Source organism: Oncorhynchus kisutch, linkage group LG22 (assembly GCF_002021735.2).
Source record: "Oncorhynchus kisutch isolate 150728-3 linkage group LG22, Okis_V2, whole genome shotgun sequence".
NCBI lineage: Eukaryota > Metazoa > Chordata > Actinopteri > Salmoniformes > Salmonidae > Oncorhynchus > Oncorhynchus kisutch.
The window spans coordinates 21,308,935-21,437,496 of record NC_034195.2 but is presented as its reverse complement, the minus strand read 5'-3'; the positions used below and the strand labels follow the sequence as shown (position 1 = coordinate 21,437,496).

Sequence of the window (128,562 nt, the reverse complement as noted above, 5' to 3'; positions counted from 1 at the left end):
GAACGGCGATGGCTAGAAAGCCGGTGACGTCGATCGCCGATTGCCGCCAGAACAATGATGGGAGCCGACTTCGGTGGAAGTCGTGACAGCACTTCACTAATCTGGGCTTTATGGGAGTGTGGTCAGACTGAAGCCACTCCCGAGAAAAAGGCACATGATAGCACGCCTAGAGATTCAGTGCAAACGAATCTCGTTTGGGGCAAAGATTTAAATCCCAACAGGACAATAACCCAAAGCAACGCTAGAATGGCTTCAGAACAAGAATGTTAAATTCCTTGAGTGGCCCAACCAAATCCCATAAAAAAATCTGTGGAAAGACTTGAAGATTGCTGTTCACTGCACTCCCATCTAATTTAACAGAGCTTGATAAAGGGAGAAAATCCCTAAATCCAGATGTGCAAAGCTGATACAGACATACCCAAGACGACTAAAAGCTGTAATTTCCGCCAAAGGTGCTTCTACAAAGTATTGACTCAGGTGTGAATACTTATGTAAATTAGATATTTCTGTATTTCATTTTCAATAAATGATCAAACATTTCAAAAAACATATTTTCACTTTGTCATTATGGAGTATTGTGTGTAGATGGGTGATTTTTTTTAAAATCCATTTTAAATTCAGGCTGTAACACAAAATGTGGAAAAAGTCACTCTACATATTGTGTTGTACATAATTCCCTGTACTTTGTGGCGTAGTAAAATGGGGCTATTCTACTCAGGATCACTTCTTGTTTCCAAATCCACAGAGTTTACACCCCGAGGAGTGTCACTACTCATTTTCAATATGAAAAACGTACTGCATGTAGGCTGATTGGCCACTCTTTTTAAGGGCCTCAAAATGAGCAGTGACAGTCCTTGGGGTGTAAACTGTGGATTTGGAAACTAAAAGTACTCGAGTAGAATGGATCCGCCCTTTTACTGTGACACAGCATACAGGCAATTATGTATGGTGCAATATGTATGTCCAACATGAAAAACGTACTGCATTTAATCTGATTGGTCACTCTTTAATGGCAGAAAATGTATCAACGACGCTGCTGGGTGTGTAAATTCTGTGGATGCATCGCATCTTTTGGATTTGCTCCTGAGTAGAATGGACCACCATTTTACTGTGACACAATGTACAGCAAATTGTTTACGGTGCAATATATTATAATAATACTGTATATGCCATTGAGCAGAAGCTTTCATCCGAAGCGATTTACAGTCAGCTTCTGGTGGAGCTGGGGAACAATAATATGTTAAGTGCGAGAAAGAAGGGGAAGAAAGGGGGTAGAAGAAAAAGGAGGAAGAAATTATGAAAAACATTTTAAAAATGCTATTGAGGCTTCTTCATAATATGTGTTTATTATTCATTATGATAAGCTGAAAAACAATGACAATTATGTTTTTGCTATGTTCGAGGAAGGGGAAGAATGGACCTAAAGGTCCTCAGTTCCTATCCTGACTTGGTCAGAAATAACATTTCTAAACAACCACTATAGGCTCCAAAAGTGTCCTTTTTCACATTGGTGAATTTCAGATCACCTGAGTTAATGGAGCGATTATGGTAGCATAATCATAACATATAGAAGTGTTGTTTTAATGAGATGAGTTTATTACTGTACTATACTCCCGTTACCTTGTTTATGCAATTAGTTTCTTAAATTATCTGTTGCGGTTTCTTGTGGACTGCATATTTTCCTGATATACAGTGCATTCAGAAAGTATTCACACACCTTGACTTTTTCCACATTTTGTTACGTTACAGCCTAATTTTAGAATGGATAAAATAGTTTTTTTCACTCATCAATCTACACATAATACCCCATAACGACAAAGCAAAAACAGGTTAGAAATGTTTACAAATGATTTAAAAAAGAATAATATCACATTTAACGTAAGTATTCAGACCCTTTACTCAGTACTTTGTTGAAGCACCTTTGGCAGCGATTACAGCCTTGAGTCTTCTTGGGTATGACGCTACAAGCTTGGCAGACCTGTATTTGGGGAGTTTCTCCCATTCTTTTCTGCAGATCCTCTCAAGCTCTGGAACATCGCTGCACAGCTATTTTCAGGTCTCTCCAAAGATGTTAGATCGGGTTCAAGTCTAGGCTCTGGCTAGGCCACTCAAGGACATTCAGAGACTTGTCCTGAAGCCACTCCTGAATTGTCTTGGCTGAGTGCTTAGTGTCGTTGTCCTGTTGGAAGGTGAACCTTCACCCCAGTCTGAGGCCCTGAGTGGTCTGGAGCAGGTTTTCATCAAGGATCTCTGTACTTTTCTCCATTCATATTTCCCTCGACCCTGACTAGTCTCCCAGTCCCTGCAGCTGAAAACATCCCACAGCATGATGCTGCCACCACCATTCTTCGCCATAGGGATGGTGCCAGGTTTCCTCCAGATGTGATGCTTGGCATTCAGGCCAAAGAGTTCAGTCTTGGTTTCATCAGAACAGAGAATCTTGTTTTTCATGGTCTGAGAGTCCTTTAGGTGCCTTTTGTCAAACTCCAAGCGGAATGTCATGTGCCTTTTACTGAGGAGTGGATTCCGTCTGGCCACTCTACCATAAATGCCTGATTGGTGGAGTGATGCAAGTCTTCTGGAAGGTTCTCCCATCTCCACAGAGGAACCTTGGAGCTCTGTCAGAGTGACCATCGGGTTCTTGGTCACCTCCCTGACCAAGGCCCTTCTTCTCTAGGAAGAATTCTTGGTGGTTCCAAACTTCTTCCATTTAAGGCCACTGTGTTCATGGGGACCTTCAATGCAGCAGACATTTTTTGGTTTCCTTCCCCAGATCTGTGCCTCGACACTATCGTGTCTCGGAGCTCTACGGACAATTCCTTCGACCTCATGGCTTGGTTTTTACTCTGAAATGCACTGTCAACTGTGAGACCTTATATAGACAGGTGTGTGTCTTTCCAAATCATGTCCAGTTCACTTTTGAGAACTGTGTTTTCTCGCTAATTGATTGCATTTTGGAACATTAGTGCTGCACTTATAATGTGAAGAAATAGCCTAATAGTTTATCAACATGTTAAGCTAAATGTTCTGATCTGTTGCATCAGACTCATTGCGTTTAAAAGGTGGTTGTATTAATTTGAGATCTATTGCATCCCACAACATTCCCAGAGTATGTTTGGAATATTTATTTCTCACACAGAAGGACATGTTGACCAATAGAATAGTTAAACGTTTGTACTATAGGGGATAGTATACTGAACAAAAATATACATGCAACGAGTTACAGTTCATATAAGGAAATCAGTCAATTGAAATAAAATGATTAGGCCCTAGTCTATGGATTTCACAAGACTGGGCAGGGGTGCATCCATGGGTGGGCCTGGGAGGGCATATGCCCACCCACTGGGAAGCCAGGCCCAGGAATTCAGAATGAGTTTTTCCTGATAAAAGGGCTTTAATACAGACATAAATATTCCACAGTGTCATCAGCTGTCCGGGTGGCTGGTCTCAGATGATCCCGCAGGTGAAGAAGCCGGATGTGGAGGTCCTGGCCTGGCGTGGTTACAAGTGGTTTGCGGTTGTGAGGCCCGTTGGACATACTGACAAATTTTCCAAAACGACGTTGGAGGCTGCATATGATAGAGAAATTAAAATTAAATGATCTGGAAACAGCTCTGGTGGACATTCCTACAGTCAAGCATGCCAATTGGCTCCCTCAAAACTTAAGACATCTGTGGCATTGTGTTGTGTGACAGAATTGCACATTTTAGAGTGGCCTTTTATTGTCCCAAGCACAAGATTCACCTATGTAATGATCATGCTGTTTAATCTGGCCGGCCAGAGCTACCTATATGGACCACTGGCCGAACAGACATATAGTTGAAGTCGGACATTTGCATAAACCTTAGCCAAATACATTTAAACTCAGTTTTTCACAATTCCTGATATTTAATCACCACTCCATTTTAAGAATGTGAAATGTCAGAATAATAGTAGAGAGAATGATTTATTTCAGCTTTTATTTCTTTCATCACATTCCCAGTGGGTCAGAAGTTTACAAACACTCAATTAGCATTTACTTGGGTCAAACGTTTTGGGTAGCCTTCTACAAGCTTCTGTCAATAAGTTGGGTGAATTTGGCCCATTCCTCCTGACAGAGTGTCACGTTCTGACCATCGTTCGTATGTGTTTTCCTTGTTTTAGTGTTGGTCAGGACGTGAGCTGGGTGGGCATTCTGTTGTGTGTCTGGTTTGTCTATTTCTATGTTTGGCCTGATATGGTTCTCAATCAGAGGCAGGTGTTCGTCATTGTCTCTGATTGGGAACCATATTTAGGTAGCCTGTTTTGTGTTGGGTTTTGTGCGTGATTGTCCTTAGTCCTGTCTATGTGTTAGTTTACACAAGTATGGGCTGTTTCAGTTTTCGTTACGTTTATTGTTTTGTAGTGTTTGTATTTAGATTCGTGTTACGTTTGTTTATTAAATATGGATCGCAATCTACACGCTGCATTTTGGTCCGACTCTCCTTCACACCTAGAAAACCGTTACACAGAGCTGGTGTAACTGAGTCAGGTTTGTAGGCCTCCTTGCTCGCACACACTTTTTAAGTTCTGCCCACACATTTTCTATGGGATTGAGGTCAGGGCTTTGTGATGGCCACTCCAATACCTTGATTTGCTGTCCTTAAGACATTTTGCCACAACTCGAAGTATGCTTGGGGTCATTGTCCATTTGGAAGACCCATTTGCGACCAAGCTTTAACATCCTGACTGACATCTTGAGATGTTGCTTCAATATATCCACATAATATTCCTTCCTCATGAAGCCATCTATTTTGTGAAGTTCACCAGTCCCTCCTGCAGCAAAGCACCCCCACAACATGATGCCGCCGCCACCCCTGTGCTTCACGGTTGGGATGGTGTTCTTCGGCTTGCAAGCCTCCCTTTTTCCTCCAAACATAACAATGGTCATTATGGCCAAACATTTCTATTTTTGTTTCATCAGACCAGAGGACATTTATCCAAAAAGTACGATTTTGTCCCCATTTGCAGTTGCAAACCGTAGTCTGGCTTTTACTATGGCGGTTTTGGAGCAGTGGCTTTTTCCTTGCTGAGCGGCCTTTCATATTATGTGGACCGACTTTACTGTGAATATAGATACCTTTGTACCTGTTTCCTCCAGCATCTTCACAAGGTCCTTTGCTGTTGTTCTGGGATTGATTTGCACTTTTTGCACCAATGTAAGTTCATCTCTAGGAGACAGAATGCGTCTCCTTCCTGAGCGGTATGACGGCTGGGTGGTCCCACGGTGTTTATACTTATGTACTGTTGTTTGCACAGATGAACGTGGTACCTTCAGGCGTTTGTAAATTGATCCCAAGGATGAACACAACTTGTGGAGGTCTACAATTTTTTTTCTGAGGACTTGGCTGATTTATTTGGATTTTCCTATGATGCCAAGCAAAGAGGCACTGAGTTTGAAGGTAGACCTTGAAATACATCCACATGTAAACCTTCAACTGACTCAAATGAAGACAAACAGCCTATCAGAAGCTTCTAAAGCCATTACATAATTTTCTGGAATTTTCCAAGCTGTTTAAAGGCAAAGTCAACTTACACTTCTGACCCACTGGAATTGTGATACAGTGAATAATAAGTTAAATAATCTGTCTGTAAATAATTGTTGGAAAAATGACTTGTGTCATGAACAAAGTAGATGTCCTAACCGACTTGCCAAAACTATAGTTTGTTAACAAGAAATTTGTGGAGTGGTTGAAAAATGAGTTTTAATGACTCCAACATAAGTGTATGTAAACTTCCGACTTCAACTGTAGCTATCTGGCCGGTCGGACCTTGTTATCTAGCTGGGCAGATGGACCTACAGTAGATATCTGGCAGGTGTAGTGATCATAATATAATAGCCATATCTAGAAATACCGATGTTCCAAAGACTGGACCTAAAATTGTGTATAAACAATAATACAGGAGGTTTTGCAATGATTCCTATGAAAAATATTTGGTGGTCTGATGTATTTGGTGGTCTATGAGGAATATCCGGATGCTGCAATTATGAAACTGCTTCTTCCAGTTTCTGATAAGCATGCGCCCATCAAGAAACTGACTGTTAGAACTGCCAAATCCCCATGGATAGAGGATTAATTGAAAAACTGTATGGTTGAGAGAGGAGGCAAAGAGAATAGCAAATACTGGAAGTCTGACAACACAGCAGACTGGCAAACATGCAATAAATTGAGAAATGTAACTAAACAAAAATAATTCAAAAATATACTATGGAACAAAGATAAATTATATAAAGAATGATAGTAAAAAGCTCTGGAGTACTTGGGATAAAATTCTAGGCAAAAAGGCAAACTATTCTTCTTGAGGCAGATGGCTTGTTCATAAGAAAACCCTTTGATATTGTCAACCACTAATCATTTTTTTGTTGACAAGATTAGCAAACGTAGTTATGACATGCAAACAACAAAGGCCGTGCCTTCATATTCATGCATAATGGACCAACTAATGAAAGACAAGCACTGTAGGTGGGTGTGGAAGAGGTGAAAACATTGTTGCCATCTATCTATAAATAAGGATAAACCACCTGGTACCAACAACCTGGATGGCAAATTGCAGAAGTTGGTAGCGGAATACATTGTGAGTCCAGCTTGCCACATCTTCAATTTAAGCCTAGAAGACAGTGTGTGCCCTTAGACACGGAGGGAGGCAAAGGTCATTCAGGTACCCAAAAATAGCAGAGCACCCTTTAATGTTTCAAACAACTGAGCAATCAGCCTGTTACAAGTGCTTAAAACCTTTTGTGACTAGGGGGCAGTATTTTCATTTTTGGAAAAATAACGTTCCCGTAGTAAACAGGATATTTTGTCAGGACAAGATGCTAGAATATGCATATAATTGACAGCTTAGGATAGAAAACACTCAAGTTTCCAAAACTGTAAAAATATTGTCTGTGAGTATAACAGAACTGATATTGCAGGCGAAAGCATGAGACAAATCCAATCCGGAAGTGACTCATCTTTTGAAAGCTCTACATTCCAATGCGTCCCTATTGAGCAGTGAATGGGCTATCAACCAGAGTACTTTTTCTCCATATTCCCCAAGGTGTCTACAGCATTGTGACGTAGTTTTACGCATTTATGTTGAAGAATACCCGTAAGCAGCTACATTGCGCAACTGCTCACCTGATGGCTCCCAGAGTGATTCTCGCGTAAAATACAGGAGGTAGCCATTATTCCAATCGGTCCTACTGAAAAACCAATTGTCCCGGTGGATATATTATCAAATAGATATTTGAAAAACACCTTGGATTGATTATAAACAACATTTGCCATGTTTCTGTCGATATTATGGAGCTAATTTTGAATATTTTTCGGCGTTTTCGTGACTGCAATTTTCGGGCGATTTCTCAGCCAAACGTGAAGAACAAATGGAGCTATTTCGCCTACAAAAATTATATTTTTGGGAAAAAGGAACATTGGCTTTCTAACTGGGAGTCTCGTGAGTGAAAACATCCGAAGCTCATCAAAGGTAAACGATTTAATTTGATTGCTTTTCTGATTTCCGTGACCAAGTTACCTGCTGCTAGTTGGACAAAATGCTATGCTAGGCTATCGATAAACTTACACAAATGCTTGTCTAGCTTTGGCTGTAAAGCATATTTTGAAAATCTGAGATGACAGGGTGATTAACAAATGGCTAAGCTGTGTCTCAATATATTTCATTTGTGATTTTCATGAATAGGAATATTTTCTAGGGATATTTATGTCCGTTGCGTTATGCTAATTAGTGTCAGTCGACGATTACGCTCCCTCATGCGGGATGGGGAGTGGGGAGTCACTAGAGTCACAAACTTTTGGAAATCATTGTGTTTGATCATATTTTACAGAAAACAAATGAACAACAGACTTTCAGCGTGCTTATAGGGAACGGCACTTAACATGCTCGGCACTGTCACAAATGACTGATGATTGGCTGAAAGAAATTGACAGCAGATTGTGGGAGCTGTTTTGTTAGACTTCAGTGCAGCTTTTGATGTCATTGATCATAACCTATTGCTAAAAAAACTCAGGTGTTATGGATTTGCATCCTTTGCCTTACTATGGATTGAGAGTTACCTATTGAATAGAACACAGAGGGTTTTCTTTAATGAACGCCTCTCTCATGCAAATTCAGTTGAGTGTGGTTTACCGCAGGGCTACCTGGCTAGGACCATGATTGTTTTCTGTTTTTACAAATGACCTTCCACTGACCTTGAATAAAGCCTATGTGTCTATGTACGCTGACGACTCAGCAATATACAGCTGTGGCCAAAAGTTGAGTGACACAAATATGAATTTTTACAAAGTCTGCTGCCTCAGTTTGTATGATGGCAATATACATATACTCCAGAATGTGAAGAGTGATCAGAGTGATCAGATGAATTGCAAAGTCCGTGTTTGCCAAGCAAATGTATTGGATCCCCCAGGAAACATTTCCATGGCATTTCAGCCCTGCCACAAAAGGACCAGCTGACATCATGTCAGTGATTCTCTTAACACAGGTGTGAGTGTTGACGAGGACAAGGCTGGGGATTACTCTGTCATGCTGATTGAGTTCGAATAACAGACTGGAAGCTTCAAAAGGAGTGTGGTGCTTGGAATCATTGTTCTTCCTCTGTCAATCATGTTAACTGCAAGGAAACACGTGCCGTCATCATTGCTTTGCACAAAAAGGAATTCACAGGCAAGGATACTGCTGACAGTAAGATTGCACCTAAATCAACCATTAATCGGATCATCAAGAACTTCAAGGAGAGCGGTTGTGAAGAAGGCTTCAGGGGGTCCAAGAAAGTCCAGCAAGCTCCAGGACCGTCTCCGAAAGTTGATTCAGCTGCGGGATCGGGGCACCACCAGTACAAAGCTTGCTCAGGAATCGCAGCAGGCAGGTGTGAGTGCATCTGCACGCACAGTGAGGCGAAGACTTTTGGAGGATGCTCTGGTGTCGAGAAGGGCAGCAAATAAGCCACTTCTCTCCGGGAAAAACATCAGGGACAGACTGACATTCTGAAAAAGGTACAGGGATTGGACTGTTGAGGACTGGGGTAAAGTCCTTTTCTCTGATGAATCCCCTTTCCAATTGTTTGGGGCATCCGGAAAAAATCTTGTCCGGAGAAGACAAGGTGAGCGCTACCATCAGTCCTGTGTCATGCCAACAGTAAAGCATCCTGAGACCATTCATGTGTGGGGTTGCTTCTCAGCCAAGGGAGTGGGCTCACTCACAATTTTGCCTAAGAACACAGCCATGAATAAAGAAATGGTACCAACATATCCTCCAAGAGCAACTTTGCCCAAACATTCAGGAACAGTTTGGTGACAAACAATGCCTTTTCCACACGTTCTCATTTACAGCAATGACCTGGGGAATGGTTACAGGGGAGAGGAGGGGGATGAATGAGCCAATTGTAAACTGGGGATTATTAGGTGACCGTGATGGTTTGAGGGCCAGATTGGGAATTTAGCCAGGACACTGGGGTTAACACCCCTACTCTTACAATAAGTGCCAGGGGATCTTTGATGACCTCAGAGAGTCAGGACACCCGTTTAACGTCCCATCCGAAAGACAGCACCCTACACAGGGTAGTGTCCCCAAACACTGCCCTGGGGCATTGGGATATTATTATAGATTTCTTTTATATTTAGAGCAGAGGAAATAGTGCCTTCTACTGGCCCTCCAACACCACTTCCAGCAGCATCTGGTCTCCCATCCAGGGACTGACCAGGACCAACCCTGCTTAGCTTCAGAAGCAAGCCAGCAGCGGTATGCAGGGTGGTATGCTGCCGGCTAAGAAGAGATTTATTGGATTTAGATCCATCATTGAATAATGAGGCTATTGAGCAAGTCGAGGAGACTAAACTGCTGTGTGTAACACTAGATAGCAAGCTGTCATGGTCAAAACATATAGACGGGTTGCTAAAATGGTTAGAGATCTGTCCGTGATAAATCGTTGCTCTGCCTTCTCGACATCTCAATCGACCAGACAGGTCCTACAGGACCTAGTTTTGTTGCACCTGGACTACTGCGCAGCTGTGTGGTCATGTGCAACAAAGAAGGCCATGAGTTGAGAGATTGACTGCAATCACTATTGGTCTTGGTGCAAGGTATTGATGTGTTGAAGGTACCAAACTGTCTGTTCAAGCAGTTGGCACACAGTTCGGACATTCATCGGTAAAACAAGACATGCAACCAGAGGTCACTTCACAGTCCCCAGGTCCAGAACAAAGGCTAGGAAACTCACAGTATTAAATAAAGCCATGACTACATGTAACTCTCTGCCACCCCAGGTAACTCAAGCTAGCAATAAAACCACTGCACAAATGGGACTGTGAAGATATATTGTACTTATATTGTATTGTAATTTGCACTGTACTATATATTAGACCTAGATAGTGTATGTACTGACATATAGGCTATATGTGGCATTTGGAATGTATGTATTTAAGTCATTGGCTGGCAAACCTACTTATCTGACCTAGCTATGCTCTCTGCTGTCTTCTGAAGCCCACAAAATGAAGCTCCTTCATTTTGTTGACGTTTAGGTTATATTCCTGGCATCACGTCAGGGCCCTCATCTCCTCCCTGTAGGCTGTCTCATTGTTGTTGGTAATCAGGCCTACCACTGTTGTTGTCTGCAAACTTGATGATCGAGTTAGAGGCATGCGTGGCCACGCAGTCATGGGTGAACAGGGAATACAGCAGGGGGCTGACCACACACCCTTGTGGGACCCCCGTGGATCAGCATAGTGGAGGTGTTGTTGCCTACCTTCACCACCTGAGGTCGGCCCGTCAGGAAGTCCGGGACCCAGTTGCACAATGTGCGATTCTGACACAGGGCCAATAGTGGTGCATGGTTAAAATCAGTAGGGAAGCCAAGCCAGAAAAAACACCATGATATATAGGCCTAAGGCCAAGACAATAAGAGACAGTTGCAGAATAAATTCAACCACACCTTTGTTTCATTACAAAACCGGAGAGCAACAGCTGTCCGGGGAAGTCCACAAACCATATTGCATGTAACAAACAGTTACATGACCTACAGCATGGTCAAGCAAGTTAAAATTTCCAACATTTTCAGACTACTAAACAAATATTGATTTCGAACCATGGATTGTTACTGTAAGTCGTAAAGAAAACAGGCGCTGCCTCCAGTTTTGTCGCACAATTTCAACATAATCTAATCACCTATGCTTAGTCTTATACAATGACAATTAAAAAATATCCAAAGCTAATCTAAATATGTTATGGCTGTCCATGGTACTGATTTATGTGTGTGTGTGTGCATGCAATTAGAAAAAAACATGTTGACTCACTACTTGTAGAAAGGCCAATGCCATCCTACTATTTCATGTTGCCTAAATGGTCTATGACCCTGTCATACACACTTAATTTTTGTTGTCCTAGGCTACCTTGCTAAAATGCTTCCTTTCATGGGCAACGATGCGCCAGCTAGTTAACATTAGCCGTTACTCCATCTAGCCATGTTGAACTTCCATCCTCTCAGGCCAGGGACAATGTATGGTTGGATCCGAATCACCGTTATAATCATTGGCCAGCATGGAGAATGGAGTATAACCACAAGTCCAAATCCCTATCGCCATCCATGGCAAATTTAGGAAAGGGACGATTTTAGCTAGCTAGGTAGCCATCGGAGGACAACGACACAACAATTCAAGTTCTGTCAATGACGTTTGACTTAACGTGATGTGATTGGTGTGAAGCCAAATGCAAACTGGCTTCCCTTTAAGCTTTTTTTGGGGTGTGCCAGAACCTTTCACAACTGAGCTCACTCGCTTTAGCTCAACGCTGATTGGCTATTATTTTATTTTTAAAATGATCAAGGGAGGCCAAATGCTCACTGGCTTTCCTTGCATTCAATGCTACAGGTGGCAACAATGGCATACTCTTTTTGACCAGACAGCATAGATGGGCTACAAACAGACACTGGGGGGGGAAGTCTGGCTTCCCTTGGCATCCATGAATACACACCACTGCCCAGGGCCCCAAGCTTAGTGATGAGGTTCGGAGGGCACTATGGTGTTGACGGCTGAGCTTTAGTCGATGGAAAGCATTCTTACATAGGTATTCCTCCTGTTAAGATGGGATAGGGCAGTGTGCAGTGCAATGGCGATTGCGTCATCATGTATATCACTTGCTTCCATTGTCATTGTCTCCTGTCAGTTTCTGCAGTTGAAGTTTCTGTTTGAAATGGGAAGGCATGGGCACAGCTGTTTCACAGTAATACTGTTAGCAGACTAACATGGCTGGCTGGATAACCCAATTAGTGTTCTAGCAGTAGAATGACATTCTAACCAAAATCAGATTCAGGTCAAAAACAATTAACCAAGGCTCTGAAAAAATGTGATTTCTTACCATCACAATCAACCCACTAAGATTTGAGTCATTTATTTGAGCTATGTACAGGTAATGCTGAATTTCACAATGAACAAAAAATAAATAAAATCACATTTCACCAATCAATCCTCTTAAGAGGTCACTAATTATAACCTCTTTCTCTCTTCCATTCACAGACTTATTTTAAAAATGTTCATTTATCTTCAAAAGATATAGTTGCTGTAGCTGTGCTGTCGTTGCGATTTGCAGTTGATATAATTATTTGAAGACATTATCCTTTATGTTTTTGGTGTGTCTCTAGATCTAGTGGGTGGGGTCTTAGGGCAGGAGAGGGGGTTTATGGTCATATAATATAACACTAACCTGGCTGGACCATCCCATCAGCACACACACCTTTTCCCTACTGGTTCCCTTGTACCCCCCAGCACCCTCCACAGCCTAGGAGGACTGGACTGGGGTGCCCACCTGTATCTATGGTTCTCTATGGTCTCCCAACCACACATGATCTGGAAGTGGGGTCTAGATGATTGGAGAGTTCATATCCCTATGATTGACAACAAAAAAACTATTTGAATGAATGACTCTTCTTTCTCTATCCACCTTCCCTCACTCATAATGTGATTATTATTATTTTTTCTCCCTTATTCCTGCCCGAATCCTTCTGTCTCCTCGATGGCAAACATAAGTTTCTCTTTCAGTTGCTCCAGGCTCCTGTAGGGTGGCAGGTCCAGACGATTGAAGCTGTGTGAGTGTTCGAGATGAAAAGAAAATTGACAGTGAGGGATACATTTGTGGTTAGCAGGGGTACATTCATAGATACAAAAGTAATGGACATGGTCATGGGAAAGAGAAATCAACTTTGGCAGAGGAATTTAGGAAAATGTCAGTCTCACCAGGTGTGACTTCTTGGAAGCCAAGTCTCCTTCCCCACCTTGTCTATACAGAATTTTTGTGGTCCATTACTCCCTAAGGGAAAGAGAGACCATGTAAGATTCTTGGGCAGGGAATTACATTTCTGTCAAAAGACATTTGACAGTAAAGGTGGTTATTGTATTAAGATAAAGTTATTTGCCAATTGTACACAACGTCCAAACCAAAATTAGACTTCAGCTTTATTTCAACCCCTCTGAGAGAGACACATATTTATACAGGTTAGAGAGGTTGGAGCTGCCACACAGTCCCCGTGGAGCAGTTGTTGTGGGTGGTTGTGTGCCTTTCTCAAGGGCACAACAGCAGGCAATGAAGAATTCAATAAATACATTTTTTATTTGAATAAAAATTTGCTAAAGTGCTACATTTCTGCATTTTGACATGTCCCTTTGTGCAACCCATGGTTCCAGGAAGATTTTAACCTACTTAACCCCAACATGTCTCCAGGTTTTCACCATCATTGTAAAGGTTTAGTTATTTTGTTGCTTTGACAAAGTCATTTCTGAAGATTAAATTAATAACAATGTGATTAGTGATTCATTCAATTACAAAAATAACATGTCTCTCATTTTAAGGTCAACCATGTTACTTGATCTGAACTGTCGTTTTAATATGATTTTTTATTTTTTTTCTCCAAAAGAAACATTGAACTGATTCTCTTTTTGACCGTTTTGTGGTGGAAGACTGAGTGGGTCGAGCATAACACATCAACCCTGTTACCCATAGATAGACAGGCTCGAAATGTTTTAACTACATACTTGTTTTTGCATCCATTGCCACTTCCTGTTGCACACAACCTACTATTCCCCCTGTCACAAGGATGATTTAAGACAAAATTGCCAACACGGTTACTTTATTTGGCACTTAATATACACTTAGAGTAATTATTTTTCTTTAACCTCTTGAGAACGTTTTTTTATTAAGTTGGACAATGTTTAAATTAGGTGAAAACAAACAGTTTTTCCCCCACCAAGTTATACATCTGAAAAGGCACCGAATTGGTGGAGCAACCGACCTATGAGTTCAGCAAACCCTCCGACTGGCAGACGGCATGTTCCTGTGACAAACTGGAGCAGGCGGATCCGCTTCTCATTGTCCATATCCTTTACCACCTGTATAACACACAGGTAAGACATGTCAAGGATGCACATAGTGAGATATAGACAGTCTCATATACACACAAGATGCTGTGAAGAGAGGCCACCATACCTGCCAGAACCAGTGTATCTGCTTGCTGTTCTTGGTATAGTGCCGATAGATGGTGTTCTTCTGCCAGTCACTGAGGTCTATCTCCTGCATGCCACATAGCATCAGCTGGAGGAAGGAATGAGACCGTACCATTAATCCAGTCAAAGAGAGGGAATCTGAAACAAATAGTCCCCTCTACCAACTTATAAGACTTTGCAAAAGCTTCATAACCTATAACACCGCCCTAGCTAACCCAGCATGTTCTTGCAGACTCTTTATATACCTCCAGCTCTTTCTCATCAAAGTAGCGTAGCCACTCCAGAGGCACAACCTCATTGAAGCCATCCAAGAAGGCCTTGGTCTGCTCCTCCACACCACGCATGAACCGCCAGTCTGTCAGCAGACTGAGGGAACAGGGATGAGATATAGCATTTTCTAAGCAACAAGGGAGGATATTTATTGAAACAAGTTGAGTGTCAACACGAAACAACATTAATGCTAGTCTGTGGAGTACCAATGTCTGGTATCACAGGGATTAACAGGCATACAGACAGGAGTCAAAGTAGTGACGGAGATGGCTGACCTGATGTACTCCTCCTTGTTCTCCGAGGTGACCAGCTCATTCTCTCCATCATCCTTCAGCTGGTGGGTGGACACCTTCCCTAGAATCTCCATATCCTGAGCAAAGTACAGCTCCACTCCACACTCCTCCAGACAGTTATCTCTGTAGACATAACACACACATAAAGCTTTAAGCTACGGAATGATGTCAAACACTTCCATCTTCACATACACTGTTTGCCATATTCAAACAGTCCCACACACACATAATGAAGGGGCGGGGTACTTACTTGACCCACATGATAGAGTTGTAGAACTCAGGGTCAATAGACTCCAAGTCTTTCAGAGTGGGTTTCTTGTTGAGCATACGCTTGTAGAATGGCAGAGTGAAGCCAGTATCGATGAACTTGCCATGGTACAGGGCCTAAAAGGAAGAGGGGAGGAGAGGTTGCAATAAGTACCATACCAAAACTAAAATATACCATAAGCGTCATCTCTCCTATGGGCCAATACACACCTAGATACAGACACATACGGCTCACGTCAACACCATCATCCCATAGACCCACTCCAATAACGCATACCGCCCCAACTGATCCACAGATGACGCAACCTCTATTGCACTCCACACTGCCCTTACCCACCTGGACAAAAGGAACACCTACGTGAGAATGCTGTTAATTGACTACAGCTCAGAGTTTAACACCATAGTGCCCTCAAAGCTCATCACCAAGCTAAGGAAGCGGAGACTGAACACCTCCCTCTGCGATTGGATCCTGGACTTACTGACGGGCAGCCCCCAGGTGGTAAGGGTAGGCAGCAACAGATCTGCCACGCTGACCCTCAACACAGGGGCCCCTCAAGGGTGCGTGCTTAGTCCCCTCCTGTACTCCCTGTTCACGCACGTTTGCACGGCCAAGCAGGACACCATCATTAAGTTTGCCGACAACACACCGGTGGTAGGCCTGTTCACGATGAGACAGCCTATAGGGAGGAGGTCAAAGACCTGGCAGTGTGGTGCCAGGACAACAACGTCTCCCTCAACGTGATCAAAGAAGATGATCGTGGACTACAGTAAAAGGAGGGGCGAGCACTCCACCATTCAAATCGACAGGGCTGTAGTGGAGCAGCTCAAGAGCTTCAAGTTCCTTGGTGTCCACATCACCAACAAACTATCATGGTCCAAAAACACCAGGACAGTCTTGAAGACTGCACGACAACGCTTATTCCCCCTCAGGAGACAAAAAATATTTGTCATGGGTCCTCAGATCCTCAAAAGGTTCTACAGCTGCATCATTGAGAGCATCATGGTTGCATCATCACCTGGTATGGTATCTGCTCGGCATCAGACCGCAAAGTGCTACAGAGAGTAGTGTATATGGCCCAGTACATCACTGGGGCCAAGCTTCCTGCCATCCAGGACCTCTGTACCAGGCGGTATCAAAGGAAGGCCCTAAAATGGCCAAAGACTCCAGCCACCCTAGTCATAGAACGTTTCTCTGCTACCGCACGGCAAGCGGTACCGAAGTGCCATGTCTAGGTCCAAAAGGCTCCTGAACAGCTTCTACCCCCAAGCCATAAGACTGCAGAACAGTTAATGAAATGGCTACTTGGAATATTTGTTGTTGCTGCTACTCTGTTTATTATTTATGCATTGTCACTTTACCCCTACCTACATATTACCTTGACTAACCTGTACCCCAGCACATTTGACTCGGTACCGGTACCCCCTGTATATAACCTTGTTATTGGAATTCTAGTGCGTTACTTATTTTTACTTTAGTTTATTTTAGTTTACTTTAGGAGGGGTCAGTGTCTCCTGACCCCTCCTGTCCCAGCCTCCAGTATTTATGCTGCAGTAGTTTGTGTCGGGGGGCTAGAGTCAGTCTGTTATATATCTGGAGTACTTCTCCTGTCTTGTCCTGTGTGAATTTAAGTATGCTCTCTAATTCTCTCTTTCTTTCTTTCTTTCTCTTTCGGAGGACCTGAGCCCTAGGACCATGCATCAGGACTACCTGGCATGATGACTCCTTGCTGTCCCCAGTCCACCTGGCCGTGCTGCTGCTCCAGTTTCAACTGTTCTGCCTGCGGCTATGGAACCCTGACCTGTTCACCGGACGTGCTACCTGTCCCAGACCTGCTGTTTGTTTTCAACTCTCTAGAGACAGCAGAAGCGGTAGATATAATCTTAATGATTGGCTATGAAAAGCCAACTGACATTTACTCCTGAGGTGCTGACTTGTTGCACCCTCGACAACTACTGTGATTATTATTATTTGACCATGTTGGTCATTTATGAACATGTTTGCCATGCTCTGTTATAATCTCCACCCGGCACAACCAGAAGAGGACTGGCCACCCCTCATAGCCTGGTTCCTCTCTAGGTTTCTTCCTAGGTTCTGGCCTTTCTAGGGAGTTTTTCCTCGCCACCGTGCTTCTACACCTGCATTGCTTGCTGTTTGGGATTTTAGGCTGGATTTCTGTACAGCACTTTGAGATATAAGCTGTTGTAAGAAAGGCTATATAAAATAATTTGATATTTAACTGCAACTGCATTGCTGATTAAGGGCTTGTAAGTAAGCATCTCATGACAGTCTACACCGGTTGTATTTGGCACGTGACAAATTAAATTGGATCTATTAGCCTAACCACAGTTAAGTGTTAACACACACACAAACACTTAGAGTCAGTCACAAGTCTGTCTCTGTGTGGAAAAGACTGATTGATTCAGTTAGTACTGAAGCAGTTGCTAAGACCCAGACTGTATAATGTAATAGCACAGAGCTCCAGTGTATATCTGTCCAAAAACAACAGACACCCTCCACTATGTGACTCAGTCTGTTCAGTCTGCAACGTCAGTACTAGCGTCATCCTCTGCTCTGAGAAACAGGACATGAAGCAGGGAGGGAGAGACGGGAAGTGGGGAGCAGGAGGAGATGGAGGGCAGTGAAAAGGAGGAGAAAGGGAGCCCAGAAAAGAGGGAGAGAAGACATGGGCTAGATGAGACAAGCATCTTTATAAGGGGTGTTGTGTGAAGTGTGCTAGCAGACTAAATATAGGCCATTATTGGCGGGTGTGGGCTGTGTGTGGCAGTGAGGTCATGCTCTGGAGGAGAGGAGGGGATTGAGAGGGGGGAGCTGTTGGTTTTGGGGCCTGTAGCTTCTGGATAGTGTCCCAGAGAGAGTTGGGTTTGGCAAGATGGGCAGTGGGGGAGGGGAGGGGAGGGTTCTTAGCATAACAGACTTGGCTTAAGGACACACAGCTTTAGAAACGACTGACAGATGAAGAACACTCCCCCACAGACAATCATACACTGTCCTCACCGCTCCTGTTGCTAAAAAAAAAACAGTGTGCTACACATCCTCACCATCTGTTCCTCAATTCTAACCATAACTATTGTTGTCGTTGACTTCGGTTGTTGCAGATCTGGGCAAAATTTGCCAATGGGGCATTGCTCACCATGGCAATGAATCGCCCTATGAAGCGGAAGTATGTGAGGTGGTCAGGGTTGATAGAGGAGGCGGGGTTGATCTGCAGACAGTAGTTGTTCTTCCCAGCGTACTCAAACAGACAGTACATGGGGTTCAACACCTCATGGGACAGCAGGAAGAACCACTCTCTGTATTGGGGAGAGAAAGGGCATTACACATCTATATCTAGAGACAGAACATTGTTTTCCCTCATGGAAAAGCAGGGTGTGTACGGGCTAACTACAACCCTTTAACCCTTCTGCCTATGCTTGAGGGCTACAAAGTGTTACTTTTTGCCATACCTGTTCCTTGTATTGAGTCGTGCAGAATTTTACAAAACGTCTCCTACATTACAAAACCACACAACATTTGACACCAGCAGCAAACATGACACAATCAGTGACTTTGACAGCACAATAAAGTTGCATGGTTGTTAAAATAGATGGTACAATTTCAAACTACTTTGTCAAAATGGGGTCTGGTTTATGCACACACCTGCAACTAAAACAAGCAAAACAAACATGTCAAATTCATAAATTATTCTACATATGGAGGTTATTCACGGTTCAGCAGTTTCAACAAAAACGTGTACTCCTGAAGAACACGTCTTGATTTTTCAATTTAGCATCATACTAAGTGGTGTAAATGTAGTGCAGTGTATGCTAATGAACCCCAAACAATGTTCATATAGCAACTCCATAACCAAACTCAGAAATGGCTTTCAAATGTCAATTTTCTGTCAGCAAAAAATAAAAGAGAAGCTGCCTCACTGGGGAATGGTCCAATCACTGAATTGTTGTTTCAAATCATTACATGTACACACTAAGCACATGGGCATACAGATATACATATACACAAAACACCATGAAGACAAGCAGTATAATGTCGAACATGAAATGCATGTAGAGAATGAAGCCCCGGCCACCACCAAGCCCCTGACCTTTGCCCCCACGGCCGGCCAGCTAGTCCCGGGGGTCGTACCGGGGCAGTGCAGACACCTCCAAACATCCCGTCCGTGGTTCTACCCTGTGGTAGAACAGCATGACGTAACCTACCATAGGGTAAAACCACTGGCGCGACACCAGAGACAGAGACACACGCAAACACAGACCACGTGGAGGAGGAGGGGGAGGAACAAAGCCCGGGATCCCACCGCTGACATCAACCAGAAGTGGACACACACTGTCAACAGTCCCCAAACACCAAAACAAACACAGACAACAGTGCAAGAGACAGGGGCAGTGAGGGAGATGATGAACGATGGATGACGGACATTTAAGTAAGGAATACAGGGTAGACCAGGAAGACTAAGAGCTGAGGTAGTAGAAAGAAAGACAACTGTTATAAGAGGCAGCAGGCCAGACATGCAGGCAGGAAACGGTCATCTTACCTAGCAATGCCTCCATAATCAAGACCTTCCTCTCCCCTCATGATGATGTAGAGTCTTCTACGCAAATCATAGGGTTTCACATTCATGATCTGAGGAAATAGAACAACAAAACACAGGCACATACAGCACATCAGAAATAAACTTCCACCCTACGACTATATAGTAGGTGGTACTAATGAATACATAACCAACTATAGCAACCCTCATGCAAGTTTAATCACGTAACATTTAGAATAGAATATCCTGACTCCATGTCATTCTTACCTGCTGAAATGAGTCTTCAAACAGAGTCTGTCTGGACACTGAGATTTTCACATGACTGGGTAAGGCATTGGACTGGAGAGGCAGAGAAAAGTGTAAAAATCTATTTCATCAATACTAGGCAGACAAAGAGATCTCAGGTCTGAACAGTAGAAAAGAACTGGGCTCGGGGTAAGAGCCTGTTTTCATAACAGAGGTCTAAGAGACGAGAGTCAGCACTTACATGGCACAGGAAGCGGAACTGGTGGTATTTCCACCTGAAGCTGCGATCATAGGCCCCAGGGGAACCACCTGTCCTCGACCTACAGAGAAACAAAATGAGCTTATTTTTTGCTGTTCCAGCAAGAAACAAAGGAAATCTCAAAGCCAGGTTTTACATTTGTACATGTCAGCGAAGGATACTGTAGCTGTACTGGGAAACGACAGGCCAATATGGCTGTCCCAAGCACATATGCTTAAGAGACTGGAAAAATGGGCCCCGCTATAGAGCTGAGCCCTGTTGCCGAGCTGCGCAATGAGGACTTATTCTATTGAAGTGAGGCAGTATTCTATTGAAGTGGTCAGATGTGACGTGCAGCAGGATTGAAATAACTGGGTTAAGCCCAGAGATGGAGGTATGCCTTGGTGGGCAGCTGTGTTAGTAGAAGCTACACCACTTCACTACAGACATACTGGATATGTGCCTCGTCAGCAGAGGATAAACCGAGAGGGCGAGAGAGAGCAAGGAAGGGGAAATATGGAGCCGAGGGAAAGAGAGAGAGAGAGGGGCCTCTAATATTCGCTTATTCGCTTTGTCAAAAGCTGCCAGGCACATCTTGGTTAGGAAGATTCAGACCAGAGAGGCAACCCTTTGGCTACAGATATGGACTGCAGCAGATCAAATGTAAAACATTTAAGACAGTTTAAAAACCCTAGATGAACACTCATCTAAAAATATAACACCAAGACCTCCTTATGTTTCAACATCAGTATGAACACTTGCGCTCTCTCATACACACACATTCATACGTACACACAGACAGAGTCAGACAGCAGAGCAGTCTGCTTTGGAGTTGATTTGTTGGCCCTGTTAATTTTCATGACATTCTTTTTTTTTGAAGATTTCAAAATAGGGCCATGCTTTAAGGCAAGACACATATGTTCATAAGAGTGTGTGCTTACGTGTGTGTGTGTGTGTGTGTGTGTGTGTGTACGTACTTATAATACCCTTTCTCATATCTAGGCTAGCTATCTATGCCCAAAAGATTGTCAACGTAAATACCCTCTGGTTCAATGAAACGGGGGGGGGGGGAAGGAAAATCCAAACTAAAGCAGGCTATGATGAGAGAATCCCTACACACACCATCGCTGAAGGAAAAAGCAATACGGTGCTTTTATCAGTAGAATTGATCAGAAACTCTAACTGCCCTTCTCAAAAATGGGTCTGCAGAATAATATTTACCCTGACTCAAACCCGGGACGAGGGTCTTTAAAGCTGGTGGTGCGAGAGTTGTGATCCACAAAATATCGGACTCCCTCCGTGGTGTACTTCATTTCCCAGCCAGGGGGCAGGGGGGGCTCCTGGATCATCCTGTAAGAGGGAAAGGGCAGTGAGCAGAGCCTAAACGTGAGGCTCCCCAAACGATGCACACCTGTCCCCCTCTGGCACCAGCCCTGGCCCGGTCCCACTATCAGCTCTCCCTGACCAGGACTCAAAACCTCTGACCTCAGTGGTGATGCATCTGAGACCACATGGATGTAGTTAAACAACATGAAAATATAAATATGAGGGAAAATATGACTCAACTTTGCTGAGGGGGTGAATGAGGGAGTGAAATAACTAATTGATGAATGAATAAAATGCTATGACACTGTAAAATGTCCTAAAAACCCACAATGATACAATTTGGATAATCCGGCCATCTGCATTTGGTGTAGTTTTGTTGTTCGATTTGATGTTAGGGGACAGCAGTACCACCCACACTAGTTCCATGGAAGATGCCCTTGGTCCCTCATTGACCAATACCTTACAATAAGTATCTAAACCCCACCCACACGGCTCAGAGATATGTTGACGCAGCCTTCAATTGAGGCGACATAGGACACTTCCCTATTGGCCTGTGCAGAATGATTTCAAAATATGGATCTCAATTACTGGTACATTATGTCTATGACTCTACATGATTAATTCCTATCGTTATAAGGATGTCTGATTAGTGTGCTGCATAGCGTTGGGCTCTCGAGCTACCAGTCCCTATCCTACACTAGTTAATGTAATATCAGTCAAAATAGCAATGTATGGTGGCATTTCTCTGAGACACCTGTGTGTACAAACATGAACAGACACACACACACACGCACACACACACACACACACACACTTTCACAGTGGAGGAAAGACAGATTGGCTTACCCTTGGGTTCTTGGGTCCTCCCACTGTGTGGTCCGTGTGTTGTGGTTGACAAAATACACCCTCCCATTGTCCTGCCGTTTCTCTACAGGGACCAAGAGAAGTGACTACAGTTAACAACAGGATAGATCAACAGTTGACTATTTGGTTTCAGTACAGAGTGACTGTGTGGGGAGATGTGAACGTCAACCGCAGTAGACGTTGAATTGTTGGGAGGAAAGAGAAAAAAGGATGGCTGAATCTGGCAAAGCTGACTGAAAACTGACGTGTCGGTGTGGCATTTCACTCGAGCTTGTTCCAAAATCCCTTCCTTACAATCCACCTCAGACAAAATGTTACAGATGTGTAAAAGGCAAAAACCTAAACTGAGGGAGAGCAGGAAAAATACTATTTGCTGACTATTTTCTATTTCTAGCAGTCGGAGTCCTACAATGACTACATGGTTACAATGACTACATGGAAGAAAATAACATGGCTACATGGAAGATAATAACATGGCTACATGGTTACAATGACTACATGGAAGATAATAACATGGCTATGTGGAAGATAATAACATGACTACGTGGAAGATAATAACATGACTACGTGGAAGATAATAACATGGCTACATGGAAGATAATAACATGGCTACGTGGAAGAGAATAACATGGCTACATGGAAACAATGACTACATGGAAGATAATAACATGGCTACATGGAAGAGAATAACATGGCAACATGGAAAATAATAACATGGCTACATGGAAGAGAATAACAAGGCTACGTGGAAGATAATGACATGGCTACGTGGAAGATAATAACATGGCTACATGGAAGAGAATAACATGGCTACATGGAAGATAATAACATGACTACATGGAAACAATGACTACATGGAAGATAATAACATGGTTACATGGAAGATAATAACATAGCTACATGGAAAATAATAACAACTACATGGAAGATAATATAACATGACTACGTGGAAGATAATAACATGGCTAAATGGAAACAATGACTACATGGAAGATAATAACATGGCTACATGGAAGATAATAACATGACTACATGGAAACAATGACTACATGGAAGATAATAACATTGCTAAGTGGAAGATATTAACATGACTACGTGGAAGATATTAACATGGCTACCTAGAAGATGATAAAATGGCTACGTGGATTATGATAACATGGCTACATGGAATATAATAACATGGCTACATGGAATATAATAACATGGCTACATGGAATATAATAACATGGCTACATGGAATATAATAACATGGCTACATGGAATATAATAACATGGCTACGCGGAAGAGAATAACATGGCTACATGGAAACAATGACTACGTGGAAGAAAATAACATGGCTACATGGAAGATAATAACATGGCTACATGGAATATAATAACATGGCTACATGGAATATAATAACATGGCTACGCGGAAGAGAATAACATGGCTACATGGAAACAATGACTACGTGGAAGAAAATAACATGGCTACATGGAAGATAATAACATGGCTACATGGAAACAATGACTACAAGGAAGATAATAACATGGCTACGTGGAAGATAATAACATGGCTACGTGGAAGATAATAACATGACTACGTGGAAGATAATGACATGGCTACGTGGAAGATAATAACATGGCTACGTGGAAAATAATAACATGACTACGTGGAAGATAATAACATGACTACGTGGAAGATAATAACATGGCTACGTGGAAGATAATAACATGACTACGTGGAAGATAACAACATGGCTACGTAGAAGATAATAACATGGCTACGTAGAAGATAATAACATGGCTACGTAGAAGATAATAACATGGCTACGTGGAAGATAATAACATGGCTACGTGGAAGATAATAACATGGCTACGTGGAAGATAATAACATGGCTACGTGGAAGATAATAACATGGCTACGTGGAAGATAATAACATGGCTACGTGGAAGATAATAACATGGCTACGTGGAAGATAATAACATGGCTACGTGGAAGATAATAACATGGCTACGTGGAAGATAATAACATGGCTACGTGGAAGATAATAACATGGCTACGTGGAAGATAATAACATGGCTACGTGGAAGATATTAACAAGGCTACGTGGAAGATATTAACATGGCTACATGGAAGATAATAACATGGCTACATGGAAGATAATAACATGGCAACCATGTCAACTTCCTCCACCAAGAATGTGTGTTGGGTGCGTTGATATCTTCAACTTTGTGCATCCCTGTGCTGCTTCTGTCCCGACCCGCTGATTTTGTGACCATAGTTGGTGCCCCCTCCACCCCCACCACTCTCTCTCTCTGACATCTTGTTCTCATTAGCAGATGTGTGTGGAGGGCGCAGGAACAGTAGTGCTCACGCTGCAACTCTTACTAGGCTGCTAATTTCACCCCTCTCCTTCACTTAACCCCCTCTATTCCACTAGCCCTCCTTTATTTGACTGTTCCCGCGCTTGGTCAAGTCTTTCTCTCCTTTCTTTTTCCTGTTTCTTTCAATACATCCCCTCTTCAACACCCCAAAGAAAGAAGGCATTTACAGATGACACAGAAATGCATGAAAGGAAATTCATCCAAATTAAAGTCCAATGTATAATTGAGGCTTTTGCTTGGGATGCCCGCAACATGTTGAAAACACATCATGGTTAGAAAATATGAGTGTGCACGTGGGTGAGCGCGACTGTAAGTATGTGAAAATATGAGTGTGCACGTGGGTGAGCGCGACTGTAAGTATGTGAAAATGTGAGGTGGAGAGAAAAAATGCCAATGACCATTAATTCTGAGTGATGGAGTTTGTGTGTACACCCTGTATAAATGTGTTGGTGGGAATGTTGGTCGAATATGCGCTTTTGAGAATATGAATGAATATACGAACGCATGAGAACAGCGCGCCATAGGAATATACGAGTAGAGCACAAAACGGCCATACAAGTATAACAACCAATTCCTTGAGATTACACTTGAACCAACAACTAATCAATAATATAAGGGAAAAGACTGAAATCCACAACAACAATTCAATCAAATCATATTTTGTTGACCAATAACTAATTGGAAGATGAGTTTGGCTGAATGTAAGAATAAAAGGATCTTCTGTATGAGCTTATTTGATTAAGGACAAGGCTGTATATCACAATGTTTACAGGATACCAAACAATAGATGTGGGCCAACAGTGCTGTGTGTCTGTGTGAGAGTGTACGCGTGAGAAAAACACAAACCAGCTCTCCCCCCTCAACACAAAAACAAATTCCTGTGCCCTTGAAAGCCTCAGAACCCACTCTCATAACAACCAGTGCAGGTGTCGATGCCCCTCTTCAGCATCACTGGACTCAATAGCATCTCCATTTACTCATCAGTCCGGTCTCATGTCCTGGGACCACTGATTACTAATAGTCTTAGTGTGGTGAGAAGATATAGGTGTACGTGGAGGGAACACTTACCCCATCCTGGAGGGAGCGCGCCGAGAGGGTCATTTTCCACAGCAGGAACACCAGACGACTGAGGGAGAGAGAGAGAGAGAGAATACGTTTCCAATTAGGACACTTTCCACCTTCTTCCACCTTTGTCTTCTTCTCACACTCGCTTCATGGCAGCGGCTCTGTGTGAAATTCTTCTGTCCGTCCACACAGCTCCCAACTCAGTTCTCACACTGGTGTGAGGTAGAAAAAAACTAAACATACAGGGGGAAAGAAAGAATGCAGCAAATGCCTCAAAAAGCACACAGTTTAACAGCCTGAGTCTGGTGGAGCAGGAGCAGGCAGAGGGGTACCCCAGAGAGGGGTACCCCAGAAGGCTGAGGTGGCCTCTCTCATGCAGCTGGAACAGGAGACTGACAGAGAGGCTCAGACGCAGCTCGTATGCCTTCCAAAAACGACACGCTCAGGATAGAAAAAACATGCTGTTCCAATGAGCTCACTGGCTGGCTTCAAGCCCCACCCTGTCTCCTGCCCCCCTGGCACCCCTCCCTACCCCACCCATCTGCAGAGGTCCTCCTCTTCTAGATGTGCTGTGAAAGTAAGCAGGGAGGCGCGATGTCTGAGCCAACTTAGAGAACATTCATCCATTTTCCAGACTGCCCACCCCCTCATGACAAAAGCACCTTTATTCACCCAGCCCTGGAACCAGTGTGGTTTATTCAGCCTGTGCATACAGAGAAAGAGAGAGTGTGTGTGTGCATGTGGCACTGTATGGAAAATGTGTATAGCAAATACTAATTGAATGAGAATGACCTTGTGTTTGAATACGTGTGTCTGTGTGTGTGTACATTTGCCGCCAAGTAGAAATGTAATTTTTAAGATGTTAGTTAGTGCCCATACTGTTGGATTCATGACTATGAGAGTTGTAGTTGTGGATGAAAAATTCCAGAGCAAATCTAATTCATTCATTCTCCTCACCTCAGAAGGTCTTCAATTTCTTCCTATAATGAAACAAAACGTACCTCACAGCAGCCCATGTGTCACTGAACACACAACTTCACCCAGCATTTCCCCAGAATATTCATACTGTGCCCATTCATGAGAATTAACTAGGGCCGGGACGGCAAGGAAACAAAACATGAAGCGGATTTAACTTCTTTGGGAAAACAGCACTAATGTTGGAAACAAACATCATTATGTTGCAGAGTATATGTGAGCGGAGATGGCGCGGAAAGAGGAGCGGCACAAGGAGTGGATCGTGCCAAATTTGATTGGAGCGCGGAGCGAGTTTCCCCAATGGCTGGAGAGTCGGCCTTCTCGCCCGCTCCAGCATGCATTTGCAGTCTACTTGTGTATTGCTTAGTGCTGGGCGATTAGTTATTTTTGAGGTTGATTCGGTTTCGGTTTGATTATTTATTTATTTATTTCATTATTATTTTATTTCTCTGATTTCAGTTAAAATTATTGGGTGGAATACACAGAATAAAACAATTAATCAAAGTCCCATGATGGTAGTGACTGCCCATTAATGCTTATCAATTATTAACCATGTATTCACATTAGTTTAACAAAATATTTTGGTTGTTTTGTATATTACATTTGTTTTATCTGATAACTTTATAATTTAATTCCAAGTCATAATCTCATCTCTATAGAGCTGCTGCTGACAAAATCACTATATTGTAGTTCTTCAAAGTAAATAAGGCATACTTTTATGCCTGCTGAATACCAACTATCAATCACTTAGATCATGTATTTTCAAGTAGATATCTAGCGAAGCAACTGGTGCTCTCTATATCCCCCCACGATCAGGCATTCTTCTGCCTCTTCTGTAGCAGGTGTAAAAGAAACACAGGACTAGTAGATGTGCAATGGATTATGGTCATTGCAGTTAATTACCACGTTCAATACACTAAACTATGGAGATTATTGGCCTCTTGTAAACTACAACTACAGTGCATTTGGAAAGTATTCAGACCTAGACTTTTTCCACATTTTATTACATTTACAGCCTTATTCTAAAATGGATTAAATAAAATAATGTCAACCTACACTCAATACCATAACATTTTTTGCTAATTAACAACAACAAAAAATGTAACACCTGTCTATATAAGGGCCTACAGTTGACAGTGCCTGTCAGAGCCAAACCGAGCTACGAGACAGGATTGTGTAAAGAAAAAATGTCTGCAGCATTGAAAGTCCCCAAGAACACAATGGTCTCCATCATTCTCAAATGGAAGAAGTTTGGAACCACCAAGACTCTTCCTAGAGCTGGCTGCCCGGCCAAACTGAGCAATCGGGGGAGAAGGGCCTTGGTCAGGGTGGTGACCAAGAACCCGATGGTCACTCTGACAGAGCTCCAGAGTACCTCTGTGGAGATGGGAGAACCTTCCAGAAGGAGAACATCCTCTGCAGCACACCACCAAATCAGGCCTTTATGGTAGAATGGCCAGATGGAAGCCACTCCTCAGTAAAAGGCGCATTACCCCACGCTTGGAGTTTGCCAAAATGCACTTAAAAGGACTGTCAGAACATGAGAAACAAGATTCTCTGGTCTGTTGAAACCAAGATTGAACTCTTTGACCTGAATACCAAGTGTCACATCTGGAGGAAACCTGGCACCATCCCTACGGTGAAGCATGGTGGCAGCATCATGCTGTGGGGATATTTTTTAGTGGCAGGGACTGGGAGACTAGTCAGGATGGAGGGAAAAAACTCCTCAAATACAGGTCTGCCGAGCTTGTAGCATCATACCCAATAAGACTTGAGGCTGTAATCGCTGCCAAAGGTGCTTCAACAAAGTACTGAGTAAAAGGGTCTGAATACTTATGTAAACGTGATATTTCTGGTTTTTATTTGTAATACATTTGGTAAAATTCTAAAAAAACAGTTTTTGCTTTGCCATTATGGGGTAATGTGTTGATTGATGGGGAGGGGCAATTTAATCCATTTTAGAATAAGGCTGTAACGTAACAAAATGTGGAAAACGTCAAGGGGTCTGAATACTTTCCGAATGCACTGTACCTACTACATTGCACAGTTCAGGATCGATCTGATTTATCTATCGCTAGAGAAACTGTGCAACATGCACTCTGAGTTCACAATGCAAAATTGATTTCAACGTTGATCAATTAGTTGTTTAAAAAAAAAAACATTTCGGATAATCGCTCAGCACTAGTGCTGCTTTAGCCTCTTGCTTTAGCTACTGTCATGGAGTTTGCTAAATCTTTTCAGAAAGAAACTGATAAAACACAGGTGCAAAAATCAAGGTGACTTACAAAGATGAGGAGGACCAAGAGTAAGAGGGAGTGCTGGGATGTAGTGTCTATGACTAAAATAATCATTGTGGAACCTGAAAAGACATGTATCCCAAAAGCATGGTGGTGTACTACGTGCACATGCTAACAGAAAGGAACGAGGTAGGTGGCTAGCTAAGTGTGTCACTGTAGCAAAGTATTTATTAACAAAAAAAATCTGATCTCTTAAAAGTTGAGTTCATTTTCATTTTATTATCTATACAATAGGCTATCATTGATTTTGGCCCAATAGGCCTGACATTTGACCTCATTTCAAGGAGCTTTCTGTTTTTATTGGGTTATTAGCCTAAAAACCTTGAAGCCTACCTATATAAAAAATATTTTAAAAACAACTCCGCATCCCTGCCCATCCTGGCCCGACGGGTGTTTAGCATCCCCAGTGGCTCTGCAAGCGCATAGAGGGTATTCTCCGCTACTGGACTGCTCTTCAGGCACCGTCACATGAGCCTGAAGCCACAGACTCTGGCCAAACTTGTGTTTCTAAAAGTGAATTCAAAAAAGCACTGTAGCCTAATAAAGGCACTTTTCATTTCATTTAGGGGTGATTTTTATTTAACTTGAAATAAAAGGCTAATAACATGTTACAAAAAGGTATTATTTAGACTGTCTTAATATAGCCTTCTCCTGGTCAACTTAGTTTTTATATGCTGTTTAATATGACATGTAGCCTTTTTGAAATGATGACCGCTTTTTACAGTCACCTTGTCATGTTGTTTATTCAAATACCAAAATGGTTTCGATACCAAATGGTCGGTCCAGGTAGTCACAAAAATAGATGGGTGTTGGTTAAATGCTGATTTTAAATGAATGGAGTGAATTTGGAGCGGCAGTTTATCCCTCTGCACAACTCCGTGAGCGATGAGCTGGATTTCTGACCGCTCAACTCACATACTCTGTTATGTTGTCATCCCATCTACAGTCACATTTATTTATTTTTCAAGCTATAGCACACACTATTCTACATACAGTAGGTTTTTAAAAGGACCAAAGACCAAAAACATGGTCTGCTTCATTTTTTCATTTTTTTTACTGGTAACATCACAGCCCTAGAATTCATCATGGAAACTTTGAGAAGAACGTAAGGAATAAGATGGTAAAGAGTGCGAAGGAAGAAGAGGACGCATATGGGGTTAAAGGGGAATGTGTGTATTCACTCAATCAACAGCCAATATATGTATGAGACCCACCCTTCTGTGTTTGTGACAACAACAAAAAAGACGACAAGAATGAAATGAAGACATTATCTCCTATGCCCTGAGAATTCAGTTCCAAGAGGGATAGAAAGAGCTAGAGAGTGAGAGAGGGAAAGAAGGAGGAAGAGACAGGGAAAACAAGAGCGGGGTCGTAAGAAATTGGTATAATAAAGTGAAAGCGCTAAAACACAAAATATGGCGATGGAGTGGTAAGTAGGTCATTTGAGTTGAGATATTATTTGTGATAAATGCACGCAAATAGCAAGACTCCTGCTATCCTACTTCAGGATCAGACAATTGCATAAAAAGGGGCAGTTATGAATGACTGAGTGGGAAAAGTCACATAGACCTACACTGCACTCTGGCATACATTGTAGTGTCTCTCTGATTTAGTAACTAATGTTAGCGCTATTAAAGATAGTTCACCCAAATGGTGCGAAACAAAGCGGAGTGATAGGAGGAGGACCCATAATAACATACAGTGACTAAAATACTAAAACTTGCTTTAACCAGGTTGTATAACAATGAGGTATCTTAGAAAGATGTACAATAATGTCTTAAGTAGGTAGTCAAGTACTGAGACAATGGTCCAGTTCCAGTGGTGTTACTGCATGTGTCCTTCTGTTAGTGAGAATGGACAGAGCAAATAAGAAGCAGGAGGGAGAAAAGGGGGGATTTTGGGAGGAGCCGGAAACAGCAGTTAATGACTCCGAGACTGCTCTCTCGGGAGTTCCTAATCAGCTGCAATTACTGGCCAAATGCGTACTCACACAAAACCCCAGTGTGTATGTGTTACTTATTCTACAGTGCCTTCAGAAAGTATTCATACCCCTTTTCCACATTTTGTTGTGTTACAGCCTGAATCGAAAATTGATTAAATAGATTATTTCCCTCACCCATACACACAATACCCCATAATGACAAAGTGAAAACATGTTTTTAGAAAATATAGCTAATTTATTGAAAATTAAATACAAAAATATCTTATATAAATAAGTATTCACACTCCTGAGTCAATACATGTTAGAATCACCTTTGGCAGAGATTTCAGCTGTCTTTCTGTATCTCGAAGAGCTTTACACACCAGGATTGTACAATATTTGCACATTATTCCATTTATTCATTTATTTTATTCACATTATTCCATTCCACTTCAAGCTCTATCAAGTTGGTTGTTGATCATTGCTAGATAGCCATTTTCAAGTCTTGCCATAGATTATTTTCATGTCGATTGAAGTCAAAACTGTAATTAGGCCACTTAGGAACCTTCACTGTTGTCTTGGTAAGCAACTCCAGTGTATTTGGCCTTGTGTGTTTAGGTTGGACAATAAAGGTGAATGTATCTCCTAGTGTATGTTTATAAAGCAGACCGAACCAGTGCTTTTCCCTCTAGGATTTTGCCAGTGCTTAACTCTATTCAGTTTCTTTTTTATCCCAAAAAAATCGACCTAGTCCTTGCCGATGACAAGAATACCCATAACTTGATGCAGCCACCACCATGCTTGAAAAGTTGTACTCAGTGATGTGTTGTGTAGGATTTGCCCCAAACATAACACTTTGTATTCAGGGAATAAAGTACATTTCTTTGCCACATTTTTTACAGTTTTACTTTAGTGCCTTACTACAAACAGGATGCATGTTTTGGAAAAGTTGTATTCTGTCATTTAGGTTAGTATTGTGGTGTAAATCAAATGTTGATCCATCCTCAGTTTTCTTATCCCAGCCATTAAACTCTGTTTTAAAGTCACCATTGGCCTCATGGTGAAGTTTCCTTTCTCTCGAGCAATTGAGTTAGGAAGGACATCTGTATTTTGTAGTGACTGGGTGTATTGATACACCATCCAAAGTCTAAATAATAATTTCACCATGATCAAAGGAGTATTCAATGTCATTTTTTTTTACCCATCTACCAATAGGTGCCTTTCTTTGCGAGGCATTAGAAAACCTCGCTGGTCTTTGTGGCTGAATCTGTGCTCAAAATTCACTGCTTGACTGAGGTACCTAATTGTATGTACGGTGTACAGAGACATACAAAAATATGTTAAACCCTGTTATTGAACACAGAGTCCATGCAACTTATGATGTGACTTGTTACGTACATGTATATTGACTAAAGACATTGCAGCTTTTCATTTTTAATTCATTTGAAAACATTTCTAAAAAAACATTATTCCACTTTGAAATGATGGGGCATTGTGTGTAGGCCAGTAACACAATATCTATTTAATCCATTTTAAAATTCAGGCTGTGACAGAACATTTTCAAAAAGTCACAGGGTGTGAATACTTTCTATATGCCCTGGGGTGTATTGTGTGCTGTGTCACAATTGTGTGTGTTTTTGTTTAACAAAACTGTGTGTGTGTGTGCGCACAACTGTGTGTGCTCACATAGCTGTAAGGTTGGAGTCAACCCCCAGGACGGAGGGGTGGTGTATGTTACCTCCCCAAGCTCCACTCACTTTCACACAGACCTGCCTAAAAATAACCAAACCATCAACAGAGGAGGCATTCCAAAACAGAACACGACTATCAGCACCAGTGTTTTCTCTGGTAATTGTAGTAGGGGGGGGGTTTGTAGATAAACTGAAAAGGCTGGCTCTGGTGACTTGCGTCGGTGAAACGTTTACTTAAGGGCCCTTCCCAACAATGCAGAGAAAAATAGAAAGATAATACCAGGAGGAATAAACACACAATGAGTAATAATAACTTGGCTATATACACGGGGTACCAGTACCGAGTTGATGTGCAGGGTTATGAAGTAATTGAGGTAGATACAGTATGTACATATAGGTAGAGGGTACAGTGACAGGATAGATAATAAGCAGTAGAAGCAGTGCATGTGATGAGCCAAAGGAGTTGGTGCAAAGGGGTGTCAGTACTGATAGTCCGGGTAGCTATTTGGCTAACTACTTATGGCTTGGGGGTACAAACTGTTCCGGGTCCTGTTAGTTCCACATTTTCTGCATCGGTACCACTTGCCTTGAGGTAGCAGAGAGAACAGTCTATGACTGGGGTGGCTGGAGTCTTTGAAAATTTTTAGGGCCTTCCTCTGACACCACCTGGTATAGAGGTCCAGTACGGCAGGGAGCTACAGGCCCAGTCATGTACTGGGCCGTACGCACTGCCCTCTGTAGCGCCATGCCATACCAAGCGGTGATGCAGCTAGCCAAGATGCTCTCAATGGTGCAGCTGTATTTTTTTGAGTGACCAAATCTTTTCTGCCTCCTGAGGGGGAAGAGTCGTTGTCGTGCCTTCACAACTGCAGTGTTTTTTTCTGCACAGAAAAGTCTTGAGGGCTGCATATGTCCAAAGAGTATGTAAATAAATATAAAATACACACATACGCACGCACAAAAGTTTGGGGTCACATAGAAATGTCCTTGTTTTTGAAAGAAAAGCTCAATTTTTTGTCCATTAAAATAGCATAAAATTGATCAGAAATAGACATTGTTAATGTTGTAAATGACTATTGTAGCTGGAAAGGATGATTCCATATATATATATGCACAACCGTTCAAAAGTTTGTGTGTGTATGTATGTATGTATGTATGTATGTATGTATGTATGTATGTATGTATATATATACACACACACACACACACACACACACACACATACATACATACATACATACATACATACATACATACATACATACATACATACATACATACGTTCAAAGGTTTTAAAACACCTACTCATTCAAGGGCTTTTCATGACAGTTCATCATTACTCTAAGGTCAGTCAATCCGGAACATTTCAAGAACTTTGAAAGTTTCTGTAAGTTCAGTCGCAAAAATCATCAAGCGCTACGATGAAACTGGCTCTCACCAGGACCGCCACAGGAAAGGAAGACCCGGAGTTACCTCTGCTGCAGAGGATAAGTTCATTAGAGTTACCAGCCTCAGACATTGCAGCCCAAATAAATGCTTTACAGAGTTCACGTAACAGACAAATCTCAACATCAACAGTTCAGAGGAGACTGTGTGAATCAGGCCTTCATGGTCGAAATGCTGCAAAGGAACCACTACTAAAGGACACCAATAAGAAGAAGAGACTTGCTTGGGCCAAGAAACACAAGCAATGGACATTAGACAGGTGGAAATGTGTCCTTTAGTCTGGAGTCCAAATTGGACATTTTTGGTTCCAAACGCTGTTTCTTTGTGAGACGCAGTGTAGGTGAACGGATGATGTCCACATGTGTGGATTTCCCACCGTAAAGCACGGAGGAGGTGTTGTGATGGTGTTTTGCCGGTGACACTGTCAGTGATTTATTTAGAATTCAAGGCACACTTAACCAGCATGGCTACCACAGCATTCTGCAGCGATACGCCATCCCATCTGGTTTGCGCTTAGTGGGACTATAATTTGTTTTTCAACAGGACAATGACCCAACTCACCTCCAGGCTGTGTAAGAGCTATTTTACCAAGAAGGAGAGTGATGGAGTGCTGCATAAGAGGACCTGGCCTCCACAATCCCCCGATCTCAACTCAAATTGAGATGGTTTGGGATGAGTCGGACCGCAGAGTGAAGGAAAAGCAGCCAGCAAGTGCTCAGCATTAGTGGGAACTCCTTCGAGACTGTTGGAAAAGCAATCCAGGTGAAGCTGGTTAAGAGAATGCCAAGAGTGTGAAAAGCAGTCATCAAGGCAAAGGGTGACTATTTGAAGAATCTGAAATCTAAAATATATTTTGATATGTTTAACACTTTTTTGGTTACTAAATGATTCCATGTGTAATTTCATAGCTTTGATATCTTCACTATTATTCTACAATGTAGAAATTAAGAAGAAAATTAAGAAAAACCCTTGAATGAGTAGGATTTTTAAGCTTTGAGAAAACTGTGATTTGTGTATGCGTGCCATTCAGAGGGTGAATGAGCAAGACAAAAGATTGAATTGACTTTGAACGGTTTATTGTAGCAGGTGCAAGGCATCGGTTTGTGTCAAGAACTGCAACACTGCTGTGTTTTACATGCTGAACAGTTTCCCGTGTGTATAAATAATAGTCCACCACACATAGGACATCCAGCCAACTTGACAATTGTGGGAAGCATTGGAGTCAGAATTGGCTAGCATCCCTGTGGAACACTTGACACCTTGGAGAGTTCATGTCCCAACGAAATGAGACTGCTCTGAGGGTAAAAGGTGGTAACGCAACTCGATATTAGGAAGGTGTTCTTAATATTTTGTAGACTGTATTTATACTCACAGTTCATTAGGTACACCACCATGTTCATGAAAATGGTTCGCTCCTACAGAAAGTGAGTCACGTGGCTGTGGCTTGCTATATAAAAGGCATCCCAGTTACTGCTCGATTGAACATTAGAATCGGAAAAACTAGCGACCTACGTGACTTTGAGCGTGGTATGTTTGTCAGTGCCACGCGCGCCGGTTCTAGTATCTCAGAAACTGTTGGCCTCCTGGGCTTTTCACATGCGACAGTGTCTATGGTTTACCAAGAATGATGCGACAAACAAAAAACATCCAGTCAGAGGCAGTCCTGTGGGCGAAAACAGCTCATTGATGAGAGGTCAAAAGAGAATTGTGCAAGCTAACAGGCGAGCCACAAACAGGCAAATAACGGCATCTCGGAAGGCACAACTCGTCAGTCCTTGTCACGAATGGGCTATTGTAGCAGAGGACCACACCGGGTCCTCTTTTCCAGGAGCTAAAAACAACAAGAAGCGGCTCCAGTGGACATGCGGTCACCAACACTTGACAATTGAGGAATGGAAAAACATTGCCTGGTCCGACGAATCCCAGTTCCTGTTGCGTCATGCTGATGGCAGAGTCCGGATTTGGCATAAGCAGCATGAGTCCATGGCCCCGTCCCTGCCTGGTGTCTATGGTTCAGGCTGCTGGTGGTGTAATGGTGTGGAGAATGTTTTCCTGGCATACGTTAGGTCCCTTGATATCAATTGAGCAAGGTTCCCATGCCCTGAAGAATTCAGGCTGTTCTGAAAGCAAAGCGGGTTCTGACCTGGTACTAGATGGGTGTACCTAATAATATCTCTTTTTTTTTCTTTCTTTAAAAAAAAAATTGGGGATGGAAAACCTTTCAGTGTAATCTTAAACGTCTAAAACCAGATTAAGTAAGTAGAAAAGATAACAGACCTATACATTTTTTTGTAAGATCATCTTTGAGAACTAACAATTATCAAAATCAAAAAAGGTAGACAGTCAGGGAGAATCTAACATTCTAAAAATTACACATTCATGAGTAATGTTTTGTTGGCAAAATGTGTAGAATTGCAGCATATTAGCTTTAAAACATTTTGTCACTGCGGCCAACAGGAGGGCCTCTAAATTGTGGGCTATTGGCCACGCCACACACACCACCTAAGCTCCATTTAGATTTTTTTTTAAACCTGTGACTGTATTGGTGTGTGTTGGACAATGTTAATTCCTAAGTGATGTTGATGCCAAGGAACTCGAAGCTCTCGACCCACTCCACTACAGCCATGTGGATGTGGGCGTGCTTGGCCCTCCTTTTCCTGTAGTCCACGATCAGCTCCTTTGTCTTATTGACGTTGAGGGAAAGGTTGTTGCCAGGTCACTGACCTCCTCCCTATAGGCTGTCTCATTGTCGTCGATGATCAAGCCTACCACCATCGTGTCATCAGTAAACTTAATGATGGTGTTAGCATCGTGGGTGAACAGGGAGTACAGGGGACTAAGCACACACCCGAGGGGCTCAGCCTTGCAGACACACTGTGTAGAATTGCAAGAAGTATATAATATTTGTGGGAAAATCACCCTTAACTTTTTAGGTATATCTGAGTTGACCTATTTGCTTATGGCTTTGCCTACACCTAGCAACTTGTTTTTAAAATTATATGAGCAAAATACATTCCACTTTATTTGGAACGGCCAGCCAGACAAAATGGAATGGGCCTATTTATATAATGAATATGAATTGGGAGGGCAGAAATGATTAAATATTAAAGCATTAGACCTCTCACTAAAGGCTTCAGTCAAACAAAAGTTCCACTTAAATCCAAAATGGTTCTCCAGCAGATTAGTAAGAATGTCTCACCCCATGTTCAAGAATGGCCTTTTTCTTGTTATCCAGATTACAACCTCTCACTTTCAGTTATTTGAAAATGAAATAATCTCCAAAATATGGCTATTTTTAAAACAAGTTAGTTGCAATTTCAGTTTAATCCACCAGAAAAGACAGAACAAACAAATATTATGGTTTAACTGAAATATAGTAATTTATAAAAAATAAAAATAAAATATTTATGGAAAAATATGTTTAATAAACAGTATAATTTTAGTGAATGATATCATAAATAGGGCTGGTGGAGTTATGTTACACATGCAGCTAACAAAAGTATATGGAAATGTCTGCTCTACCCAAAATTACAACAAACTAATTGCAGCATTACCGCAAAAGAGGCAAGTGGAAGGGGGAGAAAGTAAGAAACCTGTCTGTCAGCCCAGCTTTAAAGACATAAATTGGTTCAAGAAAATTGTGATAAATAATAAAAGTATACCAGTTTCATTTATGGACCAAACAATGTACAGCTGTGCCATATAGATTGCGAAATAGTTGGGAAGAGATTTTCGATGTATCGATTCTATGGCACATGGTTTATGAACTGACACACAAAATGATGCTGGATACAAACCTTAGAGTTTTTCAATTTAAATTATTTTACAAAATTCTTGCACCCAATAGAATGTTATATATATGGGGGATACAACCATACCAGCTCTGCAGATTTCGCTGCGAAGAGACAGAATCATTAGATCACTTGTTTTGGTACTGTCCATATGTAGCTTTTTTTTGTTCAGGAATGGTTAAAGAATTTAAACATTTACCTGGAGCTAATTCAGCAAATAGCACTGCTGGGTGATTTGAAAAGTAATTGTCAAACGATCAATAATATAATATTACTTTTAAAAATATATATATATTTTTTACAATCCCTAGAAACTATGAGAATAGAAAGGTTCAGAAGTTTTGTGAAATATCACAGCACAGTTGAAAAATATATGGCAAATAGAAATCAAAACTGGATGGTCTTTAGAGATAGATGGGAGGAGTTGAGGGTAGCTGAAGGATGGGACTAAAACAAACATAAATACAACTATTGTAAAATATACTTTGCCTGTAAAATGTATACAGTATATATATAAGATGGAAGTAGAAGCTGAAATGTTGTTGTCCATTAGTTTACTTCAATTAAGAGAGGGGTGGTAGGGTTAGGCAAATATAATAAAGGAACATTAAACATTTAAAAAATGTATATACTGTATATATATTTACCCAAAACATGGGGGGTTAGAAATGATGCTGACAATTACATTGAAACCACAATCAATCTGCAATGTTAAAGCTGATCTACCCACTAAATATTTTTTAAGTATATTATACTTTGCTCGGAACCTTGAGAGGAGCCTTGTGAAACTGCTCTAAGCCACTGGTTGATACTTGACTAGGGGAGGAGTGATGGCTGAGGAAGAAGAGTGAGACTTGACTAGGGGAGGAGTGAGGGCTGAGGAGGAAGGGTGAGACTTGACTAGGTGAGGGGTGAGGTCTGAGGAACAGGAATTATGAAGTTCCTAATATTTATTCTGAACCAGTGATTGTCATGCTGGCTCTCTGGGTCTCTCTCGAGGACGGTGCACTGTGTTTTGCACGCAGGTAGGTTTGGCTGCTACAGTGGCACAAAGAGATAAATCATCTTTAGATGGTCTATTTACTGAGAAAGAGTGAATGTGCATTGTCTGGTAGAACTATGATGTAAAAAAAAAAACTTTACTGAAAAACTTAAAACAAATAATAAATACATTTTTTTTAAAAAAATTTTATCATTGTGCAGCGGAAACACTGATCAGAAGCAGACATGCTATCCAGTTCTCAGAGACCCATTGTTACTCAGAATACATGAGGAGGTGGATGTTATTTTGAAAGAGACTGTGCTTGTCGAGCAGCCTGGGTGGGAGCAGGCAGGTTTTAATAGAACCCAATGACAGTGAGGCTCATTTCAGTAATTGTTTGTACCATGGAACGCCCATTTCAGATTCATTATTTTTATCTCAACGAACGCCCTTTTGTACCCTTGCGTTTTACCAAGAACGCTCTGCTGAGGGGAAGCTTTCAGAGGGCCACACCTAAAGGGACTAAAGAGGAAGTTCAGACAGTACAGTATTTCATGTTGAGTTTGAGTTACCTGGTAGAGGAACCTCTGGCTGAACTGGTGCATGGCCCCCTGGAGCTGGCTGCGTTGGGACTGCCACTGCTCATAGTTCCGGACTGATTCTTCCGTGGGCCGCTGCCACGTGGTGGTTCTGGTGTTGTGGTCCACATAGTAGAACCTGCCTCGCTGGTCCACACGCTTCTCCCAACTGGAGAGGGACAGACACGGAGAGAGAGGAGTGAGACTCATACGAATGTACAGACAGGACAGACAAGACAGACAGACATGGACACAGACAAGGCTGGATATGCAAACACAAGATTAAGATATGCATTATCCCACAGACACACACATAAAAACAACACATGAGCGCATTTCCAGCAAAGTGCAGCAGTGTTTTTTCAAGTGTGGAGGCTGCTGTTGCTATTCTCATATCTCTGACTCAACCAGAACAGAATTTGGAAGAGAAAACAGCAAAGAGTTCCATTTGCTAACACACACATCGCTCAGAACTCAAAAAGGAGAAATTCCTCAAAAAATTGCTTTGAGAGCTACAACATAAAATCCCTCCCTGTTCCCTGTGCTGCTGTTCCCTGTGCTGCTGTTCCCCTGAGAGAACAGGTCCTCTACAGAGCAGTACTATGGCTCCCCTATCCTTTTTTACGGTTATGACCGTCATTTTATTTTCATAACCATCGGTTACCGGGTTAAATGATAATTGTGCCAGCCTCTATCCTACAGAGGAGTACTATGGCTCGTACTATATCAAACAGAGCAGTACTACAGCTCCGATACAGTCTGTCCTTAGAGGGGGAACCTGAGAGCAGTTAAACCCAACACTGCTAGAGAAGAGCTCAGCCCAAGGCCCATTAATGCAGCCCCGCACCACACGCCTTTCATCTGAGCTGCACTACGATGGGCTGCAGCGGCATGCTAACTCAGACTAGATACGCAGCCAAAGAACTAAGCACCAAACCCTGCAGCTGTAAACAGAGCCAGCCCTGCCTCCAAGAGGCAAGACGCTAATGGAGCCTCAGGATGGGCTCAGTGTAGCGCTGCATACATCTGCTCCTTCTAAGAAAGGACTTTTGTTTTCCGGCCCGTTCCCTCCAGTGGAAAAAGTGAGATGGGGTGGGAGTGACCTTTCCCTCAAACACAGTGGAAGCGAAAATCAATAAATAATCACAGAAATAAAAAGGCAATAAAAGGCTTGGCTCTGGTAACCCCAAAAGAGAGAGCTGGGTTTCCGCAGCACACAGTGAGAAACACCACTGGACTCAAATAATCAGTGCCGGTGATTCAAAGCCTGTTAAAGAGATGAGAGATCACTAATGTATGGATGCCCAAACACATAAAACACACACTTACAAGACCTGACACGCATATACTGTAAGTAAAGGACACCTCTACTTGGATAGTATAGTCTAAGTTGGGGATTCTGCCACTCCACAGGGAATGTTCACAAGTCGGCAACATCTCCCCTCCACAGAGAGACATTCCCATCATGCACTGGGCTGGCTAACTGTGGTCACTTTTCTGATGGTAGGAGGAGGAGAGGTCAATGTGTGTAGGCCAGGGGTGGACAGTAATCTTGACTCAAGGGCCACACTGGGATTTCAACATTTTCCACCGACTGACCCAGGTGGAAGAGGTCTCTCCCAGGTGGTGGTCTTTGTGTTGTGGTCCACGTAGTACACCCTGCCATGGGGCAGGATTCGCTGCTCCCAGCTGACAGAGAGAGACAGCGAGACAGAGAAGGCATATTAGGTCATGTCTAGTTACAGGTGAGGAAAGAGAGATTGAACGTAACCCCAATCATCTGTCACACAAACACACACGCAAAATCTTACCCATTCGGTAGTGATTCTGGAACAGGCTCTGTAGCAGTAGATGGGTTGCTGCCGGCAGGGGGTGCCTCTGTAGGAGGGGGGAGGACTGTGCTGTCTGGCCCAGGAGAGGGGCTGCTGCTGGGAGCTGGGGACAGGACCGACGGGGAGGAGGGTGGGGGTGTGTGAGGAGCCAGACCACTCCGGCCATTCTCCAGCCCGTTGGCAGTCAGCTCAACTTTACCTGTGGGGTGGGTCGTTAAAGGAGTTGATTGATCCACACCGGAACAAAAAGCTACATATCATAATGATTAAAACACTTTGTATTTAGTATGGAAGTTCACAACTGATTTATGAAACTGTTCCAATTCCAGTGTCAAGTGAATGGAGAGTGACAGAAAAATGGTTTCTTGTCTCCAAGGTTATCGTACCTGCACTCCCAGGGCTGCTGTGGGAGTTCTTGGCCGAGCGGAGGTGACCAGAAGCCCCAGGACTCTGGTCCTCACTCAGCTCTCCGTTAGTCAGAGAGCCCCCCGGGGAAACCCCTCGCGAACCCCCTGCAGAGTGTCTGTGAGTCCTGACCAGAACGCAGACAGAAACAGGGGAGGGGTCAGGATCACTCACAACACACAAAATGACCCTTGAACTCTCAACTCACACTGTGTGACAATGAACAGAATATGAATGTGATGTAAACCAAAGCTACTTATGTAAATGCGCATTTCTACTGTAAAATATATAGAATTGGTTTGCAGTTGATTCTTTGGAGTGCTGCTTAGGAATGATGCAAACGACCAAGAAAATGTTAAAAAGCAGCCCAGCACAGCTCACACACAAGGCGCCGGGACACACATGCACAAAGAGGAGTCAGTGTGAGCTCCTTTTCCTCTCAAAATATACTAATCTTCCTGAAGCTAAATACAGCTTTTCTTCCATACAATGAAAATGTTGCAGAAAATGTCGGTTTTTACCCCCCAGACATTGGAATTCTGAGTACAAAATTTGATTACAAAAAAAATTGCAATGGAAACTTTATTAGAAAGCTTCTGAAACTGTCTTTGCAGAAAATTTTTAAAAAATCACCAACTACCTATACTAAAAGAGGGACAGAGAAACAGCCGTTTGGAAAAGGACAGGAGAAAATATTAACTTTGAGCACCCGACACTGGGGCATGGTTCTCGTCATGGATAATGCAGAAGCAACAAAAGAACACGACATAGAAAACTCTGCACTCCTGTCTCTTCCTTCCTCCATCTACACCACCCTTTCTACTGCTCCCCTCTTTAGGGGGCAGATGGATGGAGCCGTTGAATGCGGGTTCGAGAAAAAAAGAAAGAAAAAAAGGTCCAGAGCAGTGCCCTCTAATGTTTTCAGGGAAATACCATAAAATACAATCTGTGCTTTGTAGTAGAGCAGACTATTGTCTAACACGTGGGCACGCTCCCTATCTGAACCTTATCATTGACTTGATTAGGGCATCTCTGTGTTGGATCACTACACTGACCATTACCCTCAAAGAAGTATATTTGTGTTTTAAGTTAGACTTCTGAGAGTTTGTGTGTGTGAGTGAGTGCATGTGTGTATGTGTGAGAGGGTAGAGAAACAGTGAGTCTCTGTACATCTAAGTTGTGAAACGAATCTATATGACCATGTGTGTGAAAGTGTTTGTTCATACAGTATGTACTCTGTAGGGGTATGAATACAACAAAGTATAAATAGTATAGAGGTCAATTAAAATGTGTATGTTTCCTGATCACCTGCCGTGGGGGCCGCTGGCTGTACTGGGGGTTTCTTCACTCTGGGTCCTGCGTAGGTTTTGTCTGTCCGACTGCAGCATCTCTGTACAAACAGGACAGACAAAGGACACACCATCGATATAATTCAAACTTCATAACATACCATCCAATATCTAAAGAGGAAATCACACCAGATCAAAATTCCAGAACCCCCCGGGTCATGAAACGACTGTTACTGTTTCACAGAGACACATTTCCACTGCAATAGAATGTGGTCATGAAACGACTGTTACTGTTTCACAGAGACACATTTCCACTGCTATAGAATGTGGTCATGAAACGACTGTTAATGTTTCACAGAGACACATTTCCACTGCTATCAAATGTGGTCTGTGACTGTATGAGTCTATATGTCCATTCCTCCCCTGACTGAAACCCTAGCCATATAACATGCTTTTCATTATAAAAACAGGGCCACTCATAAGGAGTGGGGCACGGGCGGCAGTAACTAATCGCCAAGAAAAAAAATACAGTCTAACACCGGCTCCTGAAGCTCGACAGCTTCAATACTTTGTGTTTACAGATAACTCAGATCCTACCTTAACATGTAATCATTGAGAAAAACAAGCCTGTGTGTCTGTCCAGGGATTGCCACTGTTTCACCCATCTGAAAAGGCCTTGTGAAAGGCCATATCGGTCTAGTTGGGGAGAAACCATTGTGTCATATTGCTCTGAATGCATCATCCAATAATAACAGAGCTCGTCTAGTCTAGCTGTTGTCCGCATATACCGCCTGAGAGACATGAGACATACTTTTGTCCATGTAGTGTATGTGGACACCTGCTGGCCGAACATCTCATTCCAAAATCACGGGCATGAGTTGGACCCCCCTTTTGCTGCTATAATAGCCTCCACCCTTCTGGGAAAACTTTCCACTAGATGTTGGAACATTGCTGCAGGGACTTGCTTCCATTCAGCCACAACAGCATTAGTGAGGTTGGACACTAATGTTTGGCGATTAGGCCTGGCTCGTAGTCAGCATTCCAATTCATCCCAAAGGTCTTCGATCGGGTTGAGGTCAGGGTGCTGTGAAGGCCAGTCAAGTTCTTCAACACTGAAATCGACAAACCATTTCTGTATGGACCTCTCTTTATGCATGGGGGCATTGTCATGCTGAAACAGGAAAGGGCCTTCTCCAAACTGTGGAAACAAAGTTGGAAGCACAGAATAGTCTAGAATGTCATGTATGCTGTAGCGTTAAGATTTCCCTTCACTGGAACTAAGGGCCCTAGCCTGAACCATGAAAAACAGCCCCAGACCATTATACAGCCTCCACCAAACTTTACCGTTGGCACTACGCATTCGGGCAGGTAGCGTTCTCCTGGCATCCGCCAAACCCAGATTCGTCCGTCTGACTGCCAGATGGTGAAGCTTGATTCATCACTCCAGAGAACTCGTTTCCACTGCTCCAGATTCCAATGGCGGCGAGCTTTACACCACTCCAGCCGACACTTGACATTGCGCATGGTGATCTTAGGCTTGTGTGCGGCTGCTCGTCCATGGAAACCCATTTCATGAAGCTCCCGATGAACAATGATTGTGCTGACGTTGCTTCCAGAGGCAGTTTGGAACTTGGTAGTGAGGGTTGCAACGGAGGACAGATGATTTTTATGCGCTTCAGCAGGCGTCGGTCCCATTCTGTGAGCTTGTGTGGCCTACCACGTCACGGCTGAACCATTGAAGTTCCTAGACGTTTCCACTTCACAATAACAGCACTTATAGTTGACCGGGGCAGCTCTAGCAGGGCATTAATTTGGCAAATCGACTTGTTGGAAAGGGTGGCATCCTATGACAGTGCCACATTGAAAGTCACAGAGCTCTTCAGTAAGGCCATTCTACTGCCAATGTTTGTCTATGGAGATTGCATGGCTGTATGCGCAATATTATATACCTGTCAGCAAAGGGTGTGGCTGAAATAGCCAAATCCGCTCATTTGAAGGGGTGTCCACATACATATACAAAAGTATGTATGTTTGTTTGTGTTGCCTTAGATAACTTTACGGAGACGGAGGAAAAGTTGGAATGTGGTTAAAGGGTCGACCATCTGCTGGTGAATACTGCTTATTGAAATTCTCCCAAAAGTCAATGTTTCAACTAATTGAGCCAAAGCCTCTTGGATTTCATGTGCTCCCCTAAAAAACTATCCTCAGCAGCCAGCCTCCCCACCAACTCCAATAAAGTTTATTTTGTTTGCTGTTTGGCATTGGCAATATTTCCATTTCACAGCTCACAATTATTCTGAACATATATACTCTGATGATGTTGTGTGCGCACTGGACATAAGAGTGCATGTATATATATATATATATATATATATATATATATATATATATATACACACGCACTCTTATGTCCAGTGTGCACACAACATCATCAGAGTATATAAAACTTATTTGGGATAGGGGGACAGCATTTTCACTTTTGAATGAAAAGCGTGCCCAGAGTGAACTGCCTCCTACTCAGACCCAGATGCTAATATATGCATATTATTATTAGTATTGGATATAAAACACCCTGCCGTTTCTAAAACTGTTTGAATGATGTCTGTGAGTATAACAGAACTCATTTTTGAACTCATCTCTATCGAATACACAGTGGGATACGGGTTATTTTGCACTTCCTAAGGCTTCCACTAGATGTCAACCGTCTTTAGAACTTTGTTTCAGGCTTCTCATGTGAAGGGGGGCCGGATGCGAGCTGTTTGACTAAGGGGTCTGCCTGCAGCCTTGTTCTCAGTCACACGCTTTCACATGAGAGCGACCTGCGTTCCATGGCTTTTCTAAAGACAATGGAATTCTCCGGTTGGAACATTATTGAACTTTTATGAAAAGAACATCCTAAAGATTGATTCTATACTTAGTTTGAGAAGTTTCTTCGACCTGTAATATAACTTTTTGAAAGTTTAGTCTGACTGGACCAGATCGCGCTTTTGGATTTGTTTACCAAACGCCCTAACAAAAGAAGCTATTGGACATAAATGATGGACATTATCAAACAAAACAAGCATTTATTGTGGAACTGCGATTCCTGTGAGTGCATTCTGATGAAGATCATCAAAAGGTAAGTGAATATTTATAATGCTATTTATGAATCATGTTGACTACCCAACATGGCGGATTTGGGCTCTGAAACGCAGTTCTCAGATTATGCTTTTTCCGTCAAGTTTTTAAAAAATCTGACGCAGCGGTTGCATTAAGGAGAAGTGTATCTAAAGTTCCATGCATAACACTTTATCAAGTATTTCTGTGAATGCATGTGGCTCTCTGCAATATCACTGCATGTTTTGGAACTACTGAATGTAACACGCCAATGTAAAATGCGATTTTTGGATATAAATATGAACTTTACCGAACAAAACATACATGTATTGTGTAACATGAAGTCCTATGAGTGTCATCTGATGAAGATCATCAAAGGTTAGTGATTAATTTTATCTCTATTTGTGCATTTGGGTTTTTCTGTGAGTTGGTGGTGACCTAACATAACCGTTTGTGGAGCTTTCGCTGTAAAGCATTTTTGAAATCAGACACTGTGGCTGGATTAACCTGTTGCGACACAAGGGTGCAGTATTTTCATTTTTGGAGAAAAAAAACGTTCCCGTTTTGAACGGGATATTTTGTCAGGAAAAGATGCTAGAATATGCATATAATTGACAGCTTTGGATAGAAAACACTAACGTTTCCAAAACTGTAAAGATATTGTCTATGAGTATAACAGAACTGATGTTGCAGGTGAAAGCCTGAGAAAAATCCAATCCGGAAGTGTTCCAATGAGTCCCTATTGAGCTGTGCATGTGCCATCACCATCAACCAGCTTACGCTTTCTACGTATTCCCCAAGGTGTCTACAGCATTGTGACGTAGTTTTACGCATTTATGTTGAAGAATAGCCGTAGGCGGCTACATTGCGTAAGTGGTCACCTGATGACTCCCAGGGTGACTCTCGCGTAAAATACAGAGGTAGCCATTACTCCAATCGGTCCTACTGAAAAACTAATTGTCTCGACAGATATATTATCGAATAGATATTAGAAAAACACGTTGAGGATTGATTATAAACAACGTTTGCCATGTTTCTGTCGATATTATGGAGCTAATTTGGAATATTTTGGGCCGTTTTCGTAACTGCAATTTCCGGGCGATTTCTCAGCCAAACGTGAAGAACAAACGGAGCTATTTCGCCTACAAAAATAATATTTTGGGAAAAAATGAACTTTGGCTATCTACCTGGGAGTCTCGTGAGTGAAAACATCTGAAGCTCATCAAAGGTAAACAATTTAATTTGATTGCTTTTCTGATTTCCGTGACCAAGTTACCTGCTGCTAGCTGGACAAAATGCTATGCTAGGCTATCGATAAACTTACACAAATGCTTGTCTAGCTTTGGCTGTAAAGCATATTTTGAAAATCTGAGATGACAGGGTGATTAACAAAAGGCTAAGCTGTGTCTCAATATATTTCATTTGTGATTTTCATGAATAGGAATATTTTCTAGGGATATTTATGTCCGTTGCGTTATGCTAATTAGTTTCAGGCGATGATTACGCTCCCGCATGCGGGATGGGGAGTCAGTAAAGGTTTTAATGAGAATGTTATCTTTAAAAAGGTGCCTAATACTTGTAGGTTTGAGAAATTTGATTTGAGATCTCTGTTGATTTGTATTTGGCGCCCTGCAATTTCATTGGCTGTTGGCGAGGGGTTCCCCAGTCCTAGACAGGTTAAGAACAAATTCTTATTTACAATGGACGGCCTACCCCGGCCAAACCTGGACAACACTGGGCCAATTGTGAGCCGCCCCGTGGGACTCCCAATCACAGCCGGATGTGATTCAGCCTGGTGTTTCCATTATATATAGTGGGATCCAAAATGATTGACACCCTTGATAAAGATGAGAAAAAATGAAAATAAATAATTAAAATACTGAGCTATATTGTATAAAAAAACATTTTCTGGGGGATATTACTAATACAATTGCTCAGAGAAAGATTTTAACAATTAATTTTCCTAAATAAGGTAAGGGTCAAAATTGACACCCTTGTTTTCAATACCTCACCTTGTGAGGATTAATGACACTGACCATTTAAAGACAATATGTATATATTAAGAGTTGGAGAACACATTTGGAGGGATCTTAGACTATTACCCCATACATGAAAATCGAGCTCTTTGGCCATGCACACCAGCAGAACACATGAGCAGAAAATAACCCCATATCTACTTTAAAATGTGGTGGTGGATCTTTGATGTTATGGGGCTATTTTGCTTCCACTGATCCTGTGTCCCTTGTTTTGGTCAACGGCATCATGAACTTTACCCAGTACCGGGACATTTTAGCCATAAAACCTTGTTACCTCTACCAGGAGGCTGAAACTTGGCCGCAAGTGAATCTTCATGCAAGGCAATAGCCCCAAGGACACTTCAAAATCCAGAAAGAAATAGTTAATTGGCCACAAAAATCAACATTTTGCAATGGCCATCTCAGTCGCCGAACTTGAACCCCATTGAAAACATGTGGTTTGAATTGAAGAGGGCAGTCCAAAAGTGCAGATGATGGATATCAAGGATCTGGAAGGGTTCTGTATGGAGGAATGGTCCAAGATCCCTCCCAACGTGTTCTCCAACTCATTAAACAGTTTAGAAAAAGGTTCAGTGCCATTATCCTCATAAGGTGAGGAATTGAAAGGTATTGGTGTCATTGATTTTGACCCCAAACTTTGAGAGAAAAAAGTATTACCTGTTAAACAAATTCTCTTTCTCTGAGCAATTGTATTAGTATAAAATATAGTATAATAGTATAATGTCTCAATATTCAGGCAACTGCCAAAATAATGGAAACACTTAAGTAAATGAGGGTTACAAAGTGTTTTGAAAGAGTGGTTACTGAGTCTTAAAATGTATGAGTGGTTCTGGACCAGTTCCAACTGACATTTTGGTGTTCAGTGTATTCGGAAAGTATTCAGACAACTTGACTTTATCCACATTTTGTTACATTACAGCCTTATTCTAAAACGTATTACATTCCCACTCATCAATCTACACACAATATCCCATAAGGATGAAACAAAAACAGGTTTTTACACATTTCTGCTGAAAAACTGAAATCACATTTACATAAGATTTCAGACCCTTTACTCAGTACTTTGTTGAAGCACCTTTGGCAGCGATTACAGTCCAGGTCTTCTTGGGTGTGATACTACAAAGCTTGGCACAAATGTATTTGGGGAGTTTCTCCCATTCTTTTCTGCAGATCCTCTCAAGCTCTGTCAGGTTGGATGGGGAGTGTAACTGCACATCTATTTTCAGGTCTCTCCAGAGATGTTTGATCGGGTTCAAGTCCGGGCTCTGGCTGGGCCACTCAAGGACATTCAGACACTCGTCCTGATGCCACTCCTGCATTGTCTTGGGTGTGTGCTTAAGTTTGTTGTCCTGTTGAAAGGTGAACCTTCGCCACAGTTTGGAGGTACGGCGCACTCTGGAGCAGGTTTTCATCAAGGATCTCTCTGTACATTGCTCCGTTCACTTTTCCCTCGATCCTGACTAGTCTCCCAGTCCCTGCCGCTGAAAAACATCCCCACAGCATGATGCTGCCACCACCATGCTTTACCATAGGGACGGTGCCAGGTTTCCTCCAGACGTGACGCTTGGTATTCAGGCCAAAGAGTTCAATCTTGGTTTTATCAGACCAGAGAATCTTGTTTCTCATGGTCTGAGAGTCCTTTAGGTGCCTTTTGACAAACTCCAAGTGGGCTGTCATGTGCCTTTACTGAGGAGTGATGTGTGTCTGGCCACACTACCATGAAGGCCTGATTGGTGAAGCACTTGCAGAGATGGTTGTCCCTCTGGAAGATTCTCCCATCTCCACAGAGGAACTCTGGGGCTCTGTCAGAGTGACCATCGAGTTCTAAGACCCTTCTCCCCCGATTGCTCAGGTTGGCCAGGCAGCCAGCTCTAGGAAGAGTATTGGGGGTTCCAAACTTCTTTCATTTAAGAATGAGAGTCCAATGTGTTCTTGGGGACCTTCAATGCTGCACAAATGTTTAGGTACCCTTCCCCAGATCTGTACCTCGACACAATCCTGTCTCCGCGCTATATGGACAATTCCTTCAACCTCAGGGCTTGATTTTTACTCTGACAGGCACCATCAACTGTTGGACCTTATATAGACAGATGTGTGCCTTTCCAAATCATGTCCAATCAATTGAATTTACCACAGGTAGACACCAATCAAGATGTAGAAACAGCTCAAGGATCAGCAATGGAAACAGGATGCACCTGAGCCCAATTTTGAGTCTCATAGCAAAGGGTCTGAATACTTATGTAAATAGGGATTTCTGTTTTTAATAGATTTGCAAAGATGTCTAAAAACCTGTTTTTGCTTTATCATTATGGGGTAATACATTTTAGAATATGTTTGTAACGTAACAAAATGTGGAAAAGGGGAAGGGGTCTGAATACTTTCCAAATGCATTGTATAAAGCACTCTGTGGTTCCCGTGCCTTATAGTGGCAGTAAGCCCCATCTGAGCTCTCCAACCCTGTTCATGGGGGAACTACTGTCCTGTAGGGTTTCGCTCCAACCCTAATCTAGCACACCTGATTCTAATAATTAGTTGGTTGATAAGCTGAACCAGGTTAGTTACAACTGGGGTTGGGGTGAAAACGTACAGGAAGGTTTAGAGCTCTCAACATGAAGAAATACTAAATCATTTCATAGCATTGAAACAAGACCACTTTCTCATAGACTGACAGAATCACTTTGTGCTTAAAGCTGAAGTTGTAACGAGTCTGCACACATGTGAATGGTGTCTCTGCACCACTCAGTGGATGTTAAGGAGAAAATTCTATTTTGTCAGTTGTATGAAATAGTGCCAATATTGTACTGTCACTAAGTATGATCATATTTATTTTACAGTTATAAGAAATGTGAAACCTTATCATAAGTTTTTAATTATTTGATTGCTACTATATTTAGAAAGCATCTTAGTCATTCCAAGCCCTACTACTTGAAAAAGGTGAGTTCCCGATCTTTCTAAAACGATGCAACATTACCAATAATTGTTTATAGCCATCTCATGAAAATAATGTATGCTTGGGTATGTCTATTTAGGCAGAAATCTAAATGTTTCCCTATCATAAGACTCCATTATGCTTAGGGTCATGTATAAAAATGCTTGCCAGGCCATTATTCTGGCTACCATGACTATGCCCCAATCCATAGGGCACGAGTGGTCACTGATTGGTTTGATGAGTACAAAAACAATGTAAAACATATGCCATCTCAGTCACCAGATCACAGCCGGATTTAACACTTATGGGAGATTTTGGAGCCGCTCCTGAGACAAGTGTTTTCCACCCCCATCAACAAAACACCTCATGGAAGAATGGTGTTGCATCCCTCCAATAGAGTTCCAGACCCTTGTAGAATCTATGCCAAGATGCATTGAAGCTGTTCTGGCTCATAGTGTCTTAATAGGGTGTTAGGCCACCATGTTGGTATATCCTTTATTTTGGCAGTTACATGTAGCTCAGTATTTTAAATATGCATTTTATTCAGTAAGTTTTTGCTCATCTTTATCACGGGTGTCTATTTCAGACCCCACTGTACATAAAGGTGAGTACTGTCTGGTCCAAGTGTTTTTTTACTGGCTGCAGCACAAAGGCCTGTTTATGGTGGCAGTGTGTGTCAGCGTGTCAAAAGAAAATCTGCCAGGGGAAATGATTTAAAACACTAAAGTAACAGAGCTGCCTTCAGAGAGAACACAGAGGGTCTTAATATACCTTCCCCCAGCAACAGGGCACACACTTGAACCTTTATACACCAACCTACCAGAGAGCACACACTCCAGACCTTCATACATCCCCGAAAAAACACCCCCCCCAAAAAAAAATCTGACCTCAGAGGGCACACTCAAGACCTCTATTCACTAACAACCGTCCCCAACAAACAAGACCATTATGACATCAGAAAGCACATTTCATTGCCTTAATACACCTATCATCCCCCCCCCCCCCAGTCCTGGATCACAGGAGTTGATTGTCCTGCACAGCTCACAGAAATAAGACTCAATTACGCAAGTCTGAGAAACAAATTACACGTAAGTACTCCCAAGCATGTGCGTAAGTGTGCATGGCTGTGCGTGATGATGTCGTGCGTGTGTGAAACAGTGCTTGGAGAACACCACTGTAACAGATCCAAAAGGAACAGAGGATGTGAAGCTTATTCATCGCTTTAAGAACAATATTAATGTTCATGCACATATATTTAGATATGTATAAAAACACACACAGAGACACATTTATGAACCATATGCTCAGAGACCCAACCCTGACTTGTGCGGTGCTCATTCACTAGGAAACACTCTGGCTCTGTGATTCAGTATGAAAAGGCTTGTGTGTTGTTTTATACAAAGATGGGAGATGCATGAACTGGGAAACTCAAGCAACCCCTATAAATAAGTTTAATGCGTTGTTATTCATTAAAAACTATTCTAGAGGAAAGCCCAATCTTTGTCAAAAGCCCAATCTTTGTCTGACAAAAGTTTGTCTGCTGTTTGCGCTATTTTTCCACCCCTTGTTTGGATACGTGTAGTCAACTATTGACAGGTCCGTTACTGTTGTTGAAATCTAATTCTGTTAGTGTGTCCACAAGTTATAGGCCTAGTGAATGTTAAGCAAGAGTATCAACTAGGCCTACAAGAAAGTGTGGAAAGTGGTCAAACAGAGATAGTCCTCCCCAGTATTTCTGTCCACATGTTTCAAAACATGTGAAAGACTGCCAAAACCCATGAAAGACTGTGTACAAACTTGCACACGAGCAAAGATGGCTCAAAAAACTCATATTCCATCACATTTGAGACCACCACACTTTCAAAGTAAAAACTCTTTGGCCTTTTCCAAATGAGCCCCACTTTCGTTTGGGTGGAGTCTGAAAAAGAACAAATATAAGTAACCACAAACATGTCACTAAATGTAATGAGTGTGAATATATACCAGAGACCAAGAGAGAGAGAAAATGCAAGAAAGAGTGAAAGTGTGTGTGGGAGCATTATGTTTGCATTAAGAATAGTGTGTACTTTTTTGTAAGTGTTAACGTGTGTGTGTGTGTGTGTGTGTGTGTGTGTGTGTGAGTGTGTGAGTGAGTGTGAGTGTGTATGTGGGTTGTAAGGCGGGACTCACTGTCTGTTGCTGTGCTGCCATTGGGCAAAGATCCCAGATCAACAACCAGGCCGTCCAGACAGACGTTCAGCTCGCCTCCTGCTACAACTGAGCCTTTGTTCTCTGTCTGCAAGACCAGACTGAGCTGCAGATTCTCCACTGGAGGGAAAGTGGGGAGTGTGGAATGGAGGGAGGGATAGATGGAGGAGAGTGTGAAGAGAGAGAAAATGTAGGAGAAAGAAAATGAAGGATTAGGGCGAGTAAGAGATGATAAGATGTGCTCTATCAATTGCGTAAAGGCAACCAAAGTTCTTTCTCTCTTCTTCTTACATTGTTTGTATAAAAACACATCCTGAGGGAGTCTGTTTCACAAGTGTAAATTTGATCTTTCATTTCTGAAGAGGATAACCCCAAATATTTTCAACTGGAAAGACTACTTTAGTTGCATGACTAGGAATCCTATTAACAATCCATGAACATATGCCTACATAAAAATTAAAACAACTTTAAAAATACACTTTTATTGTCTTACTCTTGCCATCATGTGTACGCAGGGTGTCAAGCAGGTCAATGGTGGCACTTCCCAGCAACTCCTTCCTCAAGGTGTGGCAGCTCCACAACTTCAGATCTAAGTGGCTCTGAGGCGTCACATTCCTACACAACACACAAGTCAAAATCAGTTACACAGACAGAAAAACCTACATTACACATTCATGTGGTATTACTGGACAGCGGCATAGCATTGGCATGTTGTGTCAGAATTGAGAGAAGGTGGGGGGGGGAGTTGCTCACAGGGTGAGGTCCTCGTTCCACTGTAACTCAAGGTGTCCAGTGCGTTTTCCTGTTTTCTTGGTTTCACTAGTCAGGCCATCGGCAGTCACCTCCACAAAAGAGCTGAGTCTGGAACGGGTGGGCAGCTTAGGTGACTGAGGCTTTGCTGAGACCACTGCGGCAAGAAAAAACAAACAATTGATGAACATATATGCATATGACAAAAAGAGACCATTTGAATGACTGTGGTACACCGAACTCTGATCAACCATTAAAACATTCTTATTACAGCTACTCTGCATTTGTAACTGTATGTATGGCAAGAAAACACAAAAATGCAAATATCGCCCTCTAGCTGATACATGCAAAACTAGGTGGATATTGCCCCTTGGATTGCATGTTCTGTTAATAAATTAGTTGTTGATTGTTCCATATTACTGTGATGCTCACTTGGCCTTCGAAATGTCACAACTGTCTGCCTATCCATGTCAGAATGGACTAAATTAAATGTCAGCTAAGGAAAATATGCACCGAATAACTGTTAGGCTACTGCTGTATCTTTTCAATAGACCAGAAATCTTCCAATAGTTTTAAACTGTCAAGGTGAATTAAACCTGTTTTATCTGATATTATACGATAGGGGGAGCGAGTGATGAGTGACATGGTAGTTCATGAACAATTCACTGAGGGAAAAGAAAGCAAAATGGAGGGAATAAATGGCAGGGAGAGCAAATGGGAAACTGGAATAACAATGGATGATGAAAAGAGCTGGGGGTGGTTGGCATGAGAGAAATTGTCAGACATACATAGGGAAGGAGGAGGATGAGTATTAGAGTAGGTTACAATAGAAGGTGATCGATGAGAGGAATTAAAAGTTTCATATTGATTATTACCTTTCAAGGTCAACTGTGATTTTTCTGTGGTCTGGACATTGCCAGGTCTTGTCACGCTGGCAGCTGCCATGACATCACAGCCCTGAGACACACACACACACACAGGCACAATCAGAAAACACATAACCGACATGAAGGCAAACTGTAAAGTAGGCCTAAATCACAGACTGCAATTCAAAACAATGAGTTATGCATTTCCCCTGTGTACCATCCATAACGTAAATAACAACATACATAGTAAAATAGCATGTCTCAGTGAATCCTTACAACAACAATATCATGCCAATGCCATCTACACTACTACAGCCAAATGATCATATACTAGCTATCTAGGCACCTTAGCTTCACCACCTTGGAAAGAACTGTCTGGCACAACTACAACTGGCAGTGGATTGTAATTTCCTCTACATATCTAGCTAGCATAGTAGACAGTAGTAGCTCGAATAGTTGCGACTCATATCTGGGTGTTAATCACGTCTTAAAATACACGTCCTCCGTCCAGCATAGCAAACTCCTTGCTAGCTATCACATACATCAGCAAAGAGACGGTTAGCTAGTCTGATAAGGTTTTCTATCTCTTAGCCAATAACTTGGGTCGTGGCCGAGTCCTTGTGAATCACCTTGTAATTTTGTCACTGATGTCGACTATGAAAGCATATAGCTAGCGGATCGGTTAGCCGTAGCTATCTAACGTTACTAGTAAACAGCGTAACCCAACGAAATCGACAAGACGAGAACATCAACATTTACTGCCTGTAAGAGATGTAGCGAACTAATTCCAAGGGGAGACATCGCATTTGCTGCAAACTACTAGCTCGCTAAACGTATCGATTAACTGTAGCTACATATCAGTAACTCAAATTGGCTCATTGGCTCCGTATTTAAATATCCTGCACTCAAAAACAAAACACGGAAGATTGATGATAGCTCCTTGCAAGCTAGCGAACAGCTTTGTTGTCGGCATAAGGACAAGATAATTGTCACATTTTCTCGTAAACGTAGATGGATATGTGTACTATTTAATAAATGTATTCAACAATACTATATTACTTGACATTGTTGGTAACGTATTTTGTCAATTTGAGCGTAATTACCTTTTTTAGCTGTGGTCCGCTGGTTCAACTAGCTAGTTAACTTTCATTTCCGCCTGCCTCAATGACGGGGTCACGTGATTCTCATTAATGGCCAGCGCATTGAATTGTGGTTCACAACATGAAACACATGTACAGTATCTGACGACTTTACAGCAGTTAACGCTGTATCCCCACTCGTTTTGGTACATAACTGAGTGATGGAGAAATGTAACCACGTTCAAATAAATTCATAGACAGAGCTATGGAGGCAAGGACTGACCATCCATGATATCAACATTATACATTTAACCATGTTTTGATGATAAATAGTGTTGTTTTGTTTTTTTTACATTGACTTTGTTTACAAATATTGGAGTAAAACAAGCTTATATTTTCGGTTCTGATGGGGTACAGTTGAACTAAGCTCATGAGGCATTTATAAGTAATATTTTATAAGTTATATTCTTCAAGAATCAATGGGTACATTTCATTAATTTACAAGTTCAAAAATGTATGTAGCAACTGCTGACTGCCCCTTTAATAAACCAAAGATAACAAAGCTTCAAATGCGGTTTATTTAAAAGCACATTTCCCCATACTGAGTAACAACAATTAGAAGCTACATATTTCAAACAGTGCTTAAATTCAACATGTTGTGGTTCACCAATAGTTCACCCAGCAGTTAATGTTGTCTGAAATAAGTTGGCTATAATCCATAAGCTTACAGTAACATTGGGTGAACCAAAACCATATGTTGATATACAGTGAATAAGCAGCCATATCTTTCATGTGAGGTTGAGTCATATCATTACATGACGTATCCACAGATTGTTCAAATTCAAAAGCATTATGAATAGCTGTGAAGGTGTTAATTTCTTGAGTTTTTCAACAAAAATGGGAACAATTTGTCTGATATGCCGACTGTCCCTACAAATGGTCCATTGCTGGACATAAGTCTTATCAAAGGTATCCGAAAGTGCTATATCCAATTGTGTATACGACAGTGATCATGACAAACACTCAGCAACGGACAGTCCAGGAGGATGTTGGCCATGGTGACTCATGTAGTGGTCATGGAAATAGGTCATCATAGCCAGGGGAGGACCCAGTAGAAAGCACAGCCACACCAGCCCATTGCCATAGTTACCCTTGAAATAGTCTCCAAGGTAAACATCTACCAGGAGCTGGGACAGGGAAAAAGAGGGAGGAGTTAACATGCATGTTCACACACACTGCATAAACACATACAGTATATCCTTGATGGTATTTCAGTTTCCCTTACCTCAAAGATCATCATGAAGAAGATCCATAGACGACAGCTGTGTAAGGGCAGAGCAATGACATACTGCAAGGAACAAAAAACTAAATGTAAATACATTACCCATTACCATGGATTGTCTCATAGTAGCACAGGGGACAGCTTTGAGCAGTTAGCAACTAATCATTATTTCGCACAGGATAACTGAACTGATTGTACTCACCCATCTACACCATAATAACAATAACAACCAGTCCTACTATGACCAGTCCTACCTCGCAAAGGGCAGCTGACATCAGGAAGACCAGCAGATCTGCTTGCTTTTGTGACACCCTCTTTTTCAGTAGTGGTGTATACAAGTGTCTTTATGTAAGAGAAAGCGAGGGATAAAAAGTGATAGAAGTTAGTTTTACACACACAGTCCATACCTCTTCTGAGAGAGAATGGGAAAAGTCTACTTAGGTGTCAAGGGTCACTACTACCTGTAGCGCCACTTATGAAGAGGAATATTCCAATTCCCCCAAAAACATTTTAGTGTTTTAGCATTCCTGCAGATGAAAATATGAATCTATTAAACATATGTTACTCTATTACACATAAACACATACAAGTGGATCATCCAAAATGAAAGATTAGGATATAACAGACCACCAATCCCCATAGAAATGGCGGTCTCCAAAGCACAACAGTTCAGCACAGAAGTTCAGGTAGGAGTGAGAAAACAGGAAAGAGAACATCAGCCACAAGAAGTGGTTGGGAGCCTGTAAAGGAAATTGCACCTCTTTATTGACACGGCTATTGTTTGATACCACCAAAACATACTAATAATGATCCACTACCCTAAAACACAAACATGCTTACCACAAGCTCCATCAAGTGCTCCACCCTGGTAGTGATGTCCATATTCTAGAGGAAAGGAAAAGTCAGAGGAAATAATGTGAGATTATTATATCATTACATTTTTGATGAAAAGGGGATATTGCTTTCACTCACAGAGAAGGAGTTTTCTGATCTCTGGAAGATGGGTTCAATCCACTGATAGGAAAACAAAAAGGTACGCATGGAATAGAATTACAATGGGTAACAAAGATAAAGCTATTTCAAATTAATTCTAGATAGATGGATAGACTTGCAAACAGAAGGATAATTGAATACCAAACCTAGAAGTTAAAACATATCACCTGCTGCACAACTCCCACAATAATTTGAGTAAGGACCACCTGAAAGTAGAGGCCCAAAATAAGATGGTGGATAATCAATGCATATTAACATTATAATTACACAGGATAGGTATTGTGTGGGTGAGGTTTTATCTCACCATTTCTATCAGTGTCTTACAAAGAACGTTGATACGGACCCTCGGTGTGAAGGGGAAGTTTCGCTGGTAGCATAAAGTGGGCGCCAGGAGAAAGTAGTAAAGGTCTGACAGAGAGAACAGTCAATGTCATTAACTGTCTATGTGTTCTCAGTCTACAACTAGACAGGCAGGAATTGTGCACAAGCCATTACGCGTGAGATAGAATGACGTTCTCACCTTTAATAGTTAGGTGTTCTATATGTTTTTTTGTCTCATGTAATACACACTTGTCCGTTCCTGGAAAACAGATACAGATATTCACCACACCAGAAATCCAAACAACAGAAGAATTATCTTCAGCCTAAGCAGTAATTACAATTAGTGATAACTGCAGGAAATCAACCAGCGGTAACTGCAGCCACGAAGGAAAAACAAAACGGTTCCCACTGACATACCTGATGATGGAACAGACCCCTGACGATACCAACTGTTGGTTTCTTGGTAAGAATAAAGCTTGAGCCCAAGAACAGTGTAGGTCCAGAGTGAGAAATATGCTCCCCCTGATAGGCAGATAGTGAAACAGTTTCACCAGACAGGGTGAGTCATCATCTTAAATTGAGGTTGCACATCCACACAAAGCTAAATATACTCTATTGCAATGGAGCCATAACAACCTGGAATTTCAGGTACAGGTCAATATCTGTGCAGATCATACTTGCGGTATTTACCTGTTGATATTGAAGTATCATATAGAATGATGACAGCAGGGAAAAGTGTTAGTAATCCCAGGTTCCCCAGGTGTAAACAGTGCCCTGCACTTGGGGATAGTGTTCCCTAGAATCAACACCCACATATCAACCTTTGTGAGACAGTTCACATAGCCTAGCCTCTCTTATTTGAAAAGCCAAGGGTAGAACTGTCTCACCTTATCCAGACACCTCTCAAGTAGCAGAGCAGCAATAGCAAACATATTGGCAGCTGCAAAGGTGAGAGAAGCATGAAGGATGAGTGAGTTTATTACTCATATTCATTAACAGTATATTCCTTGTGCAGTTGGTTAAGCTGACAATAGTGCAGTGGTGACAAAGACTCACCCAGTATGAGGTTGACAGACGGCCAGTTGTAATGGTCCTCCATAAGGTGCTCCAAGACTTTCCTCAAGTCAATCAAGAAGCCGTGTCTGTTCAGAAGAGGGTATGTCAGAGAAAAAAGAAAACACATTCATTGCTAATTGAGTGTGTGTCCGTGTGTGTACTCACTGTATAAAGTTATCCAGGAACAGGTGAGCATGGGTCAAGATCTGAAAATACAACAATATTGGTCTCTTCTCTTTCCCTGCATAGCCTATAGAACTTGATCACATTTTGTATCCAGAGAGAATGACTCACCAGAAGGATAATGATCCAGTTGAGAATCCCTCTATAGTTTGTGAAGCGGCTGTCAGAGCTCAGTAAGGAATCCTGGACACTGTGACAGCTGCAGTGACAAAATGACATCAACATATTCAGTCAATAACAATTAAATCATGGGAATATCTGGAGATTTTGAGATATAGGTTTAATATGAATGTGTACCAGAACATGTCCATGTCTGGATGTGGTTCAGTGGGAGGATCAGAGCTAGAATTGCCATAGTACTGACATTTCTCTTCCACATCAAGTGAAGAAGAGGAGAGGGCACAGGCCTCTGGTTCTGCTGCAGACATCTCAGCCTCTGTGTTGATGGTGTCATCAGTACATCAGACAAAGTTGAAAAGGCACATCAAGATATCCACATCAACTTCTCTATCTGAAACAAAAAGCAGAGATTGTCTTGTTGCAACTTGCAAGCATTGCTATAATCTTCATAAATGTAAAAAATGACAAAGGTAGTAAAAAAAAACAAATGTTCATTCATTTTACTGTCAAGGCAGGGAAGCAATTTGCATAGTGAATTATTAGGCTTTAAAATAAATTGCACATGAGCCACCCCCACCTTGTAGATTACGAGGCAGCGTTCAACAAACGCAATATTGTTGCTCCTCGTCTCTGTCGCAACATTGTTGCTGTTTTTATGACTGATATCATGCAATAATAGTCGGTTCTGACCTGACATCAATTGCCTCGAATTGATGATCTTTCTGCAAAGAAATGTGGAAAACATATTGGCAATCATTTGAACATGAATATCTACTCATCTCACGTCTCCATTTTTCTGCATGTTCACGATCCACGCACCATTCCGTTAGCGTGCAAGTCATCATGATGCAGATGGTACAGTTTGTCCGGGCCAATGATTTATATTTACACTAGATGACATATAGGGGGCGCTGTGTTAAAGCCAGCGTGCCTCCATCTGAAGTCCTCCCTCCACCGTTGAGAAAAATATTTTGGAAGCTATAGAAATGCATTTATTATATTACAGACACCTTAATGCATTTTTTTTTTTATTATATTATGTGAGCTAAACATAAAAAATGTAAAATAACACAAACCTTAAAGTATATATATAATTTCTTTACCTTTATTTAGTCAGGTTTAGTAGTCAATTAAGAACAAATTCTTATTTTCAATGACGGCCTAGGGTTAACTGCTTGTTCAGGGGTAGAACGACAGATTTGTACCTTGTCAGCTCGGGGTTTAGAACTTGCAACCTTCCGCTTACTAGTCCAACGCTCTAACCACTAGGCTACCCTGCCGCCCCATATATATTTAGATCACTAATGTTTCGGTCTCCCATACAACAATAAAAAAAAATACTTAAATACATGTAATTTTGTCCTTGAAACATTTAAAGGTAGACTCAGCGAAATGACATTGCCACCAGCAGCACCGCAGATATTGAAATAAGCCAGATGCAAGACACAGTCACTGCGCACGGATTTGCTTCAGGCTGTTAGAGCGTGGTAGCCACGGGACCAAAATAGCGTAGAAGTGGAGCCTTGCGATTCAACACTCTTAGTTGTTGCAGAAATTGACCCCTATGATGTTTACTCTTTGCGTCTACGTCATATCTATCTTTACAATCCAAGCTTGATGTCTTCAATCTCACACAAATTATCAATGCATTTACCAGGTACGGCTCCAAATCCGTAAACACGGGCACCCTCATAGATGTAATCCTAACTAACTCACCCTCCAAATACACCTGTTTTCAATCAAGATCTCAGCGATCACTGCCTCATTGCCTGCATCCGTAATGGGTCAGCGGTCAAACGGCCTCCACTCATCACTGTCAAACGCAGGCCTTTCTAATTGACCTGGCAGGGGTATCCTGGAATGACATTGACCTCATCCCGTCAGTAGATGATGCCTGGCTATTCTTTAAAAGTGCCTTCCTCACCATCTTAAATAAGCATGCCACATTCAAAAAAATGTAGACCTAGGAATAGATATAGTCCTTGGTTCACTCCAGACCTGTCTGCCCTTGACCAGCACAAAAACATCCTGTGGCGTTCTGTATTAGCATCGATTAGCCCCCGTGATATGCAACTTTTCAGGGAAGTTAGGAACAAATATACACAGGCAGTTAGGAAAGCTAAGGCTAGCTTTTTCAAACAGAAATTTGCATCATGTAGTACTAACTAAAAAAGGTTCTGGGACACTGTAAAGTCCATGGAGAATAAGAGCACCTCCTCCCAGCTGCCCACTGCTCTGAGGCTAGGAAACACTGTCACCACCGATAAATCCACTATAATTGAGAATTTCAATAAGCATTTCTCTACGGCTGGCCATGCTTTCCACCTGGCTACTCCTACCTCGGTCAACTGCCTGGCACCCTCCACAGCAACCCGCCAAAGCCCCCACCATTAGTCCTTTACCCAAATCCATGATGTTCTGAAAGAGCTGCAAACTCTGGATCCCTACAAATCAGCCGGGCTTGACAATCTGGACCCTCTCTTTCTAAAATTACCTGCAGAAATTGTTGCAACTCCTATTACTAGCCTGTTCAACCTCTCTTTCGTATCGTCTGAGATTCCCAAAGATTGGAAAGCTGCCGCGGTCATCCCCCTCTTCAAAAGACCCAAACTGCTACAGACCTATATCTATCCTACCCTAGACCTTTCTAAGGTCTTCGAAAGCCAAGTTAACAAACATATTATAGACCATTTCGAATCCCACCGTACCTTCTCCGCTATGCGATCTGGTTTCAGAGCTTGTCATGGGTGCACCTCAGCCACGCTCAAGGTCCTAAACGACATCATAACCGCCATCGATAAGAGACATTACTGTGCAGCCGTATTCATCGACCTGGCCAAGGCTTTCAACTCTGTCAATCACCACATTCTTATTGGCAGACTCGACAGCCTTGGTTTCTCAAATGATTGCCTCGCCTGGTTTACCACCTACTTCTCTGATAGAGTTCAGTGTGTCAAATCGGAGGGCCTGTTGTCCGGACCTCTGGCTGTCTCTATGGGGGTGCCACAGGGTTCAATCCTCGGGCTGACTCTCTTCTCTGTATACATCAATGATGTCGCACTTGCTGCTGGTGATTCTCTGGTACACCTCTACGCAGACGACACCAATCTGTATACTTCTGGCCCCTCTTTGGACAATGTGTTAAATAACATCCAGATGAGCTTCAATGCCATACAACTCTCCTTCCGTGGCCTCCAACTGCTCTTAAACGCAAGGAAAACTATGTGCATGCTATTCAACCGATCACTGCCTACACCTGCTTGCCTGTCCAGCATCACTACTCTGGATGGCTCTGACTTAGAATACGTGGACAACTACAAATACCTAGGTGTCTGGTTAGACTGTAAACTCTCCTTCCAGTCTCACATTAAGCATCTCCAATCCAAAATTAAATCTAGAATCGGCTTCCTATATCGCAACAAAGCATCCTTCACTTATGCTGCCAAACATACTCTCGTAAAACTGACCATCCTACCGATCCTTGACTTCGGTGATGTCATCTATAAAATAGCCTCCAACACTCTACTCAACAAACTGGATGCAGTCTATCACAGTGCCATCCGTTTTGTCACCAAAGCTCCATACACTACCCACCATTGCAACCTGTAAGCTCTCGTTGGTTGGCCCTCGCTTCATACGCGTCGCCTAACCCACTGGCTACAGGTTGTCTACAAGTCTCTGCTAGGTAAAGCCCCGCCTTATCTCAGCTCACTGGTCACCATAGCAGCACCCACTCGTAGCACGCGCTCTAGCTGGTATATCTCACTGGTCACCCCCAAAGCCAATTCCTCCTTTGGTTGTCTTTTCTTCCAGTTCTCTGCTGCCAATGACTGGAATGAACTGCAAAAATCTCCCTCACTAACTTTAAGCACCAGCTGTCAGAGCAGCTCACAGATCACTGCACCTGTACATAGCCCATCTATCTACCAACCTCATCCCCATACACTATTTATTTATTTATCTTGCTCCTTTGCACCCCAGTATCTCTACTTGCATCATCTTCTGCACATCTACCATTCCAGTGTTTAATTGCTATATTGTAATTATTTTGCCACCATGGCCTATTTATTGCCTTAACTCCCTTATCTTACCTCATTTGCACTCACTGTATATAGACTTTTTTTTTCTACTGTATTATTGATTATGTTTAGTTTATTCCATGTGTAACTCTGTGTTGTTGTATGTGTCGCTCTGTGTTGTTGCTATGCTTTATCTTGGCCAGGTCGCAGTTGCAAATGAGAACTTGTTCTCAAGTAGCCTACCTGGTTAAATAAAGGTGAAATTAAAAATAAAATAAATATCGCTGAGTCTGCCTTTAATCAAATCAGTGAAGGCTACTGAGGGGAGGATGGCACATAATAATGTCCAGAATGGAGTAAATGGAATGGTATCAAACAAATGTTTTGGTTTTTTTCTCATGTGTTTGATACCATTCCATTTACTCCATTCCAGCCATTATTACGAGCTGTCTTCCTCTCAGCAGCCTCCACTAATTGAAATACTGTATAATTCTCCACTGATTCCTATGAAGGACTGCTCCTACTGGGGAGTGCCAATATGGCTGAAAGGTGGCTTCAAAGCCTCTCAATGGTCAATACATAGGGGTGAGGCAACACGGTCGGGACTGATGGTCTGTTTACGTTTATACCTTTGTGGCTAGATGTAGTAGCCCTACAGCGCAATCTAGTGGTCATGCCAGGGGCAATAGTTGTTGTCAACTAGTATTGTGGTAGTATTGTAGCTAAGCCAGGACACCTTCAAAAGGATGGCCAAGATCATCAGAGAACTCAGCCACCAGAGCCACAGCCATTTCTCCCCGCTTAAAATCAAATCAAATTGTATTTGTCAAAATGAAAATAGTCCGGGTAGCCATTTGATTAACTGTTCAGCAGTCTTATGGCTTGGGGGTAGAATCTGTTAAGGAGCCTTTTGGACCTAGACTTGGTACTCCGGTACTGCTGGCATGCGGTAACAGAGAGAACAGTCTATGACTTGGGTGACTGGAGTCTATGACAAGTTTTTGGGCCTTCCTCTGACACGCCTAGTATAGAGGTCATCAATGGCAGGAAGCTTGGTCCCAGTGATGAACTGGGTCTTACGCACTACCCTCTGTAGAACCTTACAGTCGGATCCAGAGCAGTTGCCATACAAGGCGGGGATGCAACTGGTCAGGATGCCCTCGATAGTACAGCTGTAAAACATTTTGAGGATCTGGGGACCCATGCCAAATCTTTTCAGTCTCCTGAGGGGGAATGGGCATTGTCATGCTCTCTTCACGACTGTCTTGATGTGGACACCAAGGAACTTGAAGCTCTCGACCCGTTCCACTACAGCCTTGTCGATGTGAATGGGGTCGTGTTTGGCTCTCATTTTCCTGTAGTCCACAATCAGCTCCTTTGTCTTGCTGACATTGAGGGAGATGTTGTTGTCCTGGCACCACACTGCCAGGTCTCTGACCTTCTCCCTATAGTCTCATCATTTCCAGTGATCAGGCCTACCACCGTTTTGTCGTAAGCAAACTTAATGATGGTGTTTATGTCGTGCTTGGCCACGCAGTTATTGGTGAACAGGGAGTACAGGATGTGAATAAGCACGCACCCCTGAGGGGAGCTGATATTGAGTACCAGCATGGCAGATGTGTTGTTGCCTACCCTTACCACCTGGGAGCAGCCCGTCACAAAGTCCAGGATCCAGTTGCAGAGGGAGGAAGTCCAGGATCCAGTTACAGAGGGAGGTATTTAGGCCCAGGGTCCTTAGCTTACTGATGACCTTTGTGGGCACTATGGTGTTGAACACTGAGCTGTAGTCAATGAACAGCATTCTCACATAGGTGTTCCTTCTGTCCAGGTGGGAAAGGGCAGTGCAGAGTGCAATTCAGATTGTGTTATCTGTGGGTCAGTATACGAATTGGAGTGGTTATAGGGTTTCCGGGATGATGGTGTTCCATCACTCAGACATTTGCAGTACAGGAGCATCGTGGCTAAAACTCAGTGGTGGAAAAAGTACACCATTTTCATAGTAAAAGTTAAGATACCTTAAAAGAAAATGACTCAAGTAAAAGTGAAAGTCACACAGTAAAATAGTTGAGTAAAAGTCTAAAAGTATTTGGTTTTACATGTACTTAAGTATGAAAAGTAAAAGTATAAATAATTTAAAATTCCTTATATTAAGCAAACCAGACGACACGATTTTCTTATTTGATTCATTTAAATAGCCAGGGGCAGTTCAACACTGAGACATAATTTACAAATGAAGCATTTGTGTTTAGTGAGTCTGCCAGATAACAGGCAGTAGGGATGACCAGGGATTTTCCTGTCCTGCTAAGCATTCAAAATGTAACCAGTACTTTTGGGTGCCAGGGAAAATGTAAGAAGTAAAAAGCACATTATTTTCTTTAGGAATGTAGTGGAGTGAAAATTGTCAAAAGTATTAATAGTAAAGTATATATTTACATAAATTGATAATAGGTAGAGGCTTCCGCGTTCTCCTATCAGTGGCTGGTGGGAGTAGCAATTGAAGGGTGGGCTCATTGTAATGGCTGTAATGGAGTAAATGGAAAGGAGTCAAACATGTGGTTTCCACGTTTGGTGTTTAACCCATTCCAGCCATAACAATGAGCCAATCCTCCAATAGCTCCAGCCGCCACTTCCTCATATGTATATAATTTCTGTAAGACAAAAAATGAAGAAATGGCACATTGCGCAAGCCCTGCTCCAATGGGAATTTGCGCATGTTTATTCTTTTTGGAACAGTTACTGACACGTTATATCATATTTACACTTTAAAATCACTTATTCCCCAACAGGGGGACCGAGGTTGTTGGGATCCGCAGTAGTCACTGACACCGTTATCTGAAACCTTTCTAACAGTACTATCATGTTTGTAGGACTTATAGTTGAAACAGAAATGTACTTTATTTAGGTAGTATACAATGCTTCGTTTAGAAAACGCCACCAGAGTTTAAGGCAAAAATGAAAGCAGGGTGGTTGGTAGGAGTGTAACGCAAAGGTTGCGTGTTAATCTCACAATACCCCACAATGACAAAACAAAAACATGTTTTTAGAAATGTTCACTAATTTATATAAATAAAAACTGATATACATGTACACAAGTATTCAGACCCTTTATTCAGTACATTGTTGAAGCACCGATTGGCAGTGACATGGATAACTTTAGCTTTTTAGCTAATTAGCAAGTACTTACTGTTGGCTAACCCTTTCCTTAACATAACCATCTACTAACCATAAACCCTAGCCTAGCTAACGTAAGCCACAATAAATTGTAATTCGTAACATACGAAATGGATGGACATTAATAATACATATCATATGAACTGTAACATACTAAATGGAGTCTCTCTGATTTACATACAGAATAATACGAAATGTTCTAAAACCACTTTGCAAGAGAAGGTATATAGGGCTTGTTTGCATTTAGAATATTCTTTGTAGAATTTAGTCGCACATTAGTGACTGCTCACCTATGCTCGCATTCATCACCTTATTTATATTCAAAGGCAAGCACATTCAATCTGGATGAAAATATGAGTTTATTCTTTCGGTATACAATATAAACAATTCAAAACATATTCCCGCAAACAACTTCAACAAAAAATGACAAATATTAACATAGCAGAGAACGAAGAGAAAGGACTAAATGTGGTGGACGATATAAAAACTGCTGATTTCAATTGGCGAGCTCTTAAATAAACTTTTTTCCTGCTTACATCAGGTTTGTTGTCATCCAAAAAGTTTGATTTGCAACTGGATCTGCTCTCTAAATTGTTACGGAGTCTAGTTGATAGGTAATCGACTAGCCGGACGGTTTCCCGGACTCCAGTTGTAGGGATTTGTACAATGCACAAACAAGGCTATTGAATCTGACATTGGTGTCTGTCTTTATTCCTTTATCTAACATATCATCCTGAAACATGGTATCAGAAGTGGCTCGGAAAACACACGTTTGTTATTTTTGTAGCTAAGTACAGTATAGGCGCAGTTACGTTCCATATGCGAACACACGCCGTTTCCTACTCACAACACTGATCAACTCGTTGTTAGCTGGCTAGCTAGCATCACTACCTACGTCGATGACTGAAGGCAAAGAAATCTCATATTCCATTGCTATGGCAGCGTACATTCCGCCACCAAATCCCATGGTTCTTACGGGGGACTGGAATACTAATTGGGACAACTTCAGGGATGAATTCGAGGACTATGCGCTGGCGACCGGTCTACATGAGAAACCCAACGAGGTACAAGCTACAACTCTGAGGAGTTTAATGGGCAGCGAATGCAGGCATATCTACCGGAACAATCTCACCCTCACAGCACAACAGTGTGATGCAAAGGCTATATTGGATGCATTGGAGAATTACTTCAAACCCGCCAGAAACGTAATTTATGAGCGGTTCGTTTTCGGAAGCTGTAAACAGGAAGAGGGTGAGTCAGTACACAACTTTGTAACCCGTTTGAGAGAGAAATCCGCTTGTGAATACGGGGGATTGAAAGATGAATTGATTCGTGACAAAATAGTGCTGGGAATTGCAAATGAGGATACACGCCGGCGTCTACTGAGAGAGAGAGAGACTTAACATTAGTAACTGCCATTGAAATGTGCCGCACTGCTGAAGTCACTGACATGAGAATGAGAGCAATGGAAATCGAAACCCCACGCTCCGACGTTGATACCGTTCACGCTGTTGCTAGGCAGACATTCAGACTAAACCAATCGAGGCAGAGCAATTCACCACGAACGGTGAACACAGAGAGCCCCGTAGCATGTAAATACTGTGGGAATACACACACACGTGGCAAAGAGCACTGCCCTGCCTACGGAAAACCCATGCAGAGCTTGTGGAACTAATAATCATTTTGCAAAAGTGTGTCTCAAAAGCAAAAGGGTGAGTGAGGGCAAAATTCACTGTGTTGATGATGTCACTCAATGTTCAGAGCTGAAAAGTGAAAGTGACATTTGGTGTCATCTGGTGCTACATGCAACCTAATGAGCTACAAAGACAAAATCAATCTGGCACCTGACACACATCTATTGCCCAGCGATACTAGACTAAAGCTCTACTCAGGAGAGCTAATGAGCTCTATGGGCACCTTTGAGACCGAATGTGTTATTCAGGGACGCAAACACAAGCTGGAGTTTGAGATTGTAAAAACCAGTCAACATCCTCTCCTCTCAGGCTCTACAAGCGAACGCCTGGGACTGATGCAGTTCACTGTACCAAATGACCTGCACATTGTGGATCATGTCCAGCATGGACCCCTGTCCAAACAACAACTACTCAGCAGATATGACGATGTATTCAACATGCCCGTTGAATCAGTGCCTGGGGAGGTACACTTTGAAGTGGATGAGAGCATCACTCCAGTCCAGTGTGCTCCTCGCAATGTGCCCATTGCAATGAAAGTGGCTGTGAAGGCCCAGCTGGACAAGTATGAGGCCGATGGCCACATGACATCTGTGACTGAACCAACTGACCGGATCATCAATATGGTCATAGTGAAAAAACCAGAGAAGCTGAGGGTCTGCATCGACCCAAAGCATCTGAACCAAGCACTGAAACGATCCCACTACATCATGCCGACACTAGAGGATGTCCTCTATAAGCTTCCCAAGGCCAGGATTTTCACCTTGGTGGATGCCCGAGATGCATTCCTTCAATGCAAGCTGGATGAAGAAAGCAGCCTCATGACTACCTTCTGGACCCCCTGGGGTCGGAAACGCTGCCTCAAGCTCCCGTTTGGTGTCTCAGTGGCGCCTGAGATATACCAACGTAAGCAGCACGAGTTACTGGCTGGGCTCAAGGGCATTGAACCCATCGCCGATGATGTCCTGATCGTAGGCTGTGGTGACACAGACGAAGAAGCAGTACGCGACCACGATGTGAAGCTCCTGGCACTGATGGAGCGCTGCCGATCAGTTAAGCTTCGCCTTGGCCTGAAGAAGCTGCAGTTCAAGGTGAAAGACGTCCACTTCCATGGCCACATTCTCTCGGCAAAAGGCCTGAAGCCGGACCCAGACAAGGTCAGAGCGATCCTCGACATGCCAAACCCGTCTGATGCAAAAGGAGTACAGCGTCTCATCGGCTTTGCAAACTATCTTGCATAGTTCATGCCACACCTATCAGCAGTCTGTGAGCCTCTGCGCCGGTTGCTGGACAAAGACACACCATGGCACTGGCTACCCAAGCACGAGGCCGCAGTGCAGGAGATGAAATCTCTGGCTTCATGCATGCCAGTGTTGCGCTACTACGGCGTCATGAAGCCTGTCACAATCCAGAGCGACTCCAGCCAAAGGGGACTTGGATGCTGCCTTATGCAGGAAGGCCAGCCCGTTGCGTTTGCCTCGAGAGCGCTCACCCCCACCGAACAAAACTATGCACAAATTGAGAAAGAGTGCCTCAGCATAGTCTTCTCCTGCCAGCGATTCCATCACTACTTATATGGGCGAGACCTGGTCATCGCTGAAACTGACCACAAACCACTCATTGCCATATTCAGTAAACCTCTCCTCAACGCGCCCAAGAGGCTTCAAAGCATGCTCCTGACTCTGCAAAACTACAGCCTGAAGGTCATTTACAAGCCAGGACCAGAGATGTACATCAGCGACAAACTGAGCAGGGCAACAACACAATGTACAGGCAGAGGCACTGTCTATCAGCGGCAGGCCATCTGTTCGCTACAGCAGGAACAACAAGATGTTCAACAGATCAATCAGGCAGACTACTTAAACGTCACAGATCACCGCCTAGCCCAGATAAGGCAACACACTGACAAGGACGAACGCCTACAGTCACTGAAGTCCATGGCTCTCGCAGGTTGGCCATACTTGAAAGAGGAGACACCTTTCACAGTGAGAGAATACTGGACCTTTCGAGATGAGATCAGCGTGCAAAATGGCGTCTTGTTCAGAGGTCAGAAGGTCATTATTCCCAAATCACTACGTCCAGAGATGCTTACCCGCATACACTCCAGTCACGTTGGAGGTGATGCATGCTACCGCCAGGCTCGTGAAACATTATACTGGCCAAACATGCAAGCAGAAATTAGACTTTGTCAGCAACTGTACCACATGCAACGAGTACGCTCATGAACAGCGAAAGGAAACCATGATGTCACACGAACTGCCCACAAGGGCCTGGCAAATCGTCAGCATGGACTATCTTCTCATCGTTGATCACTACTCTGACTTTTGGGAAATTGAACTGCTCCCTGACTTGTCTGCAGAGACGGTCATAAAGCGCTGCAAGGCGCAGTTTGCAAGGCAAGGTCAGCCTGACAAGGTAATCACGGACAATGGCCCACAATTCACTGCACAGTTCAAGCGTTTCGCCTCAGAATGGGAGTTTGACCACGTGACCTCCTCTCCAAGACACCCAAAAGCAAATGGCAAGGCAGAATCAGCTGTCAAGATTGCAAAAAACCTGTTAAGCAGGGCCTTGTGCGACAGCAACGACCCATGGAAAGCGATCTTACAGTGGAGGAACACACCCACCGAAAACATGGACAGCAGCCCAGTACAACGCCTTCTGTCCAGACGTCTGAAGACTACCATCCCCGTAGCTAACAAGCTACTTGAGCCCTGCGTCATGGTTGGCGTCACGGACAAACTGTCACAGAAAGCAGCTCGCCAAGTGCTTCTACGACCGGACTGCTCGAGACCTACCAGAGCTGGATGAAATAAGGATGAAACCGCTGCCGGGAGACCACACAGGACTTTGGAGGCTGGGCACATGCCTGCAGAGAGTTGCACCACGTTCTTACCTGGTGGATGTTGGTGGCTCCCTCTATCGTCGCAATCGGGTGGATCTGCGCGTAGCAGAGCAGACAAACCAGAACACGCCATACACTCACCTAGATGAGCTGGATCACAGTCCAGGCCTAAGGGTAAGGGGTGCAGAATTGAGACATGGGCCAACTGAAGGTGAGGCTTCTACCCCACCAAGCTCTCCAGCTCGTGCCCCTAATCCTACCCCTGTCAGAGCCAATACTTACTCACGGGTGGGTCGGCTGTGCAAGCCACCGGACAGGCTTACTCTGTAAGCAAGGGACTGTTAACTTGCCCTCGGTTAATTAAAATCTATATTTTTTCTTAAATAATTAAATTGAAATTAAAAAAGGAAGACGACAACTGAAGTAAAAAAGAAAATGTAATGCTTTTTCTATTGTTATGACCTGACTGTTAAAAATGTTATGTTATGCCTTTATGTTTGCACTTTCTATTGAAAAGGATGTTACGGAGTATAGTTGATAGGTAATCGACTAGCCGGACTGTTCCCTGGACTCCAGTTGTAGGGATTTGTACAATGCACAAACAAGGCTATTGAACCTGACATTGGTGTCTGTCTTTATTCCTTTATCTAACATATCATCCTGAAACATAAGTCTCAATGTTGTAGGACTGGCTAAAACTGCAGGTCTCAGTTGATAGTGAAGACGTCACTCTGGATTTCGTGGCTCAGCTGGGTCTGTAAATCACTCCGTTTCTTTTTCAGCACTGCCAGAGCAGACATGACGAAGGTCTCAGGTCGCAGTGAGCCACACGTCTCCACGTTGTAATAGAATCTGCAAAAGTTTGAGACAACAGAAATTAACCGTGACGTTGCTGCCATCTTTATCATCACATACTGCTCTAACAATCAAAACCTCTATCACATACTGGTATTGTCATCATAGGAATGGACACTGATGATTAGGGATGGGTATTTTAATTGATTTCACCACCATTCAAATCATATGTTTTGTCAGATATCGACTCTCTGTTTCAGCAGAATGGTGGGGCGAGAGAGGAGCATGGGCCAGTGTGTGTGACAGTCTGTGCACGGAGGGAGAGAAAGTAGCCAAACCGACTCCCGCTAGTTAGGCAAACTTATAGCTGCCATAGGTTATCATACCATCTGGTAGTGCATGTTTTGACTGCATCAAATCTTTGTACCTAAAGAAGGTAGCCAGCTACAGTAGCCATCTAAGTTAGCTAGCTAAAGTAGCATGGCTAATTGAGAAAAGTTTGCTGTGCTCCCCGTACTGGTCTACAAGACCTCCATTCATATGAAACGGCCTACCTGTTGGTTGAGCATTGTAGCCGCCTACTTCTCATTTAGCCAATTCTATTTTGCATTGATTATTAATCTCCCACTTCGCTTGTTACACATGGAGACCGACTGTAGCGCTGCTTTGATTGACCGGAATGTGTGTAAACTAGGTGACTTATTCTATGGGTCGCAACATGTGTTGAATGTCAGTCTATCCTTGTAGGCTATGTAGCATCGTCACATACAGTGCCTTCGGAAAGTATTCAGACCCCTTGACTTTTTCCACGTTTTGTTACGTTACAGCCTTATTCTAAAATTGATTAAACATGTTTCCCCCTCAATCTACACATAATACCCCACAATGACAAAACAAAAACAGGTTTTTAGAAATGTTTGCTAATTTATATAAATAAATAAAAACTCATATATACATTTACATAAGTATTCAGACCCTTTATTCAGTACATTGCTGAAGCACCAATTGGCAGTGACTACCGCAATGATTCTTCTTGGGTATAACACTACAAGCTTGGCACACCTGTATTTCGGGAGTATCTCCCATTCTTCTCTGCAAACCCTCAAACTCTGTCAGGTTGGATGGGGAGTGTTGCTGCATAGATATTTTCAGGTCTCTCCAGAGATGTTCGATCAGGTTCAAGTCCGGGCTCTGGCCGGGCCACTCAAGGACATTCAGACACTTGTACTGAAGCCACTCCTGCGTTGTCTTGGCTGTGTGCTTAGGGTTGTTGTCTAATTGGAAGGTGAACCGTCGCCCCAGTCTGAGGACCTGAGCACTCTGGAGCAGTTCATCATGGATCTCTCTGTACTTTGCTCTGTTCATCTCTGCCTTGATCCTGACTAGTCTCCCGGTCCCTGCCGCTGAAAAACATCCCCCTAGCATGATGCTGCCACCACGCTTCACCGTAGGGATGGTGCCAGGTTTCCTCCAGACGTGATCCTTGGCATTCAGGCCAAAAAGTTCAATCTTGGTCTCATCAGAACAGAGAATCTGGTTTCTCATGGTCAGAGTCTTTAGGTGACTTTTGGCAAACTCCAAATGGGCTGTCATGTGCCTTTTTACTGAGGAGTGGCTTCAGTCTGGCCACTACCATAAAGGCCTGAATGGTGAAGTGCTGCAGAGATTGTTGTGCTTCTGGAAGGTTATCCCCATTGCCACAGAGTAACTCTGTGGCAGAGTCGAGAGAGAGAAACAGAGGTAGTGTGTGTAAGACACCAAATATTTATAATAAAATGCTGTAATAGAAGACCATGGGGAAGAGCAGCTCACCATCCTGTTCAACAGTCATTGGGATCATTGTCTCGACTCTTGGAGGTCACCTGAAGATCAGATAATATAGAAGTCAACTCAGTTCTGAAGAAAATAATAAGGGGAGGAAAGTCGACGTTGAATTATGGTTGAATGGAAGCTCACTCACAGGGATGACTCGAGTTGGTGGTTGGACAGCAGGTCTCGTGAGGTCACATGCCTTGTCTGGTCCGCTGTGCAGCGAAAGTCCAGCGTCAGTTCAACAGAGCATTCTGGGCAGAAATCGTCACATGTACAGTCCTGCGGTAGAGGGGAAGAGAGGGACAAAGCATTAGGAGTTTCATCTTCAAGTAAGCATGGCTGGCAATGATACTTTCAGCCATCTTCATCAGGTGTTCAAATGCTTACTCTGGAGTACTGCATCTTGTCCACAACATCATCCCTTGTGAGGGGGAAAGACCTGAAAATTTTATCATAGTTTTCAGTGCAATATTGGAACACAGGAGGCACTAGAAGGGACAAAAACAAAGTTGTACAATTCACTACATTCCTACTCTGTGAGCAATGGACTCATCGTGGATCACAGAAGAATTTGCATCAATTTGAATCCAATCAATAGCTGAAATGAGACATGAGATTAACATTTACACTAACCATTGTGGCGAGGACATGGATCTTACAAACTGCTACACATTCAGAATATTATTAATAAGAACAAGCACAGGCGATAGAGTAACTTACCTATTGTTGCAATCTCTGACAAAGACACGTCGGATGGAATTTGCAACCCTTTATAATCAGACAACACATGTGAAAGAACACATTAACATTGTAACTTCAGCCAATAGCGGTCTCATGTAATATTTAAGCTTATGATCTAGCTAGCCCTCCGGGGTGATGAGCAGGCACTACTACCCTGCACTTGTTTCGAAAATCCCAGACCTGCCCTGTATATAAAAAAATGTGGAAACCCCTTAAAATGTGTAGATTCTGCTATTTCAGCCACACCCGTTGCTGACAAGTGTATAATATTGAGCACACAGCCATGCAATCTCCAAAGACAAACATTGCCAGTAGAACAGCCTTACTGAAGAGCTCAGTGACTTTCAACGTGGCACCATCAAAGGATCCAACAAGTCAGTTTGTAAAATTTCTGCCGTGCTAGAGCTGCCCCAGTCAACTGGAAGTGCTGTTATTGTGAAGTGGAAGGAGCAACAAGGAGCGTCTAGGAGCAACAACGGCTCAGCCGCAAAGTGGTAGACCACAGAAGCTCACAAAATATTTGATTTGACAACGGGACAGCCGAGAGCTGAAGTGGGAAAAGATTGTCTGTCCTCGGTTGCAACACTCACTACGAGTTCCAAACTGCCTCTGGAAGCAACGTCAGCACAAGAACTGTTCGTCGGGAGCTTCATGAAATGTGTTTCCATAGCCGAGCAGCCACACACAAGCCTAAGATCACCATGCGCAATGCCAAGCGTCGGCTGGAGTGGTGTAAAGCTCGCAGCCATTGGACTCTGGACCAGTGGAAACGCGTTCTCTGGAGTGATGAATCACACTTCACCATCTGGCAGTCAGACGGATGAATCTGGGTTTGGCGGATGCCAGGAGAATGCTACCTGCCTAAATGCAAAGTGACAACTGTAAAGTTTGGTGGAGGCGGTATACTGGTCTGGGCTAAGCCCCTTAGTTCCAGTGAATGGAAATGTTAATGCTACAATATACAATGACATTCTAGACAATTATGTGCTTCAATTTTGTGACAACAGCTTGGGGGAAAGCCTTTTGCTGTTTCAGCATTACAATGCCCCTGTGTACAAAGTGATGTCCATACAGAAATAGCTTGTCGAGATTGGTGTGATAGAACTTGATTGGCCTGCGCAGAGCCCTGACCTCAAGCCCATTGAACACCTTTAGGATGAATTGGAACACCAGCTGTGAGCCAGGCCTAATCGCCAAACATCAGTGCCTGACCTCACTAATGCTCGTGGCTGAATGGAAGCAAGTCCCCGCAGCAATGTTCCAACGTGTAGTGCAAAGCCTTTCCAGAAGAGCGGTGGCTGTTTTAGCAGCAAAAGGAGGACCAACTCCATATTAATATCCATGATTTTGGAATGAGTTGTTCGACAAGCAGGTGTCCACATACACTGAATTACCAAAAGTATGTTGGAACATACATTGGTTACATCGTGGGAGGCAACCCGACTCTCGGCTGCTCCCTCCCAGCAAGCCAACTAGTGACCTAACGCTACGCGATACAGAAGTATTAAAACATGGACATATGTCATGCTGTAGTTATTTCAATTAATTAAGTATCAGCGGGCGCCAGCTATTCATTGCACTGGCTACGCTCTCACAAGCTACGTAACGAGCTCGTTCACTAGCAAGCTAACGTTTGGATAATTAATTTAAATGGTTACTCACGACAGATCGGTGTTCTCTATGACAAATTTAACATTCTCATCCGTCAATTCTGTGATTGGCTGGTTAGCATACGGCATTGTTAACGCATGAGAAAAGCACAGGTATAGATTCTTTATCGATCCGTCTAAAAAAAAAAAAACACCGCACGGCGCGAAGGCCTCAATCGAGGACGACTCGTCCTCATTGGCCAAAATAAAATAGTCTGTGATTGGTTACCAATTTGTGGTGGGCGTGTTTAACATCCGGGCCACACCTTTCCCCCGTGACGTCGAGAAAGATGTTTCAAAATAAAAGTTTAGTGCGCCTAGGTAAAACACTTATGACGCGTTCCAGACAACTGGGAACTCTGACTTGGAAAAATCAACTTGAACGTTCATCGAAACTGGCACCTTTCCAGAACTCCCGACTTTCTGACCTTAAGATCGCTGATGTCATGACCCCATTGTTTTCCTGAGTTCCCAGTTGTCTTGAAAGCACCAACAGCATCGTATTGGTAAAATCCATGCAGTGTTGTTCATCCCAAGGACCCCTCATCCTAAATCAATAACTGAAAAAAAGAAACAAGATTGTTGTTGTAACTGATCTGTAATTTATTTAGGAATTCTCAATGGAGCCGACCAAAAGCATTTAAAATACAATCATATTTTTGCATCCTTTATACAAAAGAAAAATGGATAAGAAGTGGATGTGAGGGAAAACCGTTTCAAACTGGATGAAAGTGAAACCTCATACCAGACCTAAGGCACAATTATATTTGTATTGTGGATAAAAGGCGACTAAGCAATGAAACAAACCAACACTATAGGGTATTACAGATAAGAGAAGAAATGTCTGAGCTGTGAGCACAGAAGCTGATCTTCAATGCCTCACACACAAACCACTGACTGGCAGAGATCAGAGGGGAAGGGGATGGTGGAACAGAAATAGCCATCTTTTTTCATCGTCTTTGGTTAATCCCGGTTAGATTCTTCAGCTGGAGAAAAAAAAATGGAGAAAAAATCTCCAGTCACTACTAAACACACAGAATACAATTGGTATTAAACAAATACAGTGCATGACATTAAAACAATCTAGGATTCTGAAAAAAAGTAATCCAAGGTTCCAAGCAATGCTGCTATATATGTTCAAGACACATTCTGCACAGATACAGATCTTCACAATGCCTGGAGAAGTGTTTAAAAAGTCCATTCGTAATAATAATCCTTTGTTTTGTGCATTTTATCTCTCTAGCACCCTCACCGTAACAGCAGCCCCCAAAAGCCCCTGTGCCACTGCTTCTCCTGTAGATGCCGCCTACAGGACACAAGAGCAAAATAGGTGTTAATTACACATATATTGAGTTCCCTTAATATAGGTTGTATACTAGTGAGTTCTTTCTAATGATTTATATTTTATCACTAGTGACCTGTTACCTAATTAAGGGGACTATGCACAGACTAAGGAAATGGTACCTGTTTGGCGGCGCCAGCCATGTTGACAATATCCTGGATTCGGTTTTCAAGGAAGTTCCAGGTGTCCTGGAAGTCTTCTGAGGAGTCCTGTATCATCACCAGTTCAGTGGTGTTATAGATCCCTGTCAGTGCAGCCCGTTTCGTATACCAGTTCAACTGATATAGGAAAAAAGTGAAAACTGAATAACAAAGATTTTGATACATAGACATACTATTAAAGTGGTTGTTGAAAGACAAAAACTTAAAAGGAAACATTTGGATTGGGCTGATTTATAAACAATTGACAAATCATGTACAATTAATGAGAGGAGAGGACATATAATATGGAGATTAATAGGGTAGACAGAGTTAAAGGTGAGAGGGACAATGAGAGTGCAGTGTGAGGATAGGTGGCGAGTAGTAACCTTCGCAGAGGCTGGTCGGATAGTATGAGGTGCCTGATGAACGGGGGTGAGGAAGACATTGGGAGAGGGGTACTTAGGCTGAGAAGGTCGACTCACATCTGTGGAACGGTCTCCAGCGTAGTACCAGATATCATCCACCAGGGTGGAGAGGTGCTTCAGACTGTCTGGGATGTTGTGTGGGAGGAGCAGAATACTCATAGCCTGGAGAGAGGAGAAAGGAAGATATACTTTAAATCAGCAGAAAAAAACAGATGTCTGTTACTGAGTGTAATAATTTGAGGGAGACTAATGTAGATGGCAAAGTGATACATTCGATCAAGTAAGCTATATGGCACATCTACGCACAGATGTAATAAATGGTTGCCTCTACTAGTGTATCAAGACGATGTTACAAGATTAGGCTACCTTATACCAATCAGTAGCTTGAACTGGTTTAAGGTGAAGAGATTAACTGTCACATGTCTAGTTGATGTCTAAAGTCTAATTGTTATACTGTGTTGTGTGCAAGATACCTGTGGCCAATTATCCATGTATGGCGTCAACATCCTCAATCTAGTCTCCACAGCATCTCTAAGAAACTCAGCAGTTTTCTTTGGTCTGAAAGAAATCACGTGGTTAACACATGCTCACACACACCAATAACAATCACATCCATGTTTAAATCCTAACTGCGCATGAAAAGTGCACTATTCTTGCACCTGCTAATTTGAGTGTGAGGGAGCTTACTCAGCCTGACCAAGTTGGACCTGGTTGTGCTGCTCTGCCATTTGCTCTGTTAGCTGGGCATTGCACTGAGCAATGAAGTGCAAAACCAGGTCCCCTGCTCCATTCTGGAACATTCCACTGGAGGCTGCTGAGAGGCCCAGTGTCTGCTCCGAGGAAAACAGTAACAGGAAAGAAACAATTACATTTAGTCACGTAGGTAAATCTCTCCATCCACACAACTACAGTAAATCCCACTTCCCTCCACTCACTTACCTCAGCGCCTGCTGAAATGGCCTCAAGAGTCCAACCATGTAGTTGGACAAAGTCCAGTGCAGCGTTAAGGATGTGTGCTTGCAGTTGCTCCTCTGTTTCATACTCTTCTCCTTGTTCTCCACTCTGGTCTGCATAACTGCAGTGACAATAGAGAGCACACAGGATAGACCATTGGCATGCACACGTCATAAGTAACTTAAGAGCAAAATGTCACAAATGTTTCAGAGGGAAAAACCACAACATGGTATTGTAATGTTATTATGCATTGGTAAAATGGGTGTCAGTTCAGTTTGGTGGAACCTAACCTAGTGTTGGGCTGGGGAGCCTCCTTAGCATCAGCTTCGGGTGCAGGCGCTTCCTGCGTATATGTGTCAGTGTTGTTTTTAAATGGGTGGGATCGGTAATGCTCGTGGTAGGTTGTAGTTGAGGATGCAGCAGAGGATGGGGGGACAGGGATAGACTTGTCCTTGTCCTCCTGAAGACGAAGTGCAGCACAGTGGAAGCCTCGTCTCAGGCCATTGCATTGGGGACTGGATGTTTTTGGAACTACCACTACGAGAAATAATCAGAAAAGTATGCTCTAATGATGTTCATACTGACACGATGCATCCTGTATTCTGACTGAGCACACGTATGAACTAAATTGCCTAATATTGGCAAATAATTAAAGCTCCGTAAATTGTGACCGGGGGGTAGTTTCTCGGTAGGAGTCTCTATGTGAGCAGTTTGTGAAAATACTTGGATAATGTAACCCCCGTCACAATTTACGGGGTTAGCCTAATTAGCTAACTATGTTTATTGGATCGAAGAGCTCAATACTTGCAGTTGTGATAACTACATGTGTTTTCTTGCGTTGAGATTTAGATTACAATGAGTAGCCAACATTATATTACCAGATTCTGTCCTTCATGATCACCTTCTGCTTAACGTGACATTGGTTGGCTAGCTAGTTCCCAAGTTCTCTCGCGATTTAGACCTAAATCAATGTACACGATTACCAAAGTCAAGTCCCTGAGCTACTGGCTAATGCCTACAGACAAAGACCAACTAGCAAGTCTTGGCTCACCGCTGCCAAAACCCCGCAGGGCCCTTCCAACTCGTAGTCCTCGTAGCAGCGCCGCCATATCCAGCTGCTAACAGATATTTAGACATCAGACGCATCATTTTTACGCGACTCACTTACGCAGCACGTAATACACGTCATTGCTTTGACCGGAGAGGTAAGTTAGCAGGTCAGCTAACATTGACCGAAAACATTTTTGCCTTATTTCACGTTCAGAAAGTCTCAAAATCAAAGCGGAACTACCACACACAGGTTTAGTTAATCTGCAGTGAATTTGTACAGCGAAAACATACATTTTGATGTGGACGTTTTGTTAGCTGTTCGTTAAACAACGTTAGCTTGCTAACTAACTTAGCTGGTTGGTAACTTGTCACAAAGAAAAGCACATTTGAACATCTTTAATTAAGAGTCAAGACCAAGATAATGTATTAAACGTGATGTGCTAAAATGGGCTTGATGATGTCTGTATGACTGGCAGTACATTTGCCATAAACGTTTGGTTTCTAGTCAGCTCTAGAGTATTCCATATTACGTTCTAGTTACACCTGATAGCCTGGATATCAGTCTCTTTAGCTAATCTACTCTCTGTCATGTGCCAAAGAGACTGGCCTTTCTGCCAGTTGCAGACTGTGCCGTTTAAGATTAGAGTTTTTTTTTTTTTAAAGAGCATGGCTTTATTTCTATTACAGCATATTGGATGACTGTCATTCATATTCCATTCACCCAGCTCAATGTAACATCGATAGGTTAAGACTACTATATGATACTCGACCTATAATGAGGTTGCTATAACCTAGTTTACGAATTCAAGTTTATAACGTAGGTGCACATGTCGGTACAAATGGGTGTAATCAAGGTAACTGAGTGACACATTCAGTACCTCATTGCACGCTCTTGCCTGCATCTAGTTGATCTAGGGTGTAATCATAAATCCAAACAGTTACGCTTTGCAACCAAAACGAGAGTCTCTCTGTTCGGTTTGCTTCCGTTTAAGAAAAGTTTTTTTTTTCTCCAACAGAATTAATACACCCCTGATCAGCAGCACCCACAGATCACATTCATATCAGCCACATACAAAGAGCATCATCGCTTTACTTGTTGTATAATTCCTTCTCGCATCTATGCACTCTCATCCTCTCACTTTTTTCCTTCGCTTGTGGACTTCAGTGAACACTACAACAGCTGTCTGTGACCAGGTGAAAACAATACTTAGTAAACCCACAGTACAGCAAACAGTTTAACAATTACACTGGTGTGCCCCGGTGGCAATAAATTAATACAACCAAAAGCTTACCTTGACTTGGGAGAGTTCCAGTGTTGGACAGCCTTACATGCTTACCAGACAGGACACGTCGCGTGGGCGAGCGTCGCAAAATACATTTATTGGAATATCAACCGCAATTTAAACTTTTTCTTACTGAGGGCTGGTCACCTTACACTAACCCTAATCCTTATGTCTGTAACTGGTGCTGGCAGTAACCAATTCAGAACCATTTTGATATCCCAACAGAAGTCAGTAAAGCATTCTGTATGGTATAAGGTCACTTTCACTTCTGTTTCTCAATCTTGAATCTACGACTCATGAGACAGCTACTATCAGGTACCGATAAACTATTGGGTGGTTGAGTTTACTCCTGTCCCCAACACTTGGTGTCTTATCAGCATGACAGATACAGTGCATTCAGAATGTATTCTGACCCCTTGACTTTTTCCACATTTTGTTACGTTACAGCCTTATTCTGAAATTGATTAAATTTAACATTTTCCTCATCAGTCTACACACAATACCCCATAATGACAAAGCGAAAACAGGTTTTTAGAATACCTTATCAGACCCTTTGCTTTGAGACTCGAAATTGAGCTCCGGTGCATCTGGTTTCCATTGATCATCCTAGAGGTTTCTACACTTGTGATAAATTCAACTGATTGGACATGATTTGGAAAGGCACACCCCTGTGCCTTGGTCACCTCCCTAAGGTCCCACAGTTGACAGTGCATGTCAGAGCAAACACCAAGCCATGAGGTCAAAGTAATTGTCCATAGAGCCCCGAAACAGGATTGTCTAGAGGCACAGATCTGGAGAAGGGTAGCAAAAAAATTCTGCAGCCTTGAAGGTCCCCAAGAACACAGTGGCCTCCATCGTTCTTTAATAATCGAAAAATTGATGTAATAAATGTATCACTAGCCACTTTAAACAATGGCACTTTATATAATGTTTACATACCCTACATTACTCATCTCATATGTATATACTGTACTCCATACCATCTACTGCATCTTGCCTATGACATTCGGCCATCACTCATTCATATATCTTTATGTACATATTCTTATTAATTCCTTTACACTTGTGTGTATAAGGTAGTTGTTGTCGGAACTAGAAGCACAAGCATTTCGCTACACTCGCATTAACATCTGCTAACCATGTGTATGTGACAAATAAAATTTGAGTTGATAAATGGAAGACGTTTGGAACCACCAAGACTCTTCCTAGAGCTGGCCACCTGGCCAAACTGAGTAATTGGGGGGAGAAGGGCTTTGGTCAGGGAGGTGACCAAGAACTCAATGCTCACTCTGAGAGAGCTCCAGAGTTCCTCTGTGGAGATGGGAGAACCTTCCAGAAGGAGAACCATCCTTGCAGCACTCCACCAATCAGGCCTTTATTTTTTTATTTTTTTTATTTGACCTTTTATTTAACTAGGCAAGTCAGTTAAGAACAAATTCTTATTTTCAATGACGGCCTAGGAACAGTGGGTTAACTGCCTGTTCAGGGGCAGAATGACAGATTTTGTACCTTGTCAGCTTGGGGGTTTGAACTTGCAACCTTCCAGTTACTAGTCCAACGCTCTAACCACTAGGCTACCTTGCTGCCCCGGGTAGAGTGGTAGAGTGGCCAGACGGAAGCCACTCCTCAGTAAAATGACAGCACGCTTGCAGTTTGCCAAAATGCACCTAAAGGACTCTGACATGAGAAACCAGATTCTCTAGTCTGTAGAAACAAATAATTAACTCTTTGGCCTGAATGACAAGCGTCACATCTGGAGGAAACCTGACACCATGGTGGTGGCAGCATCATGCTATGGGGATGTTTTTCAGCGGCAGGGACCGGGAGACTAGTCAGGGTTGAGGGAAAGATGAACCGTGCAAAGTACAGAGAGATCCATGATGAACTGCTCCAGAGTGCTCAGGTCCTCAGACTGGGGCGACAGTTCACCTTCCAACAGGACAACGACCCTAAGCACACAGCCAAGACGACGCAGGAGTGGCTTCGGGACAAGGGTCTGAATGTCCTTGAGTGGCCCAGCCAGAGCCTAGACTTGAACCCGATCGAAAATCTCTGAAGAGACCTGAAAATGGCTGTGCAGCAACGCTGCCTATCCAACCTGACAGAGTTTGAGAGGATCTGCAGAGAAGAATGAGAGAAACTCCCAAAATACATGGGTGCCAAGCTTGTAGCGTCATACCCAAGAAGACTCAAGGCAGCCAAAGGTGCTTCAACAAAGTACTGAGCAAAGGGTCTGAGTACTTTCTGAATGCACTGTATGTTCTGTCTGCTTGGGTATCTCAATTTTGGGAGGAGTCAGTTAGGGGGCAGTGTCCACATTCTGGTGGTTTATTTTGATTGATTTAACTTTAAATGCTAGTAAGTGTGTTAATGTAGTGACTGTTGTTCTGTTTGCAGGAGACCATGGCAGACCTTGGTGTAAAAGCGGGGGATAAGGTGCTGTTGGTGTGGAGCCAACCCTCATCCCCAACAACCCTGAAGGAGCTGGCAGAGAGTCTAGGGTCCATGGTTGGCTCTGAGGGCCGAGTGTCACTGGAGAATATGGAGAGACTTCTAATGTGTGAGTGACCCTTTCCTAAGGTTCTGTTTCAACAGTTGGCCAATGCTATATCAAAACTCTTGCATTCTGATATTCTATGCACTTGTTAAAAGGCATTGTATTGTAAAATTGTACTTGCTACTCTAACGATAAGGTGAGCCACAAAAATACCTGCCTCTCCTTTCCTCAGCTTCACATGCAGCATCAACTTATGACTGGGTCCTCTCAAGTCTACTCTCTGACAGCTCTTCCATTCACACCTCAGAGACGCTAGCAGAGATGGCCAGAGTGATAAAACCTGGTGGGAAACTAGTGCTAGAGGAACCTGTTACAGGTAAGAGGGGTGAAGAGAGCAAAGTCTCCATGGTCATTATTGAGGACACATAGTAAATGACTGACTCTTGAAACTTGATACCTATCCTTTTTCTCAGGAACTAATGACCAACAAGTGAGGACTGCTGAAAAACTTATGTCAGCCTTGAAGTTGTCTGGCCTGGTGTCTGTCACTGAGGTGAGTAAACCAGCACTGGATTGGTAAATATCCACTCCTCCAGGCTCTTTATACACGGACACATTTTTTGTTTACCAACATTGGCAGATCAGTAAAGGACCCCTGACTCCAAAAACGTTGTCTGCCCTGAGGACATCTACAGGCTTCCAGGGGAACACACTCTCCAGGGTGCGCATGTCTGCTTCCAAACCCAACTTTGAGGTGGGCTCCTCTAGCCAGCTGAAGCTTTCCTTTGGGAAAAAGACACTAAAACCAGGTATGTGAAGTTCTCCTTCCTTCTGTGACTATTTCAAACTTTTCCTCTTGCTTCTGGCCTTTACAAATGTATTCCTTTTCTTGTTGCAGAAGACAAACCAGCTCTTGACCCCAATGTTGAAAAGGCGTGGACCCTGTCAGCCAATGACATGGATGATGATGATGTGGTGTGTGTGTTTGGTTGTTTTTGTGTGTAGATCTATAAATCTATGATTTAATGCATTCGATGATGGTCTCAATATGCCTTTCCCCTGTCCCTTCAGGACCTGGTGGACTCCGACGCTCTCCTGGATGCAGATGATCTAAAGAAGCCAGATGCAGCCTCCCTCAAGGCGCCCTCTTGTGGTGACGGAACAACCAAGAAAAAGAAAGCTTGCAAGAACTGGTGAGAAACACCCCTCACCCTTTCTTTGGTTACAGAAAAGAGGGCTCATCCATACACCAACAAGATCGCTGGAGTCATAACCAAGAGACATGAGTGATGAAGTTCAACTGATTATTGAATATCCCTTATGCAAATATGGAGATAATCACACATAGTTGCCTTGTATCATAATTGTAATTTGTCATTACTTCTCCTATGTAGCTCTTGTGGACTTGCTGAGGAGTTGGAACAAGAAAGCAAGGGTGTCCAGACGATCAGCCAGCCCAAGTCAGCGTGTGGAAGTGTGAGTGTCACTCTTTTTCTATCATACTGTAGCTTTCTGTGTCGGCACATGTCTCTTTGTGAAGCCAGTTTGTAGTTGTTGACCTGACCTTTTGATCTGTATTTCAGTGTTACCTGGGTGATGCCTTCCGATGTGCCAGCTGTCCGTATCTTGGGATGCCTGCCTTTAAACCTGGGGAGAAGGTTGTCCTGGCCAACATGGGGCTAAATGATGCCTAGGAACACATATTTATGTAGTGTCACATTATTTACATTCCTTACACACTCCTAACCTATCACCCCCTAGAGCAATGTTCCCTCTTTTTTCCAGCACTGGGCAAATTTCAGGTCTGCTGTGCACATACTTGAATGTTGTGAAAACTCACATTTACTGTGAACACTGAGGCTGTAACCACTTTAAGTTAGTTTTAATAGTGGTCAAGTACGCTACTGTTGCTATTTGAACATAATGTAGGCCTATCAGTGTGGCCTACCATCAAAAACAATGAAAAAATGCATCCTGTAACATTTCCATGTTACAGGATGCATTTTTTCATTGTTTTTGATGGTAGGCCACACTGATAGGCCTACATTATGTTCAAATAGCAACAGTAGCGTACTTGACCACTATAGAACAGCTATCATTCAGCCTACAGTAGCAGCTAATGTGTGGTGTTCAATGTAGGTCTACATTCCATAAGACTTTAGAAAAAAACATGCAGGGCTTGACATTACCTGTTTATCCATTTGTCCTTCAGACAAGATGACAAAAAATATTGTTTGATGCAAGAAACTACTTTACAAAATAAAATGCATTTACTATTCCCATACCATTATTACAGACAGACAAATTATCCTACCCTCTATATATTGGCGACTTAACTCACTAACTAGCAAAGTATATTAACAAAATGTGCACACATGGCAACATGCAGCTCTTGCTTTGATCTCAACACAAGCGCATCTACTAACGACCGCTCATGCTGTAAACACAGTCCAGTTCAAAGGAAACGGCACAGATCCATATGGCAATGTTTTATTTGCAAATAGGCTTACTGCAGCTCTGATTATGCCACACTGGTCTGTGTAGACTGCAGAGTATGGGCTGAGTCGTGCAGTGTCAATGCAATAGAATCTTACTCTGATGCGTTCTGCTTAATAACTAAATATCTTGCATAGTTTGTTTTGTTTCAGTATGTTGCAATGAAAGTGGCTAATATTGTGTTGATTCGATCACAATTGTCAGAGTAATGGGGAAACATTATCAGTGTAACTAACAGGGAAAACTCTGAAGTTTAATCCCATGCCTCTTTCTCTCTTTGGGCTGATATTTATTTTGCTCCGCAGTCCTGGGGGAGCTGCACGGCAATCTCGGGGCTACTGCGCACCCACTTGCAGCTTAGAGGGAACATTGCCCTGCAGTACTTGTTCAATGCCGGGTTCTCAATGAGGAGAGTGGTTCTACATCTCATTTATGTGAGAGCAAAAACCAGATTGAGTTTAAGAAAATGAAGGCCTAATGCACTGAATTGCAGTCAGAAATGTGTTATTGCTGGTTGTATACAGTTGTAATACATGTATTAGGAGTAGAATTTAAAGTATCCAAACATGACTGAATACATCAATCATTGCATCAATCCAGGCTACAACCATGTGAAAACTACAATATGCTACTGGATAGAGTGAAGATTTCACAGAGCAGTCACCATATTTCAAGTATAACTGGAACTGTCGATTTGTCAGTTCAGTGAATCGTGTGTATTTTACTATCTTTTTAACAATAAAAAATCTGTTAATCATAGAAGTTCATTTTTTTCAGGATAACCAAAAGATTGTTAGATCGAATCCCTGACCTGACCAGGTAAAAATCTGTTCTGGCCCTAAACAAGGCAGTTAACCCACTGTTCCTAGATCGTAATTGTAAATAACAATGTTCTTAACTGACTTGCTTAGTTAAAAGGTTCAATTTAAAAAATACCTTGTCACAACTGATTGGCTCAAACACATTAAGGTAAGAAATTCCACAAATTAACTTAAGGCACACCTGTTAATTAAAATGCATTCCAGGTGACTACCTCAAGAAGCTGGTTGAGAGAATGCCAGGAGTGTGCAAAGCTGTCATCAGGGCAAAGGGTGGCCACTTTGAAGAATCTCAAAATATATTTTGATTGGTTTCAAACACTTTTGTTTACTTGATTTATTTCACCTTTATTTAACCAGGTAGGCCAGTTGAGAACAAGTTCTCATTTACAACTGCAACCTGGCCAAGATAAAGCAAAGTAATGCGACAAAACAGTCACACAAATGAACAAAATTAAAAAAATATGAATCCATATGTATTATTTCATAGATTTGATGTCTTCACTGTTATTTGTACTATTTTCTACATTGTGGACTAATGAAAAACCCTGGAATGAGTTGGTGTGGTCAAACTTTTCACTGGTACTGTAAATACATATACTCTCCCTTCCGGGATGGCTACATGGTCCTCCCCCGCCCTCCCTTCAGTAAACCTTCTCCTCCCTTCCGAAAGGCAGAAACTCAATCTGGAAGTACCCGTGCTAAGGTCTATTTAGGGAAGTGTTGAGTGCAATAGAGATTGCATCGTCTGTGGATCCAAGCCATAAGACTCCTGAACAGCTAATCAAATGGCTACCCGGACTATATCCATTTTTACACTGCTGCTGCTTGCTGTTTATCTATGCAGTCACTTTACCCCTACCTATATGTACATATTATCTCAATTACCTTGACTAACCTGTACCCCCGCACATTGACTCATTCCCGTTACCCACTGTATATAGCCTCATTATTTTATTGTTGCTCTTATTTTTTACTTTATTTAATAAATATTTTTTCTTAAAACTGCATCGTTGGTTAAGGGCTTGTAAGTAAGCAATACACGGTAATGTCTAAACCTATTGTATTCGGTGCATGTCACCAATAAAATTAGATTTGATTAGCCAAGCGAGGGAAGTTGGCAACGTTAGCCCCTCAGCCCTCGTTTTTGATTGAGTTTGCGAGTGTCCAATTATGTTCACCATGGGGCCTGAAACGCCCCATAATTCAATTTCCGATGATTGTACATCTAAGAAAAGACAGCCAAAACTTAAAACCAACATTAATATGGAGAACCGTGGGACGAAGGAGTGACATTACTGGGCAAGAGCTGGCCATTTAAAATGAATTAATTCTTCCCTCGCCCCTTGCCCTGCAAGTGTAAACTCATCAGATGTCATCAGAAGTGTCCACTTAATTTGAGGGCTGAGGGGAGAGGGTGTGTCTTTTACGTGTTTGGAATGCAGCCACAGTGACTGAGTTAATCAGGAAGTGTATAGGGGATGTTCCCACTGTGACTATTAAAACCTACCCAAACCAAAAACTGTGATAGATGGCAGCATTCGCGTGTTAAACCTCGAAAGGCTGCCGGTCCAGACGGTATCCCTATCTGCGTCCTCAGAGCATGTGCAGACCAGCTGGCTGGAGTGTTTATGGACATATTCAATCTCTCCCTATCCCAGTCTGCTGTCCCCACTTGCTTCAAGATGTCCACCATCGCTTTCTTCGATACAGGAACAAAGGTAACTGAACTAAATGACTATCACCCCGTAACACTCACTTCATCATGAAGTGCTTTGAGAGGCTAGTTAAGAATCATATCACCTCCAAAAAGTGAAAAGCTTCAAGTTCCTCGGAGTACACATTTCTTACAATCTGAAATGGCCCACCCACACAGACAGTGTGGTAAAGGCGCAACAGCGCCTATTCAACCTCAGTAAGCTGAAGAAATGTGGCTTGGCCCCTAAGACCCTCACAAACTTATGTATATTGGAGAACATCCTGTAGGGCTGTATCACCGCCTGGTACGGCAACTGCACCGCAGGGCTCTCCAGAGAGTGGTGTGGACTGCGCAACGCATCATAGGGGGCACACTGCCTGCCCTCCAGGACATCTACAGCACCTGATGTCACAAGAAGGCCAAAAAGATCAAAGATATCAACCACCTGAGCCATGGCCTGTTCACCCCACTATCATCCAGAAGGCAAGGTTTGTACAGGTGCATCAAAGCTGGGACCGAGAGACTGAAAAACAGCTTCTATCTCAAGGCCATCAGACTGTTAAATTGCCATCATTAGCCGGCTACTATCCGGTTACTCAACCCAACACCTTAGAGGCTGCTGCCCTATATACATAGAAATGGAATCACTGGTCACTTTAAACGGAACACTAATCATGTTTACATACTGTTTTACTAATTTCATATGTATATTCTGTATTTCAGTCAATGCCACTCAGACATTTCTCTTCCTAATATTTATATATTTCTTAATTCCATTCTTTACTTTTAGATTTGTGTGTATGTTTGTGAATTGTTAGATACTACTGCACTGTTGGACCTTGGAACACAAGCAGTTCATTACACCCGAAATAGCATCTGCTAAATATGTGTATGTGACCAATAAAATTTGATTTGAGCAGTGTAGCGTTTAGTGACGCAAAACTTTAGTGGTCAAAACCATTCATCTTGGGGCGAGGGGGTTTGGAAAGTGCTATCATATCACGCAATTATACCATTTATGAAATGGTTCAGATATATATATATTTTTTTTTTTTACACAGACTAGCTAAAAAATACGTGAAAATGTACAAATTATACAATGGATTATGATAATTTTCTGGTAAAAAAAAGTGAAGGTGCAAAAACATGTTTGCACCCCACCATTTTAATTTGCTCCATGGCGGCAAGTGATAAGAAGGCTGTTTAGCTCCTCTCATTCGCAAAGAGGAATAATTTTGTAGCTTGTTTTGATTAATAAACAATGCCATGCTGGTGAGTGGTAACATTTTAACAAAACCCAGCCCTGAAACGAAATGTAGGCTTAAAATAATCTCTACATCATAACATAGGAAAAGACACCGTATTCACACAGATTTGCAAAAAGTGGGCAGCTCGGGATTTGTCACTTCATGCCCAAATATATCATACTTTGACTAAAACGATGACTTGACTTAAATCGTTGTGCAACATCATGGGTAAACTCTGGCCATCGTCTTTCAGCTCGAAAAGCTTCTCCCCTTATGCAGTTGGCATCCAGCACCTACAGATATACACGTCTTAGCAACTAGCAACCCTGTAGTCATTGAGGGTTTGCTAATATATTTCAACTAAATTAATGCTTTATTCACATGATTCCACTCACTTGTTCAAAGACCTGCTTCAACATTGCAGTTTACCAAACTGAACACCTGGATGGATACAGACAGATATAACTTATTGTGTGGCTGTGTTGGAATAATTTCACGTAATAATAGGCATGTAAACATACAAATAAGAGCATGACAAAGTAAAAATAGCTCCACAACTGCTCTGACTCCACCAGCTGGGCATACACCGTGGAACTAGTGGGCACAGCCCTCTGCCTCTGCCTCTTACACACCAACACACTTACCTGGATCAAATTTAAAATGCTATTTGTATTTAATTAGGCAAGTCAGTTAAGAAAACAACTCTTATTTACAATGACGACCTACTCCGGGCAAACCCTAACAACGCTGGGCCAATTGTGTGCCGCCGTATGGGACTCCCCCAATTACGGCCGGTTGTGATGCAGCCTGGAATCGAACCAGGGTCTGTAGTGACGCCTCTAGCACTGAGATGCAATGCCGTAGACCGCTGAGCCACTCGGGGGCCAAATGAGCTTATTCATAGCTGGGTAAGGCTCCCTCTCCAATCAGTTCTGTGTCAAACAGCTCTGTGACGAGGACGTTGGCTCGAGTCTGCATGTCTCCATCTGCAGTGACAACACATTCATCTAACATTCTGATGGTAAAATACAGTTGATCTAGTTGAAAAGTTTCACTGCAGACAAAAAAAAATGAAAAGTAACATTTCAACCAAAACAACTGTGGACTACAAATTACAGGACTGTGCGTACAATGTGTGTTACTCACTTGGTCAAACTGTCACTTGTGTATTGATGATCTTGAAATTGTCGGAGAAGCCATTTATCTTCACCGTTCGGAGAGCAGCATCTGCCATGGGCTTGAAAACCTATTGGATCAGACAGACAAACACAGTCAGAGAACACCTTTCCCCTTTCCTCTAATTGACGGTGAACTGTCAATGCACTTTGATAGATTAGGCAACAATGCCTGGGGTTCAGCAAGTCAAGAATTGTCATTCTCACCTCCACAGCATGGCAGTAGCCAGCACCAGCTGTGACAGCCATCATGGAAAGCAGTCCTGTTCCAGTGCCAAAGTCCAGAACTATGACTCTCACCACCCATGCCTTCACTCTGCTCACAGCAGCACTAATATCCTAGTAGTACTTCTCATTCTATGAGATAGACAGATTGTGGTTTACGTACAGGGCAAGAAACAAGACAGCTTCCACAACTCACAGAAGTGTGACCATGTATTGTACAAGCTGTATTGGATGACGCGTTTCCTGCCAGGCCACATACTCACCCTATCGTGATTGTGCAGCATATCAGTTTCACAGGTCCTGAGAAACAAACAGGTGATCATGGATATCACACATTTAAATTAACTCCCCCCAATTCAACTATAGCTAGCAACATGACTTGAAGTGATTGACAAAGAACGAAAACATTAGGTAGCTAGTGCGTTGCATGTTGCAATACATTAACATGAAATGATATACCAACAAAACGGGGTCAGCTAGCTTGCATATCTACAGTGCATTCGTTAAGTATTCAGACCCCTTCTCTTTTTCCACATTTTGTTACGATACAGCCTTATTCTGAAATTGATCAAATCATTTTTTCCCCTTCAATCTAAACACAATACCCCATAATGAAAAAGCGAAAACTGTTTTTTTTATACATTTCTGCTATTTTATTACAAATAACAAAACAGAAATAGCATATTTACATGCTGTATCTATTGTATTCCACAAGGATAATGTTTTTACACCAAACCCTACAAAATTGGATTATGACAGCATTGCCTCAACCGGGGCAGACATGTTTTCCCTAGAAATGTCATCTGACGTCATCCCCCAAGTCATACACTGGTGTCAAAATTTGGCGCTTTCAAGACAACTGGGAACTCGGACAAAAACGAGATCAAATCATGACATCAGTGATCTTCAGGTCGGAGCTCAAGAAAGATACCCGAGTCTGACTTGGAATTCCGAGTCGGATGACTGTTCAAAAAGATTTTTCCCCAATCGGAGCTCGCTTTTCCCGGAGTTCCCAGTTGTCTTGAACGCACTGAAGTCAAAGTTCCCAGTTGTTTTGAATGCGGCATTAAACCCTTGTAATCTGAGTGTGAACACATACTGACATTTTCAACTTGCTAACTGGTTATAGTCCGTACTTGATTTTGGATGAAAGAAGTGCAGGAGCTGTCTTTTTCCAAGTGAGTCAATTAAAGACTATATTTACATAAATTCTAAAATGACATTATGCTATAGAGACCTCTAGTTATTCACTGTTAAGGGGTTCATAAACATTTTCAATGACTTCCCCATGACTCCCCCCCCCCCCCCCCCCCAAAAGTATAACTGCACTGTTAGTCAGATGTTGTCAACATGTGGTCAACCCTCTATCTAGATCCAGCCCTGAAACACCCAAGTCTGCTTATCAAGGTCCTGTTGAGCAGCTGATGTTTAGGCTACAATGTGGTTAGATCAGGGCTGGAACAAATGCATGCACACCCATTAGCTATCCTGGAGGATGGTTGCCACCCAGTAGCTATCCTGGAGGATGGTTGCCACCCAGTAGCTATCCTGGAGGATGGTTGCCACCCAGTAGCTATCCTGGAGGATGGTTGCCACCCAGTAGCTATCCTGGAGGATGGTTGCCACCCAGTAGCTATCCTGGAGGATGGTTGCCACCCAGTAGCTATCCTGGAAGATGGTTGCCACCCAGTAGCTATCCTGGAGGATGGTTGCCACCCAATAGCTATCCTGGAGGATGGTTGCCACCCAGTAGCTATCCTGGAGGATGGTTGCCACCCAGTAGCTATCCTGGAGGATGGTTGCCACCCAGTAGCTATCCTGGAGGATGGTTGCCACCCAGTAGCTATCCTGGAGGATGGTTGCCACCCAGTAGCTATCCTGGAGGATGGTTGCCACCCAGTAGCTATCCTGGAGGATGGTTGCCACCCAGTAGCTATCCTGGAGGATGGTTGCCACGCTTGATATAAAATAGTGCAACATTACAACCAAATACTTTTGTCTTTATAAAATTATTCCCTAACTCAATGAAACAGGTGGATAAGGTGGGCTACTTCAGAGCAAGGTCTCCCACTAGACATGTTTATTCATATAAGCCTCAAATATTCATGTTTCAGGGGAGATCTATGCACAGCAAGTTATTTCTCAATTATGCTATTCTTAGAATATGTTTTAACGTTGTCGCAATTACATGGCTACTGTTTAATATTGGGGATTCCCATCTTTCCTACGTTGCAGATGTACAGTATTTAGGCCATCTACAGTACAGTGCCGGTGGAAAGGCAACAATGACATTAATGCTTAGCTGTAGTTAACGATCGAGATAACTGCTCCAAGGAAATGCCAAAATAAATAAAAAAACACCAACATTTCAGTTGTATGCATTCAGTTGTACAACTGTCTAGGTACCCCCCTTTCCTTTCTCTTTAATAGGGCGTTGGGCTACCAGAACAGCTTCAATGCATCTTGGCATAGATTCTACAAGTGTCTGGAACTCTATTGGAGGGATGCGACACCATTCCTCCATGAAAAATTCCATAATTGGGTATTTTGTTGAAGGTGGTGGGAAACGCTGTCTCCTATGTACCTTTGGGACCCCTTTTTCAAAGTCAATTCATTGAGATCTCTTCTAGCCATGGTAGGCAAAATAATGCACAACTTGGCATTTTTATAAATTACCTTAAGCATGATGGGATGTTAATTTCTTAATTAACTCAGAAACAACAACTGTATGGAAGAACCTGCTTTCAATAGACTTTGTATCCCTCATTTAATGAAGTATTTATTTTGTTACCTGTATTTCTTTCTGGCAGTGATCAAACACTTAAAGTTATCAGATTCATCAACATATTATTCCAATGAAGAAGTCATGAATTTCACACATTTTAATTGTATTACTGTTCATTTCAAGTTTATATAACTTATAAACCGCAAGCTTGTGTGTGTGTGATTAGTGAATTTAAAAGGTGCAAATTGGTAGTCAGGCACAGATGGCAGTAGGCAGACAGAATGGCATGCTAGGAATAGGCACCAGGGTGTCAGAGAAGATGGATGCCAAGAGTGTGCAAAAACTGTCATCAAGGCAAAGGGTTGCTATTTGAAGAATCTCAAATATAAAATATATTTAGATTTGATTAACACTTTTCTGGTTACTACATGATTCCATGTGTTATTTCATAGTTTATGTCTTCACTATTATTCTACAATGTATAAAATAGTAAAAATAAAGAAAAATCCTTGAATTAGTTGGTGTCTAAACTTTTGACTGCTAGTGTACAGTATGTTTATATTTATGTGAAAATGGAAACTGTACATAAAATTGTGCAGTGAATTAAAACGAAGGAGGGTGTGGTTTGAGGTGTATGTTGGGTATGGTGTGGACCGGCTGTGAGTTGGGTGTGTAGTCTGTGGGATAGAGAAGAGAGCAGAGCTGGGCAGAGTTTCCCACTGGATTGGGTGTCACTGGCTGTGGCTAAACTCAAGTGTATCCTCACAACCAGGCCCTGGAAGAGATCCCTCAGATACTGGGCATCCAGTGCCATTCTCTGGGCCAGCTCGCATCGCTCCTCTGCATTACAACACATCAACACCCTCACATACTCCACCACCATCAGCCACTGGCTGCAAACGCTACTCGGGACACTGGTATAAGTCAGCTACAGACTAATATGATTGTCAAAAGGTGCTGGCAGGGTGGGCGAACACAACTATACATCTCAATATGGCGCTCCAGGATGCCACATAACTTCGAAGTGAGCGTGATGCATCCCTGGGCCAGTCAGGAGCCCCTGCAGGAAGGGCTGGAGCTCCAGCAGTAGTTGGCCTTTCGCCAGACGGCAGGCCATCCTCACAACCCGGTCCAGAGCAGCCAGGGGTTGATAGAGGATGAGGATGATGCAGTCTCTTAAAGGCCAGTAGATAGAGGTGGAACTTGTTATTTGTGCTTTGATCCCAGCGATGCTCCTTCCCAAATTCAACAGGCGCCTCCCGGAAACTGGAAACATAGGGAGACGAAATGAGAGACTTGGACATGGAGACTGATGTAGAGAGAAAGCGGATCCAGTGATTACACGCACAAGCAAATATTATAGGTGATAGGAAAAGTATCACAAATTCTCTACACCATTCTCATACATACACAGCCACATTAGGCACATACACACAAAAAAAAACAGACCCACCTATTGAGGTTCTCCATCTCATAGAGCTCCACCTGTGTGGTCTGATCCTAAAGTGATTCACTGATCATCAGAGCGACCCGCGCATTCCCCTCCAGCATCTAACACAACAATGACAAACAGAACATCACAACTCACAGGCCTCAAAACCCTCCACAACATATCACCAACACAACTCAAGTATGTGCATTAAAATAACATTTACCACAACCACATTGCAAACATTTTATATACTGACCATTTTAAAGCAGCCTTAATGTAGATTGTATGTTTGTTAACCTGTGTGGTTATGGTTGGCAGGCTGGTGCGGTAAAAGCCCTCATGGTCAGTGTCTGGTTCCTGGTCTTTCTGCCAGTCTGTCAGCTCAACCTCCAGGGCTTGTGCGTCCACCCAGACACTTTTCTCCTACACACTACAAACTCCACCCAGACACTTTTCTCCTACACAATACAAACTCCACCCAGACTCTTTTCTCCTACACAATACAAACTCCAGTTAGCAATGTGGGCTCTTGAATGATGCTCAACCCTCTCTCTGACTCTCACTGTATTAAACAAGTGTACATACACTGCACAAGTATTCAGACCCCTGGACTTTTTCCCTAATTTGTTTTACATTACAGCCTTATTCTAAAATGGATTAAATACATTTTTTCCTCATCAGTATACACACAATACCTTATAATGACAAAGTGAAAACAGATTTTTATACATTTTTGCAAATGTATTAAAAATAAACAACTGAAATACCTTATTTATTCAGACCCTTTGCTATGAGACTACGATTTGAGCTCTGGTGCATCTTGTTTCCATTGATCATCCTTGAGATGTTTCGACAACTTGATTGGAGTGCACTTGTGGTAAATTAAATTTATTGGACATGATTTGGAAAGGCACACACCTGTCTATATAAGGTCCCATAGTTGACAGTGCATGTCAGAGCAAAAACCACGCCGTGAGGTCAAAAGAATTGTCCGTAGAGCTCCGAGATTGTGTCGAAGCACAGATCTGGGGAATGGTATCAATTTCTCCCTCAAGTCTATATAATTTCACATGGGAAATGACAATTGCTTCTAGTGAGAGCCGGTGTGTTTGTAATTACATGATACCTTGAGTCTGGAGTGGATGGATGAGGTCCTCAGACATTCCCTTTTGCGGTACTGTCCCAACCTCTCCAAATGCTCAGGGCAACAGAACACACCAAAAAAAACACTTCAGGGCAGTGTCCCAGGCCAAGCTCTCGGTCCTCCACACCTCTGGCCACACCTCAGAGCGCTGCTGCAGCATCTGTCAATCAGATGTAAACAAGCTCAATTCACCAGATATTCAATCAAACAATATGTGACAGGAACCACATTAAAAGTATACGTCTGTCTGTACTTCTGGAAAGATATCAGTTTTGTTGTTTTGCTTGTATGAGTGTGTGGTCATGAGCAATTATGAGTCAATGGGGAGCAGCACGATGTGTGTGTGTGTGTGTGTGTGTGTGTGTGTATGAGCGTGTGGTCATGAGCAATTATGAGTCAATGGGGAGCAGCACGATGTGTTTGTTTGTGTGTATGTATGTGCCATTTAGACAAACAGCACCATCTGTCTCAGTGGTGGCCATGAGCATTAAATATGACCAAGCATGACATCATCAATTCTGCGGCACAATAAACCTATGGAAAATATGACTAGTCTAAATATAGGCAAGCTGGAGATGCTGTCAGAGAAACACTTAGAATAAGCTTCCCTTGTCTGAAACAATTCCAGTCGGTGAGGGTAAGAGAATTAGATGCATGCACATTTACAGCCAACTCAAACACATTAAAGCCATGTATTGTTTTCTCTGTTGTGAGAAGTGGGTGATGGTGTGAGTCAGCTGGTAGTGTCTGTGGTTTTGGTTGTTAGTGATTTGAACGTGAGCATGTAGACGTCTGTACCTTCAGGTTTGTCACCACCATTCTTGTCTCCGTCTGCCATAAGTTCAGCGGTCCACCCATCCAGCACCAAGAGAGCCCTACACATAGGACCAGAACACCACCGAGCCCTACACATAGGACTAGAACACCACCGAGAGCCCTACACATAGGACTAGAACACCACCGAGAGCCCTACAAATAGGACCAGAACACCACAGAGAGAGAAAGGAGAGAAGGCACATATCCATTCTACTGACGGTCTTCCCCTCTCACTCTCCCAGACACATCCTCTATGGAGAGGCCGGCAGGAAGGGAGGGAGAGAGGCAGAGGTAAAGGGAACCTTCGTCATTCGAAGGGGCGTGGTCTTGTATCAAACAGTGGCGCGCTGCGTCTGAAACATATTTTCTTTAAATGGGCAAAATAATTTTATACATCCTTGCTGATAGAATGCATACCTACAGTACTTGTCATTAGAAATGAAGGGGGAAAACTCTAATCCGTATTGGTATGACATTTCAATAAGGGAATTATGTACTGCCCTCTGACCTCTCCCCACATCTGTCTTTCCCCATTTCCTAGACCTCTTCAAAACACAGAACTATGCCCCAAGTGGGAGTATTACTACAGCCTTTGTACATGTGATGGGATTTCTTAAAACTCTCTTTTTCCAGTTTGTAAGGTAATCCAGTCAGATGCAGCTTCCACAAATCAGTGAAAAGGTCAATTGGTTTATTAGATGTAAAGATTCCGATAACATGTCTTTAGGGGTTCATATGCCAAGTACCATAACGGGTTGAGGGTACAGTATCTAACAGAGACTGAGACAAGTTTACCAGGAATGACAGTTACAGATTGGGGAGAGGATGTTATATTAGTTCCTCTTAGGGTGAGACCAGTGCCCCATTGTTCTTACTGCATCTCACGGACCACCCCGATCACTAAAGACACCGGTCTATCATTACTTCCCCTATAACATTGGCCTCTTCCCTGGGCATCTCAGCACTCATATCAATGTCCTGCTAGCTATAGGCCCAGTATGTATGCAAAAGGCCATTCTATTCCCTTTAAAGTGCTCTACTTTAGACTAGAGCCCATAATACACTAAATAGGGACTATGGTGTCATTTACCAGACTCTGCCCAGTGTTCTGGCTGAAGACGATACTGAGGCATGAGCCCTGGGATGTACAGTTGGGCCACTCTTCCAATCATCACCTTGAGCTGAGAACCAACTGCCCCACCTCCCCCCAGAGGGGCTCCAGGAATTCTCTTTCTGTAGCAGTACACATCAAACACAGGCATGACTTCCTGTATGACATTCCTGCTCCATAGCCAACCCCATTCCCTCAATACTTTACAATGTTGTAAACACTGTATGGCTCACTCATTCATATGCTAATATTGCCATAACTATATTATGGAGGAAGATGTCAGCTTTAAGACAGAGGACAATGAAAGCTATATTTGAGCTTATGGTTTTATAAACTCAAATTGCACGTGCACCAAAAACATTGCAAATATTTTCCATATCAAATTTACAGAAGAGCATGACAAACTGCATGGACTCAAAACAAATTCAGACAGTATGCCATTAGACCATTTGTATTATTTACTGGTAGTACCTTCATCAATCATGTGCATATAAAGAATGTTGACAGGTATTTTATAGGGATAACATCCACATACAGAAAGAGAATGACCGATTGACAGTAAATACATGAAGGAAAAACAAACAAAAAAACTAGGTTGACTACAGTCAGCATATACATTCACCACCTTTTAGGCTGCTACTAGGATTTATCATGAGATGAAGCACTAACATTATACACCTTATCATTCTATAGTCCATTTGAAGTGCTTGGGTACCATCTTTGTTGACAGGCCCCTGTTGTGTTATGCACAACACAGCAATAGATTCAGTTAAGGAACATGAAGAATTTAACTTGTGAAATTGTCCATATTTACCTTGTAGCAGATAGCTCAGTTTTTCAAGTACAGTACTATAACTCAACTTGACTGCAATTCTAGTTGAATCACTAAATTCACAAGTTTCTAGATTAGGTAGGTTGTGTGTCAGGTACAGATTTCTTATTTCCGAGAGACATATTTCTACACTTGAGGGTATTACAGCAATGCTGTAGTAGTGAAATCATATTGTCCAGCAGCCATGTCTGGCATTTTTCTGTTAGTCTTATGAAAATTATAACTACACTATTGGACTAATCATTTGTTTAGTGTTAGTGCTCTTCTGCACTAGGTTTGATACGCATTTAATAGTGTTTGTAGATTATATGGATTCATTTAAATCATCTACTTCAAGCTCAGGTAAATAGTATACATATCAAGCAACAAGATGGAGCTCTATTTTAAATGGCTATTGAAAGTGACAAAGCAAAGGAAAGGCAAAATATCCCCAAGTCTAAAATAATCTCCCAATGGTAATCATAAGAATTCATAAAGATATGATTATAACAGTGTTACAGACTGCTGTGTCCCCCATGTTCCCACAGCTGGCCTGGTTGTTGGGTTGTACTTTAGCATGGTTCAGGGGTGCAGCGAGTCCAGGTATGCAGGTCCAGGAGAACCTGGTTCAGGTTCTCCATCCAGTCCCCTCGATCCTCCCCAGTATCTGCTGAGAACCAGCACCTGAAGAACAGAGAGAACATGTTATGAGAAATATCACAAGATCAATGAAAATACACCACTGTCTATCAGATACAGACAGGCTCACTTTAGCAGTGTCAGTCCTCCACAAAACATTAATATTGAAACATTCATGACCACTTGCTGTCAAGCTAATTTGATGTGTCATAAGGGAGTAAGAAAATATGTAATATTATTTACTTGGCCAGAGCGCCCTGGTCATCCTGTTGTGCAGTCTGGACGCTGCTGACCAGTTCAAAAGTATAGGGGCGAGCACAGGAGTCTCTCATCACTGGCTTCACACTCTGACTAGAGGAACTAGACAGGGAGATGCTGCCTTCTGCTGCCTGCAAGTACAACATGGAGAACAGTAGAGGAGAGAATGTTTAAATCAAGTTAGTGTGACTTTGTATATTCAGTTAAGAGAAAACATTAATGTCCCCAAGAGGCAATGCATTTTGCAGCAGGAAAGGTACATAGACAACTTAGAAATATTAGAAAAGATATCAGAAATATTATCAAGTGTATTATCATGTATGCAATAAACATAATGGAATTGTTAACCTTAGTTTCTTTTTTCAAAATCGTTCTGATAACCTGAGAGCTTGGAACCAAGAGCTCCAGCCCAGTCATCTCGGTTATAGCTCAATGCCCACCTTGCTGCCTCTGTCATTGGGGTGGTTCCAATAGGACATGTGGTTTCCCTCCAGGACAAAGAAGCGTCGATGCCAAGCTCCAAATCCATTCACCACCTCAAACATTGTCTGGATGGAAGGAGGGAGAACGAAGGGGTGGGTGGAGGATGAATCACAATTTTATATTTTTTTAATCCGTTATTTTACCAGGTAAATTGACTGAGAACACATTCTCATTTGCAGCAACGACCTGGGGAATAGTTACAGGGGAGAGGAGGGGGATTAATGAGCCAATTGTAAACTGGGGATTATTATTAGGTGACCGTGATGGTTTGAGGGCCAGATTGGGACTTTAGCCAGGACACCGGGGTTAACACCCCTACTCTTACGATGAGTACCATGGGATCTTTAATGACCTCAGAGAGTCAGGACACCAGTTTAACATCCCACCCGAAAGACGGCACCCTACACAGGGCAGTGTCCCCAATCACTGCCCTGGGGCATTGGGATATTTTTAGACCAGAGGAAAGAGTGCCTCCTACTGGCCCTCCAACACCACTTCCAGCAGCATCTGGTCTCCCATCCAGGGACTGACCAGGACCAACCTTGCTTAGCTTCAGAAGCAAGCCAGCAGTGGTATGCAGGGTGGTATGCTGCTGGCAACAATAAAGAAAGTATAGAGGACAGGAACAGGATAAAATGCACTTGAGAGATCGAAGCAAATTGAGTCAACAAAAAATAAACTCACAAGGAAGCCCTGGTGCTGGACATTCGAGTGGCTCTCGCTGTCCAGTTGCAGGTATATGTTTCCCTCTAGTGGAGACAGGAAGGGCACCTGCACAAAGGTGGAATTACATGGATACCAGGGTTAAGCTGCTTGTAGTTCATCTAGCTAGGGAGGTAAACAAAACATGCAATAAAGAAAAATTGAAGAAAAGTAATATGAACATTGATTGAAATGTGCTTAGAAATCTACCTATGGAGCACTCCATCACTGATATTATAGCCAGTGTAGCGAAGACTAATTATTGATACCAGTTTTGCTGGCCGCATGAAAGGAGTCAAATGGAGAAGCAAAGAAAAAAAGGGGTAAAGGTGAGTGTGCAACGTGGGGAAAGGTGAAAGAGTGAAACCTTTTCCTGAAACTCATCTCCCAGGAGTCTCCTGATTTTGCCTTCAAACTTCATCTGTGCACAAGTGGAGAGAAACAGAAAAGGGAGGGATAGAGGTAACATTCCCAAGTGACTAGGGCTGGCACAGTTATCGTATAATTATGTAACAGACAGTAGGAGTGCATTTTTTGGGGGTCATAAACATCTTAATACATTCATTTTAGAAGACTGGGGGGACGATTCAATTTCATATTCAAGTAGATCTAGTTTACCCAATAATCATTTTACATTTTTTATGAATTGGGTAAAGTTTGACAGGGGTGGTACCAAAGCAGTTTTATATTAGGTATGTTATAGATAATTCTCAAAGATGCATTACAAGCAACAAAAAAAAAAATTGTCAGCCCAATTTTTTTAACAATAAATACCAATTTGCATGACAATTAATTGTTACCCCAAATTCCATAATCATCACAGCCCTACAAGTGACCCAGCCCAGACTGGAAAACTTGATTAACACCACGAAGAAAAAAGAAAAACAAGTCATGTGAGGAAATGACAATCATCCGATCTGATATCGCAACTGATTGAATTACAATGGGTGGAAAATCTGAAAATGTAACAGGATATACAGTAGATTCAGCCAAAAAGATTAAAAGATTGTGGCACACATTCTCAAGAGACAGTGAGATACAATCTAGCAAGCAGGTGGTTAAAAAAAAATTTTTTTTTTAAGAGGCACGATAAAACCAAGGAATTGACTGACAAAACATGCATCCCTACATCTTCCCATACTGTAGGAGTGCAGGCAGGTACACTAAACATATATCATCCAGGCTGGAGCACTGCAGCAGGTGTGACTGAGACGGGGAGCCAGGTGAGATGAGCCTACCTTGTCCAGGGGGAACTTGCTCTGGCCCAGGGAGGCCAGGGAGATCTTGTGAGAACCAACCAGAGAGAAGTTGCTGGTGCGCTGGGTGTTTAGGGGCGGCATGGTAGAAGCTGTGGGGTGTTGATTCAATTCAATCAAACTGTCATCTCTCAGGACAAATGTCATCTTCAGATCATATGCAACTAGGACAACAATACTTACATGTTACATTTTGGTTGGATCTCTGTTGAAAAGCAACAAGATAACGTTTTCAGATTAGAAACATGTAACCGGAAAGGGGGTATAAATATATGCCCCTCACCATTTCAAGTAATACACAGATAAGAAAGCAGATAATTTACCTTGATGGTGCTTAGAAGCTTCCTTGGAGTGACCTAAAAAATAAATATGATCAGAACTGAGCTTTTGACATGTACAGTGGGGCAAAAAAGTATTTAGTCAGCCACCAATTGTGCAAGTTCTCCCACTTAAAAAGATGAGGCCTGTTATTTTCATCATAGGTACACTTCAACTATGGCAGACAAAATGAGTGAAATCCAGAAAGTCACATTGTAGGATTTTTAATGAATTTATTTGCAAATTATGGTGGAAAATAGGTATTTGGTCACCTACAAACAAGCAAGATTTCTGGCTCTCACAGACCTGTAACTTCTTCTTTAAGAGGCTCCTCTGTCCTCCACTCGTTACCTGTATTAATAACACACACCCCTATCCACATTGATGGAACAGTAGTGGAGAGGGTAGTAAGTTAAGTTCCTCGGCATACACATCACAGACAAACTGAATTGGTCCACCCACACAGACAGCATCGTGAAGAAGGCGCAGCAGCGCCTCTTCAACCTCAGGAGGCTGAAGAAATTTGGCTCATCACCAAAAGCACTCAAACTTCTACAGATGCACAATCGAGAGCATCCTGTCGGGCTGTATCACCGCCTGGTACGGCAACTGCTCCGCCCACAACCGTAAGGCTCTCCAGAGGGTAGTGAGGTCTGCACAACGCATCACCGGGGGCAAACTACCTGCCCTCCAGGACACCTACACCACCCGATGTCACAGGAAGGCCATAAAGATCATCAAGGACAGCAACCACCCGAGCCACTGTCTGTTCACCCCGCTATCATCCAGAAGGCGAGGTCAGTACAGGTGCATCAAAGCTGGGACCGAGAGACTGAAAAACAGTTTCTATCTCAAGGCCATCAGACTGTTAAACAGCCACCACTAACATTGAGTGGCTGCTGCCAACACACTGACTCAACTCCAGCCACTTTAATAATGGGAATTGATGTAAAATATATCACTAGCCACTTTAAACAATGCTACCTAATATAATGTTTACATACCCTACATTATTCATCTCATATGTATACGTATATACTGTACTCTATCATCTACTGCATCCTTATGTAATACATGTATCACTAGCCACTTTAACTATGCCACTTTGTTTACATACTCATCTCATATATATATACACACTGCACTCAAATACCATCTACTGTATCTTGCCTATGCCGCTCTGTACCATCACTCATTCATATATCTTTATGTACAGTGCCTTGCGAAAGTATTCGGCCCCCTTGAACTTTGCGACCTTTTGCCACATTTCAGGCTTCAAACATAAAGATATAAAACTGTATTTTTTTGTGAAGAATCAACAACAAGTGGGACACAATCATGAAGTGGAATGACATTTATTGGATATTTCAAACTTTAACAAATCAAAAACTGAAAAATTGTGCGTGCAAAATTATTCACCCCCCTTAAGTTAATACTTTGTAGCGCCACCTTTTGCTGCGATTATAGCTGTAAGTCGCTTGGGGTATGTCTCTATCAGTTTTGCACATCGAGAGACTGTGCAAAACAGCTCGAGCTCAGTGAGGTTGGATGGAGAGCATTTGTGAACAGCAGTTTTCAGTTCTTTCCACAGATTCTCGATTGGATTCAGGTCTGGACTTTGACTTGGCCATTCTAACACCTGGATATGTTTATTTTTTAACCATTCCATTGTAGATTTTGCTTTATGTTTTGGATCATTGTCTTGTTGGAAGACAAATCTCCGTCCCAGTCTCAGGTCTTTTGCAGACTCCATCAGGTTTTCTTCCAGAATGGTCCTGTATTTGGCTCCATCCATCTTCCCATCATCTTCCCTGTCCCTGCTGAAGAAAAGCAGGCCCAAACCATGATGCTGCCACCACCATGTTTGACAGTGGGGATGGTGTGTTCAGGGTGATGAGCTGTGTTGCTTTTATGCCAAACATAACGTTTTGCATTGTTGCCAAAAAGTTCAATTTTGGTTTCATCTGACCAGAGCACCTTCTTCCACATGTTTGGTGTGTCTCCCAGGTGGCTTGTGGCAAACTTTAAACACTTTTTATGGATATCTTTAAGAAATGGCTTTCTTCTTGCCACTCTTCCATAAAGGCCAGATTTGTGCAATATACGACTGATTGTTGTCCTATGGACAGAGTCTCCCACCTCAGCTGTAGATCTCTGCAGTTCATCCAGAGTGATCATGGGCCTCTTGGCTGCATCTCTGATCAGTCTTCTCCTTGTATGAGCTGAAAGTTTAGAGGGACGGCCAGGTCTTGGTAGATTTGCAGTGGTCTGATACTCCTTCCATTTCAATATTATCGCTTGCACAGTGCTCCTTGGGATGTTTAAAGCTTGGGAAATCTTTTTGTATCCAAATCCAGCTTTAAACTTCTTCACAACAGTATCTCGGACCTGCCTGGTGTGTTCCTTGTTCTTCATGATGCTCTCTGCGCTTTTAACGGACCTCTGAGACTATCACAGTGCAGGAGCATTTATACAGAGACTTGATTACACACAGGTGGATTGTATTTATCATCATTAGTCATTTAGGTCAACATTGGATCATTCAGAGATCCTCACTGAACTTCTGGAGAGTTTGCTGCACTGAAAGTAAAGGTGCTGAATAATTTTGCACGCCCAATTTTTCAGTTTTTGATTTGTTAAAAAAGTTTGAAATATCCAATAAATGTCGTTCCACTTCATGATTGTGTCCCACTTGCTGTTGATTCTTCACAAAAAAATACAGTTTTATATCTTTATGTTTGAAGCCTGAAATGTGGCAAAAGGTCGCAAAGTTCAAGGGGGCCGAATACTTTCGCAAGGCACTGTACATATTCTTTATCCCCTTACACTTGTGTCTATAAGGTAGTAGTTTTGGAATTGTTAGCTAGATTACTTGTTATTACTGCATTGTCAGAACTAGAAAGAAGCACAAGCATTTCGCTACACTCGCACTAACATCTGCTAACCATGTGTATGTGACAAATAAAATTTGATTTGATTTGATTTAGCACCTGTTTGAACTTATCAGTATAAAAGACCTGTCCACAACCACAACAGTCACACTCCAAATGCCACTATGGCCAAGACCAAAGAGCTGTCAAAGGACACCAGAAACAACATTGTAGACCTGCACCAGGCTGGGAAGACTGAATCTGCAATAGGTAAGCAGCTTGGTTTGAAGAAATCAACTGTGGGAGCAATTATTAGGAAATGGAAGACATACAAGACAACTGATAATCTCCCTCGATCTGGGGCTCCATGCAAGATCTCACCCCGTGGGGTCAAAATGATCACAAGAACGGTGAGCAAAAATCCCAGAACCACACAGGGGGACCTAGTGAATGACCTGCAGAGAGCTGGGACCAAAGTAACAAAGCCTACCATCAGTAACACACTACGCCGCCAGGGACTCAAATCCTGCAGTGCCAGACGTGTCCCCCTGCTTAAGCCAGTACATATCCAGGCCCGTCTGAAGTTTGCTAGAGAGCATTTGGATGATCCAGAAGGAGATTGGGAGAATGTCATATGGGCAGATGAAACCAAAATATAACTTTTTGGAAAAAACTCAACTCGTGTTTGGAGGACAAAGAATGCCAAGTTGCATCCAAAGAACACCATACCTACTGTGAAGCATGGGGGTGGAAACATCATGCTTTGGGGCTGTTTTTCTGCAAAGGGACCAGGACGACTAATCCGTGTAAAGGAAAGAATGAATGGGGCCATGTATCGTGAGATTTTGAGTGTAAACCTCCTTCCATCAGCAGGGGCATTGAAGATGAAACGTGGCTGGGTCTTTCAGCATGACAATGATCCCAAACACACTGCCCGGGCAATGAGGGAGTTGCTTCGTAAGAAGCATTTCAAGGTCCTGGAGTGGCCTAGCCAGTCTCCAGATCTCAACCCCATAGAAAATCTTTGGAGGGAATTGAAAGTTCGTGTTGCCCAGCAACAGCCTCAAAACGTCACTGCTCTAGAGGAGATCTGCATGGAAGAATGGGCCAAAATACCAGCAACAGTGTGTGAAAACCTTGTGAAGACTTCCAGAAAACGTTTGACCTCTGTCATTGCCAACAAAGGGTATATAACAAAGTATTGACCAAATACTTATTTTCCACCATAATTTGCAAATAAATTCATAAAAAAATCCTACAATGTGATTTTCTGGATTTTTTCCCTTCATTTTGTCTGTCATAGTTGAAGTGTACCTATGATGAAAATTACAGGCCTCATCTTTTTAAGTGGGAGAACTTATACAATTGGTGGCTGACTAAATACTTTTTTGCCCCACTGTATATCTCTCATTGTCAGCCATAGAACATTGGATAGCATTCGTAAATCAGAAGATGTCGCACTCACCCTTGACTTGGTGGAGCTGCGGAGATCCACATTGCAGGTGTTCCCTGAGGTGTGGGACTGAGTAATAGAAGACAGTTTGTACATACAATCACTGACCATCTACGATATTTACTAATACACACGTTTTAGGTGAGAAATAAAGTAATATGTTCCATCTCACCAGGCTGTAGACCTCCACATCAATCTCAAAGTTGGAGCGAATGTCCTGCCTGAAGGGACATAATACAGTCATTCACAGAAAGAGTTGGACAGACTAGGGGTGAGAGGCATTTTAGCAGTAGTACAGCAGATATTACACAAGTCTCCTTTAAAGGCAAAGACAGACCAGTAGGATTGCCTGCCGAGAGAACTCAGCTACTCTAAACAGAGTGCTGGCCGTAATTTACAAAACCGATTCAACATGAACCGTACAACACATGCGTCGACAAGTGAACAGCCCCCTACTGTACAGACCGACAATCGGTCTGGTGAGTACTCCTTTACTCTTCACTTCCTCCATATGGAACCAGTAGCTGGACTCACAGGGTGATGGAGGTGGGGAAGGAGATGGTGTCGCCATTCTGGGCGTCCACTGCCGTGGCCAATGGGGTCGCAACGATGTTGCAGGGTCCATAACGAATCAGGACAAAGAAATAATGAGTGGGCCGACCTTTGAGGAGAGAAATAGTCAGGAGGGTTGTTCATTAATCACCTGGTATGGTTTCAAATGTGTCTTGAGCTGAAAATGAATTAATTGTACTTTACTACTTGAACATTTAACCCAAATGAGCAGGCAAACAACTCACCTTGGCAGCAAGCAGCAGCAGAGTAAATGGTTCAAAATAAATTATGCAACAAACATCATACTACAAAGGTGATAACACACATAGCCTAACCGACTGTAGGTACCTGTTTGTGTGCGGGCAGAGCAGACAAACTCCACCTTGAGAGGGAGCTGGACACTGCTGATGCTGACGGTGCCCCTGCAGGGCTGCTGGGACATGCCAGAGTCCCCCTCACCATCACCCCCCTCTAGATCCTCAGAGACTGAGCCCCCCCTCTCCTTCAGCCTGGCCACCTCAGCCAGCAGGGCTGCCCGCTTCTCACCTGACACACAGAAGAGAGACAAAGGGGGACACAGTCAGATGATCAAGCAATGGAACAAATCAAGAGGTCCATCATACCTTCCAGCATAGACATATACAGGAGAAAAAAAGCAATAGCAGTGAGATGGATGAGGTTGACGATTATACACTAATTCAGCAGACAAATTAGGGGAGAGGAGAGAAAACATCATGAAGCTAGGGGTGGGATATGAGTGGATGGAGACTCACAGGAGACGAGCAGCAGTTTATCAGCCTCTGCCTCCTCCAGGGAGCCCCTGCCGTGGTCCTCGTCAGTGCAGCAGCTCAGGGCCTGCAACGTCTGTTTGATGACCATCTGCAGCTTGGCAGCATCCTCATTCAGAACCTGCCCAATCACAGGAGGATAGGAGATTCACTCCAACCAGCCATACTCATTTAAATACTCTTTCTTTACATTGGTCACATTTACATGCGTGTGGTGTACCGCAGGGCAGCTCTAGGCCCTCTACTCTTGTCTATTTTTACCAATGACCTGCCACTGGCATTAAACAAAGCATGTGTCCATGTATGCTGATGATTCAACCATCAAGAGCCAGCAACCACAGCTAATGAAGTCATTGAAACCCTTAAAGAGTTGCAGTCTGTTTTGGAATGGGTGGCCAGTAATAAACTGGTCATGAACATTAAAACTAAGAGCATTGTATTTGGTACAAATCATTCCTTAAGTGCTAGACCTTATCTGAATCTGGTAATGAATGGTGTGGCTGTTGAACAAGTTGAGACTAAATTACTTGGCGTTACCTTGAATTGTCATGGTCAAAACATATCGATTCAATGGTTGCAAAGATGGGAAGAGGTCTAGCCGTAATAAAGAGATGATCTGCTTTGACACCACACTCCAAAAAGGAAGTTCTGCAGGCTCTAGTTTTGTCCAATCTTGATTATTATCCAGTCGTGTGGTTCAGTGCTCCAAGGACAGACCTAGCTAAGCTGCAGCTGGCCCAGATGAGTGGCATGTTTTGCTCTTAATTGTAATCAGAGGGCTAATATTAATACTATGCATGCCAGTCTCTCTTGGCTAAGAGTTGAGGAGAGACTGACTGCATCACTTATTTTTATAAGAAACATAAAAAAGGTGTTGAAAATCCCAAATTGTTTGCATAGTCAACCTGCACACAGCTCCGACACATACTTATCCCACCAGACATGCTACCAGGGTTCTTTTCATATTCCCCAAATCCAGAACAAATTCAAGAAAACATACAGTATTATATCGAGTTCTTTCTGCATGGAACTTCCTTCCATCGCAAATTGCTCAAATAAACAGCAAACCTGTTTTTTTTTTAAAACAGAGCAATACATCACAGCACAACGCCTCTCCCCTATTTGACCTAGATAGTTTGAGTTTAAGCATTGATATGTCGGCTACATGTGCCTTTTAAAAAATGTATGTAGTTCTGTCCTTGTCTAATGATGTTTTGTGTTTTACATAATACTAATGATGTATTATGTTTTGTGTGGAACCTAGGAAGAGTAGCTGCAGCTTTTACAACAGCTAAATGGGGATCCTAATAAAATAACTAAAATACCAAATCCATGCACACCAATATCCGGATATTATTTGGGACACTCAAGTATTGTTTTTGAGTTCATGCATATAAACATCATATCCAGTTCGCAATCACCCGAAAACGCTTGTATCCCGGTTATGAGAAACCCAGATTAGATGCCTGGGACATGCTGATGTAAGACGGGATACTGTGGCATGTAAACATCTCATCCCCTTTACTGTGGTCTGTGCAGGCTAAATTTCACATATCATGGGTGTTGTGTGATGACATCGGATTGTCAAACTTAAGGGAATATGTTTTAATTGTGTTTAATAAATGATTAGAATATTACACTCTGAAACTATAACTTCGAAACCGTATGATTGTATGAAATTGATTGGAATCAAAACTGATTAGAATTGTTAGATTTTAATGCATGTATGAAAGTGATTTGAATCGTTAGATTATTATAATCCTGTGTGTGGTTATAGTCAGTAGAATAATATTATACCCTATAGTGTAGTTCTTAGTCAGAATTAATGATTTGGGGAATTCATGTTTTGGGGATAACAGACTGTCTGAGTCAGATTCTGTGCCGACCTTGACTGGGACACTGAGAACTTCCCAGGTCTCTCCCTATCTTGGGGGAAGGAGGGGAGAAGCTATTCTCACGGACCCCAATCTCTGTCGGCTGGGTAGATATCTGATGTTTTGTATGGAAGTATGTGTGTCGCTATAAAATGAAGGTCTTTGTACTGTGCAAGTCAGAACGTTCCCATGAATTTGACTGTTTTCATTTCTATCAGTATCTTACAAATCCTGATATAGCAGACAGTAATTACAATTGAATTGGTTAATGAACACGAGAACATAATTCTCCTATCACAAACAAACCACTTCAAAAAGTAGACCACCTGGCCATATTATACATTTCCGACATTTGGTTGTCAACTACAGTTTGAGACATGCAGCTTCTCTTCTGTTATAAATTGTTGCCCCAAAAGACTAAATAAAGTAAAGCTCACCAGAATAATGTCTTACATCAATAGAATGAATGCATGAGTAATCTACAGCAGTTAATATCTGTAAAGTTGTCAGTTTTACCGTTTAATTTGGGGACTGGGGAGAAAACGGAATAACTCTGAAAGTGAAAAGATCAGTCCTGTGCAAAATGTCATCAGTTTGACCGGTTAAGGGAATGAAAACCTGAGAAAATGACAAAACACATTCCTGATAAAACTTCAGTTAGTCTTGAGTGCATATCTTGTGGTTGAAATACTGTCTGCTTGCATAACAGTGTCAAAGATAACACATTACACGTGTACTTGCATTTCCGCAAGAGATGCTATAAGAATCATTTCTCCACTCCTGTTCCCAAGACACAACTAACATTTGTTGTCTAATTTCACTGTGAGGAGTTAATACTACGCTACGTGAGAAGTTATAGGCCTACAGTGTCCATATTTCAGTTAACCCACATGAACTTAAATAAGGAATATTATTTTGTATTCATGGATACTCATGAGTGGGATATCAAAGGATGCATGGAAACAGCTTCTCCCGAAAAAAACCTTAAGCAGGATATGAGCTACTATCCGGAATACTGCACGCATGTAAACGTGGTCAGTGCCAAAGCCAATGTTATCCTGGTGGTACATTTGTCAATGCCCACATAAAGGACATGCAGAGTTTGGATGATATGCTACACAGGTAGTCACTCTCCATGACACGGAAGACATACAGAATAGACTCAACGGTTCCAACAGTCCTACTACAGACCATGATCCTTTCCTTGGTGTTGACACAGTGCTGGGGATGAGACTTCTCAGCGGCATGCCTCTGCACCCTTGGGGTTACACTCTGAATGGCTGGCTTGGTGCTCTGTCTCTGGGTGCGGTAGGCATCGATGCTGTCAATCACAAAACACATTGGAGTCACAGGTATAAATAACAAGCCAATCATATATTTTGAAAGATTTTCATAGTCAATGAGTTTAATTTCACTCATGTTAGCTGACCGCTGTCAGTTCTGCTTGTCCTGCAGTGTAGAGGACAAGATGACTCACCTGTAGAGAGGGGCACTATCAGCAGGGGGAGTGGTCAGCTCTTCAGGAGTCAGAAGTAGGGATGGAGGGTTGGCTAGCTGATTGGCTGCAAGTCTCTGTGGGGATATCAAACACGTGGAGGAACATTTAAGTGTAAAACATTCAAAACTTTGAATGCCAAGAACAATGACAAAGAAAAACGATGGAAAAAAAACTTTTGTCATTTAAATGAAATTATGGGCAGAAAGATAGAGTTTAATTCATCTTTCATCAAATCAGATGGCTTATTCATCACAAAACCATTGTTGTTGCAGATTATTTTAGTGATTACTTCATTGGCAATGTAGGGAAATTCAGGCGGGAAATTCCAACAATGAACAGTGAACTATCGTATACATGCATTAAAAAACAAATAATGAAAGAAAAGCATTGTAAGTTTGAATTGTGTAAAGTTAGTGTGGAAGAGGTGGAACAATCATTGTTATCGGTGGTAGCTGACTGGCCACTCCTGTCTATCATATATTTAATCTGAGTCTAGAGGAAGGTGTTTATCCTCAGGCCTGGAGGAAAACCAGTCATTCCACAACCCAAGACAGGTAAAGCAGCCTTGACTGGTTCTAACAGCTGACCTATCAGCTTGCTGCCAGCTCTTAGCAAACTGTTGGGAAAAGTGGTGTATGACCAAATACAATGCTAATTCTCTGTAAACAAATTGACAGACTTTCAGCATGCTTATAGGGAAGGGCACTCAACATGTGCTGCAATGACACAAATGACTGATGATTGGTGGAAAGAAATTGATTAAATTTGTTTGAGCTATACTGTTAGATTTCGGTGCAGCCTTTGATATTATTGACCATAACTTATGTTTTATGGATTTCCAACCTCTGCCATATTGTGGATTCAGAGCTACCTAATTCTTTAATGGAAGCCTCTCGAATGTCAAACATGTCAAATGTGGTGTACCGCAGGAAAGCTCTAGGTACTCCTTTCTAAGTTTACCAACGACCTGCCTCTGACATTAAACAAAGCCTGTGTCCATGTATGCTGATGATTCAACCATATACATGTTGGTTAAATTTATCACAGGTAGACTCCAATCAAGTTGCAGAAACATCTCAAGGATCAGCAATGGGCACAGGATGCACCTGAGCTCAAATGAGTCTCATAGCAAAGGGTCTGAATACTTATGTAATTAAGGCATTGTTTTTTATTTGTAATAAATTTGCAAACATTTTTAAAAACCCGTTTTCACTTTGTCATTATGGGGTATTGTGTGTAGATTGATGAGGACAATTGTTTATTTCATCAATATTAGAGTAAGACTAACGTAACAGAATGTGGAAAAAGATAGATAAGGGGTCTAAATACTTTCTAAACGCACTGTATAGATTAAGTGGTTATGAAGAGGGGAGAGGTCTGTCCATAATAAAGAGATGCACTGCTTTTGACACCGCACTTGCAGGCTCTAGTTGTTGGGCTAATATACATTTAACGCATGCCAGTTTCTCTTGACTAAGAGTTGAGACTGGCTGCATCATTTCTTATAAGAAACATTGTGTTGAAAACTCCAAATTGTTTGCGAAGTCAACTTACACACAGCTCTGAGACACAAACACAACCCACCAGACATGCCACCAGGGGTCTTTTCAGTCCCCAAATCCAGAACAAATTCAAGAAAGCGTACAGTATTGTTAGCGTACAGAGCCATTATTGCGTCGAACTTCCATCTCATATTGCTCAAATGAAAAGCAAACCTGGTTTTAAAAAACTGATGAAGCAACACCTCACGACAACGCCTCTCCCTTATTGACTTAGATATTGTGTGCATGTAATGATGTGTAGGCTGTATGTGCCGTTTATAAGTATGCAGTGCTGTTCTTGTCTATTAATGTTCTGTATGATGTCATGTTTCATGTGTGGACCCTAGCAAGAGTAGCTGCTGCTGCTTTCGCAAGAGCTAAATGGGATCCTAATAAAATATCAATCACTTTCAGAATCACATTGAACTAGGTGACCATGGCACCACTGTTTGTCTGCAGAGCCTTACCATAGGAGTGACCACAGCTTCCACAGACTTGCTGAGAGGGGAGAGGATAAAGCTGGGTGGGAAGGACAGCAGCTCATCTGCACTGGAGTCCAGTTCCTTGGTTTCTTCCAGGTCTTCACCCTCTTCAGCTTTGTCCAATTCTGTGTCTGTTTCCTCTATTCCACGCATCGCTGTGGCTATGCCACTATTGTGATCCTCAGTGTCCTCTTCCATCCTTCCCTGGGCAGCAGCCTCCAGCACCTCATCAAACATGAGGTCAATCATCTCAGCGGTGTTGGTTTCATCGCGAGAGCTCAGCTCAGTCTCTGTGGATAAATCCCCATATGCAGCAAGTTACATCCAGACATTAAAAAATGTCACCCTAGTGCGTCTACAACAGGGTTCCCCAATTGACAGTGGTTTTATTTGGCAGTTTTCTGAGCCCCAAAAACATAAAATTGTTTATTTATTGTTGTTGGACATAAGCCTAAAAATACCAGGAAATCAGCTACAAGTTATTTTAATTTTGGAAATCTGTTCAAGTATTTCACACACGAGATAATAATGATTGGATTTATATATCACTTTTCTACCAACTGAGGTACTCAAAGCGCTTTACATAGTAGAGGGCAACTCACCTCATCCACCATCAAGGTTAAGCACGGCAACCATTTTGCGCCAGAACTCTCACCACACATCAACTATCAGTTGGAGAGGTGAGGAATGATATATGCCAATTAGGAATGAGGTGGATGATTAGGTGGCCATGATGGAATGTGGCCAGGTTGGGAATTTAGCCATGACGCTGGGTTGAACACCCCTACAATAAACGCCACGGGATTGAGACCATAGAGAGTCAGGACACCCGTTTTATTGTCCCAAAGACGGTACCCTATGCAGGACAATGTTCAGAAATGGAATCAAGGTTTGTAATATTTGACTAAACATAATAAGTTCAGTGCATTCGGAAAGTATTTCAGACCCCTTACCTTTTCTACATTTTGTTACATGACAGCCTTATTCTAAAATTGATGATTTAACACAAGACCCCATTATGACAAAGCAAAAACGGGGCTAGACATTTTTGCAAATGTATTATAAAAATAAAAACAAATACATTATTTACATAAGTATTCGGACCCTTTACTACAAGACTCGAAATTGAGCTCCGGTGCATCCTGTCTCCATTCATCAACCTTGAGATGTTTCTTCAACTTGATTGGAATCCACCTGTGGTAAATTCCATAATTTTTTTTAAAAGGCACTTCCCTGTCTATATAAAGTCCCACATTTGACAGTGCATGACAGAGCAAAAATCAAGCTGAGGTTGAAGGTATTGTCCGTAGACCTCGGAGACAGGACTGTGTCGAGGCACAGATCTGGGGAAGGGTACCAAAACAAACTAAGAAATCGGAGAAGGGGCTCAGGGAGGAGATGTGAGAACCTTCCAGAAGGACAACCATCCCTGCAGTACTCCGCCAATCAGGCCTTTATAGTAGAGTAGTCAGACGGAAGCCACTCCTCAGTAAAACGCACATGACAGTCCGCATGGAGTTTGCCAAAAGGCACCTAAAGGACTCTCCAACCATGAGAAACAAGATTCTCTGTTCTGATGAAACCAAGATTGAACTCTGGTCTCAATGGCAAGCGTCACGGCTGGAGGAAACTTGGCACCATCCCAACGGCGAAGTATGGTGTTGGCAGCATCATGCTTTCGGGATGTTTTTCCAGTGGCAGGGACTGGGAGACCAGTAAGGATTGAGGGAAAGATGAACGGAGCAAAGTACAGAGAGATCCTTGATGAAGAGTGCTCAGGACCTCAGATTTGGGTTACCTTCCAACAGGACAACGACCCTAAGCACACAGCAAAGACAATGCAGGAGTGGCTTCGGGACAAGTGTCTAAATGTCTTTGAGTGGCCCAGCCAGAGCCCAGATTTGAACATCTCTGGAAAGACCTGAAAATAGCTGTGCAGTGACACTCCCAATTCAACCTGACAGAGCTTGAGAGGATCTGTAGAGAAGAGTGGGAGAAAATCCAAATACAGGTGTGCCAAGCCTGTAGTGTCATACCCAAAAAGACTTGAAGCTGTAAATCGCTGCCAAATATGCTTCAACAAAGGACTAAAGGGTCTGAAAACTTGTCTAAATGTGCAAAGTTGTTTTCTTTTTTTTTTTTTTTATTAGGAAAAATTCCTAAATACCTGTTTTTGCTTTGTCATTATGGGGAAGTGTGTAAATTTTGGGGGGGACAATTAAATCCATTTTAGAATAAGGCTGTAACGTAACAAAATGTGGAATAAGTGAAGGGGTTGAAATACTTTCCGAAAGCACTGTATATCCGTTTAGGCTTCTTGCGGTCAATTCGCAGTCTACAAATATATTACCTCAAATGTACATATAACCTCAATTAGCCCGACTAATCGGTGTCCCCTGCACATTGACTCTGTACCAACTGTATACAGCCTCGCTACTGTTATTTTCACTGTCACGTTACGTTTTATATTTCTTCACTTATCTATTGTTTACCTAATAACTATTTTTTACTTAAAAATTGCACTGTTGGTTAGAGCTTGTAAGTAAGCATTTCACTAAGGTCGACACCCGTTGTATTTGGCGCATGTGACAAATAAATTTAGATTTGTTTTATGTTCCGGCCCCACGACCAACCACTCAAATAAATTGGCCCACAGCTGAATATAGTTGACAATCCCTGGTCTACAACATGATGTAACAAGTATTTTAAAATGTCATAATTTGGCTGTTCATAGTTTAAAAAAAGATGGCGTGCAAAGTGTTGGCCGTGACCCATAGAATCCCTTGTTTAGACAAAGGCAGTGCCAGAAAAATTTGACCAGTATCTTTATGACTTTATGCCTAGGTGTGTGCACAACTATGTGTAACCCAACGTGGTTGTGTCTCACCTCCTGCCCAACTTGTGCCAACAACCTAGATATATGTCTCACCTGACATACTTTCTCTTTTCCAGCTAGATGAAGAGTCCAGCTCAGACAGAGCTGAGTCATTGATCATTTCTGGCTCCAGGATAAATGTGACTTTCTTTAACCCTCTGGCCTCCGACTGTGGTTTATCAGTCGGTTCCTCGTCTGTAAGCAGCTCAGAGTCTCCTTGTTCTCTGTCTGACACAGCTGATGCGTTTGCGGCCTCTCCCTGCTCTGGACCCAAAGAAGGACCCAACTCCCCCTGGTCTTCACCTAGAACAGACTTCTCACCCTGGACGTCAACTAAAATACTTTCTGCTTTCCCTTGTTCTTCAACTCCAGAAGACTCCATCTCCTCACTTAATAGGTCCCCAACCTTCTCTAGTTGGGACTGAACTACCCCCTCTTCCTCACCTACAGCAGACCCCACCTGTTTCTCACCTAAAGGGGAACCCACATCGTCCTCATCTACAAAGGACCCCAACTCAACTACAGAAGACCTCATCTCCTTCTCTTGTAGGGACCCCATCTGCTCCTCAACTACAGAAGAACCCAACTCCTCACCATCTCCTTTTGACTCCATTGCCACAGGATTATCTAAAAATAAATGGGACTCAGCATTAACATAGAACTTCACTAAATCCCTTTCCACATGCTTGTCACTAGCAGGAGAGACTGCCTTTTTCTGCTCTTTCACTACAGGACCATCTGCTGCCTCATGTTCATCTGGGAGAGAAGTTCCCTGACAAATGACCATAGTGCACTCTGCCTGTCGCTCAGCCATGGGTCTCCCCTTCACCTCTTCTGGTGGGACATCCATGTGAACTGAGGACTCTGCCACCTCACCTGTTGAATAATCACAATCTGACCTCTCTACACTGATATTTGCACAAAATTCAGATTCTTACATTTTAGTCAGATTTTTCTAAACATATACCATTAACTTATCTACCTTCAAGCTCATAAACTGAAATAATGCATTGACTTCTCTTGCAGTGTCTTACCGGTGTCTTGAATTGGAGGCTCCACTCCATCGACCTTAGTGAAGACAGATGTCTCGGTAAAGCTGCCGTCCTTCACCCCAAAAGGTTCATCACCAGTCACATTGAGGTCTGCCTGCTGGACACAGACAAATCAGACCCCTAAAATAGTGTTCCTCTTATGCACATGTTTATGCATCTACAGCAGAAGGTATTCAATCCCCTTGACTTCGCACTTTTTGTTGTGTTACAGCCTGAATTTAAAATGGATTTAAATTGAGATTGTGCCACTAATCTACACACAATATCCCATGTAATAGTGGATACACTTATTTTTTTAAACAAATGAAAATATGAAATATCTTGAGTCAATAACTAATGAAACCCTTTATGCCAAACCTAAATAAGTTCAGGAGTAAAAATGTGCTTAACATGTCACATAATAAGTTTCAAGGACTTTTTGAATGACTACCTCAACTCTGCAACCCGCACATACAATATGTAAGGTCCCTCAGTCAAGTAGTGAATTTCAAGCACATATTCAAACAAAAGATCAGGGAGGTTTTCCAAAATCTCACAACGGGTACCGATTCGTAGAAATATGAATACTGAATATCCATTTGAGCATGGTGAAGTCATTAATTAGGCTTTGGATGGTGTATCAATACACCTTGCCGGAAAGGAAGGAAACCGCTCAGGGATTTCACCATGAGGGCAATAGTCAACTGTTAAGAGTTTATTGGCTGTGATAGGAGAAAACTGAGTCTGGATCAACAACATTGTAGTTACTCCACAATACTAGCCTAAAGAGTGAAAAGGAGGAAGCATGTGCATAATAAACATTGTTTACATTTCCAATAACATGCATCCTGTTTGCAACAAAGAAATTAACTGTTGTCTTGAATACAAAACATTATGTTTGGGGCAAATCCAACACGTCATATTTTCAAGCATTGTGGTGGCTGCATCATGTTATGGGTACTGCATGCTTGTCATCAGTAAAGAACTAGGGAGTTTCCTTAGGATAAAAAAAACAGAATAGAGCAAAGCACAGGCCAAATCCTAGAGGAAAACCTGGTTCAGTCTGACACCGGATGAGGAATTCACCTTTCAGCAGGACAATAACCTAAAACACAAGGCCAAATCTACAGAATAGAATTGCTTACCAAGAATACATTGAATGTTCCTGAGTGGCCTATTTAAAGTTGACTTAAATTGTCTTGAAAATCTATGGCAAAACTGGAAAATGGCTGTGTAGCAATGATCAACAACCAACTTGACAGAGCTTGAAGAATTTGAAAAAGAATGTTCAGTATTTGCAATCTTTGTGTGCAAAGCTCTTAAGAACTTACCCAGAAACACACATCTGTGATTGCTGCTATTGCTGTTTCTAACATGCATTGAACACTTATCTAATCAAAATATATTAGTTTTATTTTTCATGAAATTTTCATAAAATGCATAATTTTTCTTCCACAATTAAATCATACTTTAACGAAACAAAATATGGAAAAAGTCAAGGGGGTTGAATACTTTCCAAAGGCATTATACACACTGCTCAAAAAAATAAAGGGAACACTAAAATAACACATCCAAGATCTGAATGAATGAAATATTCTTATTAAATACTTTTTTCTTTACATAGTTGAATGTGCTGACAACAAAAATCACGCAAAAATTATCAGTGGAAATCAAATTTATCAACTATGGAGGTCTGGATTTGGCATCACACTCAAAGTTAAAGTGAAAAACCACACTACAGGCTGATCCAACTTTGATGTAAATGAGGCTCGGTAGTGTGTGTGGCCTCCACGTGCCTGTGTGACCTCCCTACAACGCCTGGGCATGCTCCTGATGAGGTGGCGAATGGTCTCCTGAGGGATCTCCTCCCAGACCTGGACTAAAGCATCCGCCAACTCCTGGACAGTCTGTGGTGCAACGTGGCGTTGGTGGATGGAGCGAGACATGATGTCCCAGATGTGCTCAATTGGATTCAGGTCTGGGGAACGGGCGGGCCAGTCCATAGCATCAATGCCTTCCTCTTGCAGGAACTGCTGACACACTCCAGCCACATGAGGTCTAGCATTAGGAGGAACCCAGGGCCAATCGCACCAGCATATGGTCTCACAAGGGGTCTGAGGATCTCATCTCGGCACCTAATGGCAGTCAGGCTACCTCTGGCGAGCACATGGAGGGCTGTGCGGCCCCCCAAAGAAATGCCACCCCACACCATGACTGACCCACCGTCAAACCGGTCATGCTGGAGGATGTTGATGGCAGCAGAACGTTCTCCACAGCGTCTCCAGACTTTCACATGCGCTCAGTGTGAACCTGCTTTCATCTGTGAAGAGCACAGGGCGCCAGTGGCAAATTTGCCAATCTTGGTGTTCTCTGGCAAATGCCAAACATCCTGCACGGTGTTGGGCTGTAAGCACAACCCCCACCTGTGGACGTCGGGCCCTCATACCACCCTCATGGAGTCTGTTTCTGACCGTTTGAGCAGACACATGCACATTTGTGGCCTGCTAGAGGTCATTTTGCAGGGCTCCTCCTTGCACAAAGGCGGAGGTAGCTTTCCTGCTGCTGGGTTGTTGCCCTCCTACGGCCTCCTCTACATCTCCTGATGTACTGGCCTGTCTCCTGGTAGCGCCTCCATGCTCTGGACACTACGCTGACAGACACAGCAAACCTTCTTGCCACATCTCGCATTGATGTGCCATCCTGGATGAGCTGCACTACCTGATCCACTTGTGTGGGTTGTAGAGTCCATCTCATGCTACCACTAGAGTGAAAGCACCGCCAGCATTCAAAAGTGACCAAAACATCAGCCAGGAAGCATAGGAACTGAGAAGTGGTCTGTGGTCACCACCTGCAGAACCACTCCTTTATTGGGGGTGTCTTGCTAATTGCCTATAATTTCCACCTGTTGTCTATTCCATTTGCAAAACAGCATGTGAAATTTATTGTCAATCAGTGTTGCTTCCTAAGTGGACAGTTTGATTTCACAGAAGTGTGATTGACTTGGAGTTACATTGTGTTGTTTAAGTGTTCCCTTTATTTTCCTGAGCAGTGTATTATAAAGATTCTGTACCACTATATGAAGGACCAAGTGAACCCTACACCCGATTACCATTCAAGTGACCTAAAGGATGAAAATGACACCTGTGACATTTCAAGACACCCTGTTCTCCTCAGAACCAGTTACACTCAGTCCATATAAGTAAACTCACATTCCATGGTTGGAACGGTGGCCACTGCAGTCTCCTGCTACGTCTAAACATCATCCAAGGGGAGAATGAGGAGACGGGTGGGGTCGCCCTCTAATGATATCACAACAAATATCATTGTTCTATCAGGAAACGAGTACTTGAGCTCAACATTTTAGTAATTTAGCAGACGGTCTTATCCAGAGCGATTAACCCTTTACACACATAGGCATTTGCTACAGTATATTGAAATGTTTAAGAATGTTTAAGAATATGAAAATGCATAACCACAGTAGTAATTGAAAGGGAACCGTTTGGAGATAATGGAAAAATGATTAGACCAAATGGTGAGTACACAACAGTTCACCTGACAGGACTGAAACCAAACATTACACAACAAAATCATTCACAACAAAATCTGAAAATACTGTGGATACATTCAGTAACATAAGCCTATTCCTGGAAAATGTGGGGTATCTGCAAAATAAAAATAAGAAATGAAGGGTTCGAGTGAGAGGACTAACTGGTGTCTCCAAGTGGCACACACACACACCTCTCCAACATGTGCAGTTCCTAAGCAATTTTATGACAAAGAGTTCAACTATAAAAGTTCTCTTTTCTTTTTTCCCTTTTTTTCTAGCTGTGCTGTTGAGGAACTAGAGCAAGCATACTTGTTGTCATTTCATTTGGAACACAGCCCTGCATAACCGCCATCACACAATTACTGCTCTTTACGCAATTCAAAAAGGGTCCATTATAAATCGCAATATGAGTCAGGTGGGCATGACTTGAAAGCTTGTTCCATTGCCAACAAGTTATAAAATATGATCTTAGAGTTTTAGACAACTAAGAGAAACAGATCAGAATTTGTGCACACAATTTAAGATAATGTTTGAAGATGTAGAGTTACAGGCATTTTCAAAAGACGGGCAGGGACTCTGCTGTCCTAGTGTCAGTGGGAAGCTCATTCCGCCTTGATGTGCCAAGACAGAGAAGAGCTTTGACTGGGCTGAGCGGAAGCCAAAAAACATAACCCTTAACAATATTCCGTGACCAGACAAGAGAGAGGGTAACAAAACTTACCTCAGTCAGTGAGGAATCAGAGAAGCTTCGCTTTAGAAAGACATTCTCTGTGATTGGCTGGGCCCTTACAAGACGCAGCTCCTCCTCCCTCTCCTGATTGGTCAGACAAATAGAAGCCGTTAGAAACTTCACAGGAATTTTAAGAATTGTGCAACATCAACATTTTAGAATGCATTGCATACCTCAAGACTCCTGGGTCATTTTAGTCATTTAGCAGATGCTGCCTTGCTCAAGGGCACAGACAGATTTTTCACCTGTGTGTGGCACAGACCTGGCGTATGCGGGAGGCTTGTTTGGAGCTGGGCGTGTCACTGGCCTCGAGTTTCAGTTGTAAGTTGGTAACAGCGTTGGAGAGGGTACGGGGCCACCGGTTGGCTGGCAGGGGGCTGGCCTGAGGAGTGGTGGGGGATTTAAACCGCTCCACCCGCGAGCTGAATTCTGCCTCACCTGAAAAACAGACCAGATGCTCCTATCATTTAACCACTTTTGTGCAGATGTGTTCTCACTCGCATTCAATGAATGGTAAAGAAGCTGGAAGGTAAATGTATAAGAAAACTCACCAATAAGATGGTGCTCTTTGAATCCATCCGGGAATTTAATGGATGGTACCCCAGACCCTGGATCAGAGAGGCATCTCTGAGCCAGCACATGCCCTCCTGTAAACAAAACATCACCTGTTGGAGTCACTGTTTCTCAATGACTACAGATCTAAGTGTTGCATGGATACTGCCATATTCTAATTCTATCGATACTGTATACAGGCTGCGAGTTGGTTATTTTAGGAGGGGGCGTTATCCTCTTACCCTCACGTCTCTGGGTTAGTTGCTGTACTCTGGAGCGGACAGAGCAGAGAGCAGGGGTGTCAGGCTTCACCAGCTCTGCACACCGGAGGCGATCTCTAGTTGAAGACTTCTTTGTAGGGCTGACATTCTCCTCGCCCAACACCTCCAGGCGACGCCTTTTCTGAACATCATTGACATCTGTAAGACAGCAAAGGGAAGCTCACAATAATGGGTATGCCCCAACACTGCACTGATGACATAAGTTGACACTAATTAATACTTGTTCAAGCCTTTAATAGAAGTCTAAGACCTGTCTAAGCCAGGGAAGTGGGGGGTCTGCTTAGCGATATGGAATTGTTTTGCAACTGGGTACTGGACTTCCTGACGGGCCGCACCCAGGTGGTGAGGGTAGGCAACAACATCTCCACCCCGCTGATCCTCAACACTGGGGCCCCACAAGGGTGCGTTCTGAGCCCTCTCCTGTACTCCCCGTTCACCCACGACTGCGTGGCCACGCACGCCTCCAACTCAATCATCAAGTTTGCGGACGACACAACAGTGGTAGGCTTGATTATCAACAACGACGAGACGGCCTACAGGGAGGAGGTGAGGGCCCTCGGAGTGTGGTGTCAGGAAAATAACCTCACACTCAACGTCAACAAAACTAAGGAGATGATTGTGGACTTCAGGAAACAGCAGAGGGAACACCCCCCTATCCACATCGATGGAACAGTAGTGGAGGGTAGCAAGTTTTAAGTTCCTCGGCATACACATCACAGACAAACTGAATTGGTGCACCCACACAGACAGCATCGTGAAGAAGGCGCAGCAGCGCCTCTTCAACCTCAGGAGGCTGAAGAAATTTGGCTTGTCACCAAAAGCACTCACAAACTTCTACAGACGCACAATCGAGAGCATCCTGGCGGGCTGTATCACCGCCTGGTACGGCAACTGCTCCGCCCACAACCGTAAGGCTCTCCAGAGGGTAGTGAGGTCTGCACAACGCATCACCGGGGGCAAACTACCTGCCCTCCAGGACACCTACACCACCCGATGTTACAGGAAGGCCATAAAGATCATCAAGGACAACAACCACCCGAGCCACTGCCTGTTCACCCCGCTATCATCCAGAAGGCGAGGTCAGTACAGGTGCATCAAAGCTGGGACCGAGAGACTGAAAAACAGCTTCTATCTCAAGGCCATCAGACTGTTAAACAGCCACCACTAACATTGAGTGGCTGCTGCCAACACACTGACTCAAATCCAGCCACTTTAATAATGGGAATTGATGGGAAATGATGTAAAATATCACTAGCCACTTTAAACAATGCTATCTAATATAATGTTTACATACCCTATATTATTCATCTCATATGTATACGTATATACTGTACTCTATATCATCTACTGCATCTTTATGTTAATACATGTATCACTAGCCACTTTAACTATGCCACTTTGTTTACATACTCATCTCATATGTATATACTGTACTCTATACCATCTACTGTATCTTGCCTATGCCGCTCTGTACCATCACTCATTCATATATCTTTATGTACATATTCTTTATCCCCTTACACTTGTGTGTATAAGACAGTAGTTTTGGAATTGTTAGTTAGATTACTTGTTGGTTATTACTACATTGTCGGAACTAGAAGCACAAGCATTTCAAAACACTCGCATTAACATCTGCTAACGGTCATATCAAAGATCATTTTGACCTTTGATTTTGAATTCATTTATTCATTATATTTTCGCGGGGCGTGGACGTCTACCTTAGGGGGTTTAATTAACAAGCACTCATACGCACGCAGTGATGTTGACACTCACCAGACGAGTGGACATTGTCTTCCGTGTCAGACAAAGGGTCTCTATGTCTCTTCAAAGCTGTCGCCAACCCACTTCGAAATTCCCCATCCATGATCTTCCTGTGAAATAAACACCAAATTAAGTTCCTAGCTATCGTTCATGCAATTTAGCTAATTGATTTATTCGGCAGTTTCGTTACAATAACTCAGCTGGCTAGCTACAAGCTAACGTTAGCTAACTGGACTCTGGAGAATGCAGATAGCTGAACGTTAGTGCTGGTTGAACATACTTTCAGCTATTCACCTATAATGTGTCGAATATAAAGTTCCTTTACCTCAACAGTAGTGTCCGTGTAGGTCAAGCAAACAAGTCAAAACTGAGCATAAACTGCGAAAAGATTCGTACGGCTGTTAATTTGACGCCTTTTCAAATACACTTTGAATTTCAGCGGGTCTTTGGAAGTGCGTCAGTGGTGGGTGAATAAATTACCATAACGCCAAGACCGAGCGCGCAATATTTTTGTTCTTGTGTTTACGGTAGATTAATTTTCAAGTTTTAATGTCACGTGCACAAGTACAGTGAAATGTCTTTCTTGCAAGCGCCAAACCCCGAAATGCAGTAATAAATATCAATGTAGCACTAAATATAACGTAGGTCAGAGGAAAAACACACAAGAAATAAAAATAAGAAGATGAGAAAGCAAGAAGCTGTATACAGAGTCAGTTCCAATACCATATTTAAAATATGCAGGGATACTGGAATGACAGAAGTAGCGGTAAGGTGACTAGGCATCAGGATATATGATAAACAGAGTTGCAGCAATTATTATTGTATGTGAGTGTGTGTGCGTGTATGTGTGTAGAGTCAGTATAAATGTGTATTCATGTTATGTGTGTTGGAGTGTCAGTGTCCGTATGTATGTAGAGTCCTGTGATTGTGCATAGAGACAATGCAAAAATCTCAAATAAAATACTAGGGTCAACTCAAATAGTCTGTGTAGCCATTATTTAGCAGTCTTACAGCTTGGGAATAGAAGCTGTTCTGGAGCCTGTTGTTGTCATACTTGATGCACCGGTACCACTTGCTGTGTGGAAGCAGAGAGAACAGTCTATGGCTTGGGTGGCTGGAGTCTTTAATGATTTTCCTAGGCCTTCCTTTCACACCGCCTGATATAGAGGTCCTGGATGGCGAGGAGCTCAGCCCCAGAGATGTTCTGGGCTGTCCGCACCACCCTCTCTAACATCATGCGAACAAGGGCGGTGCTGTCAAGTTGCTCTCAATGGTACAGTTGTATAACTTTTGGAGGATTTGAGGGCCCATGCCAAACCTTTTCATCTTCCAGAGGGGGTAGAGGCACTGTCGCACCTTCATCCTGACAGTGTGCATGTGAGTGGACCGTTTGAAATCCTTAGTGATTTGGACGCCGAGGAACTTGAAGCTCTCAACCGACTCCACTGCAGCCCAGTCAATGTGGATGTGGGTGTGCTCGTCCCCACATTTCCTGTATCCCAAACTTGATGATGGTGTTGGAGTCGTGTGTGGCCACAGAGTCGTGGGTGAACAGTGAGTACAGGAGGGGACTAAACATACACGTCTGTGAGGCCCCCGTGTTGAGTGTCAGCGTGGCGGAGGAGATGTTGCCTACCCTACCACCTGGTGTCGGCCCTTCAGGAAGTCCAGGATTCAGTTGCAGTGGAAGGTGTCCAGTCCTAGGGTCCTAAGCTTGGTGACGAGCTTGGAGGGAACAATGGTGTTGAACGCTGAGCTGTAGTCAATGAACAGCATTCTCACATAGGTATTCCTTTTATCTAGGTGGGTGAGGGCAGTGTGGAGTGCAATTGAGATTCTATTGTCTTGGGGCAATATGCAAATTGGAGTGGGTCTGGGGGTGAATGGGGTGATGGAGTTGATGTGTGCCATAACCAGCCTTTCAAATTACTTTATGATTACAGATGTGAGTGCTACAGGGTGGTAGCCATTGTGGTATGAAGCCATGGAGTTATTGTGAACTAGAATGATTGAAGTCTTCTGGGGATTACAGACTAGGACATTGAGAGGTGGAAAATTACTGTGAGTATCTTAGATGATGAACTTCCATAAAGGGTGAGGCAATGAACTTCATAAATTCATATCTAATCTATCTAACTAACTTAATTAGTTTATAACGTGAGTCAGTGTCATCAACGTTTTGCAGTCTACACTGGGTTGTAAAATTCGTCTGATTGCAATTTACAACTAAAACCTAATACAAGTCCAAAACAAAACATATTGTCTACATTCATTTAACATTTATTGAACATACATGTGAGGTCTAGAATTATATCATTTGCGTTATTGCAGAATATCAATGATGAATTATCTGTGGAAATTGGTGAGGGTTGAAAATGTGTGTGTGTGTGTGAGTCAGCCTGATAAGAACTTTGTAAAAAATCTTACTGTATGCATGTGAAAATATCTGATAACATCTGCTGTCTGTAGCATCTCCACTTGACACAGATAGCTCTACACCACAGATTTCTGCAAAAGAGGAAAACAGCATCCTACGCTTTTCACATCAACAAAAAAAAGAAGAACATATGCTTGGGGGTTTCCTAAAATAATTGTCATACAGTAGACCGAGTGTGACTATGCATAGACAGTGCCTTCAGAAAGTATTCATACCCCTTCGCTTATTCCACGTTTTGTTGTGTTACTGCCTGAATTCAAAATTGATAACATTTTTGTAAATTTATTGAAAATTAAATACAGAAATATCTAATTGATATACACTACCGTTCAAAAGTATGGGGTCACTTAGAAATGTCCTTGTTTTGAAAGAAAAGCTATTTTTTGTTCATTAAAATAATATCAAATTGATCAGAAATACAGTGTAGAC

At 42.6% G+C, this 128,562-nt stretch overlaps 5 protein-coding genes and 1 pseudogene across 22 annotated transcripts; 1 reads left to right on the top strand and 5 right to left on the bottom strand.

The window, feature by feature from the left end:
* Nucleotides 1–12,380: 12,380 nt before the first annotated feature.
* LOC109867081 (NEDD4-like E3 ubiquitin-protein ligase WWP2) lies at nt 12,381–56,274 on the bottom strand. 5 transcript variants are annotated; one of them, XM_020455995.2, is made up of 24 exons: nt 56,162–56,269; nt 55,068–55,149; nt 54,196–54,349; nt 53,936–54,057; nt 53,425–53,562; nt 43,214–43,304; nt 41,887–42,032; nt 41,480–41,699; nt 41,268–41,357; nt 39,663–39,837; nt 25,991–26,048; nt 22,538–22,619; nt 21,587–21,715; nt 20,369–20,447; nt 20,149–20,220; nt 19,885–19,973; nt 18,484–18,643; nt 15,315–15,448; nt 15,047–15,187; nt 14,747–14,867; nt 14,485–14,589; nt 14,291–14,387; nt 13,239–13,311; nt 12,381–13,086 (listed from the first exon to the last, which is right to left on the bottom strand). In XM_020455995.2, the coding sequence occupies exons 2-24, from the start codon at nt 55,135–55,137 to the stop codon at nt 12,987–12,989; spliced, it is 2,646 nt and encodes an 881-aa protein (XP_020311584.1). In that variant the 5' UTR covers nt 55,138–55,149; nt 56,162–56,269; the 3' UTR covers nt 12,381–12,986. The 5 variants fall into 5 exon arrangements, with proteins under 5 accessions (XP_020311584.1, XP_020311585.1, XP_031657249.1 ...); XM_020455996.2 differs by having other exon boundaries at nt 43,214–43,295; XM_031801389.1 differs by lacking the exon at nt 56,162–56,269 and adding an exon at nt 55,688–56,079.
* A 422-nt stretch (nt 56,275–56,696) lies between these two features.
* Nucleotides 56,697–61,863, bottom strand: LOC109866826 (diacylglycerol O-acyltransferase 1). 6 transcript variants are annotated; one of them, XM_031801387.1, is made up of 19 exons: nt 61,809–61,863; nt 60,670–60,814; nt 60,270–60,483; nt 60,084–60,171; nt 59,955–59,995; nt 59,790–59,875; nt 59,621–59,673; nt 59,424–59,529; nt 59,151–59,255; nt 58,933–58,992; nt 58,717–58,820; nt 58,580–58,618; nt 58,392–58,433; nt 58,260–58,304; nt 58,047–58,159; nt 57,881–57,946; nt 57,674–57,761; nt 57,423–57,485; nt 56,697–57,324 (listed from the first exon to the last, which is right to left on the bottom strand). In XM_031801387.1, exons 3-19 carry the CDS (start codon nt 60,398–60,400, stop codon nt 57,148–57,150), a joined length of 1,407 nt encoding a protein of 468 aa, XP_031657247.1. In that variant the 5' UTR covers nt 60,401–60,483; nt 60,670–60,814; nt 61,809–61,863; the 3' UTR covers nt 56,697–57,147. The 6 variants fall into 6 exon arrangements, with proteins under 6 accessions (XP_031657247.1, XP_020311270.1, XP_020311269.1 ...); XM_020455681.2 differs by lacking the exon at nt 61,809–61,863 and adding an exon at nt 61,747–61,801; XM_020455680.2 differs by lacking the exon at nt 61,809–61,863 and adding an exon at nt 60,912–61,065.
* A 12,341-nt stretch (nt 61,864–74,204) lies between these two features.
* LOC109867405 (DNA-directed RNA polymerase II subunit RPB3-like) lies at nt 74,205–77,031 on the bottom strand (annotated as a pseudogene).
* A 363-nt stretch (nt 77,032–77,394) lies between these two features.
* On the bottom strand, nt 77,395–80,839 carry LOC109867121 (ubiquinone biosynthesis protein COQ9-B, mitochondrial-like). Of its 2 annotated transcripts, none has more exons than XM_020456049.2 (9): nt 80,728–80,839; nt 79,967–80,213; nt 79,662–79,797; nt 79,410–79,552; nt 79,196–79,280; nt 78,684–78,884; nt 78,280–78,435; nt 78,068–78,121; nt 77,395–77,801 (listed from the first exon to the last, which is right to left on the bottom strand). In XM_020456049.2, the coding sequence occupies exons 1-9, from the start codon at nt 80,783–80,785 to the stop codon at nt 77,766–77,768; spliced, it is 1,116 nt and encodes a 371-aa protein (XP_020311638.1). In that variant the 5' UTR covers nt 80,786–80,839; the 3' UTR covers nt 77,395–77,765. The 2 variants fall into 2 exon arrangements, with proteins under 2 accessions (XP_020311638.1, XP_020311639.1); XM_020456050.2 differs by having other exon boundaries at nt 78,780–78,884.
* On the top strand, nt 80,777–87,761 carry LOC109867122 (anamorsin-B). The gene is made up of 9 exons (XM_020456052.2): nt 80,777–80,881; nt 84,407–84,569; nt 84,739–84,882; nt 84,980–85,059; nt 85,147–85,315; nt 85,405–85,481; nt 85,578–85,699; nt 85,901–85,982; nt 86,090–87,761. The coding sequence occupies exons 2-9, from the start codon at nt 84,413–84,415 to the stop codon at nt 86,198–86,200; spliced, it is 942 nt and encodes a 313-aa protein (XP_020311641.1). The 5' UTR covers nt 80,777–80,881; nt 84,407–84,412; the 3' UTR covers nt 86,201–87,761.
* Nucleotides 87,762–99,837: 12,076 nt separating this feature from the next.
* anln2 (anillin, actin binding protein 2) lies at nt 99,838–126,165 on the bottom strand. Of its 8 annotated transcripts, none has more exons than XM_031801379.1 (25): nt 126,022–126,165; nt 125,709–125,806; nt 123,897–124,073; nt 123,654–123,749; nt 123,365–123,540; nt 123,094–123,186; nt 122,035–122,124; nt 118,829–118,943; nt 117,849–118,670; nt 114,905–115,209; nt 112,876–112,970; nt 112,590–112,719; nt 109,510–109,645; nt 109,085–109,282; nt 108,719–108,845; nt 108,357–108,405; nt 108,197–108,253; nt 103,867–103,899; nt 103,727–103,748; nt 103,526–103,635; nt 102,655–102,708; nt 102,270–102,356; nt 101,543–101,650; nt 101,088–101,233; nt 99,838–100,889 (listed from the first exon to the last, which is right to left on the bottom strand). In XM_031801379.1, the coding sequence occupies exons 2-25, from the start codon at nt 125,797–125,799 to the stop codon at nt 100,778–100,780; spliced, it is 3,429 nt and encodes a 1,142-aa protein (XP_031657239.1). In that variant the 5' UTR covers nt 125,800–125,806; nt 126,022–126,165; the 3' UTR covers nt 99,838–100,777. The 8 variants fall into 8 exon arrangements, with proteins under 8 accessions (XP_031657239.1, XP_031657245.1, XP_031657244.1 ...); XM_031801385.1 differs by having other exon boundaries at nt 118,389–118,670; XM_031801384.1 differs by having other exon boundaries at nt 117,849–118,421.
* Between the last annotated feature and the right edge of the window lie 2,397 nt (nt 126,166–128,562).

Excerpts from the sequence above, each read along its gene's own strand:
- LOC109866826 (XM_031801387.1), bottom strand. The coding sequence starts at position 60,400 with ATGTCTGCAGCAGAACCAGAGGCCTGTGCCCTCTCCTCTTCTTCACTT. Across the intron at positions 60,172-60,269 it reads CCAGACATGGACATGTTCTG|CTGTCACAGTGTCCAGGATT; the intron begins GTACACATTCAT and ends TTGTCACTGCAG. Across the intron at positions 58,619-58,716 it reads GTAAGACACTGATAGAAATG|GTGGTCCTTACTCAAATTAT; the intron begins GTGAGATAAAAC and ends CTCTACTTTCAG.
- LOC109867122 (XM_020456052.2), top strand. The coding sequence starts at position 84,413 with ATGGCAGACCTTGGTGTAAAAGCGGGGGATAAGGTGCTGTTGGTGTGG. Across the intron at positions 85,316-85,404 it reads GAAAAAGACACTAAAACCAG|AAGACAAACCAGCTCTTGAC; the intron begins GTATGTGAAGTT and ends TTCTTGTTGCAG. Across the intron at positions 85,700-85,900 it reads AAGAAAGCTTGCAAGAACTG|CTCTTGTGGACTTGCTGAGG; the intron begins GTGAGAAACACC and ends TCTCCTATGTAG.
- LOC109867081 (XM_020455995.2), bottom strand. The coding sequence starts at position 55,137 with ATGGCAGCTGCCAGCGTGACAAGACCTGGCAATGTCCAGACCACAGAA. Across the intron at positions 19,974-20,148 it reads TTGAAGACTCATTTCAGCAG|ATCATGAATGTGAAACCCTA; the intron begins GTAAGAATGACA and ends CTATTTCCTCAG. Across the intron at positions 15,449-18,483 it reads TAGGGCGATTCATTGCCATG|GCCCTGTACCATGGCAAGTT; the intron begins GTGAGCAATGCC and ends TCTTCCTTTTAG.
- LOC109867121 (XM_020456049.2), bottom strand. The coding sequence starts at position 80,785 with ATGGCGGCGCTGCTACGAGGACTACGAGTTGGAAGGGCCCTGCGGGGT. Across the intron at positions 79,798-79,966 it reads GCTCCCCAGCCCAACACTAG|TTATGCAGACCAGAGTGGAG; the intron begins GTTAGGTTCCAC and ends TTGTCACTGCAG. Across the intron at positions 78,885-79,195 it reads ACATGGATAATTGGCCACAG|GCTATGAGTATTCTGCTCCT; the intron begins GTATCTTGCACA and ends TCCTCTCTCCAG.
- anln2 (XM_031801379.1), bottom strand. The coding sequence starts at position 125,799 with ATGGATGGGGAATTTCGAAGTGGGTTGGCGACAGCTTTGAAGAGACAT. Across the intron at positions 124,074-125,708 it reads AGACAATGTCCACTCGTCTG|ATGTCAATGATGTTCAGAAA; the intron begins GTGAGTGTCAAC and ends GCTGTCTTACAG. Across the intron at positions 101,651-102,269 it reads TCCAGCACCAGGGCTTCCTT|ACAATGTTTGAGGTGGTGAA; the intron begins GTGAGTTTATTT and ends CCTTCCATCCAG.